The sequence below is a fragment of the Ornithorhynchus anatinus genome, chromosome 2 (genome assembly GCF_004115215.2).
Source record: "Ornithorhynchus anatinus isolate Pmale09 chromosome 2, mOrnAna1.pri.v4, whole genome shotgun sequence".
NCBI classification, from domain to species: Eukaryota; Metazoa; Chordata; class Mammalia; order Monotremata; family Ornithorhynchidae; genus Ornithorhynchus; species Ornithorhynchus anatinus.
The window spans coordinates 141861782-142005960 of record NC_041729.1 but is presented as its reverse complement, the minus strand read 5'-3'; the positions used below and the strand labels follow the sequence as shown (position 1 = coordinate 142005960).

The following is a 144179-nucleotide window of genomic DNA, read 5'->3' as shown; positions in this document are numbered from 1 at the left end:
TACTATGTGCAGAGCACTGTACTAAGCGCTTGGAATGGACAAATCGGGAACAGAGGCAGTCCCTGCCCTTTGACGGGCTTAGGGTCTAATCGGGGGAGACGGACGGACGAGAACAATACCGATAAATAGAATCAAGAGCAATAAATAGAATCAAGAGCAATAACAATGTTAGTATTTGCTAAGCGCTTACTAGGCGCAGAGCACTGTTCCAAGCGCTGGGGTAGACACAGGGGAATCAGGTTGTCCCGCGTGGGGCTCACCGTCTTCATCCCCATTTTCCAGATGAGGTCACTGAGGCCCAGGGAAGTGAAGTGACTCGCCCACAGTCACCCGGCTGCCAAGTGGCAGAGCCGGGAGTCGAACCCGTGGCCTCTGACTCCCAAGCCCGGGCTCTTTCCACTGAGCCACGTTGCTTCTCAATAAATAGAATCAAGAGCAAGAAACAGGATGAAGGCGTTAGAGATGCCTCGAAGGCAGGAGGGGACGCGAGGCTGCAGAGGGGGAGAGAGATCAGGGCTGGAGCCGGAGATCTGGGAATCCTTCACAGAGAGGTGGTGATTGAAGCCACGGGAGCGGATGAGTTTTCCAAGGTTACACATGGAGAATAAGAGAATAGAAGGGGACTCGGAACTGAACCTCGAGGGACCTACCAATCAACTTACTAACGAACACAATAGAATTAATTGGTAGATACAATCCCTGTCCTCAAGGAGCTCACAGCTTTAGTGATATTTCCTGACGATGTTAAGCGCTTACTCTGGGTCAAGGACTGTTCTAAGCGCTGGGGTAGCTACAGGGTGATCAGGTTGCCCCACTTGGGGCTCAGTCTCAATCTCCATTTTAATAATAATGACGCTTGTATCTGTTAAGCGCTTACCATGCGCGGAGCGCCGTTCTAAGCGCCGGGGGAGATACAGGGGAATCGGGTCGTCCCGCGTGAGGCTCGCGGTTAATCCCCGTTTTACAGACGAGGTAACTGAGGCGCCCAGAAGTGAAGTGACTTGCCCACGGTCACCCAGCTAAGTGGCGGAGCCGGGAGTCGAACCCGTGACCTCTGACGCCGAAGCCCAGGCTCTTTCCACTGAGCCACGCTGCTTCACTTCATTTTACAGATGAGGTAACTGAGGCACAGAGGAGTGAAGTGACTTGCCCAAAGTCACACAGGCGACAAGTGGCGGAGGCGGGATTAGAATTCATGACCTCTGATTCCCAAGTCCGAACTCTTGCCACTAAACCACGCTGCTTTAATGCCCACTTGGCGACTTCGAAGTCAATCAATCAATGGTATTTATTGAGCACTTACTGTGGGCAGAGGACTGTACTAAGCGCTTGGTAGAGACGAGAAGCAGCGTGGCTCAGTGCAAAGAGCCTGGGCTGCGGAGTCAGGGGTCACGGGTTCGACTCCCGGCTCTGCCACTTGTCAGCTGGGTGACCGTGGGCGAGTCATTTAACTTCTCTGTGCCTCAGTGACCTCATCTGCAAAATGGGGATTAACTGCGAGCCTCACGTGGGACGACCCGATTACCCCGTATCTCCCCCGGCGCTTAGAACGGTGCTCCGCGCATAGTAAGCGCTTAACAAATACCAACATTATTAGAGACTGTGAACTCGATATGGGCAGGAAATGTGTCTTACTGTTGTATCATACCCTCCCAAGCGTTTACTACAGTGCTCTCCACAGAGTGAGCACTCAGTAAATACAATCGACTGCCAATAAAACAGAGCCGGGTGACACGTTCCCTGCCCGAGACGAGCTCGCTTCCCTAAGACACAGTGCTTTGAAAGTCTTCCCTTGGTACGGCTTACCTTAGAAGCCCAGGCGCTTAGTACAGCGCACTGCACCCAGTAAGCGCTCATCAAATCCCCGCGAAGGAACGAGCGTCACCTTTCCTCAACAGGAACGGATCCGGATCCGCTCGTTTTCCAACAACCATCGCCCCGAGACCCAAGGACCCGCTCGTCGTCTGAGAAGCGGGACAGACAGGTTCCCCTCGGAGCCGCCGCCGAGCCGGACCCGTGCCCGCCCGCCCCCCGGATCCCCAGATCTCAATCGGCGGCGGCGGCGCCGGCTCCATCCCGAGATCCTCCGGCACACGTGGGCCGGGCCGGGAACTCCGTCAAAATCATCCCGAATTCTTGGATCGGGCCCCCGCCACGGCGCGGCTCGGTCCCGACCGAAATCAGCCAAGGGTCCCCGGACACCGGCGGGGTCACCGGGAACGCCGGACGGGGAGAATCACAGGGCTGAGGCGGAGCGGCGGGGGCCTGGCCGGCCAGCTGGGAGTCGGACCGCCTTGCCGCCTCCCACGACGCTCTGCCCTTCCGTCGTCTCGCTCTCCTTCTGCGCGATCTCGCCGCGGGGAGGGTGCTGCCGCAAGAGAAGGGGTCGCTGCGATCCCGCCGCCGGGAGTAACCCCAACTCCCCGCAGCCGGGAAAGGACTAATAATAATTGTGGCATTCGTTGAGCGCTTACTGTGTGCAGAGCACTAAGCGCTGGGGGAGATACAGGGTCATCAGGTTGCCCCACGTGCGCCTCACGGTTAAATCCCCATTTTCCAGATGAGGGAACTGAGGCCCAGAGAAGTGAAGTGACTCGCCCGCAGTCACACGGCTGACGAGCGCAGAGCCGGGAGTCGAACCCATGACCTCTGACTCCAAAGCCCAGGCTCTTTTCCACTGAGCCACGCCGCTTCCCCGCCAAACACTGTTCCAAGCGCTGGGGTACATACAGGGTAATCGGGTCGGACGCGGTCCACGTCCCTCATGGGGCTCGCGGTCTCGATCCCCGTTTTACGGATGAGGTCACTGAGGCGCAGACTTGCCCCAAGTCACACGAGAGACGTGGTGGGGGCGGCATTAGAACCCGAGTCCTCTGACTTCCAGGCCCTCGACCTTAAGGAGAGCAAGTGGTGGCAAAGACCCCCCCCCCCCCGCGGAACAGTTTGTCGCAGGAAATAATTTGGGATGTGGCCTAGTGGATTGAGCGCGGACCCGGGAGTTAGGAGGATGTGGGTTCTAATCCCGACTCCGCCACCCGTCTGCCGTGTGATCTTGGGCAGGCCGCTTAACTTCTCTGTGCCTCAGTTCCCTCATCTGGAAAATGGAGATTACGGCTGTGAGCCCCCCGCGGGGCTGTGTCCGACTTGATCTGCCTGTATCTACCCCAGTGTTTAGTACAGCGCCGGGCACATAGAAAGTGCTTAATGAATACCATAAAAGAAGAGCGCTTCATCGCCAGGAGTGGTGGTCGAAAAGACACAGCTTGGCCTAGTAGAAGGAGCACGGTCGGGGAGTCAGAGACCCTGGGTTCTAATTCTGGTTCTGCCACTTGTCTGCTGGGGGACCTTGGGCAAGACATTTAACTTCTCCGGGCCTCAGTTATCTGTAAAATGGAGCTTGAGATTTCAAGACCCATGTGGGACAGGAAGAGGGTCCAACCTGATCCTCTTCTATCTACTCCAGTGTTCAGTACAGTGTCCGGCATATCAGTAAGCGCTTAACAAATACCATTCCGATAGAGACAGAGATTCAGACACAAGTGTCTGAAAGCAGCATCCCGGGCTACGAATTCTGGTGTCTTTATTATCGCCATCAAGGTCACAGGTTCTCATCCCAGTTCCGCCACTTGTCTGCTCTGTGGCCTTGGGCAAGTCACTTCACTCCTCCGGACCTCAGTTCCCTCATCTGGAAAATGGGGATTGAGACTGTGGGTCGGGGTCTGCGTCCAACCCAATTTGCTTGTATCCACCCCGGGGCTTGGTACAGTGCCTGAAGCTTGGTAAGCGTTTTAACAAATACCACAATTATTATTATTATCGGTACTATTGTGGAGCTGCTTCTCCAGAGCAGCGGCGTGGCTCACTGGAAACAGCACGGGCTTTGGAGTCAGAGGTCATGGGTTCGAACCCCGGCTCCGCCACTTGTCAGCTGTGTGACCGTGGGCAAGTCACTTCGCCTCTCTGGGCCTCAGTTCCCTCATCTGCGAAATGGGGATTAAGACTGTGAGGACCCACGTGGGACAACCTGATTCCCCTGTGTCTACCCCAGCACTTACGACAGTGCTCGGCACATAGTAGGCGCTTAACAAATCCCAACATTATTATTACTTAAAGTTGTACAGCTTCAAACACCTTTCCGGGCTCCACAGAGAAGTTACTATCCCCGAGATCTCCTATTTTATCAGTAATTATAAGATGATCAGGGCCACTGCCAGGCAGTATCAAGGCCCCATAAAATAGAAACCGGGAAGCCCCCTCACTTCACTTCCCCCCCCAGTTCCCTACTGGTTCCCTGGCAAAGTTACAATCATGAATCTACACGCCTCTGTCTGAATCCTCCAGGGTTCCGAATGACAGAATTTTCTCCAACTCCTCCAATTTTTCAAAATCGCCGGGGGAAACGTCACAGCTATCCACCCTTTCTTTCGCTTAAACCACTGACTGCATTTTTTCTTCTCCGATATGCCACGTTTAGCAAACCATTTATAATTTCTGCAACAAAGACAGAAAGCTCTGAGGAGTTTTCAAATTCAGTTGATCTTAGTTGCAAACTTTGGGTGCTCTGATAACTTGGGCTGTTAGGTAATGATAATAATGATGGTATCTGTTAAGCGCGTTCTAGGTGCCAAGCACCGTTCTAAGCGCTGGGGAATATACAGGGCAATCAGGTTGTCCCACGTAGGGCTCACAGTCTTCATCCCCATTTTCCAGAGGAGGGAACTGAGGCCCAGAGAAGTCACGTGACTTGCCCAAGGTCACAGAGCTGACAAGCGGAGGAGCCGGGATTCGAACCCGTGACCTCTGACTCCCAAGCCCGGGCTCTTTCCACTGAGCCACGCTGCAAGCACCTCAATTTCAAAATCACTATATTCTTAGATTTATGAGCCCCTAGAGGGACAGGTTCTAATTCCTACCTGTATACTCTTTTCCAGCGCTTGCTCTCCACACTGTAGGAGCTGAATAAATATCAGTATATTACACTCACTGTTCCACTTTTCATTTCCCTCATTTAGTACGTGCAGACGGCTACGGCTCAGATTCTGATTGTAAGCTCTGTGTGGGTAGGGGACGTGTCTACCAACTCTGTCGTGTTGTACTCTCCCCAGGGCTTGGTACGGTGCTCTGCACCCAGAAAGTGCTCAGTTCTAACAATAATCTTGGTATTTGTTAAGCGCTTACTATGTGCAGAGCACCATTCTAAGCGCTGGGGTAGGTAAAGGGTAATCAGGTTGTCCCACGGGAGGCTCACAGTTAACCCCCATTTTCCAGATGAGGGAACTGAGGCCCAGAGAAGTGAAGTGACTCGCCCACAGTCCCAGAGCCGACAAGTGGCGGAGCCGGGATTCGAACCCATGACCTCTGACTCCCAGGCCCGGGCTCCTGCCGCTGAGCCACGCTGTTACCGCCACTGATTGACTGGTGGTTGATCCTAATCCTCAGGATCGTTTTACCAGACCTCTAGACCGTAAGCTCGTCGTGGGCAGGGAAGCCGTCTACCAACTCCGTTACACTGGACTCTCCCGAGCGCTTAGTACAGCGCTCTGCACACAACAGGCACCTAACAAATGCCACTGATTGGTCTAAACCAAAGACCTCTCTCCAGAACAATAAAGTGGAAGAGGATCGATCGATAAATCGGGTTTCTTGAGCATTTACAGGGTTCAGAGCACCGTACTGAGCGCTTGAGAGAGGACAACACAAGGGAGGCGAGAGACACATTCCCTGCCCACGGTGAGCTAGAAGGGGAGACCGACATCAGCAAATAATTTACAGATGGGCACGTGAGGGCTGTGGGGCCGAGAGCGGGGTGAATACTACATGCCTAAAGGGAGGAGTCGGGGGAAAGAGGGCTTAATTGGGGAAGACCCCTTGGAGGAAATAATAATATCTGTTAAGCGCTTACTATGTTGGTATTTGTTAAGCGCTTACTAGGTGCCGAGCACTGTTCTAAGCACTGGGGTAGACATAGGGGAATCAGGTCGTCCCAGGTGGGGCTCACGGTCTTAATCCCCATTTTACAGATGAGGGAACTGAGGCCCAGAGAAGTGAAGTGACTCGCCCACAGTCACACAGCTGACAAGTGGCCGAGCCGGGATTCGGACTCATGACCTCTGACTCCCAAGCCCGTGCTCTTTCCACTGAGCCACGCTGCTTCTCTGTGTGCCAAGCACTGTTCTAAGCACTGGGGTAGATACAAGGTGATCGGGTTGTCCCACGTGGGGCTCACAGATTTAATCCCCATTTTACAGATGAGGGAACTGAGGCAAAGAGAAGTTAAATGGCTTGTCCGAGGTCACGCAGCAGACAAGGGGCGCAGCCGGGATTAGAACCCACGTCCTCTGACTCCCAAGCCCGTGTTCTTGCCACTAAGCCACGCCGCTTCCTACGACGTGAGCTTAATAAGGCTCAATAAGATCTGAGCAAGCCGGGACTAGAGGCGCGAAGAGGTCGTGGGTTCTAATCCTAGTTCTGCCACGTCTGCTGTGTGAGCTTGGGCAAATCGCTTCACTTCTCTGAGCCTCCGTTGAGTCTGGGTGTTCCTCGTGGGACAGGGACCGTGTCTGACCTGTCAGTCTGTATCTAGCCCGATGCTTAGTACAGTGCTTGGCAAATACTAAGCACTTAACACACAAAGCAGCCTGGCCTAGTGGATAAAGCCCAGGCCCGGACGTCAGGACCTGGGTTCTAATCCCGGATCCGCCACTTGACTGCTGTGTGACTCTGGGCAAGTCGCTTCACTTCTCGGGGCCTCAATTACTGCATCTGTAAAATGGGAATCAATGCTGTGAGCCCCACGTGAGCCATGGACTGTGTCCAACCTGATTAGCTTGCATCTCCCCCGGCGCTTAAAACATTGCTTGGCACATAGTAAGCGCTTCGCAAATACCATCACTATTACACAACTGTGGAGCAGTATGGGATGGGAGTTGAGATCTGAGCGCCCTTTTTGTTTTGAATAGTATTTGCTAAGCACTTACTACTTGCCAGGCGCTGTACAAGCAGCAGCGTGGCTCAGTGGAAAGAGCCCGGGCTTGGGAGTCCGAGGACATGGGTTCGAATCCCGGCTCCGCCACTTGTCAGCTGTGTGACTGCGGGCGAGTCACTTCACTTCTCTGGGCCTCAGTTCCCTCATCTGTCAAATGGGGACGAAGACCGTGAGCCTCACGTGGGACAACCTGATTCCCCTGGATCTACCCCAGTGCTTAGAACGGTGCCCTGCACATAGTAAGCGCTTAACAAATACCAACATTATGATTACAAAGCACTAGGACTGAGCTGATGGGGGTTGGATACAGTCCCTGTCCCATATGGGGCTCACAATCTTAATCCCCATTTTTTAGATGAGGGAACCGAGGCCTTCTAATAATAATAATGTCGGTATTTGTTAAAGCGCTTACTATGTGCCGAGCACTGTTCTAAGCGCTGGGGGAGGTACGGGGGAATCAGATTGTCCCACGTGGGGCTCACGCACTTTTAATCCCCATTTTCCAGATGAGGGAACTGAGGCCCAGAGAAGAGTAGTGACTCGCCCACAGTCACACGGCTGACAAGCGGCAGAGCCGGGAGTCGAACTCGTGACCTCTGACTCTGAAGCCCAGGCTCTTTCCACTGAGCCACGCTGCTTCCCTTCTAGACTGGAAGCTCACTGTGGGCAAGGAATGCCACTCTCTATTGTTGCACTGTACTTTCCCAAGCGCTTAATACAGTGCTCGGCACGCAGTAAGCGCCCAATACATACGACTGCATGGATGAACTTGCCCGAGGTCAAGCTGCAGACGAGGGGCGGGGCTGGGATTAACACCCAGGTCCCTCGGGCTCTGGCCACACATGCTGCTCTGATGCTTCTACTTTAGCCGGAAGAGAAAGGTGAGTGCTCACCTGTCATATACCAAGCGGGTGCTCTGCACATAGTAAGCGCTCAATAAATACGACTGAATGGAGAACAAACTTTTACCTCAGAGGAACCCGAGATGACCCTGTGAGAGAAACGGGTCCGGCGAGGCCACGCAGTGACTTCGCATTCCCCTAATTCGTGCTCGATCCAATTTTGCAGCGGGGCCGTGGCGGGCGGAAAAAACGGGGTTCCGGATGAGGCCGCGGCCCTTTTATTTCGGATCTCCTCCGGATTGAACGGGGTGTGCCGTTCCCAGACACGCGTAGAGAGCGACCTGATTTAAATTAGGGATTCGCGCCGCCCTCCCCCCTCACGCGTTCAAACCCAGCAGCTTCTTTACTGATTCTTTGTACAGCAAGAGGTTGTGGTCCGATTCCCCTTCGTTCTTGAGAGCGGCAACCGCCCGTCCGTAACCCCCGACTTCCTCGGAAGCGAGCAGCTCTTCCCGAGTTACGCCGGCCCTTTCCTCTGAGGCTCTGATCTGAAGGAGGGTGTCCAGGATGTTTTTCTCCGAACGGCTGTTTTCCCAGATGTACTCTTCCCTGTCGGCCTCGGTCTTCTCTTTTTCCCACGCCTCCGTTTTCTGGAAGAAAGCGCGCGTGACTGAATTTTTGAACCAAGGCAGTAAAAGAACCAGTTGTTTCGAGAGTTAGAGCTGTATTTTCTAGTACCGGGACCGCAGGGAAATCACGGATGACGGCTCTACGATCGCAAGCGGTCGACCAGGAGGGTGACGATCTTAATGAGCGGCCGCGTGGCCTAGTGGATCGAGCCCGGGCCTGGGAGTCGGAGGACCTGGATTCGAATCCCGGCTCCTCCACTTGCCCGCTGGGTGACCTCGGGCAGCGTGGCTCAGTGGGACGAGCCCAGGCTTGGGAGTCAGAGGTCTCAGGTTCGAATCCCGGCTCTGCCGCTTGCCAGCTGTGTGACTGTGGGCGAGGCACTTCACTTCTCTGGGCCTCAGTTCCCTCATCTGGAAAATGGGGATGAAGACTGTGAGCCTCACGTGGGACCACCCGATTACCCTGCATATACCCCGGCACTTAGAAGTGCCGGCACAAAGTAAGTGCTTAACAAATACCAACATTATTATTATTACTTCTCTATACCTCAGTTCCCTCATCTGCAAAATGGGGATTCAATCCCTCTTCTCCCTCCTAGACTATAAGCCTCACGCAGGACCCGATTATCTCGTATCTATCCCGGTGCTTAGTACGGTGCTTGTCACATAGTAAGTGCTTAACAAACACCATCATTATTAAACGACATAGTTAAGTGCTTAGGAGAAGCAGCACGGCGTAGCGGATAGAGCCCGGGCCCGGGAGTCAGAAGGTCAGAGTTTCTAATTCCAGCTCCGCGACTTGTCTGCTGTGTGACCTGGGTCAAGTCACTTCACTTCTCTGGGCCTCAGTTACCTCATCTGGAAAATGGGGATTAAGACTGTGAGCCCCACGTGGGACGACCCGACTCCCATATATCCATCCCAGGGCTTAGAACGGTGCTCGGCACATAGTAAGAGCTTAATAAATACCATCATTATTATTAACAACAAATTCCGCAATTAATTATTATTATTATTAATACACCAAGGGCAGAATATGGAATATTAATCAATCGGTGGTATTTATTGAGCTCTTACAGTGCGCACTGTATTAAGCACTTGGGCTATTTCTGAACAAGAAGCACTGCTGCTGATGCTGGGCACCTAAACGACAAACTGAATATTTTTGGGCCTTACACATCGCAATGAAATCGAAACACAAAATGGTGAGAGAAAATGTGCCACATCTACATTAAAGAGACATCATTGACAGATTAAATCTGAAGCAACGGGAGACATAAAAAAATCTTACGCTCCCCCACAATTCACCTCTCTACACGCTAATTACGGATCATAATAATATATTTAGGAGAATCCTTAGTGGATCTGTTCATCTTTGGAAAGGCAAAGAGAAATGAGGGCCAAGCTCTGGGGCCTGTACAGAGAGCAGCTCGTCATTTCAAGAAGCAGCATAGCGTAGTGGACGGAATACAGCCCTGGGAGTCAGGAGGTCATGGGTTCTAACGCCGACTCCACCGCTTGTCCGCTGTGTGACCTTGGGCGAGTCACTTCAATTCTCTGGGCCTCAGTTATCTTCTCTGGAAAATGGAGATTGAGACTGGGAGCCCTAGGTGGGACAGTAACTGTGTCCAATCCAATTTGTTTGTATCCACCCCAGCATTTAGCACAGTGACCGGTACACAGTAAGCACTCAATAAATATCATAATCATTATTATTATTATTTCAGTGCTTTGCATATAGTAACAAATGCCATCACTGTTCTCGTCCGTCCGTCTCCCCCGATCAGACCGTGAGCCCGTCAAACGGCAGGGACCGTCTCTATCCGTTGCCGACTTGTTCATCCCAAGCGCTTAGTACAGTGCTCTGCACATAGTAAGCGCTCAATGAATACTATTGAATGAATGAATGAATATTTCAGCCCAGGGACCCCTTACGCCTCTCCGTGGGCGTCTGGGGGCCACCAATCAGTCTGACCCAATCGGGTCAGAAGGACCTGGGTTCTAATCCTGATTCCCCCGCATGTCTGCCATGTGACCTTGGGCAAGCCACTTCACTTCACTGTACCTCAGTTACCTCATCTGTAAAATGGAGATTAGGACTGTGAACCCTAGCACTGAGAATACAGCACTTAGAACACATATTAAGTCTTTGACGTCAAGGAAAATTCAAAAGAACTCTTTAGTTATAGAGGCTGATACAGCCAATGGGAAACTGCAGCTAAATTTACACTCCATATACGAGTAAAGTTATACACTTTCCTCCTATAGAGTTCTCTGTACTCAGCACGGTGCTCTGCACACAGTAAGCGTTCAGTAAATACTACTGATCGACTGATTCTTGAAGGTTGGGCAGAAGGTTCTCCTCTCTCCGGGATGGTTTGAGGGGGATTCTGTCTTACAAACGGACTCACGAAGGGCCAGCTTTAAGAATCTTCACCAAGATTCTTCACCAAGAAAACTCGATTTGTGCCCCAATCCCTACCACTGAAGGCAGCAAATATTCTTTTGGGAGTCCTCTTTGTTTTAACCAAGAATCAAGTCCATTTCCCCCAAAATACTGCTTCCTGGGAACCAACGCATTAATACCCATGGCTAAAGATGACAAACTTTGCATTTATGGCCACCTGCCATTATCAGCGGAGAGGGAAAGTTCTTGGCACATAGAAATAGCTTAAATACTACAATTATTATCCTGGGAATCATAATCAGCTGTTAAATTATCAACCACAAGTAACTTAATAATAATAATGATAATGTTGGTATTTGTTACCCAAGATTCATATAACTTACCCAAGATTCATGGTACAGAACTGTCAGTAGATACACTGCATAGTCATAATTCTGCCTCCTCAGAGGGCACCTTGAAAGAAAAAAAAAAGGAAATAGAGATTCTAAAATGACTTTACAAACATACTGCACCCAGGAAAATATACTGAATAACTTTGAGATTCTCTCAACTTTCATTCTGCACTTCAACTCAATCTTCAGACTAGAAACCTTGACCTAGAACTGATCTGGTGATTGAAAACGCTTACTGTAGCTGCTTCTACCATCAAGGATACTACTCAGGCCTGGTGATTGCTTTAAGTTTGGATTATTAAGTCTGTTTCCCAAATGAAGCCAAGTCATTCATTACTTGAGTGATATCGCTGTCCGTCATGACTTGAGCAACTCTTTGACACCAGTGCCACAGAAGAGTAGCCTAGAGAAAAAGCATGGGCCTGGGATGGGCCATTAGAACAAGCTGTCATTTGTGAAGGTATTTAATCCAGTGTCATTGGATACTGTTAGATCCCTGGATAGTTTAAATTACTTCTATTCAGAAAAGAAAAGCTAAAATGACCGACAATCTCGTCCTTCGGCTGTCGATTAAATTACCGTTACTCAACGTTCATCGAGGAAATTTACAATTGCTCTATCGGAAGCTGATCCTGCCAACAAAATCATGATCATCTGAAGACGTGTCATGTAAAAATACTGTTAAGCCAAATTTTTATTGCCTACCAAGCCCACCTTTGGCAAATTTTTCAAAGAAGGCCCTATTCCCCCTCCACTCCTTCTCCCTTTCTCCCACTGCTGCATTTTTAAGCCAAACCATGCTCACTGCTGCGATGCGAAAGTCTGGTTTTGTTTCAAGATCATTAAACACCGTTGCGGTACAATACCTGTCTGTTGTGATGGTAAGTGTATCTGTATTCTTGCAGTAGCGCTCTCCTACAAGTTTAATAAGCTTCTTCTTTGCATGATCATCCAAGTGCAGTTTGGAAAGTTTTACCTACAAAGTCCAAGAAGAAGCTTCCTTCAGCAAATACTTTCCTTCCAACAGAGAGCGGCCCATTCGGCTGGGACCATCAAACTCCGTTCTACATGGAATGAATAAAGAATCCTATTCATGGCCAAGAGTCGCTTATTCTCTAGAGGTGCACACCGTAGTCTGAGACACATCTGCTCCGACATCTGGTCTTTAAGGTCTTCTGCGTCTCCTGATACGATCCACAGATCGCAAAAGGATGAGGGTGGAGAAGATGGAGGACGAGGGGGTGGAAAAATCTCGGAATCGGGGTTACCCCCGCCCCAGTGTGACGCAGTTCGAAAAGGTTCACCGGCAGGAAATTTTGAAAGCGAAAAGGGCGGTGGCAAAATACCCCATTTTCCAATTAAAACTCAGTGAATCACGTGACTGATATCCAGCTCATTTGACAACTGGCAAACTGGCAAATACAGGAAAATTGAAGGAGGCAGGCAGACTTTTCTAGCAACAACTATGACCTACACGTCAAATTTGCATCCCATATACATAAAAGCAGCTTAATCTAGTGGGAAGATTAAAGGACTGGGGGTCGGAGGACCTGGTTTCTAATCCCAGCTCCGTCGCTTATCTGCCATGTGACCTTGGGCAAGTTGCTTTCACCTCTCTACGCCTCAGTTACCTCATCTGGAAAATGGGGATTAAGACTGCGAGCCCCACGTGGGACAACCTTATTCCCCCCCCCAGCGCTTAGGACAGCGCTTGGCACATAGTAAGCGCTTCACAAATGCCATCATTATCGTTATTACGAGCAAATCGGGTTGGACACTGTCCCTGTCCCACGTGGGGTTCACAGTCTCAATCTTCATTTTGCAGATGAGGGAACTGAGGTACAGAGAAGCGAAGGGACTTGCCAAAGGTCACAGAGCAGATATGTGGCCGGGTCGGGATTAGAACTCAGGTCCTCTGACTCCCAGGCCCCACTGGGAGGGGATAAAGCAGAGCCCCACTGATTCGTGAGACGGCTCTAGGCTGCCAATCCACTGGCAGGGGCAGCCGCATTTCCGCCCACGTTGGCTCTGCCCCTGTTCGCCGGAAGCTCATTGTGGGCAGGGAACGTCCCTCTTGTGTTGTTCGATTTTCCTCTCCCAAGCGCTTAAGCAGCACGGCGTAGTGGACGGAACACGGGCCTGGGAGTGGGAAGCTCCGCCACTTGTCTGCTGTGAGACCTTGGACAAGTCACTTCACTTCTCCGGGCCTCAGTTACCTCATCTGGGAGTCCCATGAGGGAGAGTGAGCCCGTTGCTAGGTGGGGATTGTTTCTATTTGTTGCCAAATTGTATTTTCCAAGTGCTTAGTACACAGTAAGAGCTCAATAAATACGACTGAATGAATGGATGACAGGGACTGTGTCCAACCCGATTAGCTTGTATCCATTCCAGCGCTTAGTACGCTTAGCGCTTAGTGAGAAGCGGCGTGGCTCAGTGGAAAGAGCCTGGGCTTCGGAGTCAGAGGTCATGAGTTCGACTCCCGGCTCTGCCACCTGTCAGCTGTGTGACTGTGGGCGAGTCACTTGACTTCTCTGTGCCTCAGTTCCCTCATCTGTAAAATAGGGATTAAAAGTGTGTGAGCCCCACGCGGGACAACCTGTTTACCCTGTATCTCCCCCCAGCGCTTAGAACAGTGCTCGGCACCTCGTAAGCGCTTATTACCAACATCATTCTTATTACGGTGCCTGGCACAAAGTAAGCACTTAAATACCACAATTACTATTATTATTATTTTACAAAGCAGATTGGACCTGGTCAATCCTTCCCAAAGCTCAGTCCGAGGGAGAGGGAGAACACTTAATACAGTCCACTGCACACAGTAAACACCCCTTGAAGGCAGGTACCTTGTGGACCAGCCCCAGTCCGCTCACCTACGTGCTGAGTACAGTGCTCTGCCCACGATAAGCGCTCACTAAACTGATTTTCCTCTCCATATTAATACTAGGGAAAAAAAAAAATTCGCTAGTCTCTCCTTCGAAGTTGACGAGAAGAAATGCTTCCACTGCGTTTTGCACAATTTATTTTAATTCAGATTTACGCTCATGTAACAGAAATGCCATGAGGAAAACGACCGAATGATATACGGTGATTTCCCTGCTCCGCGTTTTAATATAATCATGTTGGTATTTGTTAAGCGCTTACTATGTGCAGGGCAGCCCTGTTCTAAGCGCTGGGGTAGACACAGGGGAATCAGGTCGCCCCACGTGGGGCTCACGGTCTTCATCCCCATTTTCCAGATGAGCGAACTGAGGCCCAGAGAAGTCAAGTGACTCGCCCACAGTCGCACCGCTGACAAGTGGCAGAGCTGGGATTCGAACTCATGACCTCTGACTCCAAAGCCCGGGCTCTTTCCACAGATTTTAGGGCTTGGAAGTGGTCACAACTGTAGCCCGAGAGCTGGACAGCTAGTCCGCTGTGGCTTCGCCCTCCGGCTGAGTCACAGAGATTGTGTTAGGAAAAGGAGAGGAGGCTTTTTTTGTTTCGGTTTGCTTGTTTTTTAATGGCATCTGTTAGGCGTTTATTAGGTGCCAGGAACTAAACTAAGCTCTATGTGCCAGGAACTAAACGAAGTGCTGGGGTGGATCCGAGGTTCGGCGAATCATATTTATTGAGCGCTAATTGTGTGCAAAGAGGTTGTCATTCATTCATTCAATCGTATTTATTGAGCACTTACTGTGCAGAGCACTGTACTAACCGCTTGGAAAGTACAGTTCGGCAACAGAGAGAGACAATCCCTACCCAACAACAGGCTCACTGTCTAGAAGGGGGAGGCGGACGACAAAACAAAACAAGTAGACAGGAGTCGACAGCGTCAATATAAATAGAATTATAGATATACACGCATCATTCATAAAATAAATAGCATAATAAAGTAATAAATATGCACATAAATACACAAGTGCTGTGAGGTGGGAAGAGGGGTAGAGCAGAGGGAAGGAGTCGGGGTGATGGGGAGAGGAGGAGCATTCATTCAATCATTCAATAGTATTTACTGAGCGCTTACTGTGGGCAGAGCACTGTACTAAGCGCTTGGGAAAGTACAATTCGGCAACAGAGAGAGACGATCCCCGCCCAACAACGGGCTCAGGGTCTAAAAGGGGGAGACAGACATCGAAACAAGTAGACGGGAGCAGAGGAAAAGGGAGGCTCAGTCTGGGAAGGCCTCGTGGAGGAGGTGAGCTCTCAACAAGGCTTTGAAGGCAGGGGGAGGTGTGCTAGTTGGACACAGTCCCTGCCCCGCAGGATACTCACGGTCTTAATCCCCATTTTAGAGGTGAGGGAACTGAGGCAGAGAGAGAAGTGAAGTCACTTGCCCAAGGTCACAGAACAGACAAGCGAAGGAGCTGGGATCAGAACCCGGGTCCTTCCGACTCCCAGGCCCGGGCTCTATCTACTAGGCCAGGTTTCGGGTCAGAGAGGAGTAAAATGGGAATTCAGCACCTGTTCTTCCTCCCGAGGCGCCTGCGAGCCCCACGGGGAAAGAGGGAGTGCGTCCGACTGTCAGTACGTAACACCGGTAGGGTTCCCCTCGACATCGCTGCGTAATTTCACTTTAATCCGCACTGCCTGCGATGTGGATTCTAGTCAGTCGATCCTATTTCTCGAGCGCTTACTGCGTGCAGAGCACTGTATAAGCGCGCAGGAGAGCACGATATGACAGTACGAGACAAATTCCCCGCCCAAGGCGAGGTTACGGTCTAGGTTTCGGACCGACTGAAATGAGCACGGTAGACGGGCTCTCTGGGTCTCCCCCAGATTTCTCTCTCACCTTCAGGGTGACGACTCTGGCTTTTGGGTTCCGGAGAGACGGCCCCGCTGAAACATAGTCGGCCGTCTCGATCTCGACCGGAAAGTGCTCCTCGCATTTTTCATCGGTGTCGAGGGCGGCTGGCCACTCGGTGCAGAAATCTGGAAAGAAAAATCGAAAGAACAAAAGCACGGAGGCTTCCGAAGCAGCGAGGCTCACTGGAAAGAGGCCGGGCTTGGGAGTCAGAGGTCATGGGTTCGAATCGCGGCTCCGCCGCTTGTCAGCTGTGTGACCGGGAGCGAGTCACTTCGCTTCTCCCTGCCCCAGTTACCTCATCGGAAAAATGGGGATGAAGACCGTGAGCCTCACGTGGGACAACCTGATTCCCCTGCATCTCCCCCAGCGCTTAGAACAGTGCTCGGCACGTAGTAAGCGGTTAACAGATACCAACATTATTATTCTGAGCCCAAAGACCTCACCCACGAGCAGGTCTGGAGTTCAGCATCCAGGGAAGTCAGGAGACTCCCAGGATTTCAGTCCTACTGGGCTATGGAAGGGTTCGTCGGTCGGTCAGTCAAATTTATTGAGCACTTACCGTGTGCAGGGTCTGCCAAACTAACTCTCTTCCCCCCTTCAAAGCCCTACCGAGAGCTCACCTCCTCCAGGAGGCCTTCCCAGACTGAGCCCCCCCTTTCCCTCTGCTCCTCCTCCCCTCCCCATCACCCCAAGTCCCTCCCTCTGCTCTACCCCCTTCTCCCCAAAGCACTTGTATATATTTGTACATATTTATTGCTCTCTTTAATGCTTTTATCTATGGTTCTATTTATCTATTTTGATGGTACTGATGCCTGTCTACTTGTTTTGTTTTGTTGTCCGTCTCCCTCATTTAGACTGTGAGCCCAGTGTGGGGCAGGGATTGTCTCTGTTGCCCAATTGTACTTTCCAAGCGCTCGGTACTGTGTTCTGCACACAGTAAGTGCTCTATAAATACGACTGAATGAATGAATGCACGAATAAAAGACCAGGAAAGTTTATCTCGGCACTTGGGAGAAGATACCAGAATGACACAGGGTCAGTGTCTTCGTATGGGATGCTGTTACCGTGGTGAAATCGCATTTTTCCCCACAGAGAATTTTCCAAGGACAATTGCTGTCAATGATAGTCTAATCCAAGAGGGTATAACCAGATTATGCAGCAAACCAAGTGCACCAAGAGACGCCTACACGAACTAAGTTATAAGTTGAATCAAATTCAAAATCTATATACCCATCAGCACTACTCCGGGCAATTAAAGGGTTTTCATTAGAAAACACTTGAAAGGCATTCGTGAATCAGTGCAACTTAATACAAGTTCCCCCAGCTTCAAAGGTGGAGCAGGGAAGTGAATGTAAAGGATAATTTACACGCGAGAAGCAGCGTGGTTCAGTGGAAAGAGCCCGGGCTTAGGAGTCAGAGGTCATGGGTTCTAATCCCGGCTCCGCCACCTGTCAGCTGTGTGACTCTGGGCAAGTCACTTGACTCCTCGGTGCCTCAGTTCCCTCATCTGTAAAATGGGGGTTAAGACTGTGAGCCTCACGTAGGACCACCTGTTTACCCTGTATCTACCCCAGCGCTTAGAACAGTGCTTGCACATAGTAAGCGCTTAACAAATACCAACATTATTATAATTAGTCACAGATCTACGACTGAGATCGGGTCTTCTGACTCCCAGGATCACCTTCCTCACCATGATGTTTACTGAGCGCTTACTGTGTGCCGAGCACTGCTAAGCACTTGAGAGAGCAGAATACAACGAAGTTGGCTGACACAGCGAGCTGACAGTCTAGAAGGGGAGACATACACGGATGCAAACAATTTATGATACCCAATTTATAGATCTGGGGGATGAGAAAATTAAATTAAATTGGACTCTGGCCTAATGCTCTTATTGAGCGATTGATTGGTTAGAGGAATAAGGACAAAAATCAAGATTGCCATTTCTTCGACTTTTCTTGCCCTTCCTTCTAAAGTCCCAGGATTTAACAAAAGGATTGTTTTGTAAAACAACAGAAGGGCAGAGGGAACTCTGTGACGAGGGCTCAATATAAAAACATACCACAGTCACGGTCAAAGTTAACGGTCTAAGGAAGCAAGCACTCACCTTTAAGAACTTCGCAATGCTTTTTAATTGCAACCGGAGTCAAATGCAAAAAATTGGGGACCTGAAATACATATTTGAAGACTTAGGTTGGTGGACTGAAAAACTGTAGAGGAACCAGCAACAGAGGAAAAGGCACATGAACTGGAAATTAAAACAGCGTTGACTTAGGCGTAGTCGGCTGGAGCCATTACCTTAAATTGCCAGCAAATAAAATCAAAATTCATTCAATCGGATTTACTGAGCACTTACTGTGTGCAGAGCACTGTATTAAGCACTTAGAAAGTACAATTCTGCAAACAGAGAGAGACAATCCATTCCTACCCAACAACGGGCTCACAGTCTAGAATGGATTTAGCCACCTCAGTGATGCTGATTCTCTCTCTAATGATGATAATTATGGTATTTGTTAAGTGCTTACTATGTGCCAGGCAACGTACTGAGCAATGGACTACGTGTGGGAAAATCAGGCAGGCCGAAAAACTGCATTAGCTCTTCTTGACTACACGATTAGACAATCTGCAGCTTCCAACAATGTCTAGCACATAGTAGCAGTTTACAGTGCATTATCCAAGTTCAACATGCAGTCAGATGTGTTATAAACAAACAGAATAAAGACAGTCTCCTAAAAGATATGCTAATTAATAAAGCTAATGAAGCTTATGGTACCGCATTTACTGAATATCCAAGCATAGGTTATGCTCTTTAATCATTTTTTTATTATTACTGTATTTGCTAAGCACTTACCACCTCATCTAACATCACTAACCTAACTATAACATCTAATACCACTAACATCAACCACTGTTCTAAGCAGTGGTTGGAGAAGCAGCGTGGATTAGCGGAAAGAGCCCGGGCTTGGGTGTTAGAGGTCATGGGTTTGAATCCTGGTTCCACCACTTGCCAGCTGTGTGACTTCGGGCAAGTCACTTCACTTCTCTGTGCCTCGGTTACCTCATCTGCAAAACGGGGATTAAGACTGTGAGCCCCATGCGGGGCAACCTGATTACCTTCTATCTACCTCAGCGCTTAGGATAGTATTTGGCACATAGTGAGCGCTTAATAAACACAATCATGATTATTATTAAGCACCGGGATAGATACAAGTTAATCAGGTCACACACAGTCCCTGTCCCATATGGGGCTCACAGTCTAAAAAGGAAAGAGGCACTGAATTCCCATTTTTAAAATCCCCATTTTACAGATGAGGTAACTCGAGGCAGAGAGGAAATGAAGTGACTTACCCAAGGTCACACAGCAGACACGTGGCATTACCACCTCGGTCCTCGCCCAGATCTGTGGTCTTTCCACTAGGCCACCCAGCTTCTCAAGGTACGTTCTGCTCCCTGGAGAGGTATAAAAGTGAGAGTCACGATTCCCGGGACCGCTCTGGAACTCTTCTTGTTCCCGGGAAACCCCCTGGACTCATAAGGCTAGCTACCGTCTCGCCGACAGATCCACAACTTCCGTTCCGAGTTCTTTCCGAACTTTCACAGGGGATGCTTTCGGACCCAGCGATTCGTCAAGTTCATCGGTTAAGTCTACAACACCCTTTGTGGAAACCACGCTTCGATCCAAGGGCTTCTTAACTGGCTTCCTGCCTCTGACATATTCAGAGCAAGCAGTGCGGCCTAACGGAAAGAGCCCGGGCCTGGGGGTCGGAGGACCCGCGTTCTAATCCCGGCTCTGCCGCCTGTCTGCTGGGTGACCTCGGGCAACTGACTACGCTTCTCTGGGCCTCAGTGGCCTCATCTGTAAGATGGGGATCAAATACCTAGTCTCTCACCCGAGATGAAGAATGGGCCCGATTAAATGATCTACCCCCGGCTATGATTACATAATTATACGGTTATAATTTCTTCATCTCGAAACCCCGGAAATACCCGACCACTGTGCATCCAAATGAGACTCACACATGACGTCTATCGAACTGTGAACTGTTTGGAGGTAGCATTTAATCCTCTCCGGGGGCACCTGGCGAGTCTCCGGGACTCTACCAGTCTCAACTATGGGAGAGACAGTCGAGCGGAGGCCCGTCCGTTCCATTCCTAGCTCGGCCGGTGGCTAGCGAGGGGCGGGCCGTCGGCTACGAGTCAAAACTCCCCCGTGCTGGGCGGCGGCGGCCCGGGAGAGAGTCGAGGGCGGAGACTCGAGTCGACCGCGCGGAAGGAGGTGACGGTCAACCGCTTCCAGATTTTTACCAAGAAATCTCTGTGGATCCACTCCCAGAACGATGGCAGATGGAAGCTGGGACGTTCTGGGAGAGATGCATCCATGGTGTCGCTATGGGTCGGAGACAACTCGACGGCATAAGACACATTTAATCAGTTTGTTTAAAAATCTACTTTTTTGGTTTCTATCCTCTCATGACAACATTTCTACCGTAACTCTTTTTTTTTTTTTTAAACCTATTACTCTCAGGAAGGTAGCTGGCACGAGGTAAACGTGGGACTACTAATTTGGGAAGCAGCGTGGCTCAGTGGAAAGAGCCTGGGCTTGGGAGTCAGAGGTCATGGGTTCGACTCCCGGCTCTGCCACTCGTCGGCTGGGTGACCGTGGGCAAGTCACTTCACTTCTCTGTGCCTCAGTGACCTCATCTGTAAAATGGGGATTAACCGAGAGCCTCACGTGGGACGACCTGATTACCCCGTATCTCCCCCAGCGCTTAGAACAGCGCTCTGCACATAGTAAGCGCTTAACAAATACCAACATTATTATTATTAAACGCCCGACGAGTCCCACAAGGGTCATTATTCTCACCCGCCTGCCACATAAAATAATTTGCTACAGAATCTCTCTGTCATCCTCCCCGATAAAACTTCTCTGAAGGATTCACTGGGCCTTTACGCGATCTCCGCTTGATTCCTGAATGCACCTTTGAGCTCTGAACTGCCAAGAGGCCGTTCTGAATCCTTGGTTGGGTTCCCACCCTGGACACATTTAAAGAACCTTACTAACTGTGGCATTCCTTGCGAGGTGTTCTTCCCAGTGCACCTGTGTTGACGCACTTCCCTCGTGCCCCTCTCCAGCTCTTACAAAGAGAATTTCATCCTGTGTCCTTTCATCCCTCCCCTCTCGATGGTCTCCTCTACTTAGCCAGTTAGCAATGCAAGCTGTTTGCTCAGTTCTTTCGGCTCTTTTTAAATGGAATCATAATCTTATTAAAAATAGGTATGTTATTTCTTAAGTGCCTACTATGTGCCGAGCATTGTTCTAAGCGCTGGGGCAGATTGAAAAAAAAAAAAAAAACCCTCAGACTATGAGCTCCCCACGAGGCAGTGGCTGTATCTACTTCCCTGCTGTGTATTCTCTCCCAGTGCTTGCCGCCGTGCTCTGTACACGGTAATAATAATAAATAGGAATTACGGTATTTGTGAAGTACTTACTGCTCTGCACACGGTAATAATAATAAAAAGGAATTACGGTATTTGTGAAGTACTTACTGCTCTGCACACGGTAATAATAATAAAAAGGAATTACGGTATTTGTGAAGTACTTACTGCTCTGCACACGGTAATAATAACAAATAGGAATTACGGTATTTGTGAAGTACTTACTGCTCTGCACACGGTAATAATAATAAATAGGAATTACGGTATTTGTGAAGTACTTACTGCTCTGCACACGGTAATAATAATACATAGGAATTACGGTATTTGTGAAGTACTTACTGCTCTGCACACGGTAATAATAATACATAGGAATTACGGTATTTAAGTACTTACTGCTCTGCACAAAGTAATAATAATAAATAGGAATTACGGTATTTGTTAAGTACTTACTATGAGCCGGGTACTCTAATAAGCACCGGGGTAGATACAAGATAATCAGGTTAGATGGAGTCCCCGTCCCACACGGGGCTCACGGTCCATTTTACCGATGAGGGAACTGAGGCCCAGGGAAGTGAAGTGACTTATCCCAGGTCACAAGGCACACTCGTGGCATTGGCGGCATTAGAACTCGGGTCTTTCTGACTCCCGCTGACCACTGTGATTTGGAATACTTCTTTTCCAACCGTCTATAAATACATTTTTACGCAAATACATACATATATATATTCATCTTACCTTTAGGAGCTCTAGATTTCCCTCTTTGGCCAAGGGCACACCTTTTTTCTTGGGATAACCCATACGAATAGGAAGAGGCACAGCAGAGGGTTTGAAGGGAGCTGCGGTGGGATAAACGCTACTCCAATCCTGATCTGTGGCCATCTTCTCTGTTCGAGGAGCCACAGCCTAAAGGATAAGAAGGGTTTGACAGTTTAAGCGTGCGTCTCCTCTCCTTTTCCTGCGAGGCATCGGGGTCGCGGCACTTAACGGCAGATACGAAGATATCTGGAATATAGTCGTGTCACGTGGACCTTGCCGACGGCTGCCCCTCAGAACTGATGGTGTATCAGAGAATAAGTATCTGTGGATCTTACTACCATACAATTTTCATAGCTTCATAAACAGGGAATCCACTGGGTTTCACTTTTCTATCCCACACGCCTGTTTCCCAGGAAGGTTTTCCATCCCACCCATTAATGAACATCAATCGAATCAATTAATGGTATCTATTGAGCGCTTACTGTGTGCCGAGCACTGTGCTAGGCGCTTTGGAGAGTACAATAAAACAGACACGTTCCCTGTCACAACAAGCTCACAGTCCTTATTTGGTTTTAAGCCTTCCTTTCTGAAGGCAGCCCTTGATATAAAGTCACGCAATCATCCTATTCCAAAGGATAAATGCCGTGTTTTCTTGAATGCATTATTTTAAACTCTTCTCAGGAGATAGCACCAGCATCATTAATCCTTACCTCTCTCTTTGGCTTTTTTTTCATGACTCTCTCTTTTTCGCTCATTTTTTCAACTACAAGGTAAAAAAGAGAATGTTTTTAAACTTATCGCATTAATGTTAAACTCGATCTTTTTTTTAATGGTAGTTGTTAAGTGCTTAGTATGTGCCAGGCACTGTTCTAAGCGCTGGGGTAGATACCAGCTAATGTGGTTCATTCCTTCATTCATTCATTCAATCACATTTATTGAGCGCTTACTATGTGCAGAGCGCTGTACTGAGCGCTTGGAATGTACAATTCAGCAACAGATAGAGACCATCCCCGCCCAGTAACGGGCTCACAGTCTAAACGGGGGAGACGGACAACAAAGCAAGACAGAACAAAACAAAACGAATAGTCGGGCGTAGAAAACGTCAAAATAAATAGAATCATAGATATATACACATTAATAAAATAGAGTAATAAGTAATATATACAAATATACACAAGTGCTGAGGGGAGGAGAAGGGAGAAGAGCAGAGGGTGGAAGGGGGGTAATGTGGAGGGGAGGAGGAGCAGAGGGAAAGGGGGGGCTCAGTCTGCGAAGGCCTCCTGGAGGAGGTGAGCTCTCGGTAGGGCTTTGAAGAGGGGAAGACACACAGTCCATGTCCCACATGGGGCCTGTAGTCTTAAGGCCCATTTTAAAGATGAGGAAACTGAGGCACAGAGAAGTTATGTGACTTGCCCAGGGTCACAAAGCTGGCAAGTGGCGGAGCAGAATTAGAATCCAGGCCCAGATTCCAGCCCACATGCTCTACCCACTAGGCCACGCTGCTTCTCAACCCTTATCGGTAAAGTGCCATTCCTCAAAGATCAGTGGACGGAAGGAAAGGGGACGAGGGGAAGGGAAAGAAAACAGGAGGGCGGAAAGGAGAAAGGAAGGGGGCTTGATATCATGAGATGAGCTGCCTTAGTGGAAAGAGCCCGGTCTTTGGGAGTCGGAGGTCATGGGTTCTTAATCCGGGCTCTGCCACTCGTCAGCTCTGTGACCTTGGGCAAGTCACTTCACTTCTCTGTGCCTCAGTGATCTCATCTGTAAAATGGGGCTTAAGGCTGTGAGCCCCACATGGGACAACCCCATCGCCTTTTATCTACCGCAGCGCGTAGAACGGCGCTTGGCCCACAGTCGGCGCTTAACAAATACCATTATCATCATGAGCTCCGTCGCGGCTGCAGCGAAGATTAAGCTGACAAATCAATCATGATACTTACTGAGCACTTACAATGTGCAGACCACTGTACTAAGCGCTTGGGCGAGTACCACAGAATTAGTAGAAATGTTTCCTGCCCCAAACGAGCTATCACCCGAGGATTTTCGCCTTTTAGAAACTCTTTAAATCCCAGGAAAAAAATACTACTGACACTCCATTGAAACGGAGCCGCAGGGTTTCAGATACAACTTCCTGAGGGGACAAGATGAGGCCGTTTCTTTTTCACTCTTTTCGGTGGACTTGGCAAGCTGCTCTTTGGATTTTATTTTTTTTTTTTGGTCTGCTTGCTGAGGAACACGACGAGGCACCCGAACAGAATGCACAGGTCGTTCCAGATTAGGAGGCAATCCATCGGTCCATCATATTTATCGATGGCTCACTGTGTGAAGAGCACTGTACTGGGCGCTCGGGAGACCACGCCACAAGAGAACCGGGAGACCCATTCGCCGCCTGTAACGAGCTCACGGTCTAGAGGGGGAGACAGACATTCGTATAAAGTATGGACAAGTACATAATCACCGTGGGGCTGAAGGAGAGGGGTAATTAAGGGAGTAAATCAGGGGAAGGGAGAGATCAATCAGGGAAGGCTTCTTGGAGGAGGTGTGCCTTCAATGAGGGCTTTGAAGGTGTGGAGAGTCACCGTCTGTCAGATATGATTCTGTCCAGTTGCCATTGGTTTTACGAGACGTTCTTCCCCTCGACTCTACTCATCGCCATCGTTCCCGTCCGTCCGTCTCCCCCGATCAGACCGTGAGCCCGTCAGAGGGCGGGGACCGTCTCTATCTGTTGCCGACTTGTCCGTTCCGAGCGCTCGGTACGGTGCTCTGCACATAGAAAGCGCTCAGTAAATACTATCGAATGAATGAATGAATACGAGGAGGGAGGGGGTTCCCGGCCAGAGGCAGGACACGGGACGAGCGGTCGGGGCAAGATAGAAGAGATAGATGTGCCCGTGTGTGTTTGCACGCGTTTTTCAACGGTATCTGTTAAGCGCTTACTACGTGCCGGGCACTGTTCTAAGCACTGCGGTAGACACAAGGTAATCAGAGTGAACACGGTCTACATCTCTCACGGGGCCCACAGTCTTAATCTCCCTTTTACAGACGAAGTAACTGAGGCCCGGAGAAGTGAAGGGACTTGCCCACGGTCACACCGCAGACAAAGGGCAGAGCCGGGATTAGAACCCAGGTCCTTCTGGCTCCCCGGCCCGGGCTCTAGCCATTACTAGGGGAATACGCTTCATTCCCTGCCCCCGGGAACCCTCAAGCTCATAAGGAAAAGTTGGAAAATTTAACTCTTTTTCTCTTCTTTTCCGTTCCTTCCTTTCTCTCTCTCTCCCTCTGTCTCCAAGTTTCTCTTTCTTGTCATATCTTCTCTTACCTTTGGGTTTCATTACGCTGCCCACTCTCAACCCTACCCCCTGCCCAAGAAGTTCATCCCCGAACTCAAAATGAAAAGCTGGCCCTTACACTTAGAGAAGCGGCGTGGCTCAGTGGAAAGAGCCCGGGCTTGGGAGTCAGCGGTCATGGGTTCGAATCCCCGCTCTGCCACTTGGCAGCTGTGGGACTGCGGGCAAGTCGCTTCGCTTCTCTGGGCCTCAGTGACCTCATCTATAAAATGGGGATTAACTGGGAGCCTCACCTGGGACAACCTGGTGACCCTGGATCTACCCCAGCGCTTAGAACAGTGCTCTGCACATAGTAAGCGCTTAACAGATACCAACATTATTATTATTAACTCAATTACCAATGCACTTGGACCTGTACCCTTTAAGCTATTCACCCCCCTTCATTCACTCAACAGTACTTCATTCCACAGTATTTATTGAGCGCTTACTATGTGCACAGCACTGTACTAAGCGCTTGGAATTTACAATTCGAATGTGCAATTCATCCCCCCCACCATTTACGCCCCGAGCCATAATTCATTTTAAAGTCTGTCACCCCCCTCTAGACTGTAAGCTCCTTGAGGGCAGAGAACATGTCTCCCAACTTTTGCTGGACCGTACTCTCCCATATGCCTAGTACAGTGCTCTGCCCAAAATAAGTGCTCAATAAATACCACTGATTCGTAAGTTTAAAAAAAAAAAAATCAGCACCTAGAATCGGTTAAGGCCAGTGGATTTCAAAGAGGAATTTTTTCCCACCGGCTACTGAAAAATCCTCTCTCTGTACAGAAGCCGGGTGAAAATGAATGACTTCAGGGGAATAGAACTGAGCGACAGACAAGCCCCAAATTGTCGATTTTTCAACAGCTTAGTAATAATAAATAATAATCGTCATGATGGTATTTGTTAAGCGCTTACTATGTGCCAAGCACTGTTCTAAGCACTGAGGTAGATACAAGGTAATCAGACTGTCCCCCGTGGGGCTCACAGTCTCACTCCCCCTTTTACAGATGAGGGAACTGAGGCCCAGAAGTGAAGTGGCCTGCCCAAGGTCACACCGCAGACACGTGGCGGAGCGAGGATTAGAACCCGCTTGGGGCAACACCGAGATTCCTTGGGGACAGTGATGGAGCCGTTGGAAACTGGAAACTTGGGGGAAAAGACCCAAGAAAGTCCAGGTTTTTCTCCAGGGTTCTCCTTCAGTAATTCTCATCCCCATGTCCCACTACGAGAGGAAAATCCCCTGAATCATCACCAGCCTCTTTCTCCGCGGAGTGTCTCCTGCCTCCTTTCTCTGGTCATTTCCAGGATCCAAACGGATCATCGCCCGACTCCCACTCCAAAACCCGAACCCTACTCAAAACCCCCGGATCACCCGTGGTGACGGGCACAATTTTCAAGTCCTAAATCAATGGATTCCAAGGGGGGGGGGGGGGCTGTCGAACAGACATAGTAAGCGTTCAGTAAGTATCACCGATCGATTAACCGATCGATGGCTCGGGAGCGGTGGCTGGGGGTGGAGGGGAGGGCGGCGGTAGCCGAGAGGGCCAACTCCAGGAGACTGAGGAGAGACGAGAGAACTGGTGAGACCCTTTTTTTTTTTTAATGACATCTGTTAAGCGCTTACTCGGTGCCAGGCGCTGTACTAAGCGCTGGGGTAGGGGCCAGTCAATCAGGTTGGACACAGTCCATGTCCCACACCAATCAATCAATCGGCGGCATTTATTGAGCACTTACTCCGTGCGGAACACTGTACTTGCGAGAGTGCAAAACAACACTATCTCCCCCAGCGCTTAGAACAGTGCTCGGCACATAGTAAGCGCTTAACAAATACCATAATCATTAAGAGAATCGGCAGACACGTTCCCTGGCCTGTGATGAGCTGTAATGGCATAATCCCCCCGGCCTACAGATGAGGAAACTGAGGCACTGAGTAGTAAAGTGACCGGCTCAAGGTCCGCTGGCGGAGCCGGGATCAGAACCCAGATCCTTCCGACTCCAAGGTCTGTGCTCTATCCACTAGGCCACACTGCTTCTCCACGAGGCAACCGACCCCCACCCTCCCCTAATCACAATAATAATAACGAGGGCATTTTTAAGCGTTTTACTCTGTGGCAGGCCCAGCGCATGGCCTAGTGGATAGAGCCCGGGCCTGGGAGTTAGAAGGTCAGGGGTTCTAATCCCGCCTCCACCGCTTGCCTTCCGCCACTGTGACCTTGTGCAAGTCACTCCGCTTCTCCGTGCCTCGGTTATCTCATCTGGAAAATGGAGACTGTGAGCCCTAGGTGGGGCAGGGGCTGCGTCCAGTCTGATTTGACCGGATCCACCCCAGCGCTTAGTACGGTGCCCGGCGCATAGTAAGCACCGGACAAATACAATTATTCCTATATAAGCACGTCGGACAGTCTCCGTCCCAGAAGGGACTCGCGGTCGAAGGAGGAGGGAGTACAGGTACTTAAATATTACAATTACTACGCCCGATTCCCATTTTACAGCTACGGCGCAGAGAAGTTAAGTGACTTATCCAAGGTCACCCGACAGGCGAGTGACCGCTAGCCCCATGCTCCTCCCCCTAGACCATCCCTCTTCTCAACCTCTCTCCCCCCTTCCTTCCCCACGCCATCCCCCTTTGAATTTCTGAGGGTAGGTCTCTGCCTGATTTGTTGAGGGAGCTGGTAGGATGACGACGACGACGATGATGGCATCTGTTGAGCGCTTACTATGTGCCGAGCGCTGTTCTAAGCGCTGGGATAGATAGAAGGATGAATGTCAGTCACAAACTCCTGACTGTACACAAGTTTCTGATAATTCTCCAATATAAGAGGGGGTGGACGCGTCCCCCGCCCACGACGACCTTCCAGGTTAGAGGACTGTAAGCGGATGCTAAAATTACTGGACGTCGAAACTGTGCTCTCGGCACATTATTAAGGTCCCATCTCCTCCGAGAGGCCTTCCCTGATTAAGCCCTCGTCTCCCTGGCCCCCTCTCCCTTGGCGATGCATTTGGGTGTGGGACTCCTGGGCGTTTGCTACGCGTCCCACCCGCGACCCCACGGCACTGATGCCATTCGTTCGATCGTATTTACTGAACGCTGACCGTGCGCGTGGCACTGTACTAAGCACTTGGGAGAGCCCAATACAACAAGAAACAGACACATTCCCTGCCCAGAACGAGTCACGGTCTAGTCGACAGAGCACAGGTCCGGGAGACAGAAGAATCCTCCCTTCCCCACTGCACCTGCGGATATTTGTACACATTATTTATTACTCTATTTCATTAGTGATGGGGCTATATCTACAATTCTATTTATCTCTTTTGATGGCAGTGATGCCTGACTGCTTATTTTGTTTTGCTGTCTGCCTCCCCCGTTTTAGCCTGTGAGCCTGTCGTCGGATAGGGGGCTGTCTCCATCTGTCCATTCCCAGCGCTTAGTCCAGTGCTCTGCACACCGTAAGCGCTCAGTAAATACAACTGAATGAATGAATGGACCTGGGCTCTAATCCTGGCTCTCATTCATTCATTCAATAGTATTTATTGAGCGCTTACTGTGTGCAGAGCACTGGACTAAGCGCTTGGAAAGAACAAGTCGGCAACAGATAGAGACGGTCCCTGCCGCCTGATGGGCTCACGGTCTTATCGGGGGAGACAGATCCTCTCCTGCTGTGTGGCCTTGGGCAAGTCACTTCACTTCTCTGGGCCTCTGTTCCCTCGCCTGTAAAACGGGGATGAAGACCGTGAGCCCCACATGGGACAGGGACTGTGTGCAAACTGATTAGTTTAAAACAATACTCCATTCATAGTAGGCGCTTAACAAACACCATCATTATGATCACATTTCTTGAAATCATAGCGCCCCTGAATAAATAACCCCGCAGTCATGGTTCGCTTTCATTCATTCACTCGATCGTATTTATTGAGCGCTTTCTGTGAGCAGGGCACTGTACTGAGCGCTTGGCAAAGTACGATACTCCATCTAGCTCGGCAGGCCTACCTCCTCTACCATCGACCTACTAAAAAAATCCCTCAGTTTCGTCTACCTCACGACCAACCCCTTGCCCGTGTCCTCTCTCTGGCTTGGAACTCCTTCCCCCTTCATTTCCACCCGACGCCCACTCTCCCCACCTACAAAGCGCTCCTAAAATCACATAGTCGTAATAAATAACCGTATCTAAGTGCTTACTACATGCCAGGCACTGTACTAAGCGCTGGACTGGATGCAAGCAAATCGGGGCGGACACAGTCCCTGTCCCAGGTGGGGCTCAAAGTCTCAGTCTCCGTTTTCCAGATGAGGGAACTGAGGCCCGGAGAGGTGAAGCGACTTGCCAGAGGTCGCCCGGCAGACGAGGGGCGGTGGCGGGATTAGAACCCATGACCTTCTGACTCCCAGGCCCGGGCTCTAGCCGCTACGCCACGCCGGGAAGGTCTCCTCCAAGACTAAACCCTCATTTCCCCAACTCCCTTTCCCTTCTGCGTTGTCTGTGCCCTTGGATCTGCAGCCTTAACCCCACAGTACCTCCCTCCACAGCCTTAATTTCTTTTAATATCTCCCTCTTCAGACTGTAAGTTCCTCCAGGGCAGGGATCGTCTCTATTCAATCAGTGCTACTTACTGAGCGCTTACTATAGGCGGAGCACTCGTACTAAGCGCTTGCCGGAGGAAATGCCACAGAATTAGCAAAATGAGCTGTCGGTCCGAGAGGGCAAGCTGAAAATCAAATCAACAAAGCAGCGTGGCTCAGGGGAAAGAGCACGGGCTTTGGAGTCAGATGTCCTGAGTTCGAATCGCGGCTCTGCCGCTTGCCAGCTTGCCAGTGACTGTGGGCGAGTCACTTCACTTCTCTGGGCCTCAGTTCCCTCATCTGGAAAATGGGGATGAAGACCGTGAGCCCCACGTGGGACAACCTGATTCCCCTGGGTCTACCCCACCGCTTAGAACAGTGCTCTGTACATAGTAAGCGCTTAACAAATACCAACATTATTATTATTATTATTATTATGTACTGAGTGTTTACTGTGTGCAGACCACTGTACTAGATGCTTGGGAAAGTTCAGTGTAGAAGAGAGATCAGGGAGACGTGATCCTGTCCACGAGGAGTTTACAGCTAAAGGGGAAGAGTGGCAATAAATTAGATAAGGGAAATATCTATGGAACTGTCCTCTCCCACGCGCTTAGTAAAGGTCAATAAATACCACTAACTGATTAAAAATAAACCCCCAAAAACACCTTGGCGACTTATCCTGGAAAGTTAAATGACTATCTTTGAAAACAGAAATAAGACGGCTTGCGTGAAGACAATATCTATCTACTTCCTTTTTACGAACAGTCGGATAAAAGGGCATATCTACTTTCTTTTTACAAGCAGCCGAATAAAATGTACAGATTCAGGTAGAGGGACACCTGACGAAATAACTGAAGGTCCACGGGGAGCTGCTGAAATTCTGAAAAGGCCCGGAGTGGGGAGAGAGAGGAGGCAAGGAGGCTGATGCTGTAATCGAGGTGGGATCTAAGTGCCCGGTCCTGTAATCGAGGTGGGATCTAAGAGAAGCAGCGCGGTTCAGTGGAAAGAGCCCGGGCTTGGGAGTCGGAGGTCATGGGTTCGCATCCCGGCTCTGCCGCTCGGCAGCTGTGTGACCTTGGGCGAGTCACTTCACTTCTCTGGGCCTCAGTTCCCTCATCTGTCAAAGGGGGATTAACTGTGAGCCTCACGTGGGACCACCTGATGACCCTGTATCTCCCCCAGCGCTTAGAACGGTGCTCTGCACATAGTAAGCGCTTAACAGATACCAACATTAGTATTCATTCAATAGTATTTACTGAGCGCTTACTATGTGCAGAGCACTGTACTAGGCGCTTGGGATGAACAAGTCGGCAACGGATAGAGACGGTCCCTGCCGTCTGACGGGCTTACGGTCTGATCGGGGGAGACGGACGGACGAGAACAATGGCAATACTATTATTATATTAATATAAAACAATATAATATTATTATCATCTAAGTGCTTGCAACTCCCGGTCAGCAGGGAAAATGTCTACCATCTCTGCTGGATTCTACTCTCCCAAGCGCCTAGTACAGAGCTCTGCACACAATCATTATACTGAGTGCTTACTCTGTGCAGAGCCCTATACTAAGCCCTCGGGTGAGTACAATCCAACAGAATTAGCATTCCCTGCCCGAAAGAGCTTACACATACCGCTTGCCAGCTGGGTGACTTTGGGCAAGTCTCTTCACTTCTCTGGGCCTCAGTTCCCTCATCTGTAAGACGGGGATTAAGACTGGGAGCCCCGACGTGGGACACCCTGATGACCTTGGATCCCCCCCCCCCCCGGGCGCTTAGAACCGTGCTTCGCACATACTAAGCGCTTAATTTAAAAACCACCATTATTCTTCTTCTACTTCTCTATGCACCGCCACCCGACAGCACGTGATAAATGACCGCTCATCTCCAGCGGTGAAAAGATAATCGTGGAATGGGGTAACCACGCCACCGCTGGACTCTTCGATTGGGTCTGCTGACCCAAAAGCCTTTCCGACTAATCCACGTTGGACTCCGCATTCGAGCTCTTCCTTCTTCTGGTGAAAATGCCTGGATCAACTGCCAACTCTCTGGTTCAACGCTCTCTTCTTTGCCCAGAGCTGGAGAAAACCCTCAGGGCATCCACCTCTGCGTCGGACCAAATCCCGCCCCCCCCACCGCCCCCTCCTACCTCCCCTCGCTACTCTCCTCCTCCAACCCGGCCCGCGCGGCGCGGCTCAGCGGGAAGGGCCCGGGCTTGGGAGTCAGGGGTCGCGGATTCGAATCCCGCCTCTGCCCCTTGCCCGCTATGTGACGGTGGGCAAGTCGCTTCCCTTTCCTGGGCCTCGGTGACCTCATCTGGAAAATGGGGACTGTGAGCCTCATGTGGGACAACCCTGTATCTCCCCCAGCACTTAGCACAGTGCTCTGCACATCGTAAGCGCTTAACAAATACCGACGTTATTATTATTATTGATTAATGCCCACCTTCTCACTCCACCTCCATCTCCTCTATCTCGCCACTGACCTCTCGCCCCCTTCCTGCCTCCGGCCCTCCCCCTCCTCCTATCCGACAGACCATCATCCCGCCTCCCTTCAGAGCCTTATTGAGGACCCTTCTTCTCCAAGGTCGGCTGTGTGACCTTGGGCAAGCCACTTAATTCTCGGTGCCTCAGTTTCCCCACCTGTAACATGAAGATGAAGACTGTGAGCTCCACGTGGGGACAACCTGAGGGTTTCCCTAAGCTCCCTTTTCCTTTTCTCCCACTCCCTTCTGTGTCACCTTGCCTTGTTCCCTTTATTCATCCCCCCTCCCAGCCTCACGGCCCTTATGTAATACTAATAATGTTGGTATTTAGTAAGTGCTTCCTACGTGCCAAGCACCGTTCTAAGCGCTGGGATAGATACAAACTAATCAGATGGTGGGATCCCGTGGGCCCATCGTAATCCCCATTCGACAGAGGAGGGAACTGCGAGGCCCAGGGAAGTCAAGTAACTTGTCCAAGGTCACGCAGCCAACAAGGGGCGGAGGCGGGATTGGAACCCATGACCTTGGGACTCTCAGGCCTGGGCTCTATCCACTAGGACACCCTAATTCTCTACACAACCAAGTTGGTAGACACGTTCGCTGCAACTCTCCTTTCCATCTTGGATAAAAATAATAACCATGGTATTTGTTGGGTGCTTACTAATAATAATAATGGTATTTGTTGGGTGCTTACTAACAGTAATAATGGTATTTGTTAGGTGCTTACTACTAATAACAATGGTATTTGTTGGGTGCCTACTAATAATAATAACAATGGTATTTGTTAGATGCTTACCACTAATAATAATGGTATTTGTAGGATGCTTACTAAAAGTAATAACAATAATAGTAATAATGGTATTTGTTGGGTGCTTACTAAGTGCCAAGCACTATTCTAAGCACTGGAATAATGATGGAATTTAAGTGCTTCCTATGTGCCAAGCACTGTTCTAAGCGCTGGAATAAAGATGGATTTATTAGGCGCTTCCCATGTGCCAAGCACTGTTCTAAGCGCTGGAATAATGATGGATTTGTTCAGCGCTCACTCCGTGCCAAGCACTGTTCTAAGCGCTGGGGTGGATTCAAACCAATCACTCATCCATTCATTCATACTTACTGAGCGCCCACTATGTGCAGAGCACTGTACTAAGCGCTTGGAATGGCCAGCTGGGGGTCCGCGTGGCTGCAATTTTCATCCCCATTTTGCAGAGGCGGCAACTGTGGGGCCCGGGGGGGGGGGGGGGGGGGGGGGGGGGAGTGAAGCGACTTGTCCAAGGTCACACTGCCGAAAGGTGGTCGGACTGATTCTCTGCCCCTCTTCAAAACCCTACTTACAGCTCACCTCCTCCAAGAGGCCTTCCCAGACTGAGCTCCCCTTTTCCCTCTGCTCCCTCTACCACCCCCCCTTCACCTCTCCGCAGCTGAATCCTCTTCTCCCCCCATCCCTCTCCTCCTCCCCCTCTCCCTTCCCCTCCCCTGTGCTCATTCCCTCAATTGTTTATATTTTTATTACCCTATTTATTTTGTTAATGAGATGTCCATCCCCCTGATTCTATTTATTGCTATTGTTTTAATGAGATGTCCATCCCCTTGATTCTATTTCTTGCTATTGTTTTAATGAGATGTCCATCCCCCTGATCTTATTTCTTGCTATTGTTTTAATGAGATGCACATCACCTTGATTCTATTTCTTGCTATTGTTTTAGTGAGATGTCCATCCCCCTGATTCTATTTATTGCTATTGTTTTAATGAGATGTCCATCCCCCTGATCTTATTTATTGCTATTGTTTTAATGAGATGTCCATCCCCCTGATCTTACTTATTGCTATTGTTCTAATGAGATGTGCATCCCCCTGATTCTATTTCTTGCTATTGTTTTTGTCCGTCTCCCCCGATTCGACTGTAAGCCCGTCAAAGGGCCTGTCTCTATCTGTTGCCGAACTGTCCATTCCAAGCGCTTAGTCCAGTGCTCTGCACATAGTAAGCGCTCAATAAGTACTACTGAGGGAATGCACGGTGCAGGATCAGAACCCAGGACCTGCTGACTCCCAGCCCCGCTACGAGCTGAACCTCCAAGTTTCGCACGGTGTCTCCGCTCCCTCCTCTGTCAAACGGGGGGAGGCGAAGCCCGGGAGCCCCCCCGGGGCCCAACCCGTTTACCCGCCCTCTCCCCGCAGCGCTTAGTACAGTGCTTAGCCCACAGCGAGCGCTTCCAAGACGCCACCATTCTTCTCCCCTAGGCTCGGTTCCCCGCTCTGCCCCCAGGGCAGCGCTGAGCGAAGAGGCCGGTCCCGAGCGGAGCGCTAAGCGGGGGCGGCGCGGTGAGGGCCCCGAGGCGGGTTGTGGCGAGCGGCCCGGCGGCGACGGGGGGCACTGACCGTGGGGCGGGGCCGCGGAGGAGGGTCGGGGGGCGCAGAGGCGGCGGGCCGGAGGCCCCGGACGCGGGGGGCGCAGGGCCCACGGCCGCCTCAGCAAGCCCAGCGCCGCCGCCATGGCCGCGGGGGCTGCCGGGACGGCTCCGTCCTCCTCGCCCACTCCTGGCGCCGCCTCCGGGCGCCGGCGACGGACAAACTTCACCAGAACGCGAAGCGGCGGGGCCGCGGAGGCTGCCGGGACTGTTCTGCCCTCCTCTCCGGGCGCCGGCGACGGACAAGCTTCGCCAAAACGCGAAGCGGCAGGGAAGGAGCGCGGCCACGGAGGCTGCCGGGAGTGTTCCTCCCTCCTCTCCGGCCGCCACCTCCGGGCGCCGGCGACGGACAAACTTCACCAGAACGCGAAGCGGCGGGGCCGCGGAGGCTGCCGGGACGGCTCCGTCTTCCTCTCCCACCCCGGACGACGCCTCCGGACGCCGGCGACGGACAAACTTGACCAGAACGCGAAGCGGCGGGGCCGCGGAGGCTGCTGGGAGGGCTCCTCCCTCCTCTTCGGACGCCGGCGATGGACAAACTTCACCAAAACGCGAAGCGGCGGGCCGCCATGGCTGCGGGGGCCGCTGGGAGTGCTCTTGCTTCCCCCTCCCTCCCGGCCTCCCGCTCCGAACGCCGGCGAGGGACAAATTTCGCCGAAACGCGAAGCGGCAGGGAAGAGGCGGGGCCTAAGGGGGGGTGTGGTCGCCATGGCCACGGGGGCTGCTGGAAATGCCCCCCCCCCCGCCTCCGGATGCCGGCGAGGGACAAACTTCGCCACAACGCGAAGCGGCCGGGAAAGGGTGGGGCCTAAAGGGGGCGGGGCCTGGACTCATCCACTCGCTCAATCACACTTAATCCTATTTAAAAAGGGCAGAGCACTGGCCTAAGCGCTTGGAATGGAGCAACGTTCATTCAGTCGAATTTATTAAGCGCCTATTATGTGCAGGGCAGAGAAGCAGCGTGGCTCAGTGGAAAGAGCCCGGGCTTTGGAGTCAGAGGTCATGGGTTCGAATCCCCGCTCTGCCACTTGGCAGCTGTGTGACCGTGGGCAAGTCGCTTCACTTCTCTGGGCCTCAGTTACCTCATCTGTCAAATGGGGATTAAGTGTGAGCCCCACGTGGAACAACCTGATTCCCCTGTGTCTCCCCCAGCGCTTAGAACAGTGCTCTGCACAGAGTAAGCGCTTAACAAATACCAACATTATTATTATTACTATTATTAACTAAGCGCTTGGAATGAACAATCTGGCAACATTCATTCGTGGCTCAGTGGAAAGAGCCCGGGCTTGGGAGTCAGAGGTCATGGGTTCGAATCCCTGCTCTGCCACTTGTCAGGTGTGTGACTGTGGGCAAGTCACTTCACTTCTCTGGGCCTCAGTTACCTCATCTGGAAAATGGGGATGAAGACTGAGCGCCTCACGTGGCACAACCTCATTCCCCTGTATCTCCCCCAGCGCTCAGAACAGTGCTCTGCACGTAGTAAGCGCTTAACAAATACCAACATTATTAATTACTGAGCCCTTACTGTGTGCATTGCACTGGACTACGCTCTTCGAATGAGCGTACATTCATTCAATCGTATTTATTGAGCGCTTACTATGTGCAGAGCACTGTACTAAGCGCTTGGAATGGACAATTTGGCAACAGAGAGAGACCATCCCTGCCCAAGAAGGGGCTCTAAGAGAAGCAGCGTGGCTTAGCAGAAAGAGCCCGGGCTTGGGGGTCAGAGGTCGTGGGTTCTAATGCCGGCTCCGCCACTTGTCAATTGTGTGACTTTGGGCAAGTAATAATAACAATAATGTTGGTATTTGTTAAGCGCTTGTTCTGTGCCAAGCATTATTCTAAGCACTGGGGGAGATACACGGTGACTAAGTTGTCTCATGTGGGGCTCACAGTCTTCATCCCCATTTTACAGATGAGATCACTGAGGCCCCGAGAAGCTAAGTGACTCGCCCAAGGTCACAGAGCAGACAAGTGGCAGAGTCGGGATTAGAACCCATGACCTCTGACTCTCAGCCATGCTGCTGATCTTTACTTCAAATCCCTTAATTTCTCTGTGCCTCAGTCCCCTCATCTGTAAAATGGGGATTAAGACTGTGAGCCCCACGTGGGACAACCTGATTACCCTTTATCTACCTAGCGCTTAGAACAGTGCTCAGCACATAGTATGTACTTAACAAATACCAACATTATTATTATTATTATTACCCCAGCTCTTAGTGCTTGGCACATAGTGAGCGCTTAACAAATACCATAATTATTATGCAAAGATGTGCGGGCAACCATGGGAGGGATATCGATCAATCGTATTTATTGAACGCTTACTGGGTGCAGAGCAGCAGACCAAGCACTGGGGAGAGTATGACATTACATATATTCCCTGCCAATAACAAGCTTACGGAAAAATAAGTATAGCAGCATGAAATACCTGAATAATTGCATACGCAAATAAAGTTTCCCTAGTGCTGAGGAGAAGGATAATAATAAATAATAAGGCTGCTTCTCTGAAACACAAGCCCTCAGGGTACAGTTGGGCTGATGCAACTAGGGTGTGGTGAATTAATCAGAGTAGGGTTTGCCAAAAAGGTGGGAGAAGCACCTAGCGGATAGAGCACGGGGCCTGGGAATCAGAAGGTCATGGGTTCTAATTCAGCATCCGCCACTTCCCTGCTGGGTGACCTTGGGCCAGTCATTTCACTTCTCCGTACCCGTTACCTCCTCCATAAGACGGGGATTGACCGTGAGCCCCATGTGGAACGGGGACCGTGTCCAACCCGACTAGCTTGTATCTACCCCCGTGCTTAGCACAGGGCCTTGCACGTAATAAGCCCTTAAATAATAATAATAATGTTGGTATTTGTTAAGCGCTTACTATGTGCAGAGCACTGTTCTAAGCGCTGGGGGAGAGACAGGGTCATCAGGTTGTCCCACGTGGGGCTCACAGTCTCAATCCCCATTTTCCAGATGAGGTAACGGAGGCCCAGAGAAGTGACTTGCCCACAGTCACACGGCTGCCAAGTGGCAGAGCCGGGATTCGAACCCATGACCTCTGACTCCAAAGCCCGGGCTCTTTCCACTGGGCCACGATTCCGACTATTACTTTAGGAAAGGTTCGAAGATGGGAAGCGCTAGGATAGGGCAGATTTGGGGGGCGAGCTCGTTGTGGGCCGGGAATGTCCCTGTTTATCGTTGGGTTGTGCTTTCCCAAGCGCTTAGTACGGTGCTCTGCGTGCAGTAAGCGCTTAATTCATTCACTCATTCATTCAATAGTATTTATTGAGCGCTTACTATGTGCAGAGCACCGTACTAAGCGCTTGGAATGGACAAATCGGGAACAGATAGAGACGGTCCCTGCCCTCCGACGGGTTTACAGTCTAATCGGGGGAGACGGACAGACAAGAACAATGGCAATAAATAGAACTTAATACGATTGAATGAATGAAAGAGAAGATGGGGGTGGGAGAATGAAAAAATGTGGAATCATATTTAAGTGCTTTCCGTGTGCGGAGCGCTGTGTTAAGCACTTGGGGGAGAGGACAAGTGAACAGAGTTGATAGAGTCGCTGCCCACAGGAACTTGTGGTCTAGAGGAAAGAGCAAAGGGAGATGTAATAATAATAATAATAATGTTGGTATTTGTTAAGCGCTTACTATGCGCAGAGCACTGTTCTAAGCGCTGGGGTAGACACAAGGGAATCAGGTTGTCCCACGTGGGGCTCACAGTCTTCATCCCCATTTTACAGATGAGGGAACTGAGGCACCGAGAAGTGAAGTGACTTGCCCACAGTCACACAGCTGACAAGTGTGAGATGACGTTTAAGATGGAGAAAGCAGGAAGGCTGCTGACTGTAAGCTGCTTGTGGGCAGGGATCACACGGAAGCAGCGAGACTCTTGAGAAGCAGCGCGGCTCAGGGGAAAGAGCCCGGGCTTGGGAGTCAGAGGTCATGGGTTCTGATCCCGGCTCTGCCGCTTGTCAGCTAATAATAATAATGTTGGTATTTGTTAAGCGCTTACTACGTGCAGAGCACTGTTCTAAGCGCTGGGGTAGACACAGGGGCAGCAGGTTGTCCCACGTGGGGCTCACAGTCTTCATCCCCGTTTTACAGATGAGGTCACTGAGGCCCAGAGAAGTGAAGTGACTTGCCCACAGTCACACAGCTGATAAGTGGCAGAGCGGGGATGCGAACCCATGACCTCTGACTCCAAAGCCCGGGCTCTTTCCACTGAGCCACGCTGCTTCTCTGTCAGCTGTGTGGCCTTGGGCAAGTCATCTCACTGGGCCTCAGGGTCCTCATCTGTAAAATGGGGGATGAAGACTGTGAGCCCTACGTGGGGCAACCTGATGACCCTGTATCTACCCCAGCGCTTAGAACCGTGCTTGGCACATAGTAAATGCTTAACAAATACATACCAACATTATTATCTACCAGCTCTAATGCATTGTACTTTTTCCAACCACTTAGTATAGTGCTCTGTACTCCGTAAGCACTCAGTGAGAAGCAGCGTGGCTCAGTGGAAAGAGCCCGGGCTTGGGAGTCAGAGGTCATGGGTTCTAATCCTGGCTCTGCCACATGTCCGCTGTGTGACTTTGGGCGTCACTTAACTTCTCTGTGCCTCCATTCCCTCATCTGTAAATGGGGATGAAGACTGTGAGCCCCACCTGGGACAACCTGATCACCTTGTATTCCCCCCCCCCCCCCGCCCCAGCACTTAGAAGAGTGCTTGGCACATAAGCACTTAAATACCGTCATTATTAGTATTATTATTGTGCCATTGATGGATGGATGGATGGTTTGAGAGCCTTGAAGCCAACAGTCAGCCACATCAGCTAGACGTGGAAGTTGATGGGTAGTCGCTGGTGTGAGCTGAGTAGAGGAGAGATATCGAGCAGTGACACTTTGGGAAGATTTGTGCAGCTGCGAATGTATAAACTAAATATTATAATATTATACTATATTATATAATATATAAAAGCGCTTAAATACCAACATTATTATTATTAAACTGAAGTGGGGAGACTGTACAGAGGGAGATCCTGAAAAGGTGGATACGGAGAAGCAGCGTGGCTCAGTGGAAAGAGCCCGGGCTTTGGAGTCGGAGGTCATGGGTTCGAATCCCGGCTCCGCCACTTGTCAGCTGTGTGACTGTGGGCAAGTCACTTCACTTCTCTGGGCCTCAGTGACCTCATCTGTAAAAATGGGGATTAAAACTGTGAGCCTCATGTGGGACAACCTGATTCCCTTGTGTCTACCCCAGCGCTTAGAACAGTGATCTGCACATAGTAAGCACTTAACAAATACCAACATTATTATTATTATTATTACAATCATCTGTCATACAACAGTCGTATCATGGGGAAGCAGGGTGGTCTAGTGGAAAGCGCATGGGCCTGAGACTTGGGTTCTGATCCCCATTCGGCCACTTGTCTGCTGTGCGATTTTGGTCGAGTCGCTTCACCTCTCTGGGTCTCAGGTAAAATGGGGATTAAGACTACGAGCCCTATGTGGGACAAGGATGGTGTCCAATCCAGTGACCTTGTGTCTACCAGTGCACTTAGTACAGTGCCTGGCTCATATTAAGTGCTTAATAAATAAAAACAAGAAAAGGTTTTAACCAGACTATCACCCTAGTTAAGACTTTTTGGGAGGCGGGGTGGGGGGGAGGCAGAGTGTTTGTTCATCTCTATCTTACAGATGAACTGACAGTCTCTTGGGTCCTCCATTCCTAGGTGGAAATAATAATCATAATAATAATTATGGTATTTGTTAAGCGCTTACTATGTGCCAAACGTGAACTCAAGGGGAGAAAGGAACACAACTTCCCCCAGTTTGGTGATGTTCCCCTGGTACCACTGCCTAGGGAAAAAAAAAAAAAAGAAAGCCCCAAATATAACTTTACATTTCAGTGGACTTTTACCAAGAATTTATGATCCAATCCAACCTTTCCTTCCCTTTTGGTATTTGCCACTACCTTCAAAAAAGAAAAAGTCAAGATAATTCCCAGGGCATGTATATAAATGCGTGTGCTTCAGTGTTTAACGTGACTCATGTTGTACATTTCAGTTACCCGGCATTAAAAACAAATGCAAACATTCTAGGTAACAAAAGCGCACCCGTGGAAACTTACTTCGGTATTATGAAGTGAAGATTTTATTACTTACAACACTTTAGCTAAAACCACAAAATTTCCATATACAACAAATACTTAAGAAAAGTGCAGATTCTCACAGGTAGTATTTATAAACCCAAGTCTCGCACGGGGAAGAGGCTGTATAAAAAAGATCACGTTCTGAATCTGAGAAGGTGCCCCAACCAAATTTCCGACATATGGGCACTAGGTGTTTTCTTGCTAGGTGTGTGATATATCCGGAAATCCTGACGAATTGTGTAAGGTTAAGGGACTCCGACTTTGGGCTGTAGTAAGCTGTAGATTGTAAGCTCCTTGTGGGCAGGGAAAAAGACAACCAACTCTGTCGCACTGTACTCTCCCAAGGGCTTAGTACAGTGCTCTGCACCCGATAAACACTCAATAAATGCCACATGGATTAAATTTTCAGGCACCAACAGTTTGGTCCAGACATCGTATATAGCTTTTCCGATTGAAGGAAATCGTTGCGTGAAATACCTTAAGATTCCCATCGCCCAAATGGAGGTGAGCATTCCTTTCAATTTCAAACTGCTGTCTCGCACACGTCTTACTTTGCTCCCTTGTGAATCCAGATAATGATAGCAAGCGGAGTGTTTTTTTAAACAAGAGATATTTGAAAAAACACTCTCAAAGGAAAAAAGTAAGTGTATAGATCAGACTTGGTGGAGAAGTTTGTGGGGGGGAGTCTTTCTTAAATTCTCCTCTCCTAGTCCAACGAGCTCTCCACGTGTTGGTGATTTGAACTGGTTTTTAACTCCTGTCTTTCTGCAGTTGCGTTCTTCTCAAATCAGAAATATGAAGAACAATCTCCATTTAACAGACTCCTTCACCGTCTCTGCGAGTTTGTGTTATCCTCATGTTTGAATTAAGATCACATATACAGCCATGGCTAAATTTATCTTTGAATCCCATGGGTCTAAATCAAGACCAGACTAGAGGTTGGTGTAACAGGTGTTAGAAATTTTCCCCTTTAACCCTGAACCGTTATCCAAATAGGAATCATCTTCCCTCTCGATTTTTCAAGGACATGGGAGCCACTTAATACATTCCCCTCGATGATAAATTCGGTAGGTGGCTGGTTATTGGATTTGGAAAATTGGTGTGCTTAATTACCTAACTTCCACTGAAGAACTAAAAGTTACATTGACAGCATGAATCAAAGGACTAATAACGGGAATGCACTAACTTTTTAAAAACACATTCAGCCAAAACTTCAAAGTATAATTCCTAGGTTTACTACTTAAGAACCTTTTTTAGGCCATTTTAATTTCCCGTCTAATGCCTTAGGACTGAAGCCCCTAGCAGGAAGGGGTACGTACGTTTTGAATACAGTCTAAAATACTGTTAAATGGTAGTACCCCACATTTCTAGTGGTGTATATGGTTGTGGTCAATATTTTTCTTCTTGGTTCCCAAATGGAACTCACACTTTAATATCAGAGCAAACACAAAATAGTCATAAATACATCTTTAATAACTCCCAAGACAAAAGACAGTCACTTTCAAATGGGTGGCAGTGACTGTCACAAAGAGGCACGCGGGTTTTTCAAATCTTCTTCAGCTTTTATAGCTCTGAAGCAAGACACGGATTCTCAAATTCAGGTCACTCCGCCCTGCCTGCACAGCAGTGCAAAGGGGAGGAAAAACAAATATGAAACCCAACCCAATCAACCCTGGGGCTTTTTCAAGGTTTCTGTTCAAGCGACTGTCTTCAAATCAACTTAACAACAAAATGAAGTCCAAAGAATCAAAATAAATTAACAGAGCATCCAGACCAACTAGAATAGATTCAATCTGATTTACATTATCTGCCATGACAACTGTTAAATAGCCTAAAAATAACAAAATAACCAATAATCCACAGTTGAAATTAGATAATGCACAAGACCAAAATATTCTGAAGTACACTCAAGTTTCTCATCAGTGAAGAAATACAAAAATAAATCTTTCACAATAACAAAGTGGTGAAGTAAACAAAGAAGGAAGGGAGAGGAAAGAAAGCAAAAAAAAATAAGATTTGCCAAACAGAGTCATGCTGATATTTCCAGCATGGTAATTAGCAAGAAAAAATATATGAAAAAAAACCCAACTAGCAGCTTGTGGAACAATTACTAAATTATAGTGCTCTGGGGAGATACAACAGAGTAAGTGCAGTCGATGGCATATATGCTTAGGAACAGAGATTCTTAATTAAAGATATCCTCAAAACGCCCAATTCCAACCAATGTCAAATTCTTCCTAATATTTAAACATTTGGATCTTTTTTTCCCTTCTGGGATCAGGTGAGTTTTCCATTGCTTTTGCTACCTCAGGTTTGAAAAATATTTCAAATGCTCATGGGTAGAGACCCAAATAGTTAGCAAATTGGTACTCCGTGGGAAGCCTGCACAATTTTGACAGTATTTGAACCGTCGTAAAGTGGTAGGCTTGGAGAAGCCAAAGCTGGAAGACAGCCTGAGAAGCGAACCCGAAGCCCTTTCGGCAGAGGGAGACAACGGATTTCCACAACCCCCTCGTTTAACTGTTCCAAATTGTATAACCCTGACTGTTAAGACACTCCTCAGAAATGACTTCAGTTCTCCATGCTGCAGTCCTCCCGTTAACGGCCGGCATCTGACGAACTCCGACCCCAAGGAGGGTAACCAGAGGTTTGAAGCCTGTTCGCCATCACTCTTTGGCCTTCTCTTCTCCAGATTGAACTATCCCATTTCTTTGTTTCAAAGGTTGTTGTCTAACCCTTAAATTATCTTTCTAAATCACAAGAGGTCACTATTTTTCTAGACTCTCTCCAAGCTTCCCATAATCTTCAAGAGGAAATGCACTAGGAAGACTCTAAATCAGTGTTGACTACAACGGAACGGTTTCTCCGTCCTGACACACCAAGCTTCTGTTTATCATTATTACAGTCGCCCTTGTTTCTTTTAATTATAGCACTGTGTTCCTGACTCATGGCCAGTAGGTGATGACTTAATACCCTGGGTCTCTCAGCTAGTTTTCCTCTCAGAAGGAACTGGTGTTCCACCCCGCTTTTATTCTCACCAGACCTGATCTGCTGATTTCTCACATCTCTCCAAAGTTACCATTTTTCCCAACCCTTCCCGAATTTTAATTCTGGTGCAAGGTGTAGCCTATTCTCTGTGCCTTTACCCCCTCCCCACTTCTTCCCTCGGTGACATCTGTGTATTTTAAAAGCACGTGGGCCTTTCAGCACCATTCCCTCTTAAGAAATGCCGTCTTGGATACGGTTTAGCTTAGAGCTTCCCAATTCACTCATCGCTCTATGATGGGCAACAAATGCCTCATCGATGTCAAATCGCCTTCGATCTACATCCTTTCTGTCACAGTGGAAGATAGTTCTCAATTTTAACTTGGCACTGACTTTAGAATAAGAGCCCAAGCAGCAAAGTACTTTTTCCACCCTAATTTTTCATTAGGTGACCTTCAAAGTTGCATACCAATAGAGCACTCCAACTAAAACTACTCATCTTGTCTTATGAATCCCCCCTGCCATGGCCAAAATGGCTTTCCTATGGGGAGGAAGGATGGGGGGAGAAAGGTCAACTCCACCTTTCAAACATTACCCCTTTCCAAAGACAGATTCTAAGTTTTACTAAAAACAAAAATAAATAGTGCACAGATTACTCTGTGGCGCAGAAACTTGTTGCAATGCATGTACATTCATGAAGCCCGAGTTTTAAAAAAATGCATTTTCCCCTCTTTAGTGCAAAGCTTTTCTCAACAAAATGCTGAAAAAGTGACGATACCACTTCCAACAGTCCAGCGGGCTAACACCCTGCCTTTGTAAACAACTCAGATTCAAGGGTGTTGAGTTGGAAACAGATGTAAAGAGTTAATAGTGGCAAAACCTAAAAAAAAGCAAAAAAAAAAAAAAACCAAACCCCAGGCTTTACTTGGATTTCACGAGCTCAATTTAAAGCAACTACTTCAGAGGAGCCACAATTTTCTTAACATTGATTTATGCGTTAAACACGATTTTGTAACCCACACCCTTAACTGTTTAACAATAGGGTTTCTAACACTGTCTGGGGGCCATATCATCATCATCCAAGACCCTTGTGATTTTTTTTTTTTTTTACTACTTAGGTTATTTAAGCTACCTGCGTACACTTACCAAGGCTAGAAACACTTGCACCCCAGAGGGCATGGAACCGATTAAGCCGTCTACATTGAAAGTTTACAATATTCTTCTCAACAGGACAATAAAGTGCTGTGATCTTCCAAAGATGCTTCTTAAATCCCCCCCCCCAAAAAAAGAAATGTCAAAAGCCGTTGTGATGAGGACATCACTGAAGCAGCAGAGTGAGACGTCAAAATACACTGAACTGATTTTTATGGTTCCAAATCGACAATTGATTCAGATTATTATTATTGAAAGAACACCGGTATGATTAAGTTTGGCTGCTGCGTTCATAAGAGAATTCCAATATATGTATTTAAGGGCGTGAAAAGCGCAAAGGAAATATGTACCATTTCCAAATTCGAGTTCAATTGTTTGCACTAACATCTTATTTTCTTAGAATGAAATCGGTTTCTCCTAGTCATTGCTTTAAACATGGAAAAACCTATCTGGTATGTCATTTAAGTCCTGTATTCAGCAATGATCTTTATTCTAACTTGGGTGATATAAAAGAAAAAGAAAAAAAGAAACCATGCACTTTACCGACTCGGCAAAGTAGTCGTAAGCACCTTAGTGGTTTGGAAGGTTATTAAAGCAGAAGGCCAATTAATGTTCCACGGTCTCTGAGTGAGCAACTGAAACACAGACGAAAGTTATTTCGTTCACGTCCAAGCCCTGGTAAGGCACCGATAAATTGATCAAAACTAAGCTGCAAACAGTTACCACTATTGTCTGACTTCAGTAAACATAAACCTTAAGAGCCACACAGAAAAGCACAATGCGTCCAGAGCAGTTTTCATAAAGGAACTGTATTTAAATAGCCGGAAGTCACTTACTACATCAACTTGGACGAAGCTTGAAACTGGAAATACTCTACATATCAACATACTTGAAAATTAAGACCTGTAACAATGATACTTCTACAGCACAACTCTAAAGAAGCAGTTTCTCAGCCAAAAATGGGGCCATTCCCTTGAATGGCCTCCGATTAGAAAGTAAGATTTTGAACATTTTGCTAGTTTTTTGTTCAAACCACCCTACCCGGCGCAAAGGACGTCAAGGACAAGGACGTCCGTCCACTCGAGTTGCAAAAGAAAAGTTCTCTTACGGGTAACTCCCCAGGATATTCCGTGGAGAAAGCCGGAGTGAGCACATTTCCCGTTAATAAACAAACCCGAGTTAGGTGATTGTGTGGCATCGGATACAAGATACTGCCTCTTTAGAGATTTAAAGGACACGGTCACTTCAGAGAGCTACAAATGGACGCGAATCAATGCTAAATGCAGCGGTGGGTGTTTTCATTCCACGCGATCGGGGCAGAGAGTCACCGGAGTGTTTCTAAACGGACCGCCAGATCAGTCCATTCTTACTGGGCTCGAGAAAATTCTCAATCAAAGCTTCAATCAGTTTCTTTAGCTCTCTTTCCAGTGAGGCAGTGTCGCTAGAAAGACAAACGGGAGTTTTAAAGGTCATTTAATTTCGCAGTTTTAAATCGTGGTTTTAGTGTCACCTAACTACAGCCCTGGTTAAGACTAAAAGAAACATGAATCCTGATTTTAAAAGGCCCCTCTCAAAAATCGTAATACGAGGGAATTTCTGCAGCAGTACAACAGGAGATTCCCCACTGAGGCAGGGAGGTGGGTGTGGGAAGATGGCTGACAGGGGCTTGAATGCTAAGTTTCCTAGAATGGGAAAATTCAATATTTCTATACCTCAAGAACAGAACTTAAAGACTCCTTAGAGAGAATATTACAGGACGCGCTGGGGTGGAGGGGGTGATGGTCTGAAATCTTAAATTCACCACCAAATCTACCTGGCCAGTTAGGAAAAAACACACATCGAAAATCCACTGAGGGTCAAATACTCGACACGTTGAAGTGACATTATACAGGCACCTCTGAGAAGCAGCTTGGCTCAGTGGCAAGAGTCCAGGCTTGGGAGTCAGAGGTCATGGGTTCGAATCCCGGATCCGCCACTTGTCAGCTGTGTGACCTTGAGCAAGTCGCTTCACTTCTCTGGGCCTCAGTTACCTCATTTGTAAAATGGGGATGAAGACTGAGCCCCTCGTGGGACAACCTGATTACCCTGTATCTACCCCAGCGCTTAGAACAGTGCTTGGCACATAGTAATAATGTTGGTATTTGTTAAGCGCTTACTATGTGCAGAGCACTGTTCTAAGCGCTGGGGTAAACACAGGGGAATCAGGTTGTCCCACGTGGGGCTCACAGTCTTCATCCCCATTTTACAGATGAGGGAACTGAGGCCCAGAGAAGTTAAGTGACTTGCCCACAGTCACACAGCTGACAAGTGGCAGAGCTGGGATTCGAACTCATGAGCCCTGACTCCAAAGCCCGTGCTCTTTCCACTGCGCCACGCTGCTTCTACCTACATTATTATTATTACTATGTGTTTAGCAGAGCAGCGTATAAACCCCAAAGTCGGAAAAACGAGGTAAGGCTAGCGAAGTCAAAAATGAAGCCCCACCTCCAGTCAGGTGACGCGCACATCTCCGCGTAATACTTTATCTTGGGTTCTGTTCCACTTGTTCGGAGGGTAGCGACACAACCGTTTTGGAAGGTAAAGGTGATCATTTGGCTGCTTTTACTCACGGGCAGCACCTGAGTACAACAGGGACGAAGGGTGAATGCTCCAAAAAGTACACTACTGTGACTGCATGACGACAAGAACACGAACAAGCTGCGGTACCCGGATAGACGTACCATCGGACGGTTCTCCTGTGTGTGAATGCACACCCTTGAAGAGACCGTTTAGGTCCCCGAGTTACAAACCTGCCACCTCTTAAACCGCATCACCTTCATCAGAAACTGATTTATCTGCTGGGTGATACGCCTTCCCCGAGAAAACTGACGATACACACTCCTGACCCTCGAGGAGCTCAGGATATAATAATGATGGTATTCACTAAGCGCTTAATATGTGCCAAGTGCTGTTCTAAGCACTGGGGGAGATACAAGGTAGTCAGGTTGGACACAGTCTTGATCCCCATTTTCCAAATGAGGTAACTGAGGCACAGAGAAATGAAGTGATTCGTCCAAGGTCACACTGCAGACATGTGGCAGAGCCGGGATTAGAACCCACGTCCTCGGGCTCCCAGGCCCGTGATCTTTACGCTAGGCCTAGAATACAATTAGACTGGCCCCATTCCCCAATATTTGTCTAATTCCAAACACATGGATAATGTAACATACCTAGAGAACAAATTCCTATTAAAAAAGACCATCAAAATGAATATCAGGAGGCATGAGTCTGAGTAAGTCAGAAAAGGTATCTGGATCGAGCACAGGCCGGGCAGACAGGAGGTCACTTCTAATCCCAGCTCTGTCACTTGTCTGTTGTGTGACCTTGAGCAGGTCACTTCACTTCTCTGGGCCTCAATTACCTCATCTGGAAAATGGGGGTTGAGACTGTGAGCCCCACATTGGACAGGCACTGGGTCCAACCTGATCAGCTCGTATCTACCCCAGCACTTAGTACAATGCCTGGCACACAGTAAGCGTTTAACAAATACCACAGTTATCATTATTGTTATTATCATTAAGTGGCTCTCAAATAGAAAAGATGAAAGATGGTGTTGGGGAGGGGAAAGGGCTGGTTGCTACAGGAGAGAGATAAAGTTCAATCCATAGTATTTGTTGAGTGCCTACAAAGTGTACTAAGTGCTTGGGAGAGTACGATAAAATTAAGTAGGTTGATCCTTGCCCTCGGGAAGCTAGAGGAAGAGACAAACTTTAAACTAACTTATGGAAGAATCTGTAGAGAAGTTCAGTTCAATCGTATTTATTGAGCGCTTACTATGTGCAGAGCACTGTACTAAGCACTTGGAATGAAACAATTCGGCAAGAGATAGAGACAATCCCTGCCCAACAACGGGCTCACAGTCTAAACCGGGGAGACAGACAATAAAACAAAACAAGTAGCCTGGCGTCGGTGGATGAAAAAAATCAAACAGCTTAAAGGTTATAGGCCCAAGCGCGTAGATGACGCAGAAAGGAGGGCAAATTGGGAAAATGAGAGCAGACAGGGAAGGCCTCGAAGAGGAGATGTGATTTTAGTAAGGCTCTGAAGGAGGGGAAAGTTGTGGTCTATAAGATATGAAGGCAGAAGCAGCATGGCATAGTGGATAAAGCCCGGGCCTGGAAGTCTGAAGGTCACGGGTTATAATTCCGCCTCTGCCACTTGTCTGCTGTGTGACCTTGGGCAAGTCGCTTCACTTCTCTGGGCCTCAGTTACCTCATCTGTAAAACGGGGATTGAGACTGTGAGCCCCATGTGGGACAGGGACTGTGTCCAACCCAATTTGCTTGTATCCACCCCAGCCTTTAGTATAATTCCTGGCACATAGTAAGTACTTAACAAATACCATAATAATAATTATTATTAAGGCAGAGGAAGTCCCCAGCGAGAGGCAGGATCAGGGCAAGGGGTTGGCAGCAAGAAAGACACGATCGAGGTACAGGGAGTAGGATGGCGTTCGAGAAGTGAAATGGATGGGCTGGGATGGAGTAGAAGATCGGCAAGAAAGGTAGGAAAGGGAGAGCTCATTAAGTGCTTTAAGGCTGATACTCTGGAGTTTGATGCAGTGATGGATGGGCAACCACTGGAGGTTTTTGAGGAGAGGGCAGACACGGAGCGAGTGTTTTTCTGTTTCTGTTTTTTTAGAAAAAATGATCCAGGCAGCAGAGTGAAGGATGGACTGGAGTGGGGGGAGAGAGGAGGCGGGGAGGTCGGTGAGGAGGCTGACGCAGGAGTCAAGGTGGAAGGAGACATTCTTTGGAGCAGTGTGAGAGCAGTTTGGATGGAGAGGAAAGGGTGGAATTTAGAGAGGTTGTGAAGGTAGAAACGAGAATCTGGTAACAGATTGAATGTGTGGGCTGAATGCGAGATGAGTCATGGGTGTGTTAAATGAGAGATGAGTCACAGAGAATGTCAAAGCCACAGGCTTGTGAGAGAGGGAGGGTAAGTGGTGTTATCTACAGTGATGGGAGAGTCAGGAGGAGGACAAGGATTCGGTGGGATGATGAGTTATTCTGTTTCAGACATGTAGCCTGGTGGAAAAAGCCCGGGCCTGCGAGTCAGAGGTCCTGGGCTTTAATCCTGGCTCCACCGGTTTTCTGCTGTGTGTCCCTGGGCAAATCACTTCATTTCTCTATGCCTCAGTTACCTCATTTGTCAAATGAGGATTGAGACTGTGAGTCCCGTGGGGGATAGGGACTGTGTCCAACTTGATTAACATCAATCTACCCTAGTGCTTAGTACACTACCTGGCACATAGTAAGCACTTAAATACCATTATTAAAAAAGTTAGGAGATAGCAGGACATCCAAGAAGAGATTTCCTGAAGGCAGGGGGAAACGTGAGCCTGCAGAGGGGAGAGGTTAGGGCTGGAGAGATAGATTTGGGAATTATCTATGCACAGATGGCAGAGCGAAGAAATTTTTCAAGGGAGGGGGTGTAGATGGGAGAAGAGAAGGGGTCCCAGAACTGAGCCAGGAGAGACTCCAACAGTCAGATGATGGAAGGCAGAGGAGGTGACTGCAAAAGAGACGAGGACGGAGAGGCCAGAGAGGCAGAAGGAGAACCAGGAGAGGATAGAAGCTGAGGCTAGATAGGAGAAATGAGTGGTCCACACTGCTGAAGACAGCTAAGAGGTTGAAGAGGATTAGAATGGGGTAGAGGCCATCGCATCTGGCAAGAAGGGAGTCAGTGATGATTTTAGAGAGGGCGGTTTCTGCGGAGTGGAGGGGCAGAAGCCAGATTGGAAGGAAACACGGAGAGAGCTGGAGGAGAGGAAGCAGAGCCACTTGTCTGCTATGTGGCCTTGGGGAAGTCACTTAACTTCTCCGAGTCTTAGCTAACTCATCCATAAAATGGGGAATAAAACCATGAGCCCCATGTGGAACGAGGATGGGGTCGAACCTGATAAGCTTCTGTCTACCCCAGCGCTCGGTACAATGCCTGGCACGTAATATGCACTTAAACACCAATTAAAAAAAAAAAGTGGGCAGAGACATGTTATCGCCTAGTGGAAAGAGCCCGGGCTTGGAAATCGAGGAATTTGGAAAGGGGAGGTAGGTGAGAGATGGAACAGTAACTGGAGGGTGACTTGGGTTCAAGGGATTTTTTTTTTTTAGGCTAAGGGGACACACGGGTATGTTTGAAAGCATTGGAGAAGGAAGGAAGACCTGGGCATGTTTCAAACCAGTGAAGAAGGAGCCACAGGAAAGCGAGTGGTTGAAAATGACCGTCACGGAAGGCAACAGAGATGGGGCCAGTGTTTTAATAAGATGTGAAGGGATAGGGCCAGGAGTGCAGGTGGAGGGGCGGGGGGTAGATTTTAAGAGTAGGTGGGAGCTCTCTTGTGATACTGCTAGGACAGATGGGAGAGGCAAAGAGGGTGGAGTAGAGTGGGACTGGAGAGATATGGGGGGGAGATTTTTAGGGACAGTAAATAATAGACAAAAATCAGAGAATGTCTACACTAAACATTGGCACTGACTTGGATAACAATACAAAGCCACATTCACGTGTGCGGAGGCAGCACTGCGCTGCCGGTAAGAACACCCAGATCCCCTCTGAATCACAATCGCACCCGGACACCAAGAAACATAATCAGAAATGTGGGATCTGTTAAACGCTTACTCTGGGCCAAGCACTGTACTAAACGCTGGGGTAAACACAAGACAATCAGCTTGGACACAGTTCCGGTTCCATGTTGGGATCACAGTTGAAATAGAAGGGAAAATAGATGTTAATCCCCATTTTACAGATGAGGGAATTTAGGGTCTGAAGAGTCAAGCGACCCGCCCAAAGTCACACAGAGTAGACAAGCGGTGGAGGCGGAATTAGAACCCAGGTCCTCCGACTCTCCGGCCCATGCTCTCTCCACCGGGGCTCCCTGCTTCTCGACCGGAACTCTGGGGCTTAGCTAAATCAAGTGGAGGGCAAATCAATTTGCCTAACTGGAGAGGAGAGAAGATGATGCCGTAAAAGTTAATTAGGGTGGGTAAGACATAATAATGACGGTATTTGTTAAGCGCTTACTTTGTACTAAGCGCTGGGGTGGATCCAAGCAGATCAAGTTGAACAGAGTCCCTGTCCCATGTCGGGCTCACAGTCTCACTCTCCAATTTACAGATGAGGTAACGGAGGCCCAGAGAAGGGAAGTGACTGGCCCACGGTCACACGGCAGACAAGCGGCGGAGTCGAGATTAGAACCCATGACCTTCTGACTCCCAGGCCCGTGCTCTATCTGCTGCACCACGCCGCTTTGGGAGCCTCTAACCCTAGAGAGTCCCACAAGAGTTTCAGATGGCATGTGATATGATTCGACCGACAAACTTAGTGGATTATTGCTTAGAAGAGTGCTCAGCACTTAGAACGGTGCTTTGCACATAATAAGCGCTTAACAAATACCATCATCATCATTATTATTATTCCTATTACAGAACAGGGTTTGTTTTGTTTTGTTTTATGATATTTATGTACTTGCTAGTGTCAAACACTCTTCTAAACACCGGGGCACATACAAGCCAATTAGGTTGGACACAGTCCCCCGTCCTGCATGGGCCTCACAGTCCTAAGGAGGAGGGAGAACAGCTACTGCATCCCCTTTCTACAGTTGAGGAAATTGAGGTACAGAGGAACGTCGTGACTTGCCCGAGGTCACAGAGCAAGCAGTCGGCATAGCAATTGGGAGAGCCAGAATTAGAACTCAGGGCCTCTGACTCCCAGGCCCGAGCTCTTTCCACTAGGCCACACTGTTTGTAGAGCTTTATTATCCAAGATCAACAGTGCCTAAAACAATCAAGAGTTGACAAATTTCTTTGCTGTAAAGGATGTTTGATGTCTGTCTCCCCCACTCTGGACCGTGAGCATGTTGTGGGCAAGGAATGTCACTGTTTATTGTTGTATTGTACTGCGCCAAGGGCAAGCCCGTCAAAGGGCAGGGACTGTCTCTGTTACCGATTTGTCCATTCCAAGCGCTTAGTTCAGTGCTCTGCACATAGTGAGCGCTCAATAAATACTATTGAATGAATGAATTAATAATATAGTGCTCTGCACACAGTAAGGGCTTAAAAAATATGATTGTATGAATGAATGATTTATAGAAAACCCATCACTCACCGATTTTTTATTCAGCTGGCTGCTGTCATATCCAGTCGTGACATCCCGGACATGCAATATACCAAACGGACCACAAAACTCCGGGTATTCTTTTGGGGAACCAAAATTGCGTAGCTTTTCAAATATGCTTTTGATAGTAGGTGGGTCATGACACAAGAAATAGGAAGTCTTTGAAATGTGATGTCCATACCTACGGAGAATAAGAAAAGGAAAACAAAAAATCAGATTTTCTCTACCGCTAAAATATCCGAGAGCAGGAACCGTCTTAGAGAGTTTGAGAAAAACTGTCATTCCTAGGTTCCATCAAATGAATCAAATTGAACGCTCCAATCTGGTAGAGAAGTAGAGTAGCCTAGCAGATAGAGCCTGGACCCGGGAGTCAGAAGGATCTGGGTTCTAATCCTGGCTCCGCCACTAGTCCGTGTGAGACCTTGGGCCGGTCACTAACTTCTTTGTGCCTCAGTTCCCTCATCTGTAAAATGGAGATTAAGACTATGAGCCCTGCGTAAGACAGGGACTGTGTCCGACCTGATCAGCTTCTATCTACCGCTTGGGAGTCAGAGGTCATGGGTTCGAATCCCGGCTTTGCCACTTGTCAGCTGTGTGACCGTGGGCAAGTCACTTTACTTCTCTGTGCCTCAGTTACCTCATCTGTAAACTGGGGATGAAGACTGTGAGCCCCACGTGGGACAACCTGATGACCCTGTATCTACCCCAGTGCTTAGAACAGTGCTCGGCACATAGTAAGCGCTAAACAAATACCAACGTTATTATCATTATTACCGCGGCGCTTAGTCACTTAAATACCACAAGAAAAAGAATCCGTTCTTCCAGGATCATTTTCTGGGAAGCCGTGTTTGTACAAAGTCTCCATCTTTCCTGACTCTGCTCTCCTGCCGACGGGTAAAGAAGTTGGACCTAAGAGGCCTGACGAGGCTGGGTCGTGGGGGCCCAGAGCTAACCTGGTTTGGATATCCACCCAGTCCTCTTTCCATTCCAGACACAAAGTCTCCTTGACCCTAAAAAATGCCATCATTGGATATAACCAGCACTTAAGGTGGATGCACTTCTCCCGAAAAATCTAATCGATCCAAAACAGGATTCCTGATTAAAAGGATTGGCCTGCATTTGGAAGTGGGAGCTCTAAGCTCACTGTGGGCAGGGAATGTGCCCGTTATATTGCTGTATCATATTCTCCCATGCGTTTAGTACAGTGCTCTGCACTTTCATTCAATCATATTTATTGAGCGCTTACTGTATGCAGAGCACTGTACTAAGCGCTTGGAAAATACAATTTGGCAACAGATAGAGACAATCCCTGCCCGACAACAGGCTCATGATCTAGTAGGGGGAGATAGACAACAAAACAAAAAGGTAGACAGGCATCAACACCATCAAAATAGATAAATAGAATCATAGATACGCATCATTAATAAAATAGAGTAATAAATATGTACACTGTGATAAAGTGCTGTGGGGAGGGGAAGGGGGTAGAGCAGAGAGAGGGAGTCAGAGCGATGGGGAGGGGAGGAGGAGCAGAGGGAAAGGGAGGGCTCAGTGTGGGAGGAGGTGAGCCCTCAGTAGGGCTTTGAAGAGGGGAAGAGAGTTTGTCTGCACACAATAAGCGTTCAGTACATATTACTAATGATAGAATTTAAGAATAGCACCTTTGGAAGGTCAGAGAACTAAAACGGTGTCTGCATGGTGAAGCTCACAATTTCAGGACTTACGTCTCATAAATGTTCACAAGTTGCTGTGCCAACGTGAGGTTCTTGGTGTCCAGGTAAGACGCCATTTCAGCAACAACCACAGCTGCGCTCACCCCATCCTTGTCCAAGACTGATGTTCCGCAGAGAAAACCTGGAAATCAAAAAAGACTTTAGGAAATATGAGCATCAGAAGAACTTCTCTCCTTAGAATTGCCACGAGTTTTACTTTCCTGCAGAAAGGATAAATTGTATTTAAAATCTCAGGGAGGACATCGTATGTAAAAATCCAGAATCAGGATATCTGAAATTGGGACAATAATGATAATTTTCTGAAAATGCTTAATCCTGTCTACAGGATAAACAGAGGCGACTGCCGTCTTTGCTACGAATCAAGAAGGCTCACGAGGTTTAAAAAAAAATGTCGCTAATGCTGTTTCTAAGCCACCGAGCATATTTAATATACAATAATACTTTAACATACCGATAGACTCTTCAAATGCGAAAAGAACTTCTTTCCCAAGTCCCAGGAGTTCTTTTATTCTGCTTCCAATCCATTTAAACCCCGGTAATGTTTCCTGAATTTCAAAGAAGAACAATTCCAGTTACCTTACTTTTTCAGCTTTGAAGAATACAACTCAGTTTAGTCACTGGCTAGAAGGAATGCTTCCCAACTTTCAATTCCTCCGAGTTCCCCAGAGAACAGGTAGTCTTCATCTCACCTCAGATCCCACATCGTCTGCTAAAGTGACATTTTTTTTTTTCTGAGATCCTTCCTCTTGAAGAGCCCCCAACCCACCAAAAACAAAACCTAACAAAAAACACACTCTTAGCTTGGAGACGGTGCTGGTATTTTTACTGCACATCCCAGGGAAGGAGGAAAGAAGCCCTGTTGATCTTCCTCCTCAGACACGTAACACGCATTTATTACCAGCTTACTATGTACCGACTTCCATCACTCTTCCCAAGCTCTGTTCTATCTTAACACTGTTATATTGTACTTTCCCAAATGTTTAGGAGTGCACCGCTCATAGTAGATGCTCAGTAAATATGATGGATTAGTTACTAAGCACTGAGCAAAACGCTGGAGTAGATACAAGACAACGGAATAATAATAATAATGATGATGGTGTTGGTTAAGCCTTCACTACGTGCCAAGCACTGTTCTAACTGCCGGGGTAGATACAAGGTAATCAGGTTGCCCCACGTGGGGTTCACCGTCTTCATCCCCATTTTCCAGATGAGGTCATTGAGGCCCAGAGAAGTGAAGTGACTTGCCCACAGTCACACAGCTGACAAGTGATGGAGCTGGGATTAGAACCCACGACCTCTGACTCCCAAGCCCGGGCTCTTTCCACTGAGCCACACTGCTTCTCACAATCACGTAAAGACCCTATCCAAGACTCCCAATTTAAGAAGTTGAGAGAGCAGAAAATTACCATTCATTCATTCAATAATATTTATTGAACGTTTCCTATGTGCAGAGCACAGTACTAAGCGCTTGGAGAATACAATTCGGCAACAGATAGAGACAATCCCTACCCAACAATGGACTCACAGTCTAGAAAGGTAGTAATAATAATTGTGGTATTTGTTAAGCGCTTCCTATGTGTCAGGCACTGTACCAAGCCCTGGGGTGGATACAAGCAAATCGTGTTGGACACAGTCCCTGTCCCACGAGCGACTCACAGTCTTAATCCTCATTTTACAGATGAGGGAACTGAGGCCTAGAAGTCAAGTGACTTGCCCAAGGTCACACAGCAGACAAGTGGCTGAGCTGCGATTAGAACCCATGACCTTCTGACTCCCAGACCCCTGCTCTATCCACTACACTGTGATAAACTGACAAGCCATCTCTAACTTTTTTGAGCTTTTGAGCTTATCACAATCCTCAGCATGTATATATCTAAGCCCTCATTAACCCTATCTCCCCTCCCCTCACTGTCGACTAAGCACTTGGCCGTGCTAGGAAACAGCGTGGCTCAGTGGAAAGAGCACGGGCTTTGGAGTCAGAGGTCATGGGTTTGATTCCCGGCTCTGCCACTTGTCAGCTGTGTGACTTTGGGCAAGTCACTTCACTTCTCGGTGCCTGTTACCTCATCTGTAAAATGGGGATTAAGACTGTGAGCCCCACGTGGCACAACCTGATTCCCCTGTGTCTACCCCAGCGCTTAGAACAATGCTCAGCACAGAGTAAGTGCTTAACAAATACCAACATTATTACATTATTATTACCCCTTAAGCACTTTGATTTTCGCTCCAGCCTCACAACACTTCTGTATGCATCCTTATACTTCACTACTTCCCTTAACCACAATTTATTTTAATGTTTGCCTTTCCCAAGGAGACTGTAAGCTCTCTGTGGGCAAGGATCGCCTCTGTCAGCTATTCTATTGATCTCTTCCAAGTGCTCAGTACAGTACTCTGCACGCGGTCATTTATTCACGGTATTCGTTAAGTGCTCACTATGTGCCAGGCACCATACTAGATTCAAGCTAATCCCTTGTCCCACATGGGGCTCACAGTCTTCACCCCTATTTTACATTGAAATGATTTCAATGACGATGGGATTTGTCAAGCGTTTACTATGTGCCAAGCACTGTTCTAAACGCTGGAGTAGATACAAGGTAATCGGGTTGTCCCACGTGGGGCTCACAGTCTTCATCCCCGTTTTACAGATGAGGGAACTGAGGCCCAGAGAAGTCACTTGCCCAAGGTCACACAGCTGACAAGTGGCGGAGCCGGGATCTCAGCGTGGGAGCTCCTCTGGGGCAGGAAAAGTGTCACTTCTGTTTCATACTCTTCGCTACACTGTAAGCTCATTTTGGGCAGGGAATGTCACTGTTTATTGTTGTAGTGTACTCTCCCAAGTGCTTAGTACACTGCTCTGCACACAGCAAGGACTTAGAAAATACCATCGGTTGATTGTTGACCGTGCAAACAGTCCCAAGGGACACTTGATAAACGCTTTTATTACTACTACTAACAAGTATCTTATTTCCACGTTAAATATGAGGAAAAGGAGGTACGGAGAGGTGAAGTGATTTGCCCGACATCCTACCTCCATCCCGCGCTCTTTCCACTAGCCCATTCCCACCGCCTTCCTAGGAGGCAAATCCGTAATAGGAGAGGGAGCAGAAGGGAAGAAGATGAGAAGGGAGGGTCCCACTTGTAGGAAGTTTGCACTTCCCAGCTTAGGTCAAACCGGCCTGAAGCGTGGTTGCCTGTTTTCAGGTAGAGGGAGTTAGAAAACTAATCCTTTTTGAGGATTAAAGGGGTCTCCGCTACTCTTCCGATTGGCAGAAGAGAAAGTGAGCCAAATGCCCCAGGAGAAGGAGAGGTCGAGGGCAAACCTCAAGGAATTAATGCAAAGTGGTTTCCTCCGGGTTTCACTCTGTGTATAAATGGAGACACATCAGTCCTTCGTGGTCCTGGGGCAGCGGGGTGGGTGTCCACTACAGATGACGATGAAATGTTTCCGTGAGAGCCGGTGCGTCTGTGAAGGGCGACGTGGGACTGACTGCCCCAGCCCAGCCTCGACACAGAGACTGTCCCTGGGGTCTCTGGCGGCCAGAACTGCCGCTGTCTCGTCTCACGATCCTCCGAAATCTTCCTCTTGGAAAAAGTGGCTCCTTTCCCGATCGCAGCACCCCAAGCCAGTCTGCCTCAGCATCAGCCAACATCCTGCCGAAACGGGCCGCCGCCTGAGCTTGCCCTTTACCACATCCTTTCGTCGTTTCCTCGGTCCGCCTCGCTCTCTCGGAGGCGAGGGATCACCGACTCTCTTTATAAGCTCTAAACTTAGCCTCGAGGCTCGCCGACCGACTTTGTTCCAGTTCCCTGATGGGCCGTCTGGCCACTCGATACGGAACGCGGAGGCTACCGGGGAGGGGACGGGGCTGCTCGAAAAACCCCAATCTGGCACCTGGGGTGGGGGGTGGGCAAAGAAAATTGGAGAGGATCGGGTTGAAAGATCTTCCGTCTAGTCCGCAGCTCAATGCCAAGTTGGTGTCAGACCGGGTCCGCAGGATGTGGCCTTCTTGCTTCCGTCTTCCTCGCCTGTCGGTATATCGTCGGCCGGGGCGACGCCAAGATGAAAACATTTGGTGCCAGCACTCAGGTCCCCGTGGCCAACAGAGTTCTTTCTTTCTCTGTGGGGTTTTCCTGGTTCAGGCTGGTACTTTCGATCGACCAATCGATGGCATTTATTGAGCTCTTCCGGTGTGCAGAGCACTGTACTGAGCGCTTCGGGGAGTCCGATATAACAGAGTTGGTAGACACGTTCTTATGCCTCAGAACGCTTCCGATTTATAGTCAGTCCACAGTACCAGGCCGCCACAGACAGGACGGATGGCTTCCGGCCAACTGGGAAGAATCCTAGCTAAGATCTTGCCTGCAAAATCACTACAATTCGGAGGAGCAGCATGGCCTTGTGGCTAGAGCACGGGCCCGGGAGTCAGAAGGTCATGAGTTCTAATCCCAGCTCCGCCACCTGTCTGCTGCGTAACCCTGAGCAAGCCACTTCACTTCGCTGGGCCTCAGTTCCCTCATCTGTAAAATGGGGATGAAGACTGTGAGCCCCCTGAGGGACAGAGACTGTCCAACCCAATTTGCCTGTATCCTCTCCAGCGCTTACCACAGTGCCTGGCACAGAGTAAGTGCTTAACAAACACCATAGTAATAATAATAATAATAATACAATTACCCCACTCTGCAACAGATCGATGCCATTAGGTCCAAATGCTTTACCGTTTCCCAAGATTCCTGTGACTTCAAAAATCAGAATGAGGGCCATATTTTCAGATGCTCTTAGGGCCCCTATTGCCAAGGTAGCTAAGATGTCACCTCTTGGTCTCAGTTGTGAAGAGCAATGGGAATGGTGACAACTAGGAGCAAGGGGACGAGACAAAGATGCATCTGCGCCGAGTGTCATCAGGAAGAAAGTAGGAAGCCACAGTCATCGGCTCCCAGCTTTGTTTGAAACTCAGCTGGAGAAATTGCCTTCCTGATTACTGGACTTGGGTTCTAATGAGAAACAACCCACTAACACATCTCTCTTCCTCGGCCTTAAAAGAGATGCCATGCACATTCTCACACTCCTATGTTTATACGATCCGCAGGCGGTTGTTCATCATACCTGAAGATGACTCGACTAGTTATTAACCCTAGTGATAGAGTTTCAACTGTCACAAGGACGCGTGCTTGAGTTTTCTCCCCAGATTCGGGGGTGATTGAAAAGATTGAAGATTGAAGTGACTGAAAAGATTTCTCTTGAAGGCGTTTTATAAAGAACGCATCATTTAAATGCGGGGCTGAGTGAGAGGACGCTAAAATGTTGGTAATTAAGAAAACGATTGACCAAAGTTTTACAAATTTGATTTTAAAATACATGAAATATGTTGGGGTGTGTTCCAACTCAAGATATAAAGGGCACTCGGAATAAGGAAAATACGGCGAAGGAGGCATTATCCACAAATATATGTTAACAGCACAGGCCTGCGGAGCAGAGGATCTATATTCAAATCCTGGTTCTATCACTTTCCTGCTACGTGGCCTTGGGCAAGTCACTTCACTTCTCTGAATGCTTCCTCATCTGTAAAATGGGGATTCGATCCCTGTTCCCCCTCCCCAGAAGCTCATAAGCCCCATGTGGAACAGAAAGCGTGGCTCAGTGGAAAGAGCACGGGCTTTGGAGTCAGGGCTCATGAGTTCGAATCCCAGCTCTGCCACTTGTCGGCTGTGTGACTGTGGGCAAGTCACTTAACTTCTCTGTGCCTCAGTTCCCTCATCTGTAAAATGGGGATCAAGACTGTGAGCCCCACGTGCGACAACCTGATTCCCCTATGTCTACCCCAGCGCTTAGAACAGTGCTCGGCACATAGTAAGCGCTTAACAAATACCAACATTATTATTATTATTAGAAACTGTGTCCGACCTCGTTATTTTGTATCTACTCCAGCATTGAGTCCGGGGCTTGGCTAGTAAGTGCTTAATACCACAATGATTAAGCATTAATTTAAAAAAACACATGTTTCTCCACTTCAATCCAATGGGATTCAGGCTAGGAGCCCAGGCTTGGGAGTCAGAGGTCATGGATTCGAATCCCGGCTCTGCCACTTGTCAGCTGTGTGACTTTGGGCAAGTCACTTAACTTCTCTGTCCTTCTGTTCCCTCATCTGTAAAATGGGGATTAAGACTGTGAGCCCCATTTGGGACAACCTGATTACTCTGTATCTACCCCAGCACTTAGAACAGTGCTCCGCACACAGTAAGCGCTTAACAAATACCAACATTATTATTATTACTTTAATGTCACACCTTGAAAGGCATAAAAATTGTCTCATTGCTCCTCTACCTTTAGTACCAGTTTGGCCTTTATTAAAGTAACATCCCCAGCCCGTTGCGGAGGAATGGGTCTGTTTGCCATTGCATTGTACTCTCCCAAGTACTTAGTACAGTGCTCTGCACACAGTAAGCGCTCAATAATAATAATAATAATAATAATGATTATGATATTTGTTAAGCGCTAACTATATGATTGAATGAAGGAATGGACCCCGGAAATTCAAGTGGAAATGAAAAGGGTTTGAAGAGGAATAAAATGCCCTCCTACAAAACTGGGTTAGAAAATAGGAACTGGGAGGACTCAGTAAGGAGAATAATAATGATGGCATTTTTTAAGCGCTTACTATGTGCCAAGCACTTTTCTAAGCACTGAGAAATTAAGACAAGGCATTGACAACCTTTCAGGATATTGAGGGGTGGGGCACCAGTGAGCAGCCCGTCTCCGTTTCTAATGAGAACTGCGTGAGAAAGTCGAGGACTAAAACTGCAAGAAGGAACCCGGTCGACAAATCCCCTCCGGAGGAGAAGAGGAAACAGCTATTAGATCCTCCAGACCGTAAGCTCACTGTGGGCATTGTGCCTGTTCATTGTTATATTGTACTCTCCCAAGCGCTTAGTAATAATAATAATAATGTTGGTATTTGTTAAGCGCTTACTATAGTACAGTGCTCTACACTCAGTATGTGCTCAATAAATACGATTGAATGAATCATTAATAGTTTAATCCTCATCCCAAACACTGAACATGGCTACTCCCATTCATGCAAGGCTTGGCTGTCTCTTACTTTGGTTCCAGGGATGCTGCCTAGACAAAACTGCCATTTTTATTTAAGATTTCTCTGGACTATGGGCAGGGGAGGTGTCTACCAACCCCGATGTATTGCACTCTCCGAAGCTCTTTAAGTACAGTGCTCTGCACACAGTAAATACCGACAAATACCGATAATTGAATTGGTATACAGAGGAAGGAAAATCCTGCAAGGGGTTTTATGAAACTTGGCTCTTGGGCTGTTTATCAAGTGAGATAGAAAAGAAAGGGGAGCACAAGTGGATTTCCATAAGTAACTGCTGCAAAAAAATTATTTAGAATTAAAGATTTGTCAGCTGCACTGTTTATCGTGCCCCTACAGGGGGGCAAACTACTGTATTAGGTGCTTGGGAATATATTTTAAAAGTCCAGAGCTTGGCCCCTTCCCTCAAGCAGTTTGCAATTTAATGGGGAAGACAAGTGGGCCTAAATGGTCAAACAGTTAAAAAAGTCAAGAGAAGCCTGGGTGACAGGGGACCCGGGTTCTAATCCGGGCTCAGCCACTTGTCTGCTGTGTTACCTTGGAAGAGTCACTTCATTTCTCTGTACCTCAATTCCCCTCATCTGTAAAACGGCCATTAGGACTGTGAGTCTGTGCCCAACCTGATTAGCCTGTATCTACCCCAGCGCTTAGTATTGTGTCTAGCACATAGCAAGCATATAAATACCATTTAAATAAAAAAAGGGGCAGATGGGCAGATTACACTAGGGGGAAAGCAGCTTCTAAGTATAGTCACAGCAATCTAACCAAATAACTGAAGTACCCTGAGCAAAACCCAAACATCCCCCTTTCACTTTCAAGGACACGTAACAGCATAACCAAAGATGTGCTTGAAAAAAGTGCAGAGAATTACACAGGTAACAAAATCTGTAAACGAAACAAACGAGTGCCGAGGTACCTCACATTTATAAATACAACATGGAGAGATTTTTAAAAAACGACGCCGCGGTGCTCTTACTTCAAACTGAAATCCTTCTTTAAGAGCAATTGCCTTCAAAATTTTGGAGGAGACTGTGGTAGCTAACATGTAAACATTCCTCACATCAGCATTCTGGGGGTGGTTCTCCTTCCAGCATACAAACATCCACCACCCAAGCAAAGCCGCCAACTCATTTCCTGTGAAAACTTTCCAACGGCCACTGAACGGAGAATGGAAAAGTTCATCAAAACAAATTCAAATCTGTTCCTTCAAATTTCTCACTTATATGCTTCTGAAATTGTCAAGTCTACAGAGCCATTTCTTTGGTTGGAAAAAAAAACCAGTGGACAATAGAGGATACTGAAACAAATGTTGGGACTATTACTTTTTTTAACTGGACCATATGTAAACAGATAACTTCAGGCTACCAGCCGACGTTATTCTTTTTCTCCCATTTAATCAAGAAAAGCAAAAGTTGGGCTTTTTTTTTTTTTTTTTTTTTTTACCACTTACTTCCCTTGCAGCTCCGCCACTGCCAGTCTGTCTGCATCCGGATCGGTGGCTAGCACTACCCTGGCCTCTTCCTTTTCTGCGAGTCTGAGTGACAGCTCCTGAGACAACCACCCAAAAAGCCAGGTTACACACAAGTGACTTCATTTTCAGACCGTAGACTCAGACCCGCTAGACGATAAGCTCACTGAGGGCAGGGAACACGTCTACCTACTCCACCCACCGCTTAGTTCAGTGCTCTGCACATAAGAAGCACTCAGTAAACACCATCGATTCATTTTCCTGACATTCATTTTCCTGCTCCGCTATATTCCCTTATTCCCAACAGGAGGTGACCATCAAGCAGTTTAACAAGGCACCAATCCTAAACAATTCATCTATTCTGAATCGGTGCATTTGAAGCGATACCTAAAAAATACTCGAGTAAAGATCTGTGCTCTGAGGCACAGAGAAGTTTAAGTGACTTGCCCAAGGTCACACAGCAGAAGCTTTGCTGAGATTAGAACTCAGATCCCTTATTACCCTATTTATTTTGTTATTGAGGTGGACATCCCCTTGATTCTATTTATCGTGATTAAGTTGTCTTGTTTTTGTCCGTCTGTCTCCCCGGATTAGACTGTGAGCCCGTCAATGGGCAGGGACTGTCTCTGTCTGTTGCCCAAGTGTACATTCCAAGTGCTTAGTACAGTGCTCTGCACATAGTAAGCGCTCAATAAATACGACTGAATAAATGAATGAATGATTCCCGGGCCCGTGTTCTTTCCATTAGGCCACGCTGCTTCTCATTCAACCCACATATTCTATCTGTCACTAAATCCTGTCTTTTCCACCTCCACAACATCGCTAACCCTCTTCCTAACGGAAAATCACGCTCCCCACCGTCAAAGGCTTATTGAAGGCACACCTCCTCCAAGAGGCCTTCCCTGACTAAGCCCTCCTTTCCTCTTCTCCCGCTCCCTTTTGCTCCACCTTGACTTGCTCCCTTTATTCACCTCCCGTCCCCCAGCCCCACAGCACTTACGTACATATCTGTACTTTATTTATATCAGTGTCCGCTTCCCCGCTCTAGACTGTAAGCTCGCTGTGGGCAGGGAATGTGTTTGCACTATTGTACTCTCCCCAGCGCTTAGAACAGTGCTCTGCACACAGTAAGCACTCAATAAATATGATTGATCTAAGCCCAGTGCTCTTCTCCATTGTAGCTGCCTCGGATAGGATTACACAAGCTTTATCCAAAATGATAGGTATATTAAAAATATATCTATATACGGATACCAGCACAGATTCTCCTTCTTCGGGATTGGGGCATTTGACGGTAGAAAAGTCTGGATCTGGATCCTTTTGTTCTGGAACTGGAATTGGAGGATTAAACCCAAATGCTTTAAAAGCCAACTGAACATAATCATGTCCAACCCCGTGGAATGACGTATGGACAAACTTCAAGCTCGTCTTTGTGTTTAGATCCCTGAAAGAGAAAGCCCACATTCGTTCAGCACGGCAAAAATTTCTCCTTCTCTGACATCACGGAAAATGGTGGCGATCCAAGGATATGTGGTTAAAGTTTACCAAGCAAGAGATCTGAGGGGACTTAAAAATAAACGATGGGAATATCCAATTAAGATCAGAAAGATTTCTAGTCCAGTCTCTTTCCCCTCTGGTCCAAGACCTCTCTGCTTGAGAGTCACCAAGGGCACGAACCACTATTTTGGCTTCTTATTACACAAGCAGAAAATACGTGTTAAATTCCGTGAAGCACAGTGGTAGCCGGTAAAAGCTTTTTCATTTAAAGATAACCTTAAGTTGAAGAATTGCTATTTCACCACTATTCCAAGGAGCAAGTCCCAGGCCATACAGTACAGAGGAAACATCAGACAGTTCTATCTGCTTTTGAAATGAAAAGTATTAAGAGATGGTTTGAGAAAAGAGTTTTATCCTTGAGAAGAATCTGGTTGCTAACAACAACAGTGAAAGACAACTCTTGGGAATATCAACCCCATTTTTGGAGATTTACAGGGCTCTCCTCTCTCCTCGGAGATTTCTAATCCATGGTATTTATTGAGTGATTACTGGGTTCAGAGCTCGGTACTAAGCTCTTGGGAGACTGTAAGCCCGTAAATGGGCAAGGACACTCTCTATCTGTTGCCGATTTGTACATTCCAAGCGCTTAGTACAGTGCTCTACACATAGTAAGCGCTCAATAAATACTATTGAATGAATGAGAGTAGAATACAACAGTTACAGTCCAGAGGGGGATACAGATATTCAATAAAATAAAAGACATAAAATAAATTCTTAGATTGTGAACCCCAGGAGGGACAGGGACCACGCCTAATTCCCACTTGGGTATTCCCCCCAGCACTTAGTAGAGCGCTCTGCACACAGTAAGCACTTAAGTACAAAATAAGGATTTGTACATAAGTGCTGTGGGGAGAATATCAAGGAAGGGTATAGATCCAAATGCAGGGGCGACACAAAAGGAAGAGGGAGTCGGGAAAACGAGGGTTCAGTCGAGGAAGGCCTCTTGGAGATAACAATAATGATAATAATAAAAATAAGGGTATTTGTTAAGCGCTTACTGTGTGCCAGGCACTACTGAGCGCTGGGGTGGATACAAGGAAATCAGGTTGGACCCAGTCCCTGTCCCACGTGGGTCTCAGTCTCGACCCCCATTTTCCAGATGAGGTAACTGAGGCCCAGAGAAGTGAAGTGACTTGCCCAAGGTCACACAGCAGGCAAGTGGCAGAGCCAGGATTAGAACCCACAACCTGCTAACTCCCAAGCCCATGCTCTATCCACTACGCCATGCTGTTTCTTAGAGATTCATTCATTCATTCAATCGCATTTATTGAGCACTTTCTGAGTGCAGAGCCCTGTACTAAGCGCTTGGAACGTACAATTCGGCAACAGAGACAATCCCTGCCCAGATGTGAAGGTGGGGAGAGAGACAGAGGGATTTAGAGGCCAGAAAGAGGATGTGGGCAAGGGGCCGGTCGCGAGACGGACGAGACGGAGGTAGGTCGGTGTGAGAGGCTGGTTTGCAGAAGAATATCAGCGAGGTAAGGTAGGCGCGGGAGAGATGACTGAGTGCATTTAAAAGCCAATGGTAAAGCTCTTCTGTCTGATGCAGACGTGGAAGGGAAACACCTAGAGGTTCTGGAGGAGTGGGGAAATGTGGACTGAGCATTTGGTAGAAAAATGATCTGGGCGGCAGAGTGAAGTACGGACTAGAGGGACAGAAGGAAGGTCAGTGAGGAGACCGAAGCAGTAATCAAGGCAGGAGAGCATAAGTGCTCGAATGAGCATGGAAGGAGTCTGGATGGAAAGGGCGGATCCTCCACACTCTCATTCATTCAGTAGTATTTTTTGAGCGCTTACTATGTGCAGGGCACTGTACTAAGCGCTTGGAATGGGCAACTCGGCAACAGATAGAGCCAATCCCTGCCCAATAAGGGGCACACGTCGCAAAGGCAGACCGACAGGATTTGGTGACGGAACGAATACGTGGGTGGAATGAGAGACGAGTCGCGGATAGATGCCGAATCACACTTGGCTAGCACGGTACCTGTGAAAACAAATCTTTTTTAAATCCTCCATGTAACTCGTGCAAATATCTTGGAGAGGGTCTCTCTTCAGGGGACTGGTGTCAACTAGATTCTCATTCCATGAATCGTTCCAGGGCTCGACGCTTTCTTCTATACATTTCAGAATTTCTTTATCGTGGGGAGATGTGATCTGAGCGCCATTTTCCCAATAAACCTAGATTGTGAAAAGGAGACAGCTACAGAATTGATTACGTATTACAGACGTTCTCTGCTCGGTGGGTCCTTTCGTCAGTCGGGATGAAGTCCGTAGGTTTTGTAGGAAAAGAATTATCATGGGAATCAAATATCGGGAATCCACACCATAGAATACTGCAAAAATACTATTTGGTGATAGACAATCACCTGCCTGGAATTAGATGTTCACTTTTCTGGTTGCGGTAGGCTGGGCACCTGATCTCCCTAGGTATTTTCTAGCTTTATTATTCTATTCTAGTAGGAAAAGAACAGATTTGAATGCTTTCTCCTTAATAACAGTGTGCTTCACTGACAATGAGTTGAATATACGTTCTCTGCCTTTATGACAATAGGGACCACATAAATTTGGGAACTAAAAAAATGTGTTCTGAAAACTGGCTTAAATCTGGAAAAACAGATTTCTCAGATGGTAATAATAATAATGATGAATAATTGTGGTATTTGATAAGCGCTTACCATTTGCCAGGCACTGTATTAAATGGTAGTTGTTAAGGGCTTACTATGTGCCAAGCACTGGGGTTGTGGAAAGAGCCTGGGCTTCGGAGTCAGAGGTCATGGGTTCGACTCCCGGCCCTGCCACTTGTCGGCTGTGTGACTCTGGGCAAGTCACTCGACTTCTCTGTGCCTCAGTTACCTCATCTGCAAAATGGGGATTAACTGTGAGCCTCACGTGGGACAACCTGATGACCCTGTATCTCCCCCAGCGCTTAGAACAGTGCTCTGCACATAGTAAGCGCTTAACAAATACCAACATTATTACTCAGGTTAGATACAGTCGCTGTCCCACATTGGCCTCACACTCTTAATTCCCATTTGTTACAGAGGAGGGAACTGAGGCCCAGAGAAGTGAAGTGACTTGCCCAAGGTCACACAGCAGACAAGCGGCAGAGGCGGGACTAGAACCCATGATCTTATAACTCCCAGGCCCTTGCTCTATCCGCTACGCGATACTGCTTCTCAAATGCAAATCCAGTTACTTGAGGTGCACCAAAAATGTAATTTAGAGAACCCTCAGAGATCCAACCCAGACCCTCGTGTATGCACGTGCGTGCATACACATAAACACACGCTCTCAGACCCTAGGAAGTATGTGTCATCGACCACAATTATCTCTGCAGAAAACTGCAGAAATAAACAATCGCCTTTCCAAATTAAACCAGCCAACCCCACTGGTGGACAGCAATAACCACGCTGCGTGGCGTGGCTCACCGGAAAGAGCACGGGCTTTGGAGTCAGAGGTCGTGGGTTCGAACCCCCGCTCTACCACTTGTCAGCTGTGTGACTTTGGGCAAGTCACTTAACTTCTCGGTGCCTCAGTTACCTCATCTGTAAAATGGGGATTAAGACTGTGAGACAACGTGGGACAACCTAATAATAATAATAATGTTGGTATTTGTTAAGCGCTTACTATGTGCCGAGCACTGTTCTAAGCGCTGGGGTAGACATAGGGGAATCAGGTTGTCGCACGTGGGGCTCACAGTCTTGATCCCCATTTTACAGATGAGGGAACTGAGGCACAGAGAAGTTAAGTGACTTGCCCACGGTCACACAGCCGACAAGTGGCAGAGCTGGGATTCGAACTCATGAGCCCTGACTCCAAAGCCCGTGCTCTTTCCACTGAGCCACGCGGTGTCTACCCCGGCGCTTAGAACAGTGCTCGGCACATAGTAAGCGCTTAACAGATACCAACATTATTATTATTATTATTATTAACCACCACGACGAATAAACTAGGCCATGTCTCACTGGATCAGTAGGCCTCAGTTATTCACCTTGAACTCTCCGGGTCTAACGCTCCACGTTACTCACGGTGGAAGTCTCTCTAAAGCACAATGTCCTCGATCGAGCCTACAGGGACTCTAACACCTCATTTGCAAAGTGTAGGGTCAGGTCCTTCTTTCCTCATTGCAAATAAGCAAAACCACAGGAGCCCAAGCATTACCTTGTATCCATTGTCTTCCTTGCGGTTATGGGATGCGGTAATCATAACACCTGCGACGGCTTTGAGCTCCTGGACCGCGTACGGCTGAGACAAAAAAAAAAAAAGATCTTACTGGAAAATACAAGAAATTATGGTGTATGGTGTATGGTGTAACTCTAGCAATTGGTCTTTTCCACAGATAATAATTATGGGATTAATTAAGCGCTTACTATACGCTAAGCACTGTTCTCAGCCCTGGGTAGATGCAAGGCAATCAGGAGGGACAAAGTCCCTGTCCCACGTGAGACTCTCAGTCTCAATCCCCATTTTCCAGATGAAATAACTGAGGCACAGAGAAGTTAAGTGACTTGCCAAAGGTCACGCAGCGGACAAGTGGCAGAGCCGGGAATAAGGACCCATGACCTCTGACTCCCAAGCCTGTGCTTTCGCCACCTGGCCTGTTTTCTTTTCTAGTCCGCCGCTGACCATGAGATAAAAATAATGAAACTCTCTGGAACGTTGTCTCTACTTCAGTTAAATGTCTCCAACCTAGTGTTCCGCTTCTAAAATATTTGCTAACACAAAAAGCCTTCCACTCCTGCAGAGAACTTATGAATAAAAATTTATTATTTTTATCAATAGAAAAGCAACTACGAATATCCATCTACTGGCTTGGTTGTTAAGTGCCAGGGGAGCCCCACATCTGAGATGTATTGGAAACACTGTAATAATAATCACGGTATTTGTTAAGCGCTTACTATGTTCCCGGCACTGTGCTAAGCACTGTACAGACTCATTCGGCCCAAATGCTGAATGAGAAGCAGCGTGGCCTAGTGGATAGAGCACGGGGCTGAGAGTCCGAGGACCTGGGTTCTGATCCCGGTTCCGCCACATGTCTGCTGTGACTGTGACCAAGTCACTTCGCTTCTCGGTGCCTCACTTACCTCATCTGTAGAATGGGGACTAATGTACGGTGAGCCCCATGTGAGACATGGACTGTGTCCAACCTGATGACCTTGAATCGGCCCCAGTGCTTAGTACAGTGCCTGGCATACAGTGAGTACATACAGAAGCAGCGTGGCTCAGGGGAAAGAGCACGGGCTGGGGAGTCAGAGGTCATGGGTTCAAATCCCTACTCTGCTGCCTGTCAGCTGTGTGACTTTGAGCATGTCACTTAACTTCTCTGTGACTCAGTTACCTCATCTGTAAAATGGGGATTAATACTGTGAGCCTCCCGTGGGACAACCTGATCACCTTATATTCTCCCCAGCGCTTTGCACATAGTAAGTGCTTAATAATAATGTTGGTATTTGTTAAGCGCTTACTATGTGCAGAGCACTGTTCTAAGCGCTGGGGTAAATACAGGGGAATCAGATTGTCCCACATGAGGCTCACAGTCTTAATCCCCATTTTACAGATGAGGTAACTGAGGCACAGAGAAGTGAAGTGACTTGCCCACAGTCACACAGCTGCCAAGTGGCAGAGCTGGGATTCGAACCCATGACCTAACAAACTTAACAAATGCCATCATTATTATCATTATAACAAATACCATTAAAAATAAAATAAAGAAGTGGGATTCAGGTACAGAGGAACTGGAGTTTTCTGAAACAGAATCATAAGAGAGGAAAAGGTTCCACCTGAAACAAAATATCCCTAGGCTATAGGCACTGGATATTACGAAGGTAGGGAAACAGTTTAACTGAAAACTGGGGGAGAGCCAAGGACTGTGGGAGATCTTAAGAGCCAAATTTGATAACGTCTGGAAGGAGGTGGCTGCAGAATCATGGATGTTCTGCAGAAACGGTCCAGAGGCAACCCGGTTAGACACTTGAGGGAAACGAGGAAGGCAAATTACAGTTCCCATCAAATGGAGGAAATAAAAGGAAACACTTCTTATCGCCATGAGAAGCAGCATGGCCTAGTGGATAGAGCACGGGCCTGGGAATCAGAAGGTCACTGGTTCTAATCCCTATTCCGTCACTTGTCCACTATGTGACCCTGGGCAAGTCGCTTGGCTTCTCTGGGCCTCAGTCACCTCATCTGTAAAATGGGGATGGAGACTGTGAGCTTGATGTGAGACAGGGACTGTGTTCAGCCCCATTTTCTTGTATCCTTCCCAATGTTAAGTACAGTCCCTGCCACGGAGTAAGTGCTTAATATTATTATTTACTAGCATCATTAATAATAACCCGGTGGAGAGAACTAGTAATTCAGTATAATAATAAATAATAGTAACGGTTGCATTTCCTAAGCGCTTACTGGGTGCCAAACACTGTACTAAGGCGCTGAGGTAGATACAGGCTCAACAGGTCCCACCTGGGGCTCGCAGTCCAAGCAGGAGAGAGAATGGGATCGAATCCCCATTTTACAGATGAGGGAGCTGAGGCCCAGAGAAGTTAAGTGAGTGGCCCGAAGTCACACAGCAGACTTTACAGTCGTTGTGGGCATGGAACGTGTCAACCAACTCTGTTATACTGCACTCTCCCAAATGCCTAATACCGGTGCTCTTCACAGAGTAACCGCTCAATAAATCCCACTGAAGGACTGACTGAAGTGGCAAAGCCAGGAATTAGAACCCAGGTCCTCTGACTCCCAGGGCCGAGCTCCGCCTGTGCCGTAGAACTGAGTATGGAGCAAATGTCGATAGGTTCAAGAAGGGTTGGGATCAATTCCAGGACAAGACACTAGGAAGAAAATTAGGTCCGTAGAGGGAAGTTGAGGATGTTAGATGGTCAGGGTGGCTCAGTGGAAAGAGTCGGGCTAGGGAGTCAGAGGTCATGGGTTCGACTCCCGGCTCTGCCACTTGTCAGCTGTGTGACTATGGGCAAGTCACTTCACTTCTCTGTGCCTCAGTTACCTCATCTGTAAAATGGGGATTCATTCATTCATTCATTCAACAGTATTTATTGAGCGCTTACTATGTGCAGAGCACTGTACTAAGCGCTTGGAATGGACAAATCGGTAACAGATAGAGACAGTCCCTGCCCTTTGATTGGCTTACGGTCTAATCGGGGGAGACGGACAGACAAGAACAATGGCAATAAACAGAATCAAGGGGAAGAAGATATTAAAGCAATAGCAAAAATAGATTCAAGGTGATATACATCTCATTAACAAAATAAATAGGGTAATGAAGATATATACAGTTGAGTGGACGAGTACAGTGCTAAGGGGATGGGACGGGAGAGGGGGAGGAGCAGAGGGAAAGGGGGGAGAAGAGGGTCTAGCTGCGGAGAGGTGAAGGGGGGGAAGAGGGAGCACAGGGAAAAGCGGGGAGCTCAGTGTGGGAAGGCCTCTTGGAGGAGGTGAGCTGTTAGTAGGGTTTTGAAGAGGGGAAGAGAATTAGTTTGGCGGAGGTGAGGAGGGAGGGCGTGCCGGCCCGGGGGTCGACGGCGGGACGGGAGAGACCGAGGGACGGTGAGGAGGTGGGCGGCGGAGGAGCGGAGCGTGCGGGGTGGGCGGTGGAAAGAGAGAAGGGAGGAGAGGTAGGAGGGGACAAGGGGATGGACAGCCTCGAAGCCTAGAGTGAGAAGTTTTTGTTTCGTTCAGAGGCCGATAGGCAACCACTGGAGGTTTTTAAGAAGGGGAGTGACAGGCCCAGAGCGTTTCTGCGGGAAGATGAGCCGGGAGGCAGAGTGAAGAATAGACTGGAGCGGGGAGAGAGAGGAGGAAGGGAGATGAGAGAGCAGGCTGACACAGTAATCTAGCCGGGATATTACGAGAGCCCGTAACAGTCAGATAGCTGTTTGGGTGGAGAGGAAAGGGCGGATCTTGGCGATATTATAAAGGTGAGCCCGGCAGGTTTTGGTAACAGATTGGATGTGTGGGGTGAACGAGAGAGCCGAGTCAAAGATGACACCGAGGTTGCGGGCTTTAGAGACGGGAAGGATGGTCATACCACCCATGACTGTGAGTCTCACATGGGACATCCTGATTACCCTGTAACTACCCCAGCACTTAGAATAGTGCTCTGCACATAGTAAGCGCTTATTATCTCCTTAATGACTGGGACCTATAGAAAGAAGAGCAAGCAGCCTTCTCCTTCTAGACGCAACTGGTTGCCATTGTTAGAGACGGAAGGGGCTAACGGGGCTAACCGGGACATTAGTGTGTGGTTCCCTCTGGCAATGAAATTGACCTCTTACAGAAAAACACAAAGCCGGACTCAGAGTCTCAACCGTACATGGCCCAGACTGACTAATCATTAATAATCATTATTATGGTATCTGTTAAGTGCTTACTATGTTCCAGGCACTGTTCTAAGCGCTGGGGAAGATACATCCAATCAGGTTGGACACAGTCCCTGTCCCACATGAGGCTCACAGTCTTAATTAATCCTTATTTGACAGATGAGGGAACTGAGGCTCGGAGGAGTTAAGTGGCTTGTCCGAGGTTGCCCGGCAGACGAGCGGGACAGGCAGAATTAGAACCCAAGCCTTTCTGACTCTAAAGCCCATGCTCTGTCCACTAGACCATGCTGCTGCTTCTCCTATTTCTTCTTCTGTCAAATCTGTAACTCCCTGTGCTTGGCAGTGTTTTCACTGCTGGTGCACCTTGCCCCATGATCCATACAAAGTTTTTTGAGCAAAGAAAGCTGCTCTCTTCTATTGGTCTAATAATAATTAAGAATTACTGTACTTGTTAAGCGCTTACTATGCGCCAAGGACTGTCCTAAGTGCTGGGATAAATACGTGGAACTACCTGATTACCTTGTATCTACCCCAGCACTTAGAACAGTGCTTGGCACATAGTAAGCGCTTAACAAATATCATCATTATTATTATTATACAAGTTAATCAGGTTGGACACGGTCCCTGTCCCATGGGGGGCTCACAGTCTCAACCCCCATTTTACAGATGAGGTAACTGAGGCCCAGAGAAGTGAAGGGACTTGCCCAAGATCACACAGCAGGCATGTGGCAGAGCCGGGATTAGAACTCAGGCCTGCGCTCTATCCACTAAGCCATGGAAATGGCAGTTCTTCCAATTTTCTCTCTAATTTAGTACAGGTGTACACCAGATCCATATAGACTATCAATCAATCGTATTTATTGAGCGCTTACTGTATGCAGAGTACTACAGTAAGTCCTTGGGGGAGTACAGTATAACAGGTTTCTCAAAAATGTGGGTGACTGCCTTGTGGGATACGTTTTCCTGTGGCTGATATGACGACTAGGCCCTTATGGGTAATAAAAAAAATTGCCCTGTTGCTCACTCCCATCTACTCCCTCCCCTATTCTAGGGAAGCAGCGTGGCTCAGTGGAAAGAGCCCGGGCTTGCGAGTCAGAGGTCATGGGTTCGACTCCCGGCTCTGCCACTTGTCAGCTGTGTGACTGTGGGCGAGTCACTTCACTTCTCTGTGCCTCAGTACCCTCAGCTGTAAAATGGGGATTAACTGTGAGCCTCACGTGGGACAACCTGATTACCCTGTATCTACCCCAGTGCTTAGAACGGTGCTCTGCACATAGTAAGCACCTAACAGATACCAACATTATTATTATTAGACTTCCTTGATCCCCATGTATCACACACTTGACTCCCTCCGCAGCACGGCCAAGTGGAAAGAGCACGGGTCTGGAAGTCAGAAAGATGTGGGTTCTAATCCCAACTCTGCTATCTGTAGGTGGTGTGACCTTGGGCAAGTCACTTCACTTTTCTGGGCCTCAGTTCCCTCATTTGTCAAACGAGGGAGTAAGACTGTGAGCCCCATGTGGGACAGGGACTGTGTCCAACCGATTAGCTTGGATCCATCCCAGTGCTTAGTACAGTGCCTGGCACATAAATAAGTGATTAACGAATACCATTTACATTAAAAAAACAAAAAACAAAACAACAAAAGGCAGCCACTCCCTCCTTTCCTGCCCCAGCAGGACAGAATTGGGGAAGGAGAGAAAACACACCTTGGCCACAATTAACGTAGAGGAAGCAGAAGAGGGAGGGTGGCTTTCTCTCACTTCGGCCTAAGGCAGCATGAAATCAGGGCAGGAATTCATTCATTCAATCATATTGAGTGCTTACTGTGTGCAAAGCACTGTACTAAGTGCTTGGGAGAGTACAATATAACAAGAAACAGACACATTCCTGCCCACAGCGAGCTCACAGGCTAGAGGGGGAGACAGTAATATAAACTACAGATAAGAAATAAATTACAGATACTAAATTACAGGAAAGCAAACGTCTCCATCCTTCAATTCCTCCAGATACGTGTGCTTGCAAGTTATTAATTGGAAAGTGCCCGGCGGAGAAGGGGAGAGGGAAGGGAAAGGTCTTCCCCGCAGCGATCGGGCGTCACATTGGGCGAGGCAAGTGGATCCTGGGCTAAATTGGCAATTAGTACATGACGAATCACCAGATCTTCTGCAGTACGCTCACTGGGAACCGGGGACACGCCTGGGTTCTCTGGTCTAGGTAACGTCTAGAATAATGCTCTTTAAATTCTGACCTAAAAGTTAGTATTCATGGACAAAATGTCAATTAGGGCAAGCTGTATACTTACTACGAAAGGTGTAGGGACGTATCTTGAAAACAAATAGACAGGTACACCTTTGGCCAGCAGGACAGTGGCAGTCAGCTTTGCTAGGCTGCAGAGAAAATTAAACCTCTTAGAATCATGCCTTCAGCGATTTTAAATACTCAATTTTCCACAGATTAATGGCATAAATACTAGGAAGATTAAAGACGACTGCTAGATTCGCTTTCTGGTGGGAAGAGGGGGGGAAAGTCTTAAAGGAGTCTCTCCTATTAGGCATTTCAAAACTCACCACCTCTTAAAGACACCTCCCTCTATGGTGACACCTCCTCCAAGAGGCCTTCCTTGATTAAACCCTCTTTTTCCTGACTCTCCCTTCTGGGTCATCTACTCACTTGGATCTGTGACCTCTGGGCATTTGCTATCCACCCCACCCTCAACCCCATAGCACTTATGTACCTATCCATAATTTATTGATCTTAATATCTTCCCCTTTAGATAGTAAGTTCGTTGTGCGGAAGGAATGTGTCTGACAAGTCTGTTGTATTGTACTCTCTCAAGTACTTAGTACAGTGCTGTGCACAGTTTGCTCAGTAGATATCATCAATAATAATAATAATAGCATTTGCTAAGTGCTTACTATGTGCCAGGAACTGTACTAAGCGCTGGGATGGATACAAGCAAATCGGGTTGGACACAGTCCCTGTCCCACATAGCGCTCACAGTCTCAATCCCCATTTTACAGATGAAGTAACTGGGGCACAGAGAAGTGAAGTGGCTTGTCCAAGGTCACTAAGTTGACAAGTGGCGGAGCTGGGATTAGAACCCACATCTTCTGACTCCCCAGCCCGTGCTCTTTTCACTAAGCCACACTGGTTCTTTGCTGCTTCTTCATTGATGATAATGAAGAAATTATAACCTGAAACTTCAACAGAAATATTGTCTTTCCTATAGCCGTCTTAGATGATCAGAATATTCAATTAGGGTGAACTCAATGGACATAGTTGATGGTTTAACAGGACCTTTCCCGTAGACTGTAAGCTCTATGTACGCAGGGATCGTATCTTCCAACTCTGCTATACCGTACTTTTCCCCAAGCACTTAGGACAGTGCTCTGCACACAGCAAGGACTCAAATATTCTGATCTGACTGAACTTTCTGACCATCTCCAAATCACATAAGTCAACAAACTTTTTACCAGACAAGAACCCACCATAAAATTGATTGGCTTGAGGGTTATCTCAGTTTTTTCTCCTTCCCCACCTCACTTTTCTGAAGGATGTTCTAATCAACAGTGAGACTACCAAAAGGAAGAGAGGATAAGCCAAGGAACCCAGCTGGCCCACCTCCTGGACAATCAGCTTGTGAATAATCCAGAGTTCACTGTACATTATAAAGAATGGCGAATCTACAGTAACACAGCCAAAGCTGATCACTTTCAAAACAAAACAGGACTCCCAGAATTATTTCCCCAACTCTCCTTACTCACTACGAGCTTACACTGGCTCTTGGGTTCATATAAGGTGGAAGGACACCAAATAATTTTACGTTTAGGCATCATTTAAACAAGTTATACAACTTCAAGCAGCCAGTGGCACGTCACCTGAATTGACTTTGGAATTTGGGTGAGTGGCTGAATGCTTAAACCAGAGCCTGCCAAGGGAAATCTGGGGGGCGGCCACTAATATTGGTATTTGTTAAGCGCTTACTATGTGCAGAGCACTGTTCTAAGCGCTGGGGGAGATACAGGGGAATCAGGTTGTCCCACGTGAGGCTCCCAGTCAATCCCCATTTTACAGATGAGGTAACTGAGGCACAGAGAAGTGAAGTGACTTGCCCACAGTCACACAGCTGACAAGTGGCAGAGCCGGGAGTCGAACCCGTGACCTCTGACTCCGAAGTCCAGGCTCTTTCCACTGAGCCACGCTGCTTCTGAGGAGAAGGTAAGGGAAATGCCATGGTCCCATCAAGGAGCAGCAACAGCATAGGAACAAGTGATATGCGAGCAGTATGCTTAGTGTCCATGGGTTTGAGATAAGGAGGAACGGTTTCCTTTGTCACCTGCTCTGCTCCTCCTCAAATGTTTCTGAGCGCGTAGATATATGCTCAATATATGATATATATGTCAGTGTGTAAAGTGGTGGGGGGAAGTGGGACGTAGTGTGTGATTGAGGGTGGTCATCTGGATGGAGAGGGCAGGTGAGGTGAATATATATCGAGGGTGGGGCTCTTGGGGCAAAACTCTGAGATTTTCACAGAGTCCTCCTGTTCCAGGAGAGATTGCAAAATTCTCAACTACGAAATGCCCTCGGCAGCCCGGACTGTACTTCCATTTTCGGAGGGGTGTGGTTTAGAGTACTAGAGGGAGGAGAGAGATCGAGGGAGAGGGAAGAGTGTGCGTAGTGGGTTGAAGGTGGGAGAGCTTTGAGTGAGGTGCAGTTAGATTATCTTGGGAAGCAGCGTGGCCTAATGGAAAGTGCAAGGGCCTGGGAGTCAGGGCACCTGGGTTCTAATCGCAGCTCCTCCACTAGTCTGCTGCGTGACCTTGGGAAAGTTATTTCACTTCTCTGGGCTTCAGTTACCTCGTCTGCCAAAAATGGGGATTAAATGCTATTCCCTCTTACTTAGACTGAGAGGCCCGTGAGACTGTGTCCAACTGGAAGATGATAATAATGTTGGTATTTGTTAAGCGCTTACTATGTGCCGAGCACTGTTCTAAGCGCTGGGGGAGATACAGGGTAATCAGGTTGTCCCACGTGAGGCTCAGAGTTAATCCCCATTTTACAGATGAGGTAACTGAGGCACAGAGAAGTGAAGTGACTTGCCCACAGTCACACAGCTGACAAGTGGCAGAGCAGGAGTCGAACCCATGACCTCTGACTCCCAAGCCCAGGCTCTTTCCACTGAGCCACGCTGCTTCTTGTATCTACCCTAGCATTTACTACGGTGCTTGCCATATAGTAAACGGTTAACAAGGATCATAAAATAAAATTTTATAAAAAAAAGTGAAGAGTGTTTTGATTGACAAACCTATTTACAGTATTATCTTTATTTTCCACCGAATTTAGTGAGCGCTTCCTATGTTCGGGGGCCCTGTACCAAGGCTTGGGGATGTACAATAAAAGAAGATGACACAAACCCTGACGACACAAACCCTGACCTCAAGGATTTTATAATCTAAAGGGGAGGCAAAGGGTCCCAAAATACAATAAAGAGAAGAATAAGAACATAGAAACCATAAATGCAAGAGAATGGAATTCAATTAATACGTTGAGGGCTCTGTTTATGTCTCCCCACTCCTCAGGAACCTCCGGTGGCTATCCACCCATCTCCACATCCAACAACCTCCTTATCATGGGCTTTAAAGCAGTCAATCACCATGTCCCCTCCTACTTCACCTCGCTGCTCTCCCACAACAACCCAGCTCGCACTCTTTGTTCCCCTCTAATGCCGACCTACTCAGGGTTCCTCAAACTTGTCTAATAATAATAATGTTGGTATTTGTTAAGCGCTTACTATATGCAGAGCATTGTTCTAAGAGCTGGGGTAGATACAGGGTAATCAGGTTGTCCTACATGAGGCTCACAGTCTTCATCCCCATTTTACAGATGAGGTAACTGAAGCACAGAGAAGTTGAGTGATTTGCCCACAGTCACACGGCTGACAAGTGGCAGAGTTGGGATTCGAACCCACGACCTCTGACTCCCAAGGCCGTGCTCTTTCCACTGAGCCACGCTGCTTCCCTACCGCTCCCTCACATCCTGCCTCTGGCCTGGAACGCCCTCCCTCCTCATATCTGACAGAAAATGACTCTCCCCACCTTTAAAGCCTTATTTAAGATCTATCTCCTCCAAGAGGCCTTCCCTGACTAGGCCCCTCATTTCCTCTTTTCCCAGTCCCTGCTGCATTACCCTGATTTGTTCTCTTTATTCACCCCTCCCTCAGCCTCACAGCACTTTTTCACATACCCGCAATTCAATTAATATCTGTCTCCCCCTCTAGACTGTGAGCTCACTGTGGGCAGGAAATGTGTCTAGCAACTCCACTGTACTTTTCCAAGTGCACAGTACAGTGTCTTGCACACAGTAAGCACTCAATAAATACGATTGATCGAATTATGAAGAGGTGGCATGAGAAAGAAGATGGGGGCTAGTTAGAGAATGCGTCTTGGAAAAAAGTGACTAGCCTTATCTTAGGTGCTTACATAGATTTTTATAAATTTATATATTTTATCTAGATATTCTGTACATCAATTAGTCACCTGTTTCACGTCAGGAGAGCCGAGCTCTTTGTGGGCAGGGATCGTTTCTACAACTTCATTATATTGTTCTTCCCCAAGTGGTTAGCACAGTACTTTTCATATAGTAAGTGCTCAATAAATAGCATTGATTGACATTTGTGTGCAGGACTTTCTGCTTTATCCTCGTTCTGCCTCTAGCTTTCGCCACCTGAAAATCATTTTTGCTCTCTGCCATGAATTGTCGGCTCCTCGAACTATGTTACCGTGGCACTATCCTGGCTGTCTAGTACACTGGCTCCCACTCGGGAGGAGCTCAATAGTCGACTGATTGCTTGACTGACCGAAGGGAAAGGCTTTGAAGGTCAGGAAGAGTGAGGGAGGAGAGAGATGCATGGAGGGGAGGGAAAAGTACAAGGAAAGTGGGAGAGGTGTGAATGAGGCTCAGTTTGGTTATCTTGGGAAAAGTGAGGAATGTTAAGTGTGGATTCACCAGAAGACAAGAGATAGGAACAAGACAAAGCCTCGACAGCAATATTAGGAACTGCTGTTTTACGGGAGAAGCTATTAGAAGTTTCTTTGGGCAGGGAATGTCTACCAACTGTTATATTCCATTCTCCTAGATGCTTCATACAGTGCTCTGCACACAATAAGCATTTATTAATAATAATAATAATTATGGTATTTGTTAATATATACCAGGGACAGTACTAGCAAATCAGGTTGGACACAGTCCCTGTTCTGCACGGGGCTCACAGTCTTAATGCCCATTTTACAGATGAGGGAACTGAGGCCCAGAGAAGTGAAGTGACTTACCCAAGGCCACATAGCAGAAAAGTGGCGGAGCTGGGATCAGAACCCATGGCCTCTGACTTCCAGGTCCGTGCTCTATCTGCTGCACCCTGCTACTTCCCAATAAATATCACTGATTGATGGAGCAATGGTTTGGGAAAAGGAGTCACATTTTAAACAAACAATGTTTTAAGATGCTCTATGGAGCCGTACGTAGGGTAGACAGGAGAGGGGAGGGCAGGTTCTTGGCAGGAAGTGGCTATAATAATAATAATAATAATAATAATAATAATAATAAATATTGATGGTATTTGTTAAGCGCTTACTATGTGCCAAGCACTGTTCTAAGCACCGGGGTAGATACAAGGTAATCAGGGTGTCCCACATGGGGCCTACAGTTTTAACCCCCATTTTACAGATGAGGTAACTGAGGCACAGAGAAGTTAAGCAGCTAGCCCAAGGTCACACAGCAGAGAAGTGGTGGAGCCGGGAATAGAACCTACGACCTTCTGACTCCCGGGCCCGTGCTCCTTCCACTAAGCCACGTTACTTCCCCTGAACTCCAGAGGCTACAGTAACGGAGCCGGGAAGCAAGGAAGCGATGGAGGGAAAAGAGACCAAAGAAGGAGCCGGGCCTTGTGGAAGGAGCACAGGAGTCAAGGAATCATGAGACCAGGGTTCTAGTCCCGCTTCTGCCCTGTGCCTGCTGTGTGACTTTGGGCCGATGGCAACTTCTCCGCCTTGGTTCCCTCATCTGCAAAATGGGCTTTAATGCCTGTTCTCCCCCTCCCTTAGACTGTGACTTCCATGTGGGACGGAGACCCTGTTCAACCTGATTCTACTGTAGTAACTGAAATAGTTTCCCCTTTACTTCTTCCCTCCCTGACCACCATCTTCAGCCATTCACCTTCTAAAGGCTTCTTCTCCGCTGTTTTTCAAGGTGGTCATTATCCTCTGTACCCTAAAAAAACCCAAAATCCTCCCTTGACCTCATGGCTCCCTCCAGTTATCCCATCTTTTCCACCTCCTGTTCTTCACCAAACTCCTTGAGCGCGTTGTCTACACCCTCTGCTCCACGACCCTCCTTGAACCCCTCCAAACCGGTCTCTGCCCTCTTCACTCAAACAATTAATCGACGGCATTTATTGAGCACTCGTATGCGGAACACTGAATTAAGAATTTGGGAGAGTACAATCCCAGTTGACAGTCACTTTCCCTGACCACAAGCAGCTTCCAGTCTAGAAGGGGAGACAGACATTAAGAAATATTACAAACATGAACATAAAGGCTGGAGGGGGGAGAGGGTGGGATGAATATCAAGTGCTTAAAGGGTACAGATGCGGTCCACGGATACAACCCTAACATAACCGATGATCTTCCTTCTTGCCAAATCCGATGGTCTCTACCCAATCCTAATCCTCCTCGACCCCTCAGCTGCCTGTGACACTGTGTACCACCCCTCCTCCTAGAAACATTATCCAACCTTGGCTTCACTGACACTGTCCACTGCCCATTCTCCTCCTAACTCTCTGGCTGCTCCTTCTCCATCTTTCACAGGCTCCTTCATTCTCACCCCACAACTGTGTCCCCATCTAGTCTCCATCTACACCCACTTCTTTGGAGAACTCATTCGCTCCGAAGGCTTCAACAACAACCTCTATGCAGATGGTTCCCAAATCTACCTCTCCAGCCCTGACCTCCCCCTCTCTGCAGTCTCACATTTCCTTCTGCCTTCAAGATATCTCTACAGGGATGTCCCACGGACACCTCAAAATTAACATGTCCAGCGTGGCTCAGTGGAAAGCGCATGGGCTTTGGAGTCAGGGCTCATGAGTTCAAATCCCAGCTCTGCCACTTGTCGGCTGGGTGACTGTGGGCAAGTCACTTAACTTCTCTGTGCCTCAGTTCCCTCATCTGTAAAATGGGGATTAAGACTGTGAGCCCCATGTGGGACAACCTAATTCCCCTATGTCTACCCCAGCGCTTAGAACAGTGCTCGGCACATAGTAAGCGCTTAACAAATACCAACATTATTAAAACAGAACTTCTCACCTTCCCACCCAAACCCTCCTCCCCATCTTTTCCATCACTGTAGATCACACCACTATCCTCTCTGTCTCACAAGCCCATAACCTTGGCATTATCCTCCATTCATCTCTCCCACTTAACCCACATACTCAAGCTATCACCAAATCCTGTTGTTTCTATCCTTTCTTTCTCTCTCTCACTCTCCTTCGCACTGAAGGAGATATGCCTTCAGTAAGGCTTTGAGGGGGGGAGAATAATTGTCGGATTTGAAGAGAGAGGGCTTTCCAGGCAAGAGGTGGGACATGGGTGAGGGGGTTAGTGGTGAAATGGGCAAGATCAAGGCCCAGTGAGTAGTCTGGCATTAGAGGAACGAAGTATGGGGACTGGGTTGTAGTAGGAGAGTAGTGAGGTGAAGATAGGAAGGGGCAAGGCAAGGGGCCTTCACCAACTAAGTCCTTTTTTCCCCTACTCCCTTTCTCTTCCATATTACCTCTGAACTTGTATGTGTATGCTTTATGCTAATAATTATAATAATCAATCAATATCAAGGACTGTGTGCAGGGCACTGTACTAAGTGTTGGGGAGAGTACGATAAAACAGTATGACAGATACATTCCCTGCCTGCAGTGAGTTTACAGTCTAGAGGGGGAGACAGACATTAATATAAAATCCACTTTTTCCTCTCCACACTGCAACTATGCTGATCCAAGTACTTACCATATCCAACTTCGTCTTCCTTGACTACTGAATCGGCCTCTTCACTGTCCTCCCTACCTCTCCCCATTCCAATCCACGGACCATTCTGCTTTAAAAGTCCATCGAAAGGAGTTTCAGTTTGATGCGTGGGTGGATGGGCAACTACTGCAGGTTCTTGAGGAGAGGGAAAACATGGACTGAATGTTCCTTTTAGAAAAATGATCCAGGAAGCACTCAGTCAGCGCTCCCCATCCTTCCTCACCTCACTGATTTCCTACCATAAACAAGCCCGCACACTTTGTTCCTCCAATTCCAACTTAACTCACTGTACCTCAATCTGTACCTCACTGTACCGCTGCCAACCTCTTGCCCATGGCCTTCTTCTGGCCTGGAACTCCCTCCTCCTCGTATCTGACAAATCATCACTCTCCCCACCTTCAAGGCCTTAGCGCTTAGAACAGTGCTTTGCATATAGTAAGCGCCTAATACCATAATTATTATTACGATTAAAGTCACATCTTTTCCAAGAGGGCTTCACCAACTAAGTACTTTTTTCCCCTACTCCCTTTCTCTTCCATGTTACCTCTGAACTTGTATCTCTACGCTTTATGCTAATAGTGATACTAATCATTCATATTTATCGAGGACTAACTGCAGGGCACTGTACTAAGTGTTTGGGAGAGTACTATACAATGATATGACAGACACATTCCCGGCCCGCAGTGAGTTTGCCATCTAGAAGGGGAGACAGACATTAATATAAATAAATTACAGATATGTATGTAAGTCCTGTGGAGCTGGGGTGGGGGTGAATAAAGAGAGCAAGGCAGAAGGGAATGGGGGAAGAGAAAATGAGGGCTTAGTTAGGCAAGACCTCTTGGAGGAGTTGTGCCTTCAATAAGGCTTTGAAAGTGAGGAGAGTCACTGTCCATTATTATTAAAAAGGAGAGTAATAATAATAATGGGATTTGTTGACAGCTTACTATGTACCAAGCACTGCACTGAGCACTAAGGTAGATATAAGAAAATCAGGTCTCACATGGGGCTCACATTCTAAGTAGGAGGGAGAATCTCCATTGAATCTCCATTTTGCAGATGAGAAAACTGAGGCAGAGAAGTGAAGTGACTTGCCCAAGGTCATCCAGCAGGTAAATGGCAGAGGCAGGATTAGAACCCAGGGCCTCTGACTCCCAAGCCCAGGGTGTTTCCACCAGGCCAAGCTGTTTTTTGATATTCACCCACAAAGCCACAGCACTTAAGTACATATTCGTGAGCCCAATATTGGGCAGGGATTGTCTCTATCTGTTGCCGAATTGTACATTCTAAGCGCTTAGTACAGTGCTCTGAGCATAGTAAGCGCTCAATAAATACTACTGAATGAATAAATGAATGGCAGTTCATTTTACTGTTTCTATCCCCCTAAACTGTATGCTTCTGGTGGACAGACAACATGGCTGCCAACATTACTGCGGTATATTCATTCAGTCATATTTATTGAGCGCTTACTATGTGCAGAGCACTGTACCTAGCGCTCGGAATGTACAATTTGGCAACAGATAGAGACAATCCCTGCAGCATACTCTCCCAAGCACTCAGTACAGCAGTTTGCAAACAGTAACCCCTCAATAGTACTAACTGATGGCATCTACCCCACTGTTTAGCAAGTAACTACTGGAGGTTCTTGAGGAGAGGGAAAACTTACCCCATTGTTTAGCACATAAAAAGTGCTTAACACTCCACTCATTCAATCCTATTTACTGTGTGCAGAGTTCTCTACTAAATACTTGGGAGGGTACAATACAACAATAAACAGACAGATTCCCTGACCACAGTGGGTTTATAGTCTAGAGGGGAAGACAGTCATTAATAGAAATAAATAAATGTATCAATATGTACCCAAGTGCTGTGGGGCTGGAAGCAGAGGATGAATAAAGGGAGCAAGGCAGGAGGGAGTGAGAGAAGAGGAAAGGAGGGCTCAGAATGGGAAGACCTCTTGGAGGAGATGGGCCTTCAGTAAGGCTTTGAAGGGCGGAGAATAATTGTCGGATTTGAGGAGGGAGGGCGTTCCAGGCAAGAGGCGGGACGTGGGTGAGGGGTCAGCGGTGAAATGGGCAAGAACAAGGTCCAGTGAATAGTCTGGCATTAGAAGAGCGAAGTGTGCGGGCTGGGCTGTGGAAGGAGCGTAGTGAGGTGAGATAGGAGGGGGCAAGGTGATTGAATGCTTTAAAAGCAACGGTGAGGAGTTTCAGTTTGGGCAACGACTGGTGTTCCTTAAGGAGTGGGGAAACATTCTTTTATAGAAAAAGCATTTTCTGTAGAAAAATGATCTGGGCAACAGCATGGTGAAGTATGGACTGGAGTAGGGAGAGACAGCAGGATGGAAGGCCACCAAGGAGGCTGATGCAGCAATCAAGACAGGATAAGATAAGTGATTGGTTTAACGTGATAGCGGTTTGGATGGAGATTATTATTCATTATATAATGAATTATTATGATTAGAGAAGCAGCGTGGCTCAGTGGAAAGAGCCCAGGCTTGGGAGTCAGAGGTCATGGGTTGGAATCCCGGCTCTGCCACTTGGCAGCTGTGTGTGACTGTGGGCAAGTCACTTAACTTCTCTGTGCCTGAGTTACCTCATCTGGAAAATGGGGATTAACTGTGAGCCTCACGTGGGACAACCTGATTACCCTGTATCTAACCCAGCACTTAGAACAGTGCTCTGCACATAGTAAGCACTTAACAAATACCAACATTATTATTATTTCATTATTAATTATTAGTAGTAAAAGAGCCCACAGATGTCAGCAGTTGAATGAGCGGGAAAGGTGTAGGGGGTTGGTGGAGGGGTATTTTAGTAGTTTGGAGCCTTGGACTGGTCGGAGAGCTAGAGGAGAGCTATCTTCTGAAGATAACGGTAATAAAGGGGAGGAGGAAAATAGGAGCACATTTCTTTTAAGACGTGACAAAGGATCGATCAATCAGTGGTATTTCTATGCCTACTGCGTGTGAAACACTGTATTAGGCGCTTGGGAAAGTATAATCTGAGAAGCAGCTTGGTTTAGTGGAAAGAACCCGGGTTGGGAGTCAGAGGTCGTGGATCCTAATCCCAGCTCTGCCACTTGTCGGCTGTGTGATTTGGACAAGTCACTTCACTTCTCTGGGTCTCAGTGACCTCACAAGATGGGGATGAAGACTGTGAGCCCCATGTGGAACAACCTGATGACCTTGCATCTCCCCCAGCGCTTAGAACCGTGCTTGGCATATAGTAAGCGCTTAACAAATACCATCATTATTATTATTATTATAATTCGATAGAGTTGGTAGGCAGGATCCTTGCCCTCTAGGAGCTCACAGTCTACGAGGAACAGACCTCACCTCCCACTCCCTTCTGCGTCGCCCAGACTTCTCCCTTCGCTCTTCCCCACAGCAGTGACGTATATATCTGTCATTTGACTGATTGTATTGATGTCTATTCATTTGTATTGCTGTCTGTCTCTCCGCCTCTAGACCGTGAGCTCGTTGTGGGCAGGGATTGTCTCTCTTTAGTGTTGTACTCTACTTTCCCAAGTGCTTAGTCCAGTGGTCTGCACACAATAAGCACTTAAATATTACTGAATGAATGGAATCACAATCATTTGACGATAGGAAAAACTGCAGAGTATAAGGATGCGTACAGAGGTGCTGTGGTGAGTAGTAAAGTGTTTAAGGGGTAGGCAGCCAGTTGCAGAGCTGAAGCTGAGGGGAGGGTGGAGAGGGGAAAACGAGGACTTAGTCAGGGCCTCTTAAAGAAATGTGATTTTAGAAGGGTTCTGTAAGGTGAGGAGAGTGGTGGACTTGTTGGATACTAGAGGGGAGGGAGTTCCAGGCCCAAGGGTGGACTTGGGCAAGGGGACAGTTTTTGTTTTTTAAATGGTATTTGGTAAGTGCTTACTATGTGTCAGGCATTGTATTAAGCACTTGGGGTAGATACAATCTGATCAGGTTAGATACATTTCCTGCCCCACATGGGGCTCACAGACTTAATCTCCATTTTTCAGATGAAGTAGAAAACTGCAGTCAATTGCCCAAGGTTACCCAGTAATAAGTACGGTGTTTGTTAAGTGCTTACTGAGTGCCAGGCACTGCACGAAGCACTGGGGTAGAGACACGCAAATTGGGTTGGGCACAGTCCCTGTCACACGAGGGGCTCACGGTCTCAATCCCCATTTTAGAGATGAGGTAACTGAGGCCCAGAGAAGTGAATTGACTTGCCCGAGGTCACACAGTAGACAAGTGGCAGAACCCAGATTAGAACCCAGGTCAGAACCCGGATTAGAACCCAAGTCATTCGACTCCCAGACCCGTATGCTCTCCACTAAGCTAAGATGCTTCTCGGTTGTGGGACAGATGAATCGAGGTAGAGAGGGTAGGTTGGCGTTAGAGGAACGGAGACACGGGAAGACTTTAAAAGCAAGAGGCAGGTATCCCTTTGGGAAAGACACACGCTCATCAAATGTTAGCGTCCACCCTTCCAATCTTCAATACCGGTACCTTTGACTGCTGCAGCGGCTGGTCACCTGACCCCGGGTGTCGTAGCCAACCACGAAACCTCTTTGCTTGAAGTCTGAAAAACATCTTTCTAGGTATTTGTACATTCCCTGCAAAAGATTAAGCAGAAACAGTTAACGCCGCTGGTCCAACACCCCTTCTGTGCCCAGGTGAAGGTTGGCAATCAAGTAAGATGACGATTCTCTTTTCTTCCATTAACCACCGCTTCTTTCGCTGGTTAGAGGCTTCGGCCCTGTGCGGAAGGCGTGCTAGCCTATCGGGCCAAGTGTTCTGTCCAGCATTCTCAACGGTCTGTAGACTGTAAGCTCCTTGTGGGCAGGGACGGCGTCTACCAACTCTGTTAAAATGGACTCTTCCAAGTGCTCTGCAAGCATTTAGTACAGTGCTCTGCACACAGTAAGCGCTCAATAAATACGATTGAATGAATGAATGCACACAGTAAGGAGAAGCAGTGTGGTTTAGTGGTATTTGTTGCTGAACTGTACTGTCCAAGCGCTTACTTCAGTACTCTGCACACAGTAAGCCTCAATAAATAGGACTGGATGGAAGAGCATGGGCTTGAAAGTCAGAGGACGTAGATTCTAATAAGCCACTTGTCTGCTGTATGACCTTGGGCAAGCCACTTAACTTTTCTGTGCCTCTGTTACCTCATCTGTATTTCATTCATTCATTCATTCAATAGTATTTATTGAGCGTTTACTATGTGCAGAGCACAGTACTAAGTGCTTGGAATGGACAAATCGGTAACAGATAGAGGCAGTCCCTGCCCTTTGACGGGCTTATGGTCTAATCGGGGGAGACGGACAGACAAGAACAATGGCAATAAATAGAATCGAGGGGAAGAACATCTCATTAAAGCAATAGCAAATAAATAGAATCAGGGTGATGTACATCTCATTAACAATATAAATAGGGTAGTGAAGATATACACAGTTGAGCGGACGAGTAATAATAACAATAATAATAATAATGTTGGTATTTGTTAAGCGCTTACTAAGTGCCAAGCACTGTTCTAAGCGCTGGGGTAGACACAGGGGAATCAGGTTGTCCCACGTGGGGCTCACAGTCTTCATCCCCATTTTACAGATGAGGTAACTGAGGCCCAGAGAAGTGAAGTGACTTGCCCACAGTCACACAGCTGACAAGTGGCAGACCTGGGATTCAAACTCATGACCTCTGACTCCAAAGCCCATGCTCTTTCCACTGAGCCACGCTGCTTCTCTAGTACAGTGCTGAGGGGATGGGACGGGATGGGGGAGGAGCAGAGGGAAAGCGGGGAGAAGAGGGTTTTGCTGCGGAGAGGTGTGGGGGGTGGGTAGAGGGAGCAGAGGGAAAGGGGAGCTCAGTCTGGGAAACATCTGTACAATAGGGACTAAGACTGTGAGCCCCATGTGGTTGCCCTGTACCTACCCCTGCGCTCAGAAGAGTACTTGGCACCCAGTAAGCTCCTAGCAAATACTATAATTATTAAGCACTCAATAAATACCATTGATGAACTGAAATATCATTGATTCACTGCCCCATATGTCATATAAACAACATCACAAAATCCCTCTCCTCCCTAGAAGCAACCAATCCTTGCCAAGCTCTGGGCATCTGGAACCTGGATCGATCAACCAACTAGTGGCATTTACTGAGCAGTTACTGTGTGCAGAGCACTGCATTCATTCATTCAATCGTGTTTATTGAGCGCTTACTGTGTGCAGAGCACTGTACTGAGAGCTTGGAATGTACAATTCGGCAAAAGATAGACAATCCCCGCCCAACAACAGGCTCACAGTCTAAAAGGGTGAGACAGACAGCAAAACAAAACAAGTACTCAGGCATCAATACCATCAAAATAGACAAATGGAATCACAGATAAGGAGAGCTCAGTCTGGGGCGGCCTCTTGGAGGAGGGAAGCTCTCAGTAGGGCTTTGAAGAGGGGAAGAGAGTGAGTTTGGCGGAGGTGAGGAGGGACGGCGTTCCGGGACAGTGGGAGGATGTGGGCCAGGGGTCGACGGTGAGGAGGTGAGCGGCGGCAGAGGAGCGGAGTGTGGGGGCTGAGCTGGAGGAGGAGAGAAGCGAGGTGAGGTAGGAGGGGGAAAGGGGATGGACAGCTTTTGAAGCCAAGAGAGGAGTTTGTATTGATGCGATCCCTGCCCGCAGCGAGCTTACGGTCTAGAGGGGGAGACAGATATTAAAATATATTAGGAATATGGACATAAATGCTGTGGGGCTGAGGGTGGGGTGAATAGCAAATGCTTAAAGGGTATGGAGCCAAATGCATAGGGGACCCAGAACGAAGAGGGATAGGAGGAAATGAGGATTTAATTGGAGAAGGTGCTTTTTTTGTGGTATGGGTTAAGCGCTTACTATGTGCCAGGCGTTGTACTAAGGGCTGGGGTAGATCCAAGCTAATCAGGTTGGACACAGTCCCTATCCCACATAGGCCTCAGTCTTAATCTCCATTTTACAGATGAGGTAACTGAGGCCCAGAGAGGTGAAGTGATTTATCCAAGATAACCCAGCAGACAAGGGGCTTGTATCCACTCCAACGTCTAGCATGTGTGTGGCCCATAATAAGCGCTCAACAAATACCACAATTATTATCATTACATGTCTTCAAGTGGTAAAACCGTAGGCTCTTATCCAGTGTACTGACAGCTCCCTCGTGGCTCACACCGCTCTACTGGACAACCATCAGATGAGGAGGAGGCCGTGTCGGCGGGGAAGCAGAACTACCTGGCTGTCTAGGTAGGTCACCACGAGAGCGGCGTGGCCTAATGGAAACAACGTGGGTCTGGGTTCTAATCCCGTATCTGCCACAGGTCCGCTGAGTGACCTTGGGTGCGTTATGTAACTTCTCTGTACCTCAGTTACCTCATCTGTGAAAAGGGGATTAAATCCTACTCCTATGCAGACTGTGAGCCTCAACCGGGATGGGGCAGTGTCCAATCCCATTTACTTATATCTATCTCTGCGCTTGGAACAGTTCTTGATTTTTGTAGAGCAAGCACTTCGAGTAGATTATTATTTTTCTCTCCCAAGCTCTTAGAACAGCATTCCGCAAATAGTAAGCACTCAGTACATCCCACTGATGGATTATTATCATTATCATAGAACGATAAACTTTGGATCTCAGCCGGTTTTGTAATCAGACCCAAATAATCTAAGAGTAAGAATCCAGCCAAATCTTCATGGGGGAGGAGGGGAAGAGGCTCAACGCTAGCAGATAAAGCAGGCCTGGAGCTTCCTAACAGCTTCCTAACACTGCTCGACAAAACAGCTACCCTATCAAGCAGTCACCATCCAGCAGTTAGTCAATCGTATTTAGTGAGCACATACCGTGTGCTGAGCACTGTGCTTGGGAGAGGACAATACGACAGTGAAGAGACACACAAGGATGATAATAATAATTGTGGTATTTGATAATGCTTCCTATGTGCCAGGCACTATATTAAGCGCTGGGGTGGATACGAGCAAATCGGGTTGGACACAGTCCCTGTCCCACGTGGGGCTCACTGTCTCAATCCCCATTTTACAGATGAGATAAATGAGGCCCGGAGAAGTGATTCGCCCAAGGTCACACAACAGACAAGCGGCAGAGCCGGCACTAGAACCCACGACCCAGGATCGGTGTCTGCCGTGCCCATGCCATCGTTGAGCCGTTGTCTGCCACCATTACAGTTCCAAATCATTTAGGGGCTATCACCGAGAATGCCCGTCTGACGTTTGGGGCACACCCTTTTCCTCTTCTTACCTGGCACCATTCTATGTGTCCTCCAGAAAACTGAAAGACACTAGACTGATCTCTTTTCTAGAGATGCATCAGTGGTCCTCGCCTTCAGCCAGGTTTCAGAAACATACACAGAATGTTTACACAACCTATAACTGCCTGGGGCTTTGAACAGACAGAATTAAGAAATCTGTCCTCTGAAATCTATTATCAACCATACAAAAGGATAGCTGTAAAGGCCCACAAACGCTAAGCTGATTTATTACGGGCCTCTAATTACAAATTGCACTGGTTTAGTTTCTGTGCAGCAGGAAAAGTTAAAGAGCGGTGAAATTCAATTATGACAGCAATTCACAGTGCTTGGTACACAGTAAGTGCTGAACAAATACCATCGTCATTATTATGTTCTAAACTGCTGCGGTGGATTCAAGCTAACAGGGTTGGCCACAGTCCCAGATGGGGCTCACAGATTCAATCCCCATTTTACAGATGAGGTAACTGAGGCACAGAGAAGTGAAGTAACCTGACCAAGGAGACACGTGGCAGAGATGGAATCGGAACCCAGGCCCTCTAACTTCCAGGCCCTTCTGACTCCCAGGCCCTTCTAATAATAATATTAATGTTGGTATTTGTTAAGCGCTTACTACGTGCAGAGCACTGTTCTAAGCGCTGGGGTAGATATAGGGTAATCAGGTTGTCCCACGTGAGGCTCACAGTTAATCCCCATGTTCCAGATGAGGTCACTGAGGCACCGAGAAGTGAAGTGACTTGCCCACAGTCACACAGCTGCCAAGTGGCAGATCCGGGATTCGAACCCATGACCTCTGACTCCCAAGCCCGGGCTCTTTCCACTGAGCCACGCTGCTTCTAGTGGGTAGAGCACGGGCCTGGGAGTCCGGCCACAGCTTTCCTGCTATAAAGTCCTTCCGGAGTTCTTCAACCACACTGCGTGATATAGCTGAATGCTCTGTAGGTGACTGATGTTAAATACACATAATAAAGCCAAGAGACAAAAAAAAAAAAGCGACAGTCAGATGAAGATAATTTGAAAATTTAGTTACTGTAGCTTTAGCTAATTTTCGTATGAGGTAGTTCAGCTCTCCTGAAAAGAAATTATGCTTTGGAAGAGTCAATTACACTTCATCACATGCTTCCTAACCCATGCACACACTCAGAGGGATGATTAAAACAATCTAAATGGCAAAAAGCGTCACTCTCCTGGCTACCTGAAAATCACAGTGAGTTCGGGAGCTGACCCCAAAGTGCCGCTGCTGATGGAAAAATTATATCCATGAATAGGGGCGTCTTGTAAGGATGCCTTCTTAGGGAAGCAGCGTGGCTCAGTGGAAAGAGCCTGGGCTTCGGAGTCAGAGGTCATGGGTTCGACTCCCGGCTCTGCCACCTGGCAGCTGGGTGACGGTGGGCAAGTCACTTCACTTCTCTGGGCCTCAGTTACCTCATCTGGAAAATGGGGATTAACTGGGAGCCTCCCGTGGGACAACCTGGTTCCCCTGTATCTACCCCAGAGCTTAGAACAGTGTTCTGCACATAGTAAGCGCTTAACAAATACCAACATTATTATTATTATTCTTTGAGCCCTTGCCATTCAGGGTGAGCCAAAGAACAGAATTCTGCTCAAGGTGGGAAGAAGTATTGACGCTTTGGGTTTCTCTTCGAATCTAGTCCAAACCTTACACAATACCCAGGCTTAAAACTTGCCAATTGGCTTAACACCATCCAGACTGTGCTCTAGATGGCACCATAGATTTTGGAATTTGGAATTATCATGCAAGACAAAAAAATAATCAAAAATGGCGTGTGCATAGTGAGGGAATTGCACAGAAGAACAACGAGAAGCAGCATGGCCTACTGGAAAATGAGTCAGAAAGGCCTGGGTGCTAATCCCGGCTCTGCCACCTGTATTCTGTGTGACCTTGGGCAAACCACTTCACTTCTCTGTGCTTCAGTCACTTCATCTGTAAAATGGTGGGTTAAGACTGTGAGGGACATGGAACGTGTCCAATCTGATTACCTTCTATCTACCCCAGAACTTAGGGCAGTGCCTGGCACATCGTATTTATTGAGCACTTACTGTGTGCAATGTATTGTATTAAGCGCTCGGGAGAGTATAGTACAAAAATGAACAGACACATGCTCTGCCCATAACGAGCTTACAGTCTAGATGGGAGGAAACATATATATATATATATATACCAAAAAAGAAAGACAGAAACAAAGAAAGAAAGAAGGAAAGAAAGGAAAAAGGTTTAAATTGTCCTCTAAATATACAAGTATATTTCATCAAGCTTTAGGGCAAGTGTACCATACCACTGCAAGGAACCTGTTCTCCTGAATTGTATATACTTTATTGCTGCTAATACGGGTCTTGTTTTTGGACATGCATTAAAGGGTCTTGTTTCTGGACATGCATTAACGGTCCGTTTTCAGCTGAGCATTAACTCACGGCCCCAGGCTTCGGCTCCTGGCCAGTTGCCAACTCAGTAACTTCTGTCTTCCCATTAATGCTCTTGGCATTTATTAGAAAAGCCAATAAGCATTTCCTGCTCTCAACAGCTACGTACCATTGTCGAGCAGCTGACAGTTGCTGCCATTTCGGCATAAGGGACGGGATTCCCAAATGCAGTGCTCCAAACCGTGTCCTTTGAGGTAGGCAAATAAATTCCCCTCGAGACTCAAGGCCAGCCCTACCTAAAGATCAGACTTTGGCCTATGATATGAACAGTTGCTTATGGCTTTTGTGGGTGCAGAGTTATTACTTGCTCTATAAAACAAGGATGAGAAGGAGAAGTGCCCCTCCCATCTCGCTCCCTCCCCTCCCCACGGCCCCCTCGCCTTGCTCACCTGTGTTGACTGTATCACCGTAAGATCATTAATGTAGCAAAAACCTGCTCCCATGGCAGAGCGAAGCCCAGCCGTTCCAAAAGTCATCCTGCAGCACAGGCGATCTCGCAATTCCTTATTCATCCCATTCCGTAAGAGGTTTTCGATTTGCTCTTTCGTCTTTGGGTTCTGATGGGATAAAAATGCACGCTTAATTTCGAGCCTGCATAGAAGAGGCAGAATCGAACGTCACTAGCCCATGCCCCTGAAGCACTTTATATCCAAAATGCAGGGTAGGCCAAGAGCCTAGGACCCCTCCTCCTCAAAATAAGGTCATGTCTGTGAAAGGAAGAATTGACCGTGTGTTGACACGTTACCTTTACTCGTATTCTAGAGGCTAACAAAAGGTTCGACTAATAATCCAAAAATGTCTCTGCCTGTTGGCCTCTATTTTAATGACATGAATTTGTTCCTCCAACCTATTAATTAATCAGTCAGTGGTATTTATTGAATGCTTACTGTTCTCAGAGCGCTGTACTAAGTGCTTGAGAGAGTACCTCATCATCAATGGTAATTACTGAGCACTTACTATGTGCAGAACACTGCAATAAGCACTTGGGAGAGTGCGATGTAACAATAAAAACATTCCCTGCCCACAATGAGCTCACTCTAGAGGGGGAGATGGACATTAGTACGAATAAATAGAGAAGCAGTGTGGCACAGTGGAAAGAGCCCGGGCTTGGGAGTCAGAGTTCATGGGTTCGAATCCCGGCTCGGCCGCTTGCCAGCTGTATGACTTTGGGCAAGTCACTTAACTTCTCTGTGCCTCAGTGACCTCATCTGGAAAATGGGGATGAAAACCGTGAGCCCCATGTGGGACAACCTGATCACCTTGTATCCCCCGGCGCTTAGAACAGTGCTCTGCACATAGTAAGCGCTTAACAAATACCAACATTATTATTATTAAATATGTAATTTTATAATATATAATTTAAAGATATGTACATAAGTGCTGTGGGGTTGAAGGTGGGGTGAATATCAGAGACCCGAAGGTCACAGATCAAAGTGCGGACACAGCGTAGAAGGGAGAGTGAGCTGAGGAAAAAAGAGGGCTTAATCGGGAAAGGCCTCTTCCCCAATTAATAGAGATGGTAGACATATGGTGAAACTCTTCACAATCTCTCTTAAAAATAAAAACAAAACATAAATGGTTTCACTAGATTCTCTAGGCTGAAAGCTTGTTGTGGGCAGAGAACGCGTCTACCGTCTCTTTTGCATTGTACTCTTAAGTGCTCTACACACAGTAATTGCTCAATGAAAATCACTGATTGATTTAATAAAGGGAAAATGAGATACGAAAACTAGAGACTACGTTACCTTTACAAAGAGATGCCCCGGGTTTCTACCCACTCTACACAATCGTTTAGCAGTAAATACCAAAGTTCCGCTACTGGAGGTTTTGTACGTGCAAAGCAAATGCTCAGAAGGAGATTTCCAAGTACTCCGCTACTATAGTTCAGTGTTAAAGCACAAGGGGAACCAGAGAATATAATACCTTTAGATTTCAAAAGGCCTTTGATGAGGACCCACACTAAGGACTTAAAAAAAAATAATAAGGCAATCAGGGGATTAGAGGGACTGTTCCCTCACGAAGAGAAAAACAGCCTAAAAGAGAGGAAACAAAAAGGTAAGTATCAATGACCACTTTTCAGAATGGAGAAGTGTAAATAGTGGGGTTTAAAAGGGTGGGGCGAGGATTGGTTTTGCTCAGTGTCTTCATAGATTTTGGGGTGGGAAAGGAGGAAGGGGGAGGAAGAAAGCAAAAGAAGTGGGAGAGCCTGGACTGGCTGGGAGTGTGGGACAGGGAGTGAAAGAGAGGAGGATTCATTAATTAATGCTGGTATTTGTTAAGCGCTTACTACGTGCCAAGCCCTGTTCTAAGTGCTGGGGTAGATACAAGGTAATCAGGTTGTCCCACGTGGGGCTCACGGTCTTCATCCCCATTTTACAGATGAGATCACTGAGGCACAGAGAAGTTAAGTGACTTGCCCAAGGTCACTCGGCTGATAAGTGGCGGAGCTGGGATTAGAACCCATGACCTTTGACTCCCAAACCAGGGCTTTTTCAAGAAACCGCGTCTAGAGTGGAAGTCTGGGGAGGTACCATATGAAGTACAGGGAATTCCAAGAATAAGGTGCTGTGGAAGGTGGAGGTAGCCAATGGGATAATCAATCAAGCCATCGTTGGCATTTACTGGGTGCAGAGCCCCCTACTAAACCCTCGGGAGAGAGTTGGTAGCCACTTTCCCATCTATAACGATCTGGAAATTATTTTAACGTCTGTCTCCCGTTATAGACTGCAAGTTCCCTGTGGGAAGGGGATGTGTCTACCAACTCTTCTGTATTGTCATAATCATTATGGCTTTAAGCGCTTACTCTGTGCCAAGCATTGTATTTTCCCAAGTCCCCAGAACAGTGTTCGGCTCACATTAAGTGCTTACTAAATGCCACTCATAGATTGATTGAGAGCTATAATCCCTGCCCATAGGAGTTTACAGTTTAGAGGGGTAGACAGGAAAATAAATTACAGGCAAGTAGGCTCAAAACAGCAGAAGGGTCCAGGGAAAGCGCACAGCCAGCTAAGAAGGCAGGGACTTTAGGAAGATGGAGATTGGTCCCCAAAAAACAAATAAACAAAAAAAGTGCAGGGTCCACCACAAATTAATAGGATTCAGCAAAGCCCTCTGTGTCCCGCTGACCCAAGGGAGGAAAGCGGCAAGGTCTGCAGAAGGTGGAGAGGACAACGGCAGAGGTGGCGATCAACGGCACAGAGCATCTCGAGGAAGCCAGAAGAGAGGGGTTGGGAGGGGACTCAGAGAAAGGGAATTGAGGGGAGGAAAGGAAAGAGGAAAGAAACCAGCTGGGCAGAGGCAGATTGCAAGAAGGGAAAAACAGAGTGGAAACGAAGAAAAGAAGAAGAATCTGAGAAAATAAGTGGTGGGGGGGAGGTCAGTGGACAATGCGGAGAAGACGATTGGTAGAGGGCAGAAAATGGGGCGCCACAAAGACAAGAATGTGATAGAGAGGGTGGGAAACAGACTGTAAAACATAAATGTTCCCATGGATATCAACCGGTTTAGTATGTTTGTGTTCTAGCTGGTCTAACAAGGGCCTTGGATCCAAACTGTGAATATTACAGGTCATGATAAAGGTCTTGAACAACATCCAGTTGATAAGAGTCAAAAGTCAGCATGGTGTAGTGGCTAGAGCCCGGGCCTGAGAGTCAAAAAGGCATGGGTTCAAATCCTGGATCTGTCACTTAATAATAATAATGTTGGTATTTGTTAAGCTCTTACTATGTGCCGAGCACTGTTCTAAGCGCTGGGGTAGACACGGGATTCAGGTTGTCCCACGTGGGGCTCACAGTCTTAATCCCCATTTTACAGATGAGGTAACTGAGGCACTGAGAAGTTAAGTGACTTGCCCAAAGTGACACAGCTGACAAGTGGCCGAGCCAGGATTCAAACCCATGACCTCTGACTCCAAAGCCCGTGCTCTTTCCACTGAGCCACGCCACTTGTCCGCTGTGTGACCGTGGGCAAGTCACTTCACTTCTCTGGGCCTCAGTTACCTCGCCTATAAAACGGGATGGAGACTGTGAGCCCCACTTGGGACAGGGACTGGGTCCAACTCGATTTGCTTGTATCCACCCCAGCGCTTAGTACAGTGCCTGGTACAAAATAAGCGCTTAACAAACACCATCATTATTATTACTAAGTCCCCATGTAGAGTGGCTTTGTAAACTCACCTCCGGGCTCTAGAGTGCAATTAAGCAGCTCCATTTTGTGAATGTGGCACCACATCCCAGATCCATGTCACGGAATTCCCTGGCTGAGTCCACCGGGAGGCCAAATTAAGTTCGGTCCAAACCCACATTCATTCACTCAGTCGTATTTACTGAGCGCTTACTGTGTGCGGGGCACTGTACTAAGCTCTTGGAAAGTACAGTGCAGCAACAAATAGAGACAATCGCCAGCCAACAACCCATATGTGAAAATGAGAATGATTCTTGCCCTCTCACCATCCACCCAGACCCATCCCAACTAGACAAGGAGGAGAACGCGATGATGTCACGGGCCGGACCAGAGGTCAGGTATCCCAGACCTTTATGGGGCAGACCCACAGCGTGGCTCAGTGGAAAGAGCCTGGGCTTGGGAGTCAGAGGTCATGGGTTCGAATCCCGGCTCCGCCACTTGTCGGCTGTGTGACTGTGGGCGAGTCACTTAACTTCTCTGGGCCTCAGTTACCTCAATTGTAAAATGGGGATTCACTGTGAGCCTCATGGGGGACAACCTGATTACCCTGCATCTACCCCAGCACTTAGAACAGGGCTCGGCACATAGTAAGCGCTTAACAAATACCAACATTATTATTATTCTTATTATTCCCCTAAAGAAGGGCTCCATTCCTCTCTATTTCCCCACTGAGGCCCCAGGCAACCTGGGCCAGGCCCTTCCCGTGGCTTGGTCCCCCACCGGTTGTCTGAAGGTCTCCTCCTCAGAATCTCCCCATCATCTCCCACCCCGATGACCGACGCCGCTCAGGAGAAAGTGACAGGGCCACCATCGCTCCTCGGTTCGGGAAGCCGAGCTCAGGCCAGGGGACGGAGGAGGCGGGGAGTCACGGCGGGCACCTGGGCGGATGGCAAGCGGGTGGCTGAGGAGCCGGGCTAAGAAACACACCGGTGGAGAAGACCCAGACAGCACCCACCTGCACGACTAAAAGCCTTGCCTCTAATAATAATAATAATTACGGTATTTGTTAGGCGCTTACTATGTGCCAGGCACTGTATCCCCATGTGGGACGGGGACCGTGTCCAACCTGATTCGCTTCTATCTATCCCAGTGCTTAGAACGGTGCTTGACACATAGTAAGCGGGGCATGGCCTAGTGGCAAGAGCCCGGGCTTGGGAGTCAGAAGTCGTGGGTGCTAATTCCGCCTCCGCCACTTGTCTCCTGTGGGACTTTGGACAGCAGGGTCTCGTGGCAAGAGCATGTGTTTGGGAGTCAGAGGATGTGGGTTCTAATCCCGGCTCCGCCACTTGTCTGCTGTGTGACCTTGGGCAAGTCACTTAGCTTCCCTGTGCCTCAGTTATGCCATCTGTAAAAGGGGGATTAAGACTGGGAACCCCACATGGGACAACCTGATCAACTTGTGTCTACCCCAGTGCTTAGAAAAGTGCTTGGCACAAAGTATGCGCTTAAAAAATACCATAATTATTATTTTTACTATTATTATTCTCTGGACCTCCGTGACCTCATCTGTAAAATGGGGTTTGTGATTGTGAGCCCCACAGGGGACAGGGACCGCGTCCAACCCGATTTGCTTGTATCCATCCCAGGGCTTAGTACAGTACCTGGCACATAGAAAGCACTTAAATACCATAATTATTATGACTTATTATTATTAACAAGGACCATTAGCCCACCTCCCAAGGCAGAGCTCCCTCCCCATGAGCCCCCCAAAGAAGGGGCTCGGGCACCTCTCCAGCAAGCGAACCTACACCCCCACCTCACTCCCCTTTCCCTACCACTGACCTCTTGCTCAAACCCTTTCCCCTGGCCGGAACTGCTCCCAGATTCCTTCAAATCTGACAGACCAAGGACACACCACGGCTCTCCCCACATTCCTAGCCCTGCTGAAAGCAGGAGAGCTTCCCACATGCATAATTAGGGCATCTATACCCTATTACTTTCATTCATTCCATCATTCATTCATTCAAACATTTATTGAACGCCTACTGTGTGCAAAGCACTGTACTAAGCGTGAGTATAATATAACAACAGACATATTCCTGCCCACAGCGAGCTCACAGTCTAGACGGGAACTTTATTGAGCTTGGGAGACTAAAACAGTAAAAAAAAAAAAAATAGTATGTTTTTAAGCACTTAATATGTGCCGGGAACTGTACTAAGCGCTGGGGTGGTTACAAGCAAATCAGGTTCGACCCAGTCCCTGTCCCACGTGGGGCTCCCAGTCTCAATCCCCATTTTACAGATGAGGGAACTGAGGCCCAGAGAAGTGAAGTGACCTGCCTAAGGTCACCCAGCAGACACTTGGGGGAGCCGGGATAAGAACCCATGACCTATCCATTAGGCCATGCTGCTTCTCCTAAAGAGACACATTCCCTGCCCACAACAAACTTACAATCTAGAAGGGGAGACGGACTTTAATATAAATAAATGACTGATGTGTACCTACGTACATAAGTGCTGTGCCTCTGCACACAGTAAGCGCTCAATAAATACGATTGAATTGAATGAATGAATGAATGAATGAATGGGAGGGGAGATAAAAAAGGGAGCAAGTCAGGGAGACACAGAAGGGAGGGGGAGAAGAGGAGGAAAGGGGGGCTTAGTCAGGGAAGGCCTCTTGGAGGAGATGGACCTTCAATAAGGCTTTGAAAACGGGAGGAGAGGAACAATCTGTGGGATTTGAGGAGGGAGGGCGATCCAGGCCAGAGGCAGGACTTGGGCCAGGGGTGGGCGGCGGGGCAGGTGAGATGGATTTAGAGAGAGAAGGTGGGCATTAGAGGAGCCAAGTGTGTGTGCTGGGTTGGAGTAGGAGAGTAGCGAGGTGGGGTGGGTGGGCAAGATGATTGAGTTAAGCATCAACTCATATTCACACTCCCTTTTCCTTCTTTCTCCTCTCTCACGTATTTCAGTGTTTCTTCCCCACTAGATTGCCTGCTCCTTGAAGGCAGGGATTTCTATCCCACCTCCACCACTTGTCAGCTGGGTGACTTGGGGCAAGTCACTTCACTTCTCTGGGCCTCAGCGACCTCATCTGGAAAATGGGGATCAAAAATGTGATGCCCCGTGGGACAACCTGATTACCCTGTATCTACCCCAGCACTTAGAACAGTGCTTGGCACATAACAAGCACTTAACGAATACCATCATTACTAATATTATTATTATTATTACTAAGCCTCCTGTACTCTACTATGTAGTGAGTGCAGTGCTTTACCCACAATTAGTAGCTTTTTCGATAAATACGATTATTTGGCAAATACTTCCTTCTCCAAACTCCCTCTTGCTCACCTCACCCACTTCCTACCTCTGGCCTGGAACGCCCTCCCTCCTCATATAATAATAATGATGGGATTTGTTAAGCGCTTTCTATGTGCCAAGCACTGTCCTAAGCTCTGAGGTAGATTCAAGCTAATCAGGTTGTCCCACGAGGGGCTCCCGGTCTTCACCCCCATTTTACAGATGAGGTAAGTGGGACACAGAGAAGTTAGGTGGCTTGCCCAAGGTCGCACAGCAGACAAGTGGCAGAGCCGGGATTAGAACCTACGACCGCTGAATCCCAAGCCCGGGCTCTTTCCACTAAGCCATGCCGCTTCTCTATCCCCATGCATCAGACAGATACTTGCTCTCCCCCACTTCAAAGTCTTATTGAATAATAATGTTGGTATTTGTTAAGCGCTTACTATGTGCAGAGCACTGTTCTAAGCACTGGGGGAGATACAGGGTCATCGGGTCGTCCCACGTGAGGCTCACGGTTAATCCCCATTTTACAGATGAGGGAACTGAGGCACAGAGAAGGGAAGTGACTTGTCCAAAGTCACACAGCTGACAAGCGGCTGAGCCGGGATTCGAACCCATGACCTCTGACTCCCAAGCCCAGGCTCTTTCCACTGAGCCACGCTGCTTCTCACAAGATATGAGCACTACTATCATCAATGATGACACACTGTACTAAGCGCTTCGGAGAGTGCAACACAGTTGGCAAACATATTGTCTCATCTGAGAGAAATGGCTTCCAAAACACTGAAATCATCCCACATTCCTATCACGCTACGGATCTGGGTTGAAGTGCTCAGATATCTTCATTAAGAGAGTTTTGAAGGTGGACTCTCATTGGGGCACAATTTGTACTTTTTCCACATACCTCAGCAAAGATCTCACCTATTTTTGTTTTGATAATTGCTTCATTCATTCATTCAATAGTATTTATTGAGTGCTTACTATGTGCAGAGCACTGTACTAAGCGCTTGGAATGGACAAATCGATAACAGATAGAGACAGTCCCTGCTCTTTGACGGGCTTACGATCTAATCGGGGGAGACGGACAGACAAGAACGATGGCAATAAACAGAGTCAAGGGGAAGAACATCTCATGAAAACAACAGCAAATAAATAGAATCAGGGTGATGTACATCTCATTAACAAAATAACGACGGAGATGAAGATATATACACTGGAGCGGATGAGTACGGTGCTGAGGGGATGGGACGGGATGGGGGAGGAGGAGAGGGAAAGGGGGGAGAAGAGGGTTTAGCTGCGGAGAGGTGAAGGGGGGATAGAGGGAGCAGAAAAGAAAGGGGAGTTCAGTCTGGGAAGGCCGCTTGGAGGAGGTGAGCTTTAAGTAGGGTTTTGAAGAAGGGAAGTGAATTGGTTTGGCAGAGGTGAGGAGGGAGGGCGTTCCAGGACCGCGGGAGGACGTGGCTCGGGGGTCGACAGGCGAGACTGAGGGACGGTGAGGAGGTGGGCGGCGGAGGAGCGAAGCGTGCGGGGTGGGCGGTAGAAAGAGAGAAGGGAGGAGAGATGGGAAGAGGCAAGGGGATGGAGAGCCTCGAAGCCTAGAGTGAGAAGTTTCTGTTTGGTGCGGAGGTCGATAGGCAACCACTGGAGGTTTTTAAGAAGGGGAGTGACATGCCCAGAGCGTTTCTGCGGGAAGATGAGCCGGGCAGCAGAATGAAGAATAGACTGGAGCGGGGAGAGACGGGAGGAAGGGAGATCAGAGAGAAGGCTGACACAATAATCCAGCCGGGATATTATGAGAGCCCGTATCAGTAAGATAGCCGTTTGGGTGGAGAGGAAAGGGCGGATCTTGGTGATATGATAAAGGTGAGACCGGCAGGTGTCGGTGATGGATCGGATGTGTGGGGTGAACGAGAGAGACGAGTCAAAGATGACACCGAGGTCGCGGGCCCGAGAGACGGGAAGGATGGTCGTACCGTCCAGGGTGATGGGGAAGTCTGGGAGAGGACGGGGCTTGGGAGGGAAGATGAGGAGCTCAGTTTTGGTCATGTTGAGTTTTAGGTGGCGGACAGACAGCCAGGTAGAGATGTCTTGGAGGCGGGAGGCGATGCGAGCCTGAAGGGAGGGGGTGAGGACAGGGGCAGAGATGTAGATCTGTGTGTCATCTGCATAGAGATGATAGTTGAAGCCGTGAGAACGGCTTCTCAATTGCTTCTCAGCCATACAGTAGAGCCCCGTATGTCCGAACTGTACATTCCAAGCGCTTAGTACAGTGCTCCGCATATAGTAAGCGCTCAATAAATACTATTGAATGAATATTAAAGTTTCAACAAAAGACCGATCATTTGGCCCATAAAATGCCTTTATGAGGTGACAATACCTAACATCCTCATTCTGCAGATCAAAAACTTTCCGCCGAGCAATTAAGTCCACTTTTCAGAAGCCACACTGTGGGCGACCAAGCCTTAGAGAAGATAGTACCAAATTTTAGGGTTGGTCTTCCAAATTCACTACACGGAAAATAAATCCACTAAATGAAAGTTGCTAGAGGGGAGAACCAACTGTTTCTGCCTCTTTTGCTTCATGAATTTCAGATAAGATCTCAAATAGATCTACCGTGACCTAGTCAGAAAGATCCAGGCCTTGAATTTCTTCCTTATCTTCGCAACGCGCCGATTAGAACGGAAGACATTGGATAACAAACTCTATTTTCCTTGGTTATCTGGCTGTTGGTCAATGGTCACCTTCCCTATTTGCCTTTCAGAAATTATTTAAGTCAATCTTATATATTTACCAGATCTTATTAAACTACGTAAAAACTATATCATTTTTGAGGCCCATTCACATGACCTTTCTGTTATATTTTGTTATAGGGCAGCGGCACGGCCTAGTGGAAAGAGCACGGGCCTAGGAGTCAGAGAACCTCAGTTCTAATCCCCGCTCTACCACTTGCTTGCTGCATGACCTTGGGCAAGTCAGTTCACTTCTCTGTGCCTCAGTTTCCTCATCAGTAAAATGGGGATTCAATGCCTCTTCTTCCCTCCTAGACTGGGAGCCCCATATGGGACAGGGACCGTGTCCGACCCTTCTCTCTTGGATCTCTGTCCAGCACTTAGTACAGTGCTTGGTATATAGTAAGTGCTTAGATACCATTATCATTTGCCTTTTTTGAGTCAGGTAATCCCGGTTTTAGGAGGTATTTTAACCCCGCAAATATGTGCAAGTGACAGCATATCAAAGCACCTTCAAAAAGCCATCACCCCTCCACAAAAAAAAAACAACTTTCTATAGCTCAGGCATTTACCAACCTCCTCTTTTCTCCACAGAAGGAGTGAGGAATGAGGAGTGGAAGTAAAGGAGGCACAGATAAATGAGAGGTATTGTTTGCAGATTTGGAGATTTTGGGTTTGGGGAAATGTCTTTGGATCGGTGACCTTGAATTTTCCCGAAACTCCCCTCCCCGACCAATCTTAGGAGGCCATTTCAGATCTACCCCAAACCCAGGGATTTCAGGCACAACCACCCTTCAGAAGAATAAGAAGTTATAATAACAATCGTCGCTCTTAGGCGCTTACTTTGTGCCGGGCTCTGTATTAAGCACTGAGGTGCATCCAAGATACTCGGGTTGGACGCAACCCATGCCCCACGTGGGGCTCCCAGTCTTAATTAATGCTTAATTAAAGCACTTAGTACGCTGTGTCACCATTGATGATAATAGTGCTGATATCTTGTGAGAAGCAGCGTGGCTCAGTGGAAAGAGCCCGGGTTTGGGAGTCAGAGGTCATGGGTTCAAATCCCAGTTCAGCCACTTGTCAGCTGTGGGACTTTGGGCAGGTCACTTAACCTCTCTGTGCTTCAGTTGCCTCATCTGCAATATGGGAATTAAGACTGTGAGCCCCACGTGGGACAACCTGATCACCTTGTATCCTCCCCAGCGCTTAGAACAGTGCTTTGCACATAGTAAGCGCTTAACAAGTGCCATAATTATAACAGCTCTGCTGTTTGCCTGCTGTGTAACCTTGGGCGAGTCAGTTAACTTCTCTCTGCCTCAGTTTGTTCATCGGTAAAAAGGGGATTAAATACGTGTTCTCCTGCTGCTTAGACTGAGACAGGCGTGGGATTGAGAGTGCGAGCCCCGTGTGGGACAGGGACTGTGTCCAACCTGATAAATTGATACCTACCCCAGGGCTTAGTCCAGTGCCTGGCACAAAGTGAGCGCTTAACAAATACCACAATTATTATTCTCATTATTATTAATGGAGTTAGAATGGCATCCCTGGATCTAGTCAGGAAAGAGTTTGAAGCTATCAATATTGATTTTGTCTCTCCCCTCCAGGACTAGTCCAACCTTGTCATTCATTCACGCATTCAATCCTATTCTTTCGGCGATCACTGTGTGCAAAACACTGTACTAACCACTTGGGAGACTACAGTAGAGCAATAAACAAACTCATTCCCCGCCCACAGCAAGTCTTTCCGGGGGCCTGGGAGTCAGGAGGTCCTGAATTCTAAATTGGCTCTGCCACATGCCTGCTGTATCAGCTGTGTGACCGTGGGCAAGTCACTTAACTTGTCTGTGCCTCAGTTACCTCATCTGTAAAATGGGGACTAAGACTGTGAGCCTCACGTGGGACCACCTGATGACCCTGTATCTCCCCCAGCGCTTAGAACAGTGCTCTGCACATAGTAAGCGCTTAACAAACACCAACATTATTATTATTATCTCAGGTAAGTCGCTCAACTTCTCCGTGCCTCGGTTCCCTCATCTGTAAAATTGGGATTCAGACAGTGAGCCCCACGTGGGACAGGAACTGTGTTCAGCCTGATGACCTTGTATAATAACGTTGGTATTTGTTAAGCGCTTACTATGTGCCAAGCACTGTTCTAAGCGCTGGGGGAGATACAAGGTAACCAGTTTGTCCCACGTGGGGCTCACAGCCCTAATCCCCATTTTACAGATGGGGTAACTGAGGCACAGAGAAGTTAAGTGACTTGCCCAAGGTCACACAGCTGGCAAATGACTGAGGTGGGATGTGAACCCATGACTTCTGACTCCCAAGCCCAGGCTCTTTCCACTGAGCCACGCTGCTTCTACCCCCAGCGCTTAGAACAGTGCCTGGCATTTAGCAAGCGCTTAGCAAGTTTCCTAATTATTATTATGATTATCCTTTCATTTTGCCTGGCAGTACTGTGTGACCTTGGGCAAGCCACCTCACTTCTCTGTGCCTCAGTTCCCTCATCCCTAAAATGGGGATGAAGACTGTGAGCCCCACGTGGGACAACCTGATTACCCTGTACCCACCCCAGTGCTTAGATCAGTGCTTGGCACATAGTAAGCGCTGAACAAATATGATCGTCATTATTATTATTATTGCCTACCATTTGTCTGTGCCCTCCACAAGTCTCTAACGCTAATTATCCCAAGGCCCTCGATCACTACCTTGCTCCAATTTCCCTATTTGAAATCTTTCCATTTCGGGGGAATGCATCTGACAGCTCTGTTGCATAGTACTCTGCGCACAGTGAGCGCTCAACAAATACCACTGAGATGATGATGGTGTATAAACCTCTGCTTGTTATGGTTTTGTTTTTAGCCCGCTTTCTCCTCGGCCAGTTTTCCCGTTTCGCGAGCAGGCTGATTTGTTCTGCCCCGCCGGATTCCCTTCTGACCTGCTTCCCCTTCCCGCCCCAGCAAGAGCCCCGGGATTCCAAAGATCCAGCCTCGAGTCCCAGATCTGAAGAAGCTCAATCCTGGGATTGTGGGGACCTGAGTTCTAATCCCGCCTCTGCCACTTGCCACCTGGGTGACCCCGGACAAGTCACTTCTCTGTGCCTCGGCTTCTTCGTCTATAATATGGGAATGAAATACCTGATCTCCCTCTCCCCTTAGTCAGAGGGGACATTAGAGAAGCAGCGTGGCTCAGTGGAAAGAGCCCAGGCTTGGGAGTCAGAGGTCATGGGTTCGAATCCCGCCTCTGCCTCATGTCAGCTGTGTGACTGTGGGCAAGCACTTAACTTCTCGGTGCCTCAGTTCCCTCATCTGTAAAATGGGGGTAATAATAATAATGTTGGTATTTGTTAAGTGCTTACTATGTGCAGAGCACTGTTCTAAGCACTGGGGTAGATACAGGGTCATCAGGTTGCCCCACGTGAGGCTCACAGTTAATCCCCATTTTACAGATGAGGGAACTGTGGCACAGAGAAGTGAAGTGACTTGCCCACAGTCACACAGCTGACAAGTGGCAGAGCCGGGAGTCGAACCCATGACCTCTGACTCCGAAGCCCAGACTCTTTCCACTGAGCCACGTTGCTTAACTGTGAGCCTCACGTGGGACAACCTGATGACCCTGTATCTACCCCAGTGCTTAGAACAGTGGTCTGCACATAGTAAGCGCTTAACAAATACCAATTTATTATTATAATAATATGGGGATAATAATAATGTTATCAATAATAATAATGTTATCAATGATGAAATACCTGATCTCCCTCTCCCCTTAGTCAGTGGGAAGGGACATGTTGGGGAGGGACAGTATCTGCCTGGATTATCCTGTATCAATCAATTGTACTTATTGAGTGCCTGTGGGCAGAGTACTGTACTAAGTGCTTGGGCGGGCACATAACAACAGAGTTGGTAATAATAATAATAATGTTGGTATTTGTTAAGCGCTTACTATGTGCAGAGCACCGTTCTAAGCGCTGGGGTAGACACAGGGGAATCAGGTTGTCCCACGTGGGGCTCACGGTCTTAATCCCCATTTTACAGATGAGGTCACTGAGGCTCAGAGAAGCGAAGTGACTTGCCCACGGTCACACAGCTGCCAAGTGGCAGAGCCGGGATTCGAACCCATGACCTCTGACTCCAAAGCCTGTGCTCCTTCCACTGAGCCACGCTGCTTCTTGGCGTGATTCAGGTTGGGCCCAGTCCCTGTCCCACATGGGACTCACACTCTCAATCCCCATAGAGAAGCAGCGTGACTCAGGGGAAAGAGCATGGACTTTGGAGTCAGAGATCATGGGTTCAAATCCCGGCTCTGCCACTTGGCAGCTGTGTGACTGTGGGCAAGTCACTTCACTTCTCTGGGCCTCAGCGACCTCATCTGTAAAATGGGGATTAAGTCTGTGAGCCCCACGTGGGACAACCTGATTCCCTTGTGTCTACCCCAGCGCTTAGAACAGTGCTCTGCACATAGTAAGCGCTTAACAAATACCAACATTATTATTATTATTATTTCCACCGAGCCACGCTGCTTCTCATGGAATGTGGTAAACACATTCCCTGCCCACAATGAGGTCACAGTCTAGAGGGGAAGACAGACATTCTTATCTAGCCCAGCATTTAGCATGGTGCTTAGCAACCACTTAAACAGTATTATTATTAGGCATTCCAGACTGGTCTGCAATGTGACTTTGGGCAAGTCACTTAATAATAATAATAATGTTGGTATTTGTTAAGCGCTTACTACGTGCAGAGCACTTAACCGCTCTGGACCTGTTTCCTCATCTGTGAACTACAGATAAGAAGCAGCGCGGCTTAGTGGAAAGAGCCCGGGTTTGGGAGTCAGAGGATGTGGGTTCTAATCCCGGCTCTGCCACTTGTCAGCTGTGTGACCGTGGGCAAGTCACTTCACTTCTCTGTGTCTCAGTTACCTCATCTGTAAAATGGGGTCAGTTCCCTCATCTGTACAATGGGGATTAAAACTGTGAGCCTCACGTGGGACAACCTCATCACCTTGTATTCACCACAGCACTTAGAATAGTACATAGTAAGTGCTTAATAAATATCATTATTATCGTTATCTATATATTCATATAGATATATATATATATATACACTACTCTTTCTACCTCTCCCTACCTTCCAGATCTTGAGTCCTAAGTGGCATGGCATTGTGGATCGAGCACAGGAGTCAGAAGTCATGGGTTCTAATCCCGGCTCTGCCACCTGTCTGCTGCGTGACCTTGGGCAAGTCACTTTACTTCTCTGGGCCTCAGTTACCTCATCTGTAAAATGGGGATTGAGAGTGTGAGTCCCATGTGGGACAGGGACCGGGCCCAACCTGAATCACGCTAAGAAGCACCGTGGCTCAGTGGAAAGAGCCCGGGCTTGGGAGTCAGAGGTCATGAGTTCGAATCCCGGCTCTGCCACCTGGCAGCTGTGTGACCGTGGGCAAGTCACTTCGCTTCTCTGAGCCTCAGTGACCTCATCTGGAAAATGGGCATGAAGACTGAGGCCCACCTGGAACAACCTGATTACCCTCTATCTACCCCAGCGCTTAGTACAGTGCTTGGCACATAGTAAGCATTTAACAAGTACCACAATTACGTGGGACAGAAACTCTGTCCCTAGCAAACTCCCTAATTATTCCTGAGTCACCTCCGTCCTCAGATTGACATCAATCTGAGTCGAATGCTTTTCTGTACACAATGGATTTTCCAATCAATCAGTGGTATTTATAGAGTGATTACTGTGTGCAGAGCGCTGTATCAAACACTTGGGAAAGAACAATACGACCGGGTTGGAAGATGTAATCCCGCCCACAGGAAACTTTGGGTGTAAAGAGGGAGACAGGAAAATAAGTTACAGAGAGGGGAAATAGTAGAGTTTTAGGATACGAGCATAAATGCTGTGGGGCTGGGGTGAGGTCAAAGTGCTTATTAATAATAATAATAATAATAATTTTGGTATTTGTTAAGCGCTTAATATGCGCCAAGCACTGGGGAGATAGAAGGTAATCAGGTTGTCCCACATGGGGCTCACAGTCTCCATCCCCATTTTCCAGATGAGGTCACTGAGGCACAGAGAAGTGAAGTGACTCGCCCAAAGTCACACTGCTGCCAAGTGGCGGAGCCAGGATTAGAACCCACGACCTCTGACTCCCAAGCCCGGGCTCTTTCCACTGAGCCACGCTGCTTCTCTAAGGGATAAAGAGGGATAGAGGGTCAAACTCTTTGGTGACAAAAAGGGGAGCGTGGGTAGAGGAAATGAGGAATTAAGTCAGGGAAGGCTTCTCTGGGAGGAGATGCGTTTTGAAGATGGTTTTGAAGGTGACTGTAAGCTCCTCTCTAGACTGGAAGTTCATTATGCTGTAATGTACTCTTGCGAGTGCTTAGTACAGTGCTCTGCACAGAGTAAGCGCTCAATAAATACCACTGATTGATTGACTGGCCGTCAGCTGCGAAGGGGGAGGGAGTTCCAGGCCTGAGGGAGGGCGGACCCCGTCCTTCTATGAATTAAATAAAAACTTCTTACTAATAATTTTATTTGTTCAGCGCTTACTATGTTCAATAGTATTTATTTATTCAAAAGTATTTATTGAGCGCTTACTATGTGCAGAGCACTGTACTAAGCGCTTGCAATGGGCAAATCGGCGACAGATAGAGACAGTCCCTGCCCTTTGACGGGCTTACAGTCTATCAGGGGAGACGGACAGACAAGAACAATGGCAATAAATAGAATCAAGGGGAAGAACATCTCATTAAAACAACAGCAAATAAATAAAATCAGGGTGATGTACATCTCATTAACAAAATAAATAGGGTAATGTGCCAGGCACTGTATGAAGCGCTGGGCTGGATACAGCGTGGCTCAGTGGAAAGAGCCTGGGCTTTGGAGTCAGAGGTCATGGGTTCGAATCCCGGCTCTGCCACTTGGCAGCTGTGTGACTGGAGGCAAGTCACTTCACTTCTCTGGGCCTCAGTTACCTCATCTGGAAAATGGGGTTTAAGACTGTGAGCCCCACGTGGGACAACCTGATTCCCCTGTGTCTACCCCAGCGCTTAGAACAGTGCTCTGCACATAGTAAGCGCTTAACAAATACCAACATGATTATTATTATTAAATATATCAGGTTGGACACGGTCCCTTGTCCCACACGGGGCTCACAGTCTCAATCCCCATCTTGCAGAGGGGGAAGTGAGGCACAGAGAGATAAAGCGACTTGCCCAAGGTCACACAGCAGACAAGCGGAAGAGCCGGGATTAGGTCCCAGGCCCTTCTGACTCCCAGGCCCCAGGCTATTGGCTTCAAGTCTCTTCACTAACTTTCTCCATTTCTTTATGGTATTTACGGTATTTGTTAAGCAGCGTGGCTCAGTGGAAAGAGCCCGGGGCTTGGGAGTCAGAGGTCATGGATAATAATTTTGGTATTTGTTAAGCCCTTACTATGTGCAGAGCACTGTTCTAGGCGCTGGGGGAGATACAGGGTCATCAGGTTGTCCCACTTGAGGCTCACAGTTAATCCCCATTTTACAGATGAGGTCACTGAGGCCCAGAGAAGTGAAGTGACTCGCCCACGGTCACACAGCTGACTAGTGGCAGAGCCGGGATTCGAACCCATGACCTCTGGCTCCCAAGACCCGGACTCTTTCGAATCCCAGCTCCACCGCCTGTCAGCTGTGTGACTTTGAGCAAGTCACTTCACTTCTCTGGGCCTCGGTTACCTTCTCTGTAAAATGGAGATGAAGTCTGTGAGCCCCACGTGGGACAACCTGATCACCTTATATCTACCCCCAGCGCTTAGAATAGTGCTCGCCACCTAGTAAGCACTTAACAAATGTCATCATTATTATTATTATTAAGCGCTTAGTATGTGCCAGGCACCATACTAAGCTCCCGAGGAGATACAAGCTACTCAGGTTGGACGCAGTTCATGTTCCACATGGGGCTCACCATCTTAATTCCCATTTTACAGATGAGGTAACTGTGGTCTAGTGACGTGACTTACCCAAGGTCACCCGGCAGACAAGCGGCACAACCACTTTTCATCTATCACAGTTACTGTCCCCACCTTCAAAGCCTCAGTGAAGGCCCATCTCCTCCAAGAGGCCTTCCCTGACTAAGCCCTCCTTTCCTCTTCTCCCACTCCCTTCTGCGCCGCTCTTCCTTGCTCCCTTTATTCACTCCCTCTCATGCCCCCACAGCACTTACGTCCTTATCTGTCATTTATTTCTATTAATGCCTGTCTCCCCCTCTGGACTGTAAGCTCCTTGTGGGCAGGGAACACATCTGCCCACTCTGTTGTATTCAGTGGAAAGAGCCTGGGCTTCGGAGTCAGGGGTCACGGGTTCGACTCCCGGCTCTGCCACTTGTCAGCTGGGTGACCGTGGGCAAGTCACTTCACTTCTCTGCGCCTCAGTGACCTCATCTGGAAAATGGGAGTCTCACGTGGGACGACCTGATGACCCTGTCTCTCCCCCAGTGCTTAGAACAGTGCTCTGCACATAGTAAGCACTTAACAAATACCAACATTTATTGAGCACTTATTGTAATAATAATAACGATGGCATTTGTTAAGCACTTACTACATGCAAAGCACCGTTCTAAGTACTGGGGAGGATACAAGGTGATCAAGTTGTCCCACGTGGGGCTCACAGTCTTCATCCCTATTTTACAGATGAGGTCACCGAGGCCCAGAGAAGTGAAGTGGCTTGCCCACAGTCACACAGCTGACAAGTGGCGGAGCCGGAATTCGAACCCATGACCTCTGACTCCCCAGCCCGGGCTCTTTCCACTGAGCCACGCTGCTTCTCTAACAGATGAGGAAGCTGAGGCCCGGGAAAGTGAATCGACTTGCTCAAGGTGAGGCTAGTGGCCGAGCCGGGGTTGATAATAATGGTGGTATTTGTTAAGCGCTTACTTGTGCAAAGCACTGTTCTAAGCGCTGGGGGGATACCAGGTGATCGGGCTGTCCCAGGTGGGGCTCACAGTTTTAATCCCCATTTTACAGATGAGGTAACTGAGGCACAGAAGTGAAGTGACTTGCCCAAAGTCACACGGCTGACAAGCGGCGGAGCCGGGATTCGAACCCATGACCTCTGACTCCCAAGCCCGGGCTCTTTCCACCGAGCCACGCTGCTTCCCACCCTGTATCTACTCAGTGCTTAGAACAGTGCTCTGCACATAGTAAGCGCTTAACAAATACCAACATTATTATTATTATTATTCTCTGTGCCTCAGTTACCTCATCTGGAAAATGGGGATTGACACTTTGCGCCCCACGTGAGACAGGGACTGTGTCCAACCCATTTATCTTGTGTCTACCCCAGCACTTAGTGCCTGGCACATAATAAGCACTTAATAATAATTCGTTAAGCGCTTACTATGTGCAGAGCACCGTTCTAAGCACAGGGGTAGATACAGGGTAATCAGGTGGTCCCACATGAGGCTCACAGTCTTCATCCCCATTTTAGAGATGAGGTCACTGAGGCCCCGAGAAGCGAAGAGACTTGCCCACAGTCACACAGCTGCCAATTGGCAGAGCCGGGATTCGAACCCGTGACCTCTGACTCCCAAGCCAGGGCCCTTGCCACTAAGCCAGGCTGGTTAGCCACTGACGGGGCTAGTAGTAGTAGTAGTTCAGAGCTGCCGGACCTCTACGGGCAGCGCGACTCCGTCTGCAGTTCTTGCCCGTTGAGCCGGAGCCGGGTGTGGATGAGGCGGGTGACGGCGCAAAACTACAGTGAGCCCTCGAAGCCATTTAGAGAGGGTGCGCTTCGTTCAGGTGATTATGGAACCGTTGAAATGGTGGATCCGGTTTTAAAAACTAAAATCCACCATCCGTGGCAACTGTTAAGACGAAGCACCGGGTTCGGTGCTTGGGATAGGAGAAAAAAGCCAATTCTCCGATTACTGCCCTCATGATCTTTCAATCTAATGGATGGACAGAGAGACAAAAATCACTTAGAAACTGTAGGATCGTCATCGCTGATATTAGAGAAACAGCGTGGCACAGTGGAAAGAGCCCGGGCTTGGGAGTCAGAGGTCATGGGTTCGAATCCCCGCTCCGCCACTTGTCAGCTGTGTGACCGTGGGCAAGTCACTTCACTTCTCTGGGCCTCAGTTCCCTCATCTGGAAAATGGGGATTAAGTCGGTGAGCCTCATGTGGGACAACCCGATCACCTTGTATTCCCCCAGCGCTTGGCACATAGTAAGCGCTTAAGAAACGCCATTATTATTATTAATAAATGGGGGATTAAATACCCGTTCTCCCTCTCACTGGGACCGTGATCCCCAGGTGGGGCGGGGGCCGTGTCCGACCTGATAACCGAGAAGTGCTTGGTACGTGGTAAGGGCTGAACAACCATCATTACTATCATCATTTTATGAGCTGAGACTATTTTGAGGATTAAAGGTTTATGTCCCTTCTTTGCATGTTCTCCTTTCCCTCGGTGTTGCTTTCCAGCCGGGCGGGCCCGGACCGGCGGAGGAAGATGAGGAAGTCATCAAGATGCTGCCCTCCCTCTCCGCCCGGCCATAAGGGTTGACAAGCTGTGACGGCTTGAGGCGGACGGTCACAAAATGGCCACCCTCTGGCCCACAGGATCCCTTACAAGCTTCCCCAGGGGAAAATCACAACCGATTCACAGGACGCTCCGTGCCTTCTTTCTTGGGAATCAGTCAGGGGTAAATAATAATAATAATGTTGGTATTTGTTAAGCGCTCACTATGTGCAGAGCACTGCTCTAAGCTGCTCTGGGGGAGATACGGGGTCATCGGGTTGTCCCAGGTGGGGTTCACAGTTAATCCCCATTTTACAGATGAGGTAAATGAGGCACAGGGAAGTGAAGTGACTTGCCCACAGTCACATAGCTGACAAGGGGGCAGAGCCAGGAATCGAACCCATGACCTCTGACTCCCAAGCCCAGGCCCTTTCCTCTGAGCCACGTTGCTTCCCCTAATCATATCAGTCAGTATCATATCAGTATCATCTCAGTATCATATCATATCAGTAAATATCAGTCCGGGGTAAATTCTGAGGGCCTGCTGGGTGCAGGGCACTGCAGTAAACGCTTGGCATTTTAATGTTTACTCAGCTCTCTGATTAAGTATTCTGCCAACGACACCCACCTTCGCATTTTTCATAGTCCATTGTTCTGGAGTCATCTCAAATTCAAAGAGAAGGTTACGCTCCAACACTGACCATTTGCAGCCAGCCACCTAGCACGCACTCATTCAATCGTATTTATTGAGCGCTTACTGTGTGCAGAGCACTGTACTGAGCGCTTGGAGTGGACAATTCGGCAACAGAGAGAGACAATCCCTGCCCAGTGACGGGCTCACAGTCTACAATGATAATGCTGGTATTTGTTAAGCGCTTACTACGTGCAGAGCACTGTTCTAAGCGCTGGGGTAGATACAGGGTCATCAAGTCGTTCCACGTGAGGCTCACAGTTAATCCCCATTTTACAGATGAGGGAACTGAGGCACAGAGAAGTGAAGTGACTCGCCCACAGTCACACTGCTGACAAGTGGCGGAGCCGGGATTCGAACCCATGACCTCTGACTCCCAGGCTCGGGCTCTTTCCACTGAGCCAAGGGGGAGACAGCAAAACAAAACAAGTAGACAGGCAGAGTTGAGCAGTGGATGCACTTGGAACCAAAGGCTCTGAAAATCTGCATTCCACAGGGAATAATAATAATGTTGGTATCTGTTAAGCGCTTACTATATGCCGAGCGCTGTTCTAAGCGCTGGGGTAGATACAGGGGAATCAGGTGGTCACAGTCTTAATCCCCATTTTACAGATGAGGGAACTGAAGCACCGAGAAGTGAAGTGACTTGCTCAAAGTCACACAGCTGACAAGGGGCCGAGCGAGATCCGAACCCATGACCTCTGACTCCAAAGCCCGTGCCCTTTCCACTGAGCCACGCTGCAGCTCTCTCGGAACACCCCACCTCCATCTGCCATTGTTGTGGTAGCGTAGCCACAGGATTTTCCTGATCAAAATACGGAAGTGGACCTCACCTTAAATGGGGATTAACACCGAGAGACCCATGTGAGACGTGGACTGTGTCCAATCTGATTAGCTTGCGTCCACCCTAGCGCCTTAAACGCCATTTTTTTTTTAAAAAGCGGGTCTAAAAATGAATGTGGTTTAAGAACATATTTCTTTTTACAGAAATTGAACATTTGCACAAAATACGCTCCAGCGCAGAAATGGGGAAAGTATTTCGGTTTCACCGCCGAATCAGTCGTGGCCAGTTTAGAAAGCCCCTGTTGACCCTGAAAAAATCTGCGCTGGCAATGTAGTGGTATTGCTACTTCCCGGCTCTGCCACTCGTCAGCTGTGTGACCGTGGGCAAGTCACTTCACTTCTCTGGGCCTCAGTGACCTCATCTGTACAATGGGGATTAACTGTGAGCCTCACGTGGGACCACCTGATTCCCCTGTATCTCCCCCAGCGCTTAGAACAGTGCTCTGCACGTAGTAAGCGCTTAACAAATACCAATATTATTATTATTATTGGGTCCATAAAAACAACACACCTTCAGGGAAGCAACAGTATTAAGGGAAAGCACTTTTTGCTCAGTAGCTACCTCAGGGCATTTGTTCATTCACTCATTCAGTCAATTTATTGAGCACTTACTTTGTGCAGAGCACTGTACTAAGCACTTGGAAAATACAATTCAGCGACACATAGAGACAATCCCTGCCCACAACGGGCTCACAGTCTGGAAGGGGGGAGACAGACAGCAAGACAAGTAAACAGGCGTCAATAGCATCAGTAGAAATGAATGGAATTGGGGATATATGCGCGTCATGGATGAAATAAATAGAATTATAAATATGTACGTATATTACACACAAGTGCTGTGGGGAGGGGCAGGGGGTAGAGCAGAGGGAGGGAGTGGGGACGATGGGGAGGGGAGGAGCAGAGGGAAAGGGGGGCTCAGTCTGGGAAGGCCTCCTGGAGGAGGTGAGCTCTAAGTAGGGTTTGGAAGAGGGGAAGAGAATCGGTTTGGCGGAGGCGAGGAGGGAGGGCGTTCCGGGACCGCGGGAGGACGTGGGCCAGAGGTCGACGGCGGGATAAGCATGAACGAGGGACGGCGAGGAGGCGGGCGGCGGAGGAGCGGAGCGTGCGGGCTGGGCGGTGGAAAGAGAGAAGGAAGGAGAGGTAGGAGGGGGCAAGGGGATGGACAGCCTCGAAGCCCAGAGTGAGAAGGTTTTGCTTCATGCGACGGTGGATAGGCAACCACTGAGGGTTTTTGAGATGAACCGGGCAGCCGAGTGAAGGGTCCTCTCCCTTCCTCTCCCTTCCCATCCCCTCAGCACTGTACTCGTCCGCTCAACTGTACTGACAGAAATATATTTTCATTACCCTATTTATTTTGTTAATGAGATGTCCATCGCCTCGATTCTATTTAGTCGCCATTGTTTTTACGAGACGTTCTTCCCCTCGACTCTATTTATTGCCATCGTTCTCGTCCGTCCGTCTCCCCCGATTAGACCGTGAGCCCGTCAAACGGCAGGGCCTGTCTCTGTTACCGATTTGTCCATTCCAAGCGCTTAGTACAGTGCTCTGCACATTCAATAAATACTATTGAATGAATGAATGAATGAATGAATGAATGAATGAAGAAAAGACTGGAGTGGGGAGAGACGGGAGGTTGGGAGGTCAGAAGGGAGGCTGATGCAGTCATCCAGTCGGGATGGGATGAGGGACTGTACTAAGAAGAGATCAGTGTGAGAGAAGGAATAAGGGCATTCCAAGCCCAAGGGAAACTCCAAGCAGACATCCCAATCGTTGGAGAGAACAAATGGGAAAGGGCAGGGGGGCAAGTGACGTCCAAGATAGAAAGCCCAATGGACACCGGTTCACTCGGCATCCTCCACCCCAGGCTGCATCTCAGCCACCCTCAGGCTTCCTACCCCTTTCCGGGCGGGAAGAGGAGGGACAGGTGCAGGATGAATAAGAGTGGTTGGTATTTGTTAAGCACCCACTACGTGCCGAGCACTGTTCAGAGCGCTAGGGCAGATACCGGGTCATCAGGGTGCCCCACGTGCGGCTCACAGTCTTCATCCCCGTTTTACAGATGAGGTAACTGAGGCAGCGAGAAGTGAAGTGACTTGCCCCAAATCACACAGCTGACGTGGTGGGGTCGGCATTCGAACCCACCACCTCTGACTCCTAAGCCCGGGCTCTTTCCACCGAGCCACGCTGCTTCCGCCAGAAGGTGAGCCGCGGCTGAGGGTTCCCTCCTTCCCATGATGATGGCATTATTCGTTCATTCAGGAGTATTTATTGAGCGCTTACTATGTGCAGAGCACTGTACTAAGCGCTTGGAATGGATAAATCGGTAACAGATAGAGACAGTCGCTGCCCTTTGACGGGCTTACGGTCTAATCGGGGGAGATGGACAGACAAGAACAATAGCAATAAATAGAATCAAGACATAAATAGAATTATGACTTTCAGCTTTGCCCACCTCTGGAGAAGGCAGTCATTCATTCATTCAATAGTAATTACTGAGCGCTTACTATGTGCAGAGCACTGTACTAAGCGCTTGGAATGGACAATTCGGCCACAGATAGAGACCATCCCTGCCCATCGACGGGTTCACCGACTTAAACGGGGGAGACAGACAGCAAAGCGAAACGGAGCAAAACAAAAACAAGACAACATAATCACGATAAATAGAATCGAGAGGACGTACACCTCATCAACCAAATAAAAAGGGTAATAAATAATCTATACAAATGAGCACAGGGCTGAGGGGAGGGGAAGGGGGAAGAGCAGAGGGTGGGGGGGAGGGAGGGGAAAGGAGGGGAGCAGAGGGAAAGGGGGGGCTCAGTCTGGGAAGGCCTCCTGGAGGAGGTGACAAACGCCTACCTCTAGGGAAGCAGGGTGGTCTGGAGGAAAGTGGCCAGGCCCGGAAGGCACAGTCAGTCAGTCCTCTGGATTTACTGAGCACTTACTGTGTGCAGAGCACTGTACTAAGCGCTTGGGGGAGGACAATTAAAACAGACACGTTCCCTGCCCAGAGTGAGCTTAGAGTCTAGAGGGGGAGACATTAATAGAAATAACATTACGGGTAAGGACGTAAGGGCAATTTTCAGCCCCGTCGCTTGCCTGATGAGAAAGTCTCTGCTCAACAGACTTCTCTGTGCCTCAGTTTCCTCATCTGGAAAACAGGGATTCCATTCCTGTTCTCCCTCCTCCTCAGCCTGTGAGCCCCACGGGGGACAGGGACTGTATCTAACCTGATTATTTTAGGCGGACACCAGCACTTGGCAGCTGCTTGACACATAGTAGGCGCTTACCACTCCCAATTAACATTTTTATTATCTAGACCGGGGAATGTAGCTGCTGGGCGCAGCAAGGAAACTAGATTAGACCCACTGGGCAGAGGCTGGGCCTGGGCATCAGAGCTCAGTTCCAACCCTGGACACAAAGCCCCTGGCAGTCTGGGCTAATAGCCAATCAATCAATCAATCAATTCAACGTATTTATTGAGCGCTTACTGGGTGCAGAACATCGTACTAAGCAGCACTGGCGTAGAGCGGCGTAATGGATGGAGCAAGGGCCTGGGAGTCAGAAGGTCATGAGTTCTAATCCTGGTTCCATCACTGTCTGCTGTGTGGCCTTGGGCAAGTTATTTCACTCCTCTGTGCCTCAGTTCCCTCATCTGTAAGATGGGGATTAAGACTGTGAGCCCTCTGCAGGACAGGGACTGTGTCCAACCCGATTTGTCTGTAGCCACCCCAGCGCTTAGTAGAGCGCCTGACGCATAATAATCGCTTAACAAAGACCATCGTTATCGTTATAATGATTATTATTAAGCACTTGGTAGAGTAATAATAATACTGCGAATATTTGCTAAGCGCTTACTATACGCAAAGCACTGTTCTAAGCGCTGGGGGGGGGGGGATACAAGGTGATCAGGTTGTCCCATGTGGGGCTCACGGTTTTGATCCTTATTTTACAGATGAGGGAACTGAGGCAGAGAAGTGAAGTGACCAGCTCAAAGTCACCCAGCTGGCAGGCGGCGGAGCCAGGATTAGAACCCATGACCTCTGACTCCCAAGCCCGGGCTCTTTCCACCGAGCCACGCTGCTTCAATGGACCAGAGTGGGAAGACACTTTCCCTACCCCCCAGGAGTTTATAATCTAGAGGGTCCTGAAGGAAGAGGCTTCAGAGAAGCAATCACATCAAATCCTCTAACTTTTAAGCTCCTCTAGACTGTACGCTCACTGTTTACTGTTGTAGTGTACTTTCCCAAGCGCTTAGTACAGTGCTCTGCCCACAGTAACCGCTCAATAAATACAACCGAATGAAGACAATCACTCCTATTTGAGTGCTGTGTGCAGAGCACTGTACTAAATGCTTGGCAGGGTACGATTCAACAGAGTAGGTAGAAGCCGTGTGGCTCGGTGGAAAGAGTCCGGGCTTGGGAGTCAGAGGTCGTGGGTTCTGATCCCGGCTCCGCCGCGTGTCGGCTGTGTGACCGTGGGCAAGTCACTTCACTTCTCTGTCCCTCAGTGACCTCATCTGTAAAATGGGGATGAAGACTGTGAGCCCCAAACCCTATTAACTTAATAATAATAATAATGATGATGAGGATGGTATTTAAGCGCTTACTATGTGCCGAGCACTGTTCTAAGCGCTGGGGTAGATACAAGGTTATGAGATTGTCCCACGCAGCGCTTAGAACAGTGCTCGGCACTTAGTAAGCGCTTACCAAATGCCGCCATCGTCATCATATTCCCGACCACCGGGACCCGACAGTCTACAGAGTCCTTGAAGAATGCGACTTCAGAGAAGCGATCAAATCGATCGTATTTATTGAGCATCTACTTTGGGCAGAGCACTGTGCTAAGCACTTGGGAGAGCATGCTCCAACAGATCTGGAAGACACGTTCCCTGCCCGCAAGCTCAGAGTCTAGAAGGGAGACGGTTAGGAGGGATATGCTACCTCAATCAATTTATTAATTGATCGAGTCTGAGCGCTCACTGAGGCACCTCCTGAAGGCATATTGCTGCATCGGGCCCGGCCACTGCTGGAAAGGGAAGAACGGAATACGGAGAGGCGCGACTCCCCTTTTTCAATCATCCTAATCAATCACAGAAAAAGAGGGGTCCAGAAAAGCCAAAAAATCCAGTACTCACACATCCCCACAGGATGCCCTGCCCTTTTTTCTCCTAAACAGTGCCTGCCTGCTTGGAGAAGCAGCGTGGCTCAGTGGAAAGAGCCCGCTGATTCTATTTATCGCTACTGTTTTTGTCCCTCTGTCGCCCCCGATTAGACTATAAGCCCGTCAATGGGCAGGGATGGTCTCTATCTGTTGCCAAATTGTCCATTCCAAGCGCTTAGCGGAGTGCTCTGCACATAGTAAGCGCTCAATAAATACTATGGAATGAATGAATGAGAGGTCATGAGTTCAAATCCCGGCTCTGCCGCCTGTCAGCTGTGTGACTGTGGGCAAGTCACTGCACTTCTCGGTGGCTCAGTTACCTCATCTGGAAAATGGGGATTAAGACCGTGGGACAACCTGATGACCCTGTACCTACCCCAGAGCTTAGAACAGTGCTCTGCGCATAGTAAAACCCTTAACGAATACCAACGTTATTGTATTTATTGGTGACTCAAATCTTTCTGCAGCAGGGGAGGGACAGGTGGGGAAGCCACAGGGGGCTCTGCCTTTTTGGGGGGCAGAAAACAAAACCTTCTCTTTAGCTTTTCGCATTCCAATCCACTGGAAACGCCCTGGTCCCTCTTCCTGAAGAATGGATGGGGACGGGATGTGTTAGGACCGAAGTGAGTGTAAAGCAGGGAGAGAGAGAAAGGAAAAGAGGCCAAAAAGAGAGAAAGGGCTACAAATTTATTTCCCTTCCCCTTCCTCCACGCCAAATCCCTGCATTAGGTCAAGGGGCTGGGCAGGCCCTGGGTCCATCCTCTTTCTTTCCCCAGCTCTTCCACCGGACCTTTGCCATTATCCCTCCTCCTTCCTCTCCCGACGGCCACCTCGATTCGGCAACTACCGCGGGCAGAATCCACGTACAAAGAAGACGCTCCCAGCCTGCCTCAGAAGACAGATGGGATGCAATGAACAGAAAAAAAGAGTTCAGGAGCCTGAGCAGTGCCAGGACACAAAAGGATCAAGAAATCAAAAATCACTAAATGGGCAAGAGCGGAGGTTCCTCGAAAACCGCGGTCACGCACCCCCAGGGCCGACGAGTCGTCAATTCATGGGTTCTAAACATGCCACTGATTCATTCAATAGTATTTATTGAGCGCTTACTATGTGCAGAGCACTGGACTGAGCGCTTGGAATGTACAGTTCGGCGACAGATAGCAAAAATCCCCGCCCATCGACGGGCTTACAGTCTAGTCGGGGGAGACAGACGGACAAAAACAATAGCAATAAATAGAATCAAGGGGATGAACATCTCATTAACAAAATAAACAGGGTAATAAAGATATATACAAATGAGCGGACGAGCGCAGTGCTGAGGGGAGGGGAAGGATATACATATATATATCCTGATATATCTGTGGAGGATCCCGAACCCCAGTCTGGTTTCGACGCCAAATCCCGCTCCGCTGGCGGGATGCGGTTCCTGTAAAACTGGGTTTTTCATTACAACCAGCGCCCGTTTTACAAAGGCCCTTCAAAAGACTTTACCAAAATGGATTTTGGCACAGACATTCGGCGCGTGCTTCTTTTGGTGACTAAACGCCGGAATAAAGCATCTAAAAGGGTTTGAATCATCGTCAGTCGAACGGCTGCCCGAGCTAGACGACGGGACATTAAACGTTTGCCGGCCGGGTCAATTTTGACGTTTGAAAAATCCATTTACTGTGCTTCTGGTCTAGGCTAGAAAGCCTCCCTTCACAATAAACGAAATGCAAAACACTGAATTTTCAGCATCTCGATGTCATCGCCTCTCCGATCCCTCCGTTTAAACCGCAGGCTCATTCCAGGCACTTTTCTTTACTGGTAAACAACTGAGAGAAATCCAACACAAGGAAACCATCAACACCGGACAACAACGGTCTCGAATTAAATTTTCCTTTGCCGACAGCAGATCAAATGTCTCCGTCACCAGATTACGACCGAAATTTCAAGCCGGGGACCTCCATAAAGTCACGATCCCCGTAAACCTAGAATAACTAACATCATCCCAAGGCTCACCGAGAAACCTAAAACAAAAAACCCTTTTAAAAATAACGTTCTTCCATATCAGTCCAATCCTAGAAGGCTTGAGAGCAAGGAAGGCTATTTCCAAAATTCATCTGGATCTAACCAAGAGGCAGAAACATTTCTCCAGAGCCTTCTCGAGCGAAAATACTCTTACGTAAGTTTAAAAATGCGTCTTCCTTTGTTCCGAAGCCTGATTCTAGTCAGTCAATTGTTATCTTACGCCAGTGACTCCTTATTCAGGCGGCACATAAAGAGGTTCTCTTTACCCCCGTTAAATCTGTTTATTTTTTGGCTTCCACTGCCTTCTCGAAACTGAGAGCTTTAAATAACCGACGCACGTAGCGTTTTGAAAGGGGCTGGGAACGGCCTTGCTAGAGAATGCGGAATTTCTCCACGTTAAAAAGACGACGACGCTTCTCCCGGCCCGACCTCTTGTGCTGCTACGATGGAGAATTCTAGAATGGTCAATCCTGACCGAAAAGGCACATTAGACGACAAATCAATTGGAAACTGAGTCAAAGGAGCAGGATGCTCTGACAGAGGTCCAGCGGACGGGCGAACAGCAAGACCGGTGTGAGGTTCTCCGGTGGACCCGACGCGGGGGGGAGGAAATGCCCACAGATAGCGAGGCCGAGCAGCATCGCTCCGAAAAATGTGCAGAATTAAAATCTGCCAACGGAAAGTAAAAGGAGACGCGGTTCCGGTCGCATTAATGATAATAATGTCGCTATCTGTTAAGCGCTTACTGTGCGCCGAGCACCGTTCTAAGCGCCGGGTAGACACGGGGTCATCGGGTTGTCCCACGTGCGGCTCGCAGTCTTCATCCCCATTTTACAGATGAGGGAACTGAGGCCCAGCGAAGCGACTCGCCCACGGTCAGCCAGCTGACGAGCGGCCGAGCCGGGATTCGAACCCATGACCTCTGACTCCCAAGCCCGGGCTCTTTCCGCCGAGCCACGCTGCTTCTCATCCGTACCTGTGATCGTTCCATCTATTTTACTAATGAGGTGCGTATCATCGATAATTCTATTTATTCGCATTGCTGCTCCGACGTCCCTTTACTTGTTTGGATGTCTGCCTCCCCGGCTCCCAGACTGCGAGCCCGCTGTTGGGCAGGGATCGTCCCTGTGGCTCAACTGTCCCCTCCCAAGCGCTCAGTACAGTGCTCTGCCCGCCCTAAGCACTCGGTGAATACGACTGAACGAATGACTACAGACGGGGGTCACCGAGGGCCAGAGAAGGGAAGTGACCAGTCCAAGGTCACGGAGCAGACAAGGGGCGGAGGCGGGATTCGAACCCATGACCTCTGACTCCCCAGCCCGGGCTCTTTCCACCGAGCCACGCCGCTTCTCTAAAGAAGATTAATGGGTCGGAGAAGCTCCTTGCGGGCGGGGGACGTGTCCGTCGCCTCTGCTGTCCTCTCCCAAGCGCTCAGTACGGTGCTCCGCACACGGTCGGCGCGCGCTAAATACGATCGGGGGATCGTAAACGCTCACTGGGGGGGCAGGGGGTAGGTCTGGTATCGCTGTGCCGCTCCCTCCCAGGTGCTCAGTACAGTGCTCTGCACGCAGTAAGTGCTCACCAGATACGGATCGAGTACTTATTAGCTGTCTGCGGGTTGGGGGGGAACCCCTACCTGCCCACTCCGCGGCGTTGGGGGGGGGGGGTGTCTCCCCAGCGCTTAGTCCAGTGCTCTGCACCCGGCACGGATGCCGCGGCGGGGCCGGGGAGGCTGCGGGAAAGCGGTGCGGTCCAGTGGGTGGAGCCCGGGCTTGGGAGTCGGAAGGAGCCGGGTTCTAATCCCGGCTCCGCCACTTGTCTGCCGGGTGACCTCGGGCAAGCCGCTGCCCTTCTCTGGGCCTCAGGTTCCCTCATCTGGAAAACGGGGATGGAGACTGGGAGCCCCACGTGGGGCCTGGACCGTGTCCAACCTGATGAGTTGAGCGCTTAGTACAGGGCCTGGCACGTATTAAGCCCTTAAATGCAGTCGCTGGTCAGCTGGGTGACCTTGGGCAAATCACTTCTCTGGGCCTCGGTTCCCTCATCTGTAAAATGGGGAAGGAGACTGGGAGCCTCACGGGGGACAACCTCATCACCCTGTATCTACCCCAGCGCTCAGTACAGGGCTCAGCACAGGGTAAGCGCTTAACAAACACCGACATTAGGGTAGGGATCGGCTCTCTCTGGGGCCGAATCGTCCATTCCAAGCGCTCAGTACAGTGCTCTGCACAGAGTAAGCGCTCAACATCAATACGGTTGAATGAATGAATAGCGCTCTGCACACAGTAAGCACTTAAATACCTTCATCATCATCAGCGGCATTATTATCATTATTATGCTGTGGAGGCAGGTGAGGCTGCAGAGAATGAGTGTGGCCAAGCGGAGAGAGCCCGGGCCTGGGTTCTAATCCCACCTCCGCCGCGTGTCAGCTGTGTGACCTCGGGCACGTCACTTCACTTCTCTGGGCCTCGGTTCCCTCATCTGTCAAATGGGGATGGGGCTTACGAGCCCCACGGGGAGCAGGGGCCGCGACCAACACGGTGCTTGGCACATAGTAAGCGCTCGAGAAACACCATCACCGTGATTACGTTTATCGATCTGCGGGGCCGGGGAGGCCGCGGAGAGGCAGCGTGACCCAGCGGAAAGAGCCCGGGCTTGGGAGTCGGAGGTCACGGGTTCCAATCCCGCTCCGCCACCTGTCAGCTGTGTGACCTCGGGCACGTCCCTTCACTTCTCCGGGCCTCAGTGGCCTCATCTGTCAAATGGGGATGGAGACTGTGAGCCCCGCCAGGGACAACCTCATCACCTCCCTGTCTTCAAAGAACAGCGCTTTGCACACAGCGAGCGCTTAACAAATGCCATCGTTATCATCATCGTCTCTCCCGGCGCTCGGCACGGGGCTTGGCACACCGGCGGCGCCTAACAGATGCCATCGTCATCGTTATTATTAATATCGTTAGGCTCATCGCCGCAGCGCTTGGCACACCGGCAGCGCTTCACCAATGCCGTCATTATTCTTATTATCATTAATATCATTAGGATCATCACCGCAGGGCTAAGCCCAGGGCTTGGCACACCGGCAGCGCTTGACCAATGCCGTCATTATTCTTATTATCATTAATATCATTAGGATCATCACCGCAGGGCTAAGCCCAGGGCTTGGCACACCGGCAGCGCTTCACCAATGCCGTCATTATTCTTATTATCATTAATATCATTAGGATCATCACCGCAGGGCTAAGCCCAGGGCTTGGCACACCGGCAGCGCTTCACCAATGCCATCATTATTATTATTATTATTAATAATATCATTAGGATCATCACCGCAGGGCTTAGCACAGGGCTTGGCACACCGGCAGCGCTTGACCAATGCCATCATTATTCTTATTATCATTAATATCATTAGGATCATCACCGCAGGGCTAAGCCCAGGGCTTGGCACACCGGCAGCGCTTCACCAATGCCATCATTATTCTTATCATTAATATCATTAGGATCATCACCGCAGGGCTTAGCCCAGGGCTTGGCACACCGGCAGCGCTTCACCAATGCCATCATTATTATTATTATTATTATTATCATTAGGATCATCGCCGCCCGCGGAGCTCAGCCCAGGGCTTGGCACACCGGCAGCGCCTAACCAATGCCATCATTATTATCATCATCATCAGGATCCTCGCCGCAGCGCTTAGCGCAGGGCCGGGCACGTCGTAAGCGCCTAACCCACGCCATCGTGATCATCATCCTCATCATGAGGCTCCTCGCCGGCCGCAGCGCTTAGCACAGGGTCGGGCCCCGGGTCCGGGCGCAGCGCTGCGCCGAGGGGGGCGGGGCGGACACCGACCTTGTCCCAGCGGAGCCACTGGTCCACGGCGGCGTCGAGGTGGGGGTCTCCGGTGCGGGCTGGGCGGGGCCGGTCCCCCATGGCCCGGGGAAGCAAGGGAGCAACGAAGCAAGGACGGAGCCGCACCGCCGCAGCGCCCCGCACGCCCCGCCGACCACCTCCCGCCTCCACCCGCCTCCACCCGCCACGCCCCGGGACACGCCCACCGCCCGTCTCCGCCAATCACCGCGGGGCACGCCCCGCACGCCCCGCCCACCGCCCCGGGACACGCCCACTGCCAGCCTCCGCCAATCCCCGCGGGACGGGCCCTCCTCCGGCCCCGCCCACCGCTCCGGGACACGCCCATCGCCGGGTTCTCCGCCAATCACCGCGGCACGGGCCCTCCGACGGCCCCGCCTACTGCACCGGGACACGCCCACTGCCAGCCTCCGCCAATCCCCGCCGGACGGGGCCTCCGCCGGCCCCGCCCACCGCCTCCGGGACACGCCCACCGCCAGCCTCCGCCAATCCCCGCGGGACGGGCCCTCCGACGGCCACGCCCACCTCTCCGGGACACGCCCACCGCCCGTCTCCGCCAATCACCGCGGGACGGGCCCACCGAGAGCCCCGCCTACTGCGCCAGGACACGCCCACCGCCCATTTCCGCCAATCCGCGCGGACACGCCCTCACAGGCCCCGCCCACTTCTCCCGAACACCCCCCCCCTCCTCCGCCAATCACCGTGAGAGGAGCCCACCCCAGGCCCCGCCTACCGCTTCAGGACACGCCCACGTCCCGTGTCCGCCAATCATCGCGAGACAGGCCCACCCCAGGCCCCGCCCCCCTCCCGCCCCCTCCGCCAATCACCGCGGGGCACGCCCACCCCAGGCCCCCGCCCACCGCCCTATTCTCCCCCCCCACAGCACTTATGCATATTTGTATATATTATTTATTACTCTATTTTATTCATGATGTAATAATGTTGGCACTGGTTAAGCGCTTACCCTGTGCAGAGCACTGTTCTAAGCGCTGGGGTAGACACAGGGTCATCAGGTTGTTCCACGTGGGGCTCACAGTCTTCATCCCCATTTTACAGATGAGGTCACTGAGGCACAGAGAAGTTAAGTTCATTCATTCATTCAATAGGATTTACTGAGCGCTTACTAAGTGCTTACTAGGTGACTTGCCCACAGTCACACAGCTGACAGGTGGTAGAGCTGGGATGTGTATATTATTTATTATTCTACTTATTTTATTAATGATGTGTCTATATCTATGATTCTATTTATCTTGATGATTTTGACGCCAGGCTACTTGTTTTCTTTGGTTGTCCGTCTCCCCCTTTGAGACGGTGAGCCCGTCGTGGGGCAGGGATTGTCTCTATTGCCGAATTGTCCATGCCACACGCTTGGCACACTCCTCTGCACATAGTAAGCGCTCAATAAATACGAATGAGTGAATGAAAGGGAGGGAAACTAGGAGGGCGCTCGCGAGGCCTGCCGGGAGTTGTAGTCCGCTTAGGCTCGCCGCCCCGGGTGCAGGGGAGGCGTTCGCAAGGCCTGCCGGGAGTTGTAGTCCGTTTAGGCCGACAGCTCCGGGTGCAGGGGGCGTTCGCATGGCCTGCCGGGAGTTGTAGTCCACTTAGGCTCGCCCCTCCGGGTGCAGGGGGGCGTTCGCAGGGCCTGCCGGGAGTTGTAGTCCACTTAGGCTCGCCGCCCCGGATGCAGGGGACGCGTTCGCAGGGCCTGCCGGGAGTTGTAGTCCGCTTAGGCTCGCCCCTCCAGGTGCAGGGGGGCGTTCGCATGGCCTGCCGGGAGTTGTAGTCCACTTAGGCTCGCCGCCCCGGGTGCAGGGGAGGCGTTCGCAGGGCCTGCCGGGAGTTGTAGTCCGCTTAGGCTCGCCCCTCCAGGTGCAGGGGGGCGTTCGCATGGCCTGCCGGGAGTTGTAGTCCACTTAGGCTCGCCGCCCCGGGTGCAGGGGAGGCGTTCGCAGGGCCTGCCGGGAGTTGTAGTCCGCTTAGGCTCGCCCCTCCAGGTGCAGGGGGCGTTCGCAAGGCCTGCCGGGAGATGTAGTTCATCTCGGCTCGCGTCCCTGGGAGCGGAGCAGGGGGCGGGGAACACGAGGCGGGCGCTCGCGAGGCCTCCAACCCCACGTGCTTATGTCTGTCCCAGTGCTTAGGACAGTGCATAGCACAGAGTAGGGTGGCTCCGTGGCAAGAGCCCAGCTTGGCAGTCAGAGGTCGTGGGTTCTAATGCCGCCTCCGCCCCTTGTCGGCTGGGTGACCTTGAGCAAGTCACTTCTCTGGGCCTCAGTGACCTCATCTGCAAAATGGGGATGAAGACTGTGTCGGTCTCCCCCACTTAGACGGTGAGCCCGTCACTGGGCGGGGACTGTCTCTCTCTGTCGCCCAATTGTCCATCCCAAGCGCTTAGTACAGTGCTCTGCACACAGTAAGCGTGCAATAAACACGATTGAATGAATGAATCCCACGGGGGACAACCTGTTGACCTTGTATCTCCCCCCCAGCGCTTAGAATTGTGCTTGGCAAAAACCAACATCATCATTTTAATGTTGGTATTTGTTAAGCGCTTACTATGTGTCAAGCGCTGTTCGCAGCGCTGGGGGAGAGACAAGGCGATCAGGTTGGCCCACGTAGGGCCCACGTTCTTCATCCCCATTTTACAGATGAGGTAACTGAGGCACAGAGAAGTGAAGTGACTTGCTCGAGGTCGCCCAGCTGACAAGTGGCGGAGTCGGGATTAGAACGCATGACCTCTGACTCCCAAGCCCGGGTTCATTCCCCTGAGCCGCGTATTAAGCACTTAAATGCCATAATTATTATGTTCCTGGCCCACAAGGAGCTTACGGTCTAAAGTGGGGGACAGACATTAAAATAAATTACAGATATATACATAATTGCTGGTGGGACTGAGGGTGGGGGGAATACCAAATGTTTAAAGGGTACAGGTCCTATTCATTGGTGACATAGAGGGAGAGGGAGTAGGGGAAATGAGGGAAAAAGGAGAAAAGACCACTGCAAAAGATCCCAATTTTAAACTCGTACTCCAGGTGGAGATAGATTGAAAAGCAGAACAATGCGAAAAATCCAAATTTTAAGCATAACAGAGATCATTAAAAACCACTGATAACTTTTAACCAAGTTAGTGAATGGTTTCAACCTTCTTCCCCCCAAACCTTCTATTAGAGTTACTGATGAGTAGCGAAACGAAACTCAATCTACCTGTCACCTTGCCCCTTTAATCGCGCCGGCTGGAGGAAGAAAGAAGAGAAGTCAAGGGCCTTAATAATGTAGAGTGACACTGTCTACAGTATTCATTCAGTCGTATTTATTGAGCGCTTACCGTGTGCAGAGCACTGTACTAAGCGCTTGGAATGGACAATTCGGCAACAGAGACAATCCCTACCCAACAATGAGCTCACAATCTAAAAGGGGGAGGCAGACAGCAAAACGAGTAGACGGGCATCAATACCATCAAAAGAGATAGATTAGAATTATAGATTATAAACACATCATTAATAAAATAAATAGAGTAATGAATAATATATACAAATATACACACGTGCTGTGGGGAGGGGAAGGGGAAAAACCTCAAGTTTATCCGGGCAGTACCAGCCGCCTCTGGCGTTGGAGATTACGGAATAGACTCGATTCATTCAGTCGTATTTACTGAGCGCTTACTGTGTGCATAACACTGTACTAAGCGCTTGGAATGGACAATTCGGCAACAGATAGCGACAATCCCTGCCCACAACGGACTTACCAACGGTGTGGTCTAGTGGCTAGAGCATAGGCTTGGGAGTCAGAAGGACCTGGGTTCTAAACCCAGCTCTGCCACTTGTCTGCTTTGTGACCTGGGGCAAGTCACTTCACCCCTCTGGGCCTCAGTTACCTCATCCGTAAAACGGGGATTAAGACTGTGAGCCCCACTTGGGGCGAGACCCCGTTGTTGGGTAGGGATTGTCTCTGTGGCCGAATTGTACTTTCCAAGCGCTTAGTCCAGTGCTCTGCACGCAGTAAGCGCTCAATAAATATGACAATGACCCTTGACATCACCCTATTTATTTTGTCATCACCCTGTTTATTTTGTTTAATGAGATGTACATCACCCTGATTCTATTTATTTGCTATTGTTTTAATGAGATGTCCTTCCCCTTGACTTTATTTATCGCCATTGTTCTTGTCTGTCCGTCTCCCCCGATTAGACCGTCAGCCCGTCAAAGGGCAGGGACTGTCTCTATCTGTTGCCGATTTGTCCATTCCAAGCACTTAGTACAGTGCTCTGCACATGGTAAGCGCTCAATAAATACTATTGAATGAATGAGTAAGCGCTCAATAAATACGAATGAATGAACTGTGTCTGACCTGATTGACTCGTATCTACCCCAAAGCTTAGTACGGTGCCTGGCACAGAGTAAGCGTTTAACAAATACTAGAAAAAAAATAATAAAGTACCCCTAAAGATCGAATTTATCCCGTGCTATGGGAAACAGCATTGCCTAGTGGAAAGAGCATAATTGTGTGATCTGTTAAGTGCTTATTATAATAATAATGTTGGTATTTGTTAAGCGCTTACTATGTGCAGAGCACCGTTCTAAGCGCTGGGGGAGATACAGGGTCATCGGGTCGTCCCACGTGAGGCTCACAGTTAATCTCCATTTTACAGATGAGGGAACTGAGGCACAGAGAAGAGAAGTGACTCGCCCACAGTCACACAGCTGACAAGTGGCAGAGCCGGGAGTCGAACCCATGACCTCTGACTCTTGCCACTGAGCCACGCTTGTGTCAAGCACCGTTCGTAGCTGCGGGGAAGACACAAGACAATCAGGTCGGGCACAGTCCCCGTCCCACGCGGGGTTCACCATCCAATTACGCAGGAGAACCCGCAGGGAATCCCCACGTGATACTGGGTAAGTCACATCACTTCTCTGTGCCTCAGTTTCCTCGGCTGTAAAATGGGACTCGATACCAGTTGTCCCTCCCGCTTAGACTGTGATCCCCATGTGGGACAGAGACCGTGTCCCACCTGATTATCTTGTATAATAATGATAATAGTGGTATTTGTTAAGGGCTTACTGGGTGCCAAGCACCGTTCTAAGCGCTGGGGTAGATACAAGGTGATCAGTGTGTCCCACGTGGGGCTCCCAGTCATAATCCCCATTTTACAGTTGAGGTAACTGAGGCCCAGAGAAGTGAAATGACGTCACAGAGCTGATCAGTGGCGGGGCCGGGATTAGAACTCACAACCTCTGTCTCCCGTGTGCTCTTTCCACTGAGCCACGCTGCTTAGCACGGTGTTTAGCACACACCAGCTGTAGCGGATAGAGCGCGGGCCTAGGAGTCCGAAGATCATAGCCTCTAATCCTGGTTCTACCACTTATCTGCTGTGTGACCTCGGGCAAGTCACTTCACTCCTCTGGGCCTCCCGCTCGAAAATGGGGATTGAGACCGTGAGCCCCACGTGGGACAGGGACGGTGCCCACCCGATTTGCTTGTATCCACCTCAGCGCTTAGTACAGTGGTTGGCACATAGTAGGGGCTTAACAAATATGACAATTATTACCTAGAAGGTGCTTAATAATAATAATAATAATAATAATAATAATAATAATGTTGGTATTTGTTAAGCGCTTACTATATGCCGAGCACCGTTCTAAGCACTGGGGGAGATACAGGGTCATCAGGTTGTCCCACGTGAGGCTCACAGTCTTAATCCCCATTTTACAGATGAGGGAACTGAGGCACCGAGAAGTCAAGTGACTTGCCCCAAGTCACACAGCTGACTGGTGGCGGAGCCGGGATTAGAACCCATGACCTCTGACTCTTAAGCCCGGGCTCTTTCCACTGAGCTGGGGGAAAAAAACTCTTCTCTCCAGAAATAAGGTGCAAAAATGATAGCCCGATGCCCTCATAGCGTTCCTTTCGGGAAAATGAGGACAAAGAGCAGTCCGCATCCCCCTGCTCTAAAGCCGAGCTGGTGCAATTCATCACGGTGCAGACAAGGAAGAAAAATGTCCTGCTCACAGAGAGCTCAGCTGCACCGCTCCATTTCCGCCTTTACTTTTAACAATGCGACCATTGTGGGAGTAGAACCTGTACTATTCATCTGAAGTGAATGCACTTTTGTGAAATTCCTACACAGGTCACTTTTGAGGAGCTGCCTCTAAAAGAAAAACGCATGGGGGGGTAAAGGCATTTGGCACTAGGCCTCTCTAAGACTGGTCAAGCCAGTTTATTCATTCTTTTTAACTTTCCATTTCTAATCGGGTCAAACGAGCCATTATTACTAACCGACACCTTTGTAGTCGATTCATTCATTCATTCAAGAGCATTTATTGAGCGCTTACTATGTGCAGAGCACTGTACTAAGCGCTTGGAATGGACAAATCGGTAACAGAGACAGTCCCTGCCCTTTGACGGGCTCACGGTCCAATCGGGGGAGACGGACAGACGAGAACGATGGCAATAAATAGAATCGAGGGGATGAACATCTCATTAAAACAATAGCAAATAAATAGAACTAAGGCGATGTACATTTCATTAACAAAATAAACTCATTGCGAAAGAAACGGAATCCGGCAGCCACGGCAGGTTTCCGGTGGCCCGCTTCAACTCCGCAGCCGCTCCGCCCGCTCGGCTCTCTCGGGAGTAATGATGATAATAATAAAAATGGCATTTGTTAAGCAGTTACAATGTGCCAAGCGCTGTTCTAAGCGCTGGGGGAGATACGAGGTCATCAGGGTGCCCCACGAGGGGCTCACAGTCTGAATCCCCGCTTTACAGATGAGGTCCCTGAGGCCCCGAGAAGTGAAGTGACTTGCCCGTAGTCACACGGCTGACAAGTGGCGGTGCCGGGATTAGAACCCAGGACCTCTGAGTCCCAAGCCCGGGCTCCTTCCCCTGAGCCACGGCCGCTACCGTGGCAACCGGCGGTGCCAAGGAGAGGGATGCGATTGCTTGGGTGGCTCGCTCCGGAGCGGATCTTCAGGGCTGGGAGCGCTCGAGCTGCACGCAGGGAGACCGAGCCTCCAGGGATGGAGCACAAATACAAAGTACAGGTGCTACGTATTGAGCGCTTACTGCATGTAAAGCACTGTACCTAGCACCTGGGGGGGTCCAATAAAGCCATAGACACATTCCCTGCCCCCAGTGAGCTTATTAATAATAATGACTGTGGTATTTCTCAAGTGTTACCCTGTGCCGGGGACTGTACTAAGCGCTGCGGTGCTTACCAGCAAATGGGGATGGACACAGTACCTGTCCCATGGTGAGGCTCACAGTCTCAATCCCCATTTGACAGATGAGGGAACGGAGGCCCCGTGAAGTGACTTGCCCAAGGTCACACAGCAGACCAGTGGCAGGGCCGGGATTAGAACCCATGGCCTTCCGACTCCCAGGCCCGGGCTCTATCCGCTAGGCCACGCTGCTTCCCTCTCTATTACAGCCCAGAGGGGGAGGCAGACATTAATAATATTAATAAATAAATGAATTAGAGATATGGATTTAAGTGCTGTGGGGCTGGGAGGGGGAGATGAATACAGGGAGTAAGTCGGGGCGACGTGCTTTAAGGAAGAAGAGATAATGGAGGACCCCTGAGTGACCGGTGGAGGAAAGATCACTGAAAAGAAGAAGGAAAGAAATACAAGCGGCAAATTGAAGGCGCGTCCGTCGATTCATTCATTCGTTCATTCATTCACTCATTCAATCGCCTTTATTGAGCCCTTACTATGTGCAGAGCACAGTACTAAGCACTCGATTAGACTGTAAACCCATCATTGGGCAGGGATTGTCTCTATCTGTTGCCGATTTGTACATTCCAAGCAGCTTAGTACAGTGCTCTGCACATAGTAAGCGCTCGATAAATACTATTGAATGGAATACAATTTAAAAATAAACGGACACATTCCCTGCCCACTACGAGCTTACAGCCCAGTGGGTTTCAAAGAGAGCTCTGGCTTATAATAATGATAAAGATGGTATTAGTTAAGCTCTTTCTATATGCAAAGCACTGTTCTAAGCGCTGAGCACCATTCTAAGGCTTATAAACCCACATGACGAGAGAGGGTGGAATTGAAAGGAAGAGATGGCTCGCGCTCATCGTGGCTCTTTCCCGGCCTAATCCATCTCAGTTCGCTAGTTGAAGGATTTCGATCGCCACTAACCCTCAACGGCTGCACACCGAAGGATATTTCTAGGCCTCCTTCAAGGACGAGGGTGCAAAGAGCCGGTTTCAAGGAACTCTTCTGTCTCCAATTGACCTCCCCCAACCCATTTCTTCTTGACAACAATACTGATGGTATTTCTCAAGCGCTATGTGCCAAGCACTGTTTTAAGCACAGGGGTAGATGCAAGTTAATGAGGTTGGTCACAGTCCCCGTCCCACCTGGGGCTCACGGTCCAAATAGGAGGGAGATCGACCTTTGAATTCCCATCTGACCGATGAGGAAACTGAAGCACGCAAAAGTGAAGCGACTCGCCCAAAGTCGCACGGCAGGCAAGTGGTGGATGTGGGATTAGAACCCAGGGCTTCTGACTCCCAGGCCCGGGCTTTTTCTATTAGGGCGTGCTGCTTCTCAGCTAACAGTTTTAGAGTTGAGGGGCCTAACAGAATTAGTGCCAAGGGGAATTCCCAATAGAATCGAGCAATTTTACTGTTTTGTGGGGCTGGCAGATAAAGCTATATAATAATAACGATAATCCCGACTCTGCCCCTTGTCAGCTGTGTGGCTGTGGGCAAGTCACTTCACTTCTCTGGGCCTCAGTTCCCTCATCTGGAAAATGGGGATGAAGACTGTGAGCCTCACGTCGGACAACCCGATTACCCTGTATCTACCCAAGCGCTTAGAACAGTGCTCCGCACATAGTGAGCGCTTAACAAATACCAACATTATTATTTATTATTATAACTATAGAAATAATCATAGTATTTGTTAAGCAGAGAAGCAGCATACCTTGTATCTGCCCCAGGGCTTAGAACAGTACTCGGCATATAGTAAGCGCTTAACAAATGCCATCATCATCATCTTCATCATCATTAAGCACTTATTTTGTGCCAAGCCCCGGTCTAAGCGCCGGGGTAGATACAAGTAATCAGGTTGTCTCACGTGGGGCTCACAGTCTTAAGCCCCATTTTACAGATGAGGTAACTGAGGCACAGAGAAGTGAAGTGACTTGCCCCAGGTCACACAGCAGACAAGTGGAAGGGAAGCCTGGGGACGGTGCTCCTCACACAGTGAGCACTCAATAAACCTAACTGATGGACGCATTAGGCTTTTTATTCCATTTCTATCCCCTTGTTGGTTCTTAGATAATGTCCTCTCCTAATAATAATCGTGGTATTTGTTAAGCACTTTCTAGGTGCCAGGCACCGTACTGAGCGCCGGGGTAGCGGCAAGATAATCGGGTTGGACCCAGTGCTTGTCCCATATAGGGATCACAGTCTTCATAGAGAAGCAGCGTGGCTCAGTGGAAAGAGCCCAGACTTGGGAATCACAGGTCATGGGTTCGAGTCCCGCCTCTGCCACTTGTCAGCTGTGTGACTGTGGGCGAGTCACTTCACTTCTCTGTGCCTCAGTGACCTCATCTGTAAAATGGGGATTAACTGCGAGCCTCACGTGGGACAACCTGATGACCCTGTATCTACCCCGGCGCTTAGAACGGTGCTCTGCACATAGTAAGCGCTTAACAAATACCAACATTATTATTATCCCCACGTTACAGATGAGTTAACTGAGGGAGAGAAAAGTGAAGGGACTTACCCAAGGTCACACAGCAGACAAGTGGCGGAGCCGGGATTAGAACCAGTTCCTTCTGACTCCGAGGCCCGGGCCCTACCCGCTATGTCACGTTGCCTCTCCTTAATTAAACTAATGAGACAAGTTAGATGATAATAATAATGAGCGTGGTCTTTATTAAGCGCTTACTATGTGTCAGGCGCTTAATATATGGGTAGAAGCAAATCAGGTTGATCACTGCCCCTGTCCACCTGGGTCTCACAGTTTCAATCCCCATGTGGTAGATAAGGTAACTGAGGCACAGAGAGTGAAGTGACCTGCCCAAGGCCACGCAGCGGACCAGTGGGGGAGCTGGAATTAGAACCCATGACCTTCAGGTCCCCAGGCCCGTGTTCGATCTACTATGCCATGTTGCTGACTTGCCCAAGGACACCCAGCAGGCAAGTGGCAGAGATGGGATTAAAAGCCCGGCCTTTCGACTCCCAGGCCCGTGCTCTTTCCATTAGGTCGCGCAAGGAATCGATCAGTGCTCTTTACTGAGCGCCTACTGTGGGCAGAGCACTGTACCAGGCACTTGGGAGCGTACAATATATCAGGCTCGGCAGATCCATTCCCTGCCCACTATGAGTTTGCAGTCTAGAGACAAGCTTACAGTTCAGAGGTAAGTAAGGCACCCAAAGAGCTGCTCTGTGGACGGCTAAAAACAGGCAGTGGAGAACAGGAGAAACAGAGGAGACGTTTTAAAGAAACAGTAAAGTAAAAATTTCCTGGTGTCTACCAACTGTATCGGACTCTCCCAAGCCCTCAGTCAATACCGTTGATTAATCGATTGCCCATCCACCTCTGCATCAAAGAAAAACTCCTTACCATCAAGCAATCAATCACCTTGCCCCCTCCTACCTCACCTCACTGCTCTCCCTAATAATAATAATAATAATGGTGGTATTTGTTAAGCGCTTACTATGTGCCAAGCACTATTCTAATAATAATAATAATGTTGCTATTTGTTAAGCGCTTACTATGTGCAGAGCACTGTTCTAAGCGCTGGGGGAGATACAGGGTGATCAGGTTGTCCCACGTGAGGCTCACAGTCTTCATCCTCATTTTACAGATGAGGGAGCTGAGGCATAGAGAAGTGAAGTGACTTGCCCACGGTCACACAGCCGACAGGCGATAGAGTGGGGATTAGAACCCATGATCTCTGACTCCCAAGCCCGGGCTCTTTCCACCGAGCCACGCTGCTTTCCTAGTACAACCCGGCTTGCACACTTTGTTCCTCTAGTAGCAGCTTTCTCAGTGTACCTCCATCTCGTCTCTCTCGCCACTGACCTCTCGCCCACGTCCCGCCTCTGGCCTGGAACGCCCTCCCTCCTCAAATCCGTCAGACAATGACTCTCCCCACCTTCAGAGCTTACTGAAGGCCCATCTCCTCCAAGAGGCCTTCCCTGACTAAGCCCTCCTTTCCTCTTCTCCTATGCCTTTGCAGTTGGATTTGCTCCCTTTATTCATTCATTCATCCATCCATTCATTCATTCAGTAGTATTTATTGAGCGCTTACTAGGTGCAGAGCACTGTACTAAGCACTTGGAATGGACAATTTGGCAACAGATAGAGACAATCCCTGCCCATTGACAGGCTTACGGTCTTCCTCAGCCACACAGCGCTTATGTACATTTATTACTCTATTTATTTTGTTAATGAGATGTACATCACCTAATTCTATTTATTGCTATTGTTTTAATGAGATGTACATCCCCTCGATTCTATTTATTGCTACTGTTTTAATGAGAGGTACATCCCCTCGATGCTGTTTATTGCTACTGTTTTTGTCTGTCTCCCCCGATTAGACTGTAAACCCGTCAATGAGCAGGGGCTGTCTCTATCTGTTGCCGATTTGTCCATTCCAAGCGCTTAGTACAGTGCTCTGCGCATAGTAAGTGCTCAATAAATACTATTGAATGAATGAATATCCGTAATTTATTTATTTCTATTAATGTCTGTCTCCCCCTGTAGACTCCTAGCTCACTGTGGGCAAGGGATGTACCTACCCAACTTTGTTATTTTGTACTCTCACAAGTGTGCTCTGCACACAGTAAGTGCTCAGTAAGTCCGATTGATTGATTGATAGAATGGGACTCTGGGAGCGTATGGTATGAAAATGTATTTTTTCTTAGAGAGACATGACAAAAATATAAATGGGGCTCTGAACTCCTTGCTAGGTTTCCAAGTGCAAGAACTGAATTTTCCTGAGAGAGCATTTAAAGCTTCCAGCAGCCTGGTCTATCTAATAATGGTAATAATAATAATAATAATAATGGTACTTGTTAAGCACTTACAATATGCCAAGCACAAGGGAAGATACAGATTAATTACACATTAAGATACACATTAATTGAGAAGCAGCGTGGTTCAGTGGAAAGAGCCTGGGCTTCGGAGTCAGAGGTCATGGGTTCGACTCCTGGATCTGCCACTTGTCAGCTGTGTGGCTGTGGGCAAATCACTTCACTTCTCTGTGCCGCAGTTACCTCATCTGTAAAATGGGGACTAACTGTGAGCCTCACGTGGGACAACCCGATGACCCTTTATCTACCCCAGCGCTTAGAACGGTGCTCTGCACATAGTAAGTGCTTAACAAATACCAACATTATTATTAATCAGGTTGGGCACCATCCCTGTCCCACATGGGGCTCACACTCTTAATCCCACCGTACAGAGGAGGTAATTGAGGACCAGAGAAGTGAAGTGACTTGCCCAAGGTCACACAGCAGATGCGTGGTGGCGTCAGGATTAGAACCCAGGTCCTTCTGAATCCCAGACCCAACTAAACCCAGGCAGCAGCGACCAAGTTGACTTCTCAGTCTAATTCACAAGGGATGAAGTTGAGTTCTCAGGGTTGAACGTTTTACCCTTGAAACGAGACTAAAGAGTGACTCGGGATTTGTTTGGGAGGAATGATATCGTGTGTGAATCTTTGATGTCTAAACAGTACACATCGATGGGGGTGTTAAAAAACAGATCCTCTCTCTTCCCAAATAGCTCTTTCTCTTTCCTTTTTTTTAATGGCATTTTTAAAACATTTATTGTGCTCCAGGCACTAGTCTAAGTGCTTGGCAATGAGGTTGGACACAGTCCCTGTCCCACATGGGGTGTCACAGTCTTAATCCCCATCTTACAGGTGAGGGAACTGAGGCCCAGAGAAGTGAAGCGACTTGCCCAAGGTCACACAGCATGTAAGTAGCCGAGCTGGGACTAGAACTCAGGTCCTTCTGACTCCCAGGCCCATGCTCTATCCACTAGGCCATGCTGCTTCTCTATTTCTCAGACATTTTCTGTTAGATCAAAAAAGGGTTCGAGTAGACATTAACTGACTGTGTGGAGAAGGGAGGGAGGAAAAGAGGGGATGGAAACAGCTGATAAGAAGCATGACAAGCCCCAGTGCAAATAATAATAATGATAATGATGGTATTTGTTAAGTGCTTACTATGTGCCAAGCACCGTTCTAAATGCTGGGGTAGATAGAAGGTAATCAGGTTGCCCCACGTGGGGCTCACAGTCTTAATCCCCATTTTACAGATGAGGGAACTGAGGCATAGAGAAGTTTAAGTGACTTGCCCAGAATCACGCGGCTGATAAGTGGCAGAGCGAAGATTAGAACCCATGTCCTCTGACTCCCAAGCCCGGGCTCTTTCCACTGAACCATGCTGCTTCTAAAGCCCACAGGTCCGGGAATCAGCAGACCTGGCTTCTAATCCGGCTGCCGTGCTCGCCATCTGCGTGAACCTGGGCAAGTCACTTCACTTCTCGAGCCCCAAGTTTTCCCATCTGTAAAACGGGGATGAAAAACCTGTTCTCCCTTAGCCCGGGAGCCTAATGTGAGGTGGATACTGTGTCCAAAATAATAATAGTTCATTCATTCATTCATTCAATAGTATTTATTGAGCATTTACTATGTGCAGAGCACTGTACTAAGCGCTTGGAATGTACAAATCGGTGACAGATACAGTCCTAATTCTGGTATTTAAGTGCTTACTACCTGCTGTTCTAAGCGCTGGAATGATACAAGGTAGTCAGTTTGTCCCACATGGGGCTCACAGTCTTCATCCCCATTTTCCAGATGAGGTCACTGAGGCCTGGAGAAGTGAAGCACGTGCTCAAGGTCACACAGTAGACAAGTGGCAGAGTCAGGATTAGAAGCCATGACCTTCTGACTCCCAGTCCCGTGCTTTATCGACTACGCCTTGTATCTAACCTTGCGTTTAGCACGGTGAGCAGAATATGTAGTCAGCGCTTAACAAATACCACAGTTATTATTCTGCTTTCATAGCTCTGGGGAAGAAACAGAGCCTTAGAGCGATTTGAGAGAGAGACCAGCTTTATGCCTCTGGCAACATTCTGTTTCCGTCTCTTGGGGTGGCTGAGGAGATTAATACTGTTGAAATGTGGCACTTGTGAATGTCAAAGTTTTTGTGTACGGATCTGGAGTGTGGTGGGAGGTGAGGGAGAGAGTGGGTGGGTAGAGAGCTAGAGGAAAGAAGACAAGCCATATGGCCTGGTGGAAAGAGCACAGGCCCGGGAGTCAAGGGAGAAGTCATGGGAGCTGGGTTCTAATCCCAACTCCCTTACTCGTCTGCCATGTGACCTGGGGAAAGTCACTTCACTTCTCTGAGTTACCTCACCTGTAAAATGGGGATTAAGACTGTGAGCCCCATGTAGGAGAGGGACTGTGTCCAAACTGATTTATTTTTCTATCTACCCCAGGCACTGGCATGGCACGTGGTAAGTACTTAACAAATACCAAGAAAAAAATGCTATATTTTACCATTTATTCTCAGAATTTCTAGAAACAAACCCAGATTATCCTGCCCGAGGAACGTGTATTTAATATAAAGTCACTGTTTTCCACTTCCTACTTCCCTCCCTGCCTGGCAGCACAACAGATAATTTCTCTGTCCCAGCAGAGCAAATCACCCAGCAAGTGAAGTTCAGAAATAGACAGGTTAAGGTTACTCTCCCAAACACAGTTAGTATGGTGCTCTGCATACAGTAAGCGCTCAATAAATACCACTGAGTGATGGATTAATTGATTAAGACCCTGGTCAGTGTAAACGAGGAGGTCCTAACACCAGTCCTTTCTGTGCTTCAGGTGTTTAATCAGTCAATCAATCAATGGTATTTATTGAGCACTTTCTGTGTGTGGAGCACTGTATTAAGCGCTTGGGAGAGTACGATACAACATAGTTGACAGATACATGGCTTAGGGGATAGAACCTGAGCCTGGGAGTCAGAAGGTCCTGGGTTCTAATGCTGGCTCCACCACTTGTCTGCTGCGTGACCTGGGGTAAGTCACTTCACTTCTCTGGGCCTCAAATCCCTCATCTGGAAAATGGGGATTGAGACTGTGAGTCCCAAGCGCTTAGTACAGTGCAAGTGCTTAGTACAGTGCTCTGCACACAGTAAGCACTCAATAAATATGATTGAATGAATGAATGCGGGATAGGGACTGTTTCTAACCTGATTAGCTTGGGTCTACCCCAGTACTTAGAACAGTGCATGGAACATAATAAGCACTTAACAAGTACTATTATCATTATTATTATTCATAATAATATTAACGAGATTACAGTCTAGAAGGTGAGCTTACAGTCCAGAGGACTTCTTAAATGAAACCTGACTTCTGGCCTATGAATCAACAATAGAAACACTCTTTTCACCTGGGACACAGTGCAGAAGGAAGTGAAAATTGCATGTCAGGTTTTTCATTAGAACCTGGGCTCCCGGTCATAGAGAAACTGAGTCTAGGGGCAGATCGGCCTTATAGCTTAATTTCTGGATTGGGTTTTATACCACTGAATTACATTTTTATGAAGTCCAGGTCCCAATCATCTAGACTGTAAGCTCGTTGTGGGCAGGCAACTTGTCAACTCTCCCAAGCGCTTAGTATGGTACTCTGCACACAGTAAGTGCTCAGTAAATACAACTGAATGAATGAGAGTGCTTAGTACGGTGCTCTGCACATGGTAAGGGTTCAATAAATATGACTGATTGATTGAAAAGGTATGGCTTGACTAGAGGAATCACCGTGCTTGACATTTGGGTTTGCAGAGCACAGATTCCTTGACTGCAGCTGCAAGATTGGATAATCGACCTATTCCAGGGTCAAGTCCTTTCATAATAATAACATTAATAATAATAATGGTACTTGTTAAGTGATTACTATGAGCCAAGGCACTGTACTAAGTGCCGGGGTGGATACAAGCAAATCGGGTTGGACACAGTCCCTGTCCCACCTGGGGCTCACAGTCTTAATCCCCATTTGACAGATGAGGTAAGTGAAACCCAGAGAAGTGAAGAAACTTGCCCAAGGTCACGCAGCGGACAAGTGGCAAAGCTGGGATTAGATCGGGGATTCATGGCTTCCCTCACCATGCGATTTTCCACTTTAGCCTAAGGTTGTTTCTGGGCTTGTGGCTTCTGAGGGCTCCGATTGACCCCCGAATTATTAACCTGCCCCCAACCCTGCCCCCCCAGCTGGAGTGACAGTAATGAAGGATAAGGACCGACGGGAACAGTGCTCTCAATCAATCAGTCAATCGTTCAGTGGTCTTATTGAGAACTTACTGTGTGCAGAGCACTGTACTGAGCACTTAGTACACAGTACAACAGTATTAGCTGCACGTTCCCTTCCCTTAACAGAGCTCATGTGCAAAACAGATCTCCTTATCTTCCCTCCCAAACCCCGTCCTCTCCTGAACTTTCCCATCACTGAAGAGGGCACCACCATCCTTCACCTCTCATAATCCCAGAACCTTGGTGTCATCCTTGACTCCACTCTCTCAATCAAACCACACACCCCATCCATCACCA

The 144179-nt window shown here is 48.5% G+C and overlaps 2 protein-coding genes across 3 annotated transcripts; both read right to left on the bottom strand.

Moving 5' to 3' along the window:
• Window positions 1-8082: 8082 nt before the first annotated feature.
• Window positions 8083-35191, bottom strand: MRPS35 (mitochondrial ribosomal protein S35). 2 transcript variants are annotated; one of them, XM_029058294.2, is made up of 8 exons: window positions 34974-35191; window positions 22938-22990; window positions 22207-22374; window positions 18143-18203; window positions 16024-16163; window positions 12122-12231; window positions 11247-11316; window positions 8083-8477 (listed from the first exon to the last, which is right to left on the bottom strand). In XM_029058294.2, exons 1-8 carry the CDS (start codon window positions 35086-35088, stop codon window positions 8205-8207), a joined length of 990 nt encoding a protein of 329 aa, XP_028914127.1. In that variant the 5' UTR covers window positions 35089-35191; the 3' UTR covers window positions 8083-8204. The 2 variants fall into 2 exon arrangements, with proteins under 2 accessions (XP_028914127.1, XP_028914128.1); XM_029058295.2 differs by lacking the exon at window positions 34974-35191 and adding an exon at window positions 24318-24549.
• A 5937-nt stretch (window positions 35192-41128) lies between these two features.
• PGM2L1 (phosphoglucomutase 2 like 1) lies at window positions 41129-127749 on the bottom strand. The gene is made up of 14 exons (XM_029054252.2): window positions 127585-127749; window positions 94789-94956; window positions 88190-88296; window positions 75936-76020; window positions 69459-69542; window positions 67282-67475; window positions 64995-65184; window positions 63723-63820; window positions 63249-63429; window positions 55621-55714; window positions 55161-55290; window positions 53431-53620; window positions 47771-47904; window positions 41129-46727 (listed from the first exon to the last, which is right to left on the bottom strand). Exons 1-14 carry the CDS (start codon window positions 127663-127665, stop codon window positions 46625-46627), a joined length of 1839 nt encoding a protein of 612 aa, XP_028910085.1. The 5' UTR covers window positions 127666-127749; the 3' UTR covers window positions 41129-46624.
• Window positions 127750-144179: the final 16430 nt, after the last annotated feature.

Excerpts from the sequence above, each read along its gene's own strand:
- MRPS35 (XM_029058294.2), bottom strand. The coding sequence starts at position 35,088 with ATGGCGGCGGCGCTGGGCTTGCTGAGGCGGCCGTGGGCCCTGCGCCCC. Across the intron at positions 12,232-16,023 it reads CCAGAGTCGTCACCCTGAAG|GTAAAACTTTCCAAACTGCA; the intron begins GTGAGAGAGAAA and ends TGGACTTTGTAG. Across the intron at positions 8,478-11,246 it reads TTCTGTACCATGAATCTTGG|AAAACGGAGGCGTGGGAAAA; the intron begins GTAAGTTATATG and ends GCTTTCTTCCAG.
- PGM2L1 (XM_029054252.2), bottom strand. The coding sequence starts at position 127,665 with ATGGGGGACCGGCCCCGCCCAGCCCGCACCGGAGACCCCCACCTCGAC. Across the intron at positions 65,185-67,281 it reads AAAAAGATTTGTTTTCACAG|GGATCTAAACACAAAGACGA; the intron begins GTACCGTGCTAG and ends TTTCTCTTTCAG. Across the intron at positions 63,430-63,722 it reads GTGGCGGAGCTGCAAGGGAA|TGGCCGTTGGAAAGTTTTCA; the intron begins GTAAGTGGTAAA and ends TTCTCCGTTCAG.